The following is a 116,099-nucleotide window of genomic DNA, read 5'->3' as shown; positions in this document are numbered from 1 at the left end:
CTGGGGGAGGATCCCTCCTTCATGTGGGGACCCCTGAGATTTCTTCGTTTTTTTCGGAATCCGTTTTTTTTAGGAGTTTTTCCTTACCGCGAAGGGGGATCTAAGGGCAGGGATGCCAGTTTAGCTTAATCAGTTTGTTAGTTCAATTTAGTATTTTCTTATTGAATTCTATGAATTCATGATCCTTTTGAGTTTATGTTTCACTTTTTCAATTACCGATAGCCCATCGAGACGACCGTTGATGTGAATTTGGGCAATACAAATAAATTGAATTGAAATTGAACCAGGAGAGCAGCCCCCAACGGGGGCCCCGCCCCATAAAAGCACCCACATCCCCAGACGAGCACCCCGCCACCACCCAGGAGTTCTGGGCATCCCCCTGCCCCCCCAAGGGAGACCCGCACCGCTCCAGGCAGCCACCCACCCGGCCCACAGTTGGTCCAGGAGAGAACAAGGCAGGGGCCAGCCGTCCCCACCCAGGAGGAGGACACCCAGGTGAAGAGGGGGTCCACAAGAAGTGCTATAAACATGGCCCGCCCAGGCTCGCCCACAGTTGGAAATTTGGCGAGGCCCAACGCTCAAGGGCAAGGACCAGAACCCACACCACAGGGACTAGGACACCCCCCGGCTCAGATGTAATGTGATCCCCGGCTCCTGGCATTGCCAGAGAACTCAGGGATCCCCCTCCCTGCGTGGAGAGAGGACTGCCGGGCCCAGGAAGCCAGCACCAAGGGAACACGGCCGCCGTTGCCAAGGGCCCAGTACCCCCTACCAGAGATGGGGTAGAGGACAGATGGTCCGAGGTCCCACCATCCTTGTGAAATGCATGTGTGTGTGTGTGTTTGTGAGGGTGTGCATGTACGTATGTGTGTTGGTGTTGGAGTGTATATTTTGAGGGTTAAAGGGTGTGTGTACTGAGGGGGTGTAGTTAAAATTGGCGGGTAGGGCACTGAGGGGACATCTCCTGATTACTCACAGTGATGTCCCATCATCTTCCAAACAAGGTGCAATTAAAACCGGGGGGGGGGGGGGGGGGGGGGGGGGTTTCCATACAGCAACCATGGGAGGGAGACCACTGCCAAGTAGCTCATCCCCCCCAAGGTGCATTGCAGGTTAACCCCCCCTCCCCCCCCCACCCTAAGAAGAGATTATATGGGGAAGAGGGTAAGTCTGGGACAGCTGGTAAACTGTCCCCTGGTGGTCAAACAGCCAAGTAACTGCTTCTGGTGGCTTTAAATCATCGTCTTTGTATTTAAACGTTTTAGTTAAAATAGATTTAAGTTGCTGATATTCCAAGAAGTTATTTATTCCATGTTTGTCTTGCAGTTCCTGGGGTGTTATGAATCTTCTATCAATAATTAAGTGCTCTAGTAATGTTACGCCCCCTGCTTCCCAAGCTGGGAAGTGAATTTTTTTTTTTTGTTTATAAGGATGTCCGAGTTGTTCCAGATGTGTGTCATTTGAATTGACGAGTTTGATATTTTGAGAAATTCCCACCAGGCTGTTAAAGTGGTGTTTATATTAATACTTTTGAAACAATCCTATTTTTTAACTGTTTGGCTAATATACGGTAGATCTGACAGGTTGATCTTTCCACATAACACCTGCTCCAAGTCTAACCATGAGTTGGTTTCTGGATTATTTTTAAACCATTTTAAGATGTATTGTAATCTATTTGCAAGAAAGTACTTGTAGAAGTTGGGTGATCCTAAGCCTCCACAGCTCTTTGCAGATTTTAAAGTTTTTAGACTAATTCTTGCAGGTTTATTGTTCCATAGAAAGCTTGATATGGATGAGTCTAATGTTTTGAACCATTTTAGTGGCGGTTGTGTGGGAATCATTGAGAAGAGATAATTAACTTTTGGTAAGATTTTCACTTTAACTGTGGCTACCTTGCCCATAAGGGACAAAGGCAGGTTGGTCCAGCGTGTTAGATCGTCCTGTATGCTTTTCAGTAATGGGGTGTGGTTTAGCTGCACCAGTTCTGATAGTTTGGGGGAAAAATAGATACCTAGATATTTGATATTTCCTGATTTGACTGATATTGTGAGTCTTTGCTCCGCATTATTGTTCAGTGGTAATAAAACAGACTTATTCCAATTAATGGAATAGTCTGATATGGAGGAGAATTCATTTATGATCACTGCTGTTTCATTTACAGAACGTAAATTATTTAAAAACAGTAATATGTCATCTGCATGGAGACTAATTTTATGATGGCTGTGTTTGGTTTTAATTCCTTTAATGCTCTCATTCTGCTGCAGCCAGAGCCTCAATAAAAATAGCAAAAAGAGAGGGGGAGAGTGGGCAGCCCTGTCTGGTTCCTCTTCCTAGAAAAAACCTGTTGGAAGTCTGTTTATTAGTTCTGACTGATGCGTTGGGGTTGTTTTATAATATTTTAATCCAATTGATGAATTATTCTCCAAAACCAAACTTATGGAGGGCAGCAATGAGGAACTTCCAATTTACTATGTCAAAAGCTTTTTCAGCATCGATAGTATGGTCATTTCCTGGTTTTTAATAGTGGCTAATTCTATTATGTTAACGAGTCTGCAGACATTGTCACTCGAGTGTCTATCTTTGAGGAAACCAAGGCAGATCATGTGAGGAGTAAAACGTTGGTGCCAGTTGTTTCCAGAACTCTTTGAAAAAGTCAGCAGGAAAGCTGTCAAGCCCTGGTGCTTTATCGTTAGGCACTCAAATAAATTTAAATGCTGCATTTCAGTTTGAGTTTTTCAGTTTACAACTTATGACTTTTGATTCTGAATTTTGAAAGCAAAAAAACTATGAATGGAGTAGATCTAATAATGTGACTGACGTAAGGGTTTATCTCCTTACAAGGTTTAGTAAACAGTTAAAACTTTTCCAATTCAATTACTTTTCTGATTTGATTGCTTTCAAGCAATGAAATATTGGAATGATGCAATAAAAAAATTACTAAACACAGGAATAGCAAACCCGTTTCACATATTACCTATCAATTGATTGGAAAATAAAGAAAAATAAATGAAGATGAAAGAAGATAAAGCCATCTTCTTGACAATATTCCCTATTATCAAATTAACATGCTTGCAGTAGCGCACACAGAAGCCTCATTAGATTCATTTAATGTAATGATTAACAAAAACAGTCAAATGCAATTTGATTCATTGCTTCACATAAAGTGGGAAGAAGTAAACTTATATAACCCATCCCTATTTTGTTATTTCTTTATATATTTTGCATGGTTGTCCTAATTCAGTTCTTATCAGATCAAGAGCAGATTATTTATCAAGTTATAATATGAACTGTCCTCAAGGGCGAAATTTTATTTACAAAAGAAACTGATTCCGTCTAAAGGGCACACATATATGAAAGCAAAAATTTCAAACTTCTTTTGAAATAAATCTAAAAATGGTTTTAGGTAAAGTTAGTCGAGTATGTCACAACACTGCTGTAACTGTTCATTTAGCGAGTCTTTCCATGTTTCTCTGCCTACATGGGCTGATACATTTTCATTTTTCCCTCTTAATTGAAAACAGCTAATTTTTTCCTCATCCCTCTTTCAATAATTCAACATCAAAGTGTGTCTTTCCAGATCATTTAATACATTAAAACAGAAGAAAGAATAAATAAGAGCACCGGAAACTTAAAACCTAAATGAAAGTTTGACACAAAATGTCCAACTCCAAGGAAACAGCGAGACCACAACATCAGAGCCGTATCATCTGAATCTCAATAGAGGTTAAAAGAGGTCTGACTCTTTTCTCTGCTCATAACAACCAGGAGACAGATGTTGCGACACATTTTGTCGCCATAGCAATAAAGCCCTGTAATCTTCCCAGTCAGAAAAACCAGAGCAGATTGGGTTGTGTAGCTCTTCCAGTGTACTATCACTATAAATCTCTTTAAGGATGGACAACAACCACACTGGAAACAACAAATCCTGTGAGAATAATGTTTGTTCCCAAGCCTCCTTTGCTGATATGTGGTGATATACTGTGAGAAGAGTTCCATTCAGACGTTGTTTTGACACAGTCATTGCATGTTGGAGTAAAAGTATTTCTCAACTATAAGTTTGAGGTTAGTTCCTCGCTCTGTTTTATTACAGGCTCTGCCGGTTCTGAACAAATATCGAGCAGCTTATTGCTCATTGTCACTGTGTGAGTGTGTGAAGGCGCTTGGACACAATGGAGGAGAAAAATCTTAACGGAAGTCACACGAACGTAAAACAATATCAGCCTTTATTTGTTTGTTTGTTTGTTTTCCCCAAAAAGCTTTTCACATCTCATCACTGCTATAACTCAACGGCTTCTCCTTGAGATGAAAACTTTATCGTTGTTCCGACAATATTTTGGTCCCAGAGTTCGGTTAGAACTCTCGGAAAACACAATTTTCATTCTCAGTAAAACATGGGAGGTAGAAGTTAAGGAGAAAATGAAAAGGAAATAAGTTTATGTTCCAAAGGCTGACACAAATAAAAAAAAAAAAAGATTAATTTTCAAAATGAGACAGGATCACGCTGCATTACAACAGTCATATATTGAACTAACAAAGATGTGAATATAAACGTCTAAACTCTGATGGCTTTCAGTAATCTGAGTGGACTAAAGAGGATTTCTAAAACTCTATTTTTTGTTTACCGGATCAGGAATTACAGCAGATGAGTCATCAGACAGTTCACAATTCTAACACTTTTTGTTCAAATGCAGAAAGTTTACAGCACACCGTGTTTTAGGTCAATAAGATGTAATGGGTGCAATGACAAGCCTCCATAGGTGAGCTGACTCTGTCAATCAGAAGTGGGCCAGGAGCATATTTAGAAGGTCTGAGCAAAGAAGTAAGACCTTAAGCTTTAAAGACCCACTCTGGTCATCTTTGGAACTGTGTTAAAAGTGTTTCCAGTGGTCTTTTCATCATGGTTTTGTTGTTTTTTGCCAAAATCCCCAAAACTAAATTGTTTTCTAGGACATAGTTTCTGTAGAGCAGCAGGAGTTCATCTGAAATTCACCGCTCGGTTGTGGGTGGGACCGTTGCCATGACGTTAGCCTGCTCCTGCTTCCCCTCCCTGTAGCTGAGAGCTCTCCGTTTACACACTCTCCTGCTAGCTTAGAACTCCACACACCCCAAACCTAGCATTAGGAAGCAATATTGGAGAAAAAACAAAGGTGCACATGGATCCATTTCTCTCCAGGTGGATGCATCAGAACAAAGCATAGCAGGGAACTTGTGGCTTGCTGATCGTATTTTCTACGTTAAAAAAGCTCTTTTTTTCAACATAATGTTTCCATCTGCTCCTGATTCACAGTGATTTTGTTGAAGAAATACGCAGAAATGGAATTGTACGCTCAATTTTCCTTATATGTGTCCTCCATCATCAGAAAATACAAAAACACAATTTTTATCAAAGTGAAAACCTGCTATCTGCTCTGTCCTCTCAGACTTTGAGACTTTTAGAGAAGAATACAAAACATCAAAGCCTGAAATTTGTTATAATACCAGACAATACCAGACATTTCCTCACAGTCTCAAAAACAACCAAACACCAGTTTATTTTAGATTAATACAAACAACCACACCAAGTATTAGTTTTGTCATTTTTTAGATTAAGCTCTAAACAAGGAAACACTTAAAAATGTAGCAAAGTTTTAAATATTTTATTTAGATCTTGAAAATGTTCTCTTTAAAAGAGGATCGGCATAGAAACAGCAGCTTATTATAATAATGTAATAATAAAAGTATTAATAAAAGTACTGAAAAACAACAATTCTGTAATATATTCATGACTTGCAAGGTGCAGGTTCCCTGCACTAGAATAAGCTCAGAGATGTCTAAACATTTTGCAAAAGAGAAATCTTTTAAAATATGAAATTGTTTAGTATATTTCATGAAGGTTTTAAGGGTTTTTTCAAAAGGTTGACATATAAGCTTGATTAGTTTAAGTCAGTTTTGCGACTCACCCACATTTTCATGCAACCCTGAGCTCTTCTTTTTTGTAACGTTTCTCATTTTTCCACTGTGACAGAAGTCTGAGAGAAAAATAATGTGTACGTTATCCTTCCAATTGAAGGAAAACGTCACATGAACGTGAGGAAATGTCTGTTTCAAACACCACATTTATTTTCAGGGGAAGTGGGGAAAAAATATCTGGAGGGAAAAAAAGTGAAGTTTTTAGTGATCAAACCCAGATGGGAACAGAGTTAATCTTCCTGCTGGGGTGAAGTGGATGCTCTCTGCTTTTGTGTCGTTTTGATTTATGAGAGGGTTTTCTCTCATAAATGTAAGCGACAAGCCAGCAATTTCCAAAAAACATTCACGCAAAAAACAAAAAGCTTCCACTGAAACCAACAGCCAACGTCCAGCGGTTTTCCTGATATTTTTGAAATAAAATGTGTCTGTTTTGAAAAATTAGTTTTTAAGTTTAAGTTCACATTTAGAATATTTTGTTCATGCAACACATAAATGCACAGTTTTTTATATTTCAATAAAACAAAATCACATTCTTCTTTTAATTCCCTTTATTTACCTGAAGAGGTCAGTCTAGCTCCCTCTGCCAGCAGCACACGTCCAATCTGACCAATGATCTGCAGATCCGCAGAAAAAAGTCATTTTCACATTCAGGGACCTGAAACTTCAGCTAAGAATGATTTTAGCGGATGAGATGAGAGGAACACAGACAAAGCCGAATCTTTAAATACTGCAATGACTCTTATCGTACAATCAATTAAAAGATACTTTACATTTTACATGAAAATGAACCAAACATAGACCAAAAATATTCTTTGTGATACTTTAATATTTTATATTAAAATACCCAAAACACAAAACTTTTATGGATGAAATAAATTAATATCTATGATTTCTAGAGAAAAAAACAATCTTGTTTGGAATATTACATCATAATAATTGGAATTTACGAAGTATTTGGACAACCTTAAATATTTTTGTCGGATAATTTCAAAATTCAATAAATTTAAAAACTTTAATCAAAGTGAGACAATTTTTTTTTTTTTTGGTGTTTAACTGCATCAAGAGACAGATATAAAAAATACGGTCAACAAGAGAAAATGTGAAAGAATTCTGTAACTAATGCTTCGATCAATTTTTTTTTTTATATTCTGTTGTTTTTACAACTCGCAAGTTTTTCCTAAACTTGGCTTAAATATATAAACAAGCTTGCAAAAAGTTACTTAGAATTCTGAAAAGTTATTTTGAAATTATCAACTGAAAAATGTGTTGCTGTTTCCCCCAGTTGTTAATGAGCAAAAGTCATTTTAAACTTTTTATTTCTGCTTTTTTAGATGCAGACAGTTATTTATTAACTCAATGTTTTCTTTATTCTACAAAACCCACTGGCTTTTTATGGCAGTGTTTCTGCTTGTCAAGCAGAAAATGTGATTAAAGTCAACTTGACTCTTTTAGTGAAACATCTTTGTTAACTTTGGAGAAAATATATCAATTTTACACAGAATCGTTCCGTTGACATTTTACTATTAACAAGCACTTAGATCAATGTGTGTTTTAAGTAAATACTAAACAAACATTAGAAAATAGTGTAGTTTGCTCAAAGTATTAACAAAATTTTCTTTTTTAACTTTTTTCACCTTAAAACATTTTTTATAATTTAAATTTTTGCATGAGCAAACATTGAACAAATGTAACTCAATAGGCCATTTTTCCTAAAATATAAACATCTGTTTGTTCTTGTTATTTTTTTAAACAGCAAGAGTTCACAGATTATGTTAGCATTAATAACTTCTCAAGTAATATTTGTTCAGGTCAATAGATCACTTCTTCATGAATTCCTTTGCACACAGAAACATTTGGTATTTAAAAGTGCCTTCTATCATTTTAATGAGACTGTGGACTTAGAGACCAGGTTCCTTTCACTTCCATAGATCTTTTGCCCACCTCACATGATTTTATTTTATTTCCTTTTCAAATTTAAAAAGAAACACAAACATTTTATCCCAAAAAAACCTTCCTCTACAAAACAAAATAATAGCTGGTGTTTTCACTCTGACCTTTATTTAGGATCATTACACTAACATACATTTGTTCAAATAACACATTTTAAAACCAAAAAAAGAAATATTTAAAAATTAAAAATTAAGCAAAGACCTTTGTAGAACTTTATAGATTGATAGCAATTTACTTGTGTGTGTTTTTTTTTATTCTTGATCAGAATCTCTTTACATTATTAAGTAATTCATCTTTGTCATGTGCTTTATCGATATCTTATGATTTTTAATTCTGTCTGATAAAAATTGGGAACCGGATATTGATAAATCATGTAATAAAATGGTTACAGTATAATCGGGGTGGGATTATATAAGTTCGCTTCCTCCCACTCCCTTTCAAGCAATATTTATTAATATGTCTAATTATCCTAAGTTTGATTAGTTACTGTATGAATGTATAACTGATGTTTATATTGCTGTTGTGTATTATTTCTACTTAATTGCTTGAAATAAACCATTTCAAATCAAAATCAAATCAATTATTCCAGTTAATCACCACCATGTTTAAATTGTTTTAATATACTCCAATGGCTTTTTCTATTATTATTATTATTTAAATTTTAAAATATTACATTAAACATCTTTCCTGTTTGTGTCAGTCCCAACATGAATACAGAGGTTTCTTTTCTTTGCCCAGCTGCGCATATAAACAAAATATACAGAAACTAAATTAAGCCAAATGTGAAAGGTTACTAAGCTAATAAGTTCTAAAAACTCTGATTTCACACGTTTGTTTGAGCATACGGTACGTGGGCTCATCCAAATGTGAAAAGTATGGTAAAAAGGAAGATCATTACTTTGGCTGCAGGCAAAGTACTAACACTTGTTGCCCATTTTTAAACTACTCAATACTTCCCCTCATGTGAGGGTGTACACATGCACATACATTCATGCTTGAGTGTTTTTTACCCATGTGGGGCTGACTCTTAATCCTGCTGCATGGATTGAAATGGAGACACACACATGTGTACACATGCGCACAAACTCACAAACTCCTCCCTAAACCTAAACAATGATCCATCACAGGAATCCACATCCTCCTCCAGGCCACATCAGTCCCTTTTCTGCGGAAAAACTGATCCCAGAATCGGCTGCTAACTGTCAACTGCAGGACTCCAAACCACCCACTTCCCACTAGAAAGAGACCATAGGTTTAATGGGCCTGCCATCAGAGTAAATGGGGGCTTAGTTTGGGAGCGCTCTGATCTCTCTCTGGGTCTGTAACTTTTGTTTTGGGAAAAACCCCAAAAGAGGGCAAACACAATGTTGGCTTGAGTGTAGAGCTGGGTTTAGTTTGTGTCATTGTATGTGAATTATCTGGCTTGCTGCAGCTGTCATCAAAATGTGTGTGTTTGTGTGCGAATGAGAGGCATCAAGTTTTGCAAACGTGTGTGTACCTTCATATGCAAACGTCCTCTGCTGGCACACATGTGTTTGAACATATGAAAAGACTTTTTCAAAATAAAACCAAGTGAGATGATATAACATAATCTGACAGGATTAATGCAAACACAAGTTAGTTATTAACATTTCAACGGCAACTGTGTGTGTGTGTGCGTGTGTGATCATTCCTGTGTGTGTTGGTGTGCATACGTAATGATCATAAACCCCTCAAACCCTTGCTTCAGATGAACATGACCACCCACACGCTCTGACCTGCTCTACTGTTTATTTTTAAGTTCACATAAAGGACCATCTGTGGATTCTCTGTGGGTAAGTCATCAGCCTGACCACAAGCACCTCCCGGTTAGACTGCTCTGTCTTTATTTTTCACCATTTTCCAGCCTCTTTGCAGTTAAATCAACTGACTTGTAAAGGTGGACACAGTTGACATGAATGTTGATGCTTTGGTTCGTCGTGGTTTTTGTGGGAGATCTTGAACAAGGGACCAGTGGAGGATTGGTTTATTTATAAAAGAGCATAAATCTGTTCTAGATTCATTGCTAAAATTAAAAATGCAAAACCAACAGTTTATGGAGCTGAATGTGCAAAACTGTTGCAAAAAATTTTAATGGAAGTAGTTTTGGTACTCACTCTAAGCCTGGCCTAATCCTAGATTGTGTGAAGTCAACCATTTTTATATATGAGCAAGAAGTTTAAAGACTTGGAATGTAAAAGATACAGTTATGTATCAAAAAGGTTCTGGAAGGAAAAGCAGTATCAGTTGAAAACCACAAATATGGACACGATTATGTTGATAAAAAGGTATAAAACTGATTGGGAAGTCAATTTCTGCAAACGTTGTCAGTTTCTCTCCCTGGTGTTTCTCTGCTGTCTTTGCCTGTTTGTGTACATGTGATGCAAACAAGAAGGCATCCAATCACAAGCTTGTTTTTCTACGACGTCAGGTCCATTTTAATTGGCTGAAGAAAAACCACCGTGAGGGACGTGTGCACTAAACATATGTTAACCCTTTTATCACTGCACTGCAAACAATACCTCAATAAATTAATAGTCACATTTCTTTTAAACACAAAGACCCAAAAGGCCATATTTTAAAGGGCCAAGACCACAGAAGATCAACTTTTTAAGCATTTAAGTGTATTCCTCATAATAAACAAAGCGGTAGTTTGATCAATTCATGCATTTCCAAGTACCGGTATTCCAGGGCACCAGCCCCTTCCAATCCACAAAAATGAGTGAGTTCTCACATTGTGATGTTACAAAGTGGGGAACAGCCAAATTCAGGAAGAGTCTGTGCTGCCAGCACCACCCCCAAGCTAACACACCCACTTCCTAGGCAGAGCTAGCTGTGTTTGGCGAAAACATTTTCCTTTTCTATGCTTAATATGCACATCCATCTTTGCAAAAGGTTGGATGCTGTTTGTTTCTGTGGGCGAAACGCAGATACGCTGCAGAGGAAGGCTCTAGGATGATGTCATGAAATGGGCGGTGCCTTAGAGATTGAGTCGTCTTACATCCAGGTAGAAAAAAAGAACTTGCAAAAGTAACTCATATTAATATATGGTCATATGGATAGAGTTTATTCTGAAAGGCTTAAGAATAGCATGACAGGCCCTTTAACGTTTGAAGGTGTTATGTCCTATAGACATTGTGTTTTTGTTGGTTAAAATAAAAACAACAGCAAAAGAGTTTCTCTGTTAAAAGGTCAAATGAATGCAAAATATCCAGACTGTATCCATTATGTGGGAGAACTGGACTGTGTCGTATCGCCACAAAGTTAGTTGAATCTTTTATGTATCAAATGGTGGACCATGTTTGGACATGGTTATCAAATCATGTGAGATGGATTGATTCACAAACCTAAAAGTCTTCTCAGTATTAAAACAGACGAACTTGCTTTTCAACACTCTTTAGGTACTAAAATAAGCAGTACAGCACAGATGCTAAATACAATCTGTTACTTGAAGGGGGAAAAAAGTGACTCAAGTTGGAAAAGTTTGGAAGAAAAAAAACCTTCTGCTTTCTCAAGGTCCTCTGTCTTTTGATGAAACTTTGTACAACAGTCATTGAGGCCTCTTTGAGTGCGGTGAAAACACTCACCACTAATGTCAGGTTGGTTCAACAGAAGAGAAAAACAGCAAGGCCACAGTAACCAGACAGCTGCGGCTTTCAGCATTAAAAAATACAAGGATTAATGACAAAAAATGATCGAGAATCATAATTAAAAAAACAACCCATAGGTCGTTACAAAAATAGTTGCTACAAAAAACTGAAATGGGAAACTTTAAATTATCTTGATTCCACAAAAATGAATCAAAAAGCTTTTATCTGTTCTAGCTTTGTTGCTTTATATCTCTAAAGACCTTATAGGTTTTCGACCACAGGATGAACCCTCAGATCTCAAACACAATCTGCAGTTTGGTTTTAGTAGGCCGACACCATCCTTACACTGTAAAAATAAACAGTTAAACACCTCACGCTACAATTTAGCTTAACTAGAGACAAGAAAAAACCTGACGACAGGGCAGAAGCCCTTCGAAGGCAATATTTACCAGAAGACAATAAGTGGAGTAAAGTTTACCTAAATGTAGGCAATTATGTTCTCACAGTTCCACGCTTCTAAAAACCCTCTTGCAGGTGGTCGGTCCACCGGAGTGTTGCTTGTGAACCTGTCCGAACACTCATTTCCATGTTTGGCCATAAATGGAAACCAACACTTCTCTATTCTGTCGTTCAAATGTAAGAAAAGCATTTGAAAAAGAAACAAACAAAGAGGGCAGATAGAGCAGCTGAATCCACGCCTCGAGATTGGTAGTTAGATTCCCGAAGTACTCTTTAGTTTTGTGACTTAAGGAGCATCACTGGGTGTGTAAGCATTTTATAATGGGTATATGGTGAGAAGTATCAAAGCAAAACAACGTTTTAAAAAAAAACTTGTGAAAAGGCTTGGCTTAAGGATACAAATCCATGAAAAAAATTATGCTAAAAAATAAAGACGAAAGAATTTTTTCAAACTCGATGTAAGTTTTTTACTGTCTCCAAAATGCCCTTCTGTGATGTTTTGACTCAGAAGACTCAACATAAAACAAACAATGCTGTTTTTGTTTTATGATTACTTGATTTTCTTCCAGAGCTCCACTGCTCTATTTAAAGAAAGAGCTTGTTGAAATCATTTAATCAATCTGAGTAAGATTTTGATTCTTGTTCAACTGTGGTAGAATGGGAATCATTGTGGCCTTGGTGAAGACCAAGGTAGATTTCTGGAGGTTTTCTTTTTATTCTGGAAACACCCAAACTTATGCGCAAAATATCTGAAAGAGTCAGAAGTTGCCTTGGAGACCAATTCCGATCATCTTTTGATCTCTGAACCACGATTTTAATCAGAGTGGGTATTTAAATATAGTATTTCCCTTCTATAATATTTAATATTGTTAGAAAAACCTAGCCCTGCTTATAAAGTTTGATAAGCCAATTGTGATGGCAGTAATAAAATGCTGCCCAGATGCATTTTGTCTTAGCTGTCCACTCAGGAACAGAAGGTCTTGACGCCATGCTCAAGACTTCAGGGCCAGTTAGGGGTACATTTCCAGCAACACTCTTTAGGGGGTTTGAGCATGAATAAGGGGGTGAATAACCTTGGCAACAAGAAATCTACAACAGTCCTGGTGCCCCTCTTCATGGAAAGACACAAAGAGACGAGGGCATAGCAATACCTTTGAGGAACAAGTGGTTGCAACCATTGACTGTATATAGAAGATGAAGAAAAACTAGAGTGACCCCTCCTCCTCGAGTTCCAAACAGGAAGTACCTGCTGGTTCCAAGAAGCCAAAATCCCATAGACTTCTACAGAGAAGTAAACAACTGTTAGATTGTTGTTTTGTTATTGAACTGTTATTTGTCAGAAAAACCATTCACTCTGATACCTTTTCCTTAACATCATCTTGCTAATCCTAATTTTTTTCATTATATATTTTCTCTATCACAAGTTATTCAAGGTGTAAACTGACCAATCAGTTGCCTTCTGCATGTTGTACCCCTTGGCCCCCACCATGAACATTTGACAGATTCTCTCAAGCCGCTGCTGTGGACGTTGAAAAAACTTGCTCATGATTGGGGACAGTAGTTGCCACAGAAACGTTGACTCTGACCACTTGGACCAATCACTGTCATTTGGCTCCAACACAGCGGCGTTAGTATCACGGAAAAAATGACGACTGAGCTGGAGAAAAGGCATTTTTAATTGGTGACGTCACACCCGCTCTGTCCAGTTTTATATGTACAGTCGATGGTTTAGAATATGGCTTGACAGCTGGCATGGTGTGACTTAAATAAGGCTCCAGGAAAACCTGGCACGGTGTGGCAAGGACCCTGCTACTGCAGCAAAGAATCTCGTGCAGGGACCAGGTGGGCAATTCTGTCAAAACCAATGGTTAAGGGTCCAAAACATGCAGGAGAACGGGCTTGATTGTAGACAGAACTGACTCATAGTGTGACAAGACCACAAGAAGGAACAAAGCAGCAGATGACTTACTGAACTAAAAACCAGGCACTTCATTAAATACACTTAGAATGATTACATAAATGAAGACAGCTGTGGACAATTGTCGAATGAAACCAGGTGAGATTGTTACAGGAGGAAACATAAAATCTGAAAACAGCACGCGAATCAAGAAAACATAACAAAGGAAACAAAATGGCACAATCTCCACACAGACTGTATATCAGGAAAACAGAAGTTTGTTTGTTTTTATGAATCTTTAAAGTTCATCGAGGTTAAATGTGTGTTCATTCAAACCTCATTCAAGTTTATTATGTCATACTTTAAATAGCAGAGACGCCGCCTCAACTCAGAGAGATGACTATCTTTTCAGCGTTTTCGTTTATTCTGTGGTGAAGGCTCCATGTCTGTGTATTTGCACACATGCCTGCTTCTGCAGTTCTGCATGTGTGTGAGCGAGTAGCAAGGAGTGAATGGCTTGGCTCCACATCAAAGGACCCTCTGAGTCTCTGCATTAACGAGGTCCTTTGTTTCCTGCCTCCCAGATTACAGCACGTCTCCCCATGCTGCCAGTGTGTGCGCCTCTGCATTTGTGTGAATATGCCCGTGAATGTGTAAGAGTGTTAAGGGCACAGTAACCTGCAGACCAAAGGCCAAGGCCTGATCCTCCTCCTCATTTTCTTCCTCCAAACTTGCCAAAACCAGGCAAATGAAACCGGCTCCTCTGTATGATTTCACGTTGATTCAAAAGGCAGCTACTCATACCAGTAGCTTTATACAAGCACTTTTAGTGACTTTAAACATGCTGATCTATTAAACTCCATTATATTGAGAAGTATCCAAAATATTCTCCTATTTTTTAATCCTTTTTCCAATTAAAATCATCAACATGGCTAAATAAATCATACTTCCCTCTGGTGTTTGACTATTGTGTTACAAAGCCACGATGCAGCCAGCACAAGTACGAATGCAAACATTTACACCATATTTAAGGAGGTGGAACTTGAAAATTTTTGGTCTCACTGTTTTGACCTGATGAAGATGTAAAGGTCATGGAGATATGTTAGGGCGTCGGTGCAGAAGACTTGCAGCAGGCTTCTTCTGCCATTGATGTTGCACATTGCGATCATCGTCAGGTTCATCAACAATAACTCCAGCAGGGAGACCAAAACCCCTCATGTTTCTTTAAAGCGGAAAAGCATCAAGGACAAATAAACACAATCAATCAGCTCAAAATCTATTACATGAATTGTTGTGATGTTAAAATAAACTCCAACTATTTCTCATAATTTTACAATAATCTGTTTTCATCACAATATTCTAAAAATAGGCTGAAATCTTTTTTAGTTCTAAGAAACAATTAAAGACTCTAAAAAAATAACTTTATGACAATTGAATAAGTCTTGAAGAAGCCTGTGACTACATCAAATTGTTAAAACAAAACAAATCCCCAGGACCTGATTCATTTTATACGTTATTTCCCAGCAGACGGCGCTCTTTCAATTGGAAGTTTACAATGAAAGTATTTCCAATGATACCTTACCATGGAGCTTGACCCAAGGCCTTATTACTCTTATCCCAAAACCCACAAAGATTGACTCTATTTGATCATTGGAGACCCATCTCTCCTCTTTATAATGACTATAACATTTTAGCTTTAGTTTTTACGAAAAGAGTGATGATGAATAACGATCATCATGATATTGCAAATGTTGTTTCCCTTTTGGCTTTTCCCATCAGGTGTCGCCACAGTGAATGAGTTGCACGGTAAACTTGGCAATGTTTTACACCGGATGCCCTTCCTGTAGCAACCCTCCCAAAGCAACTGGGCTTGGGACCGGCACAGAAGTAGAGAAGGGAACAGGGAGCAGCCCGGAGTTGAACCCTGGTTTCACGGACGGAAGGCGCCGCAAACCAGCATGAGCTAAAGCAGCTCTCCCACTGATGATATTGCAAATAATATTTCTTTAGTTCTGGACATACTTGAGTACTCGTGTCTAAGCGCAGATGACTCATTTATTTTATTTCTGGACTTTTAAGGCTTTTGACACAGTAGAACCTTACTTCCTGTATCGTTCAGGACAAAAACTTGGTTTTGGTAACTACTCCTGTAAAGTCATTAAAAGTCTTTATGCCACCTGCTCTATTTAACTTAAGTCTGGTTCATCACCTTGGTTTGATATAAAACATAGAATTAGACAGGTATGTCCTCTTTCTCTATAACTATTTCTTCCTGTAGCTCAGCAACTCCGTGATCATATTAAATCCAGTCCATAACAAGGTATCTCCATCGCTAATAGATCCATTGTAATATATATATATACATCATATATACATATATACATCATATATATCTATTGTCATAAGTCAACTTGCAGATGATACGACTCTCTTTCTTAAAGACAATTCACAAATTTCATCAGCGATAGATATAATTAAGTGTTTCTCCAAAACTTCTCCCAATTAAATCATGTGATTCAGATTCTCTCTTTAATATCCCTGTAAAGACGTCAGTCGCATATCTTGGTAAAATAATACCCAAATTTGAAAATGATAGAGGCAATACTAACTTTCTTCCAGTTATTGATCAAATGAAAAAAGGTTTAACCTCAATCTCCTACGTGAACTTTCCATTAAAGGTTGAATTATCTGCTGAATTCTGCTTGCTTGGTCCATGATTTATAAACATAACCTCGAGTGTTAAGATATTTTCTGTACAAAAACAAAACTATCTTTACCAACAGTGGTTTGATAATAATAATATCAGATTAGTTAGTCGATGATTCAATCAGAAGAGTCAACTACACTTACACTGATTTCATCCAGTTCTATAAGATCCCTGTTTCTATGAAGGACTTTTCAGTTGTTCTTGATTCTGTTTCCCCCAACCTCACCTATCTTTTTAAGGGAACTTCTACTCCATCCGCTCTCCAACTACAGCTTTACGTGATGGACACTGTTGTCGGAAAACGTTGCCTCTCTACTTTGAGAAATCAAAGCAAAGCTGTCTAATGACTGTTTCAGCAGAAATCCCAAGCCATAACTTTCATGGACACATTTGTTGGTTGTAGGTCTGACTTCTGCCAAACAAATATCTTGTAAACAACAAAGTGAAAGAGGTTTCATTCAAGATCAGTCATGGGTTTTATCCAACAAATCAGTATATGAAAAGGCTAAGAAAGGATATTGCTAAAAACTGTTCTTTCTGTTTTCAATTTAAGGATACATTGATACATATTTTTGGGACTTGCAGGTACTCTGAAATTATTTGGGACAGATGAGCAAATCTGATAAAAACTGAAATTTATCCACATTTTACTTCAACATTGAAAAACATCTTATTTGCTTTTATTAATTATGATATAAACTCAATTTTATTAAAAAAAAATCTCCTGATTTTGTTAACCAAGTGTTATATTCAGTAATCCACATTTTTATTGACTCAAATTGGATTTTACTTACCGGCACATTCCATTTCCCCTAATACAAACAAAAAAGCTATTAAAACATGCCATTTTTAAACATAATTTTATTTTTGTGTATCTGTGCTTTGAATTTTTTTTTTTAACGCCATCTTCAGACATCCCTCCTGATGGCAAACAGTAAAAACAGTGGACTGAGGGAACTTGAAAGAAGGTGCTAGAGAACTGTGCAGGTGAGTTTACAGTTTATCAGTGCGCCAAAAACCAGGAACCCCTGTTTGGCAAAAGCCTTAAGAATATATGTTCTGAACACCAGAACACAAATGGTTAACTCTGAGAACCAACGGTTTGAATCAGGGGCACTTCCACTGTTTTCTGGAGGATTTTGGTTCAGATGACACAGATGCGACATGACTACGCCAAAGCTGACTACGGAGTCCTGAAAATGCAGGTTAGACGTGCTCAGTAATCCATTTGTGGTCAAAGTAGAATGTGCACCAACCATCCTCTAAATGAAGCTGACTGATCTCCAGAGTAATTGTGACTCCGTGGCTGCTGCAATAATTCCTTGTTTCCTCCCCCAACTCTGATGCTCTCTGTGTTCAGCAGGACTTATGTGAGAAACTGTTCTAAATGACCCAAATGAAGAAAACACCACATCATCTCACTGTTCAACATTTTCAATGAACCCTCCTGATTCAAACTACTATAAGGTCAAGCTGAAGACTTTGATGGACTTTCACTGACTTTAAGGTCCCACTCCCATCATCTGTTGATCTGTTTTCAAAGTGTTTCCCGTGGTCTTTTAATTATGATCATGCAGTTTTAGCACAAATCAAAAAGTCTATAGACTTCTGAAACAGTTTCTGCAGAGCGGCAATAATTCATTAGAAATTCACTTCTAAGTTGTGGGCAGGACTGTTGGCACAGAGCAACCCCGCCCCCTTTCCCTGCCGTTACTGACAGCTCTCCAAGTGGCTTACAGCCCCTCAGAACCCAAGCTAACATTATCGGTGCAACGAAAATGGCGAGCAATATTGGAGCTGTCCAGCTGTACAGTTTTGAGCCAGATGCCTTGCAGATCAGACAAGAATCAATGGATCTACATGGATCCATTTATCCACAAGTGGATGCGTCAGAATGGAGCAGAGCAGGGGGCTTGTGGCCCTCCCAGTGTCTTTTCTACATTAAAAATAAGCTCTTTTTCAAACAGCCTTTTCTTCCTCTGCTCCTGATTCACTACAATCTGAGTAAAGAAACACTCAGAAATTCAATTTTAAGTTTACTTTCCTTAGTACATGTCCTCTGGGGGGGGGGGGGGACAAACCTACAAGAACATGTAAAAATGCAGCAAAAAGAAATGTGATTTTCATCACAGTGGGTCCTTAAACCCAGTGGGCATCATAGTGTAGAAATGTAGCTTGACTGAAATTTGTCTAATTCCATTTCTTTACTCCAAAGACCAAACAGTTCATTTGTAAATAATGTAAGTTCATATTGTTTTTAGTTGTGTTGCTTTTGGCTTGTGAACAAAGATTCATTTTAAGGAGAAACTTGAAGGGCCACAGATAGATGATGTAAAGAAACACTAACATGTTTTGGTCCAAAACAGTCCCATCTAAGTTGGCATCAGTGCTGCAGGTGAACGTCTGTCATGCTGGGGATGAAAACAAATATGAATGCATTCTCATGGTTGCTACAGGGGAGGTGTCACAGGAAGTGGGTTTCTTCTGCTGGTTTAAAAACAAAAGCCACCTGAGTTCTTTCCTTTCCATTTTTTCAATTTCATAAAGTAACTCGGAGGTGATTTGTTGAAAGAACAAGTCATTTACTACATTACTACATAAAATGATCCAGAGTTAAAGAGGAAATGAACCCTTTGGTTTCAAAAAAGGTGTTTCTGTGGTTATACTGTATGTTTTATCTATGTCTTCTGCATTTTTAGGCCATGATATAAAAATATATCATTTGTTTTTGCGATTCTTTGTAAATGGGGGGGGGGGGGTATTGACAATGGTTTAAATTGGTGAGAATTGCCAAAAATATCAGGCTTCAAACCATTGAGTCAGACCTCTGAAGGATGTTCCAACAAACACATTCTGTATAAAAAAAAGTAAATTTAATAAATCAATGACAGAATTAAAATAGGGGTTGGAAAATATGAGCCCACTTCCTCCTTTTCAAGCAAATAATTAAACTCGTTTGGACAAATATAATTGCATAATTTATGTGGATGTATTTATATGAATATTTTTTTTCTCATCAAATCACTTCATCAAATCATCCAGAGTTTGATGTTTAGATGAATATCTATTTTCTTCATTTTCTTTAGTATTTTTTTTCCCGATTTGCTCAAATAAATGAAATCCAAGTCCAAACTGTTTTTATAACAAATAAAAAATAAATCCATTTTACCAGATGAATTAGGAAGCAAAGGCTTTATCACAAATATTCCTCTTGTCAAAACCATCATTTTACTCAAGTTTTTTCTCTCTTGCCATTCATCGATCATTTCTCGCTGCTGCATTTCCAAACGCACAAAAACCAAAGATAGTTTATCTGTGACTGTCACACCTGCTAACAAGCTTCTTTCTTCCAACCCCCCTTGCTTCTTAAACTCGAGGAAAAGCTACGTAACAGACTGAACTTGATTGAGGAGTTCAGCACTTGAAACAAAGCTTGATGCAGAAGCTTATTTGTTACTATTTCCAGCCCCCACACGAGCCCTGTTTCACAAGCCGGGGCCTGATTTGTTTGTGCCCTATCTTTAAAAAGCTCATGAAATAAAGCAGAGTGGAGATGGAGACTTTCCAACCACAGATTGCTAGTTCCTTCCTCTGATCTTTAGAGGAGAGCGCACAACATTAGAAACTTTCAGGCTGGTTTGTTCCAAACAGAAATTTAGCTGGTCATGAGTCCTTTAAGTAAACCTGGAAAACGTGACTTTTTTCACTTTCTGTTTTCTTATTTGCTCACAAATGAAGAGGGTTTGTTTTGTTCATTTGGTCATGAATGATACTTTATCACACAGATGTAATTATTTTAATAGTTTCATCCCCAATCAGGACAACATCAAATGAAATTCATTGCAGGCAGACTGTTTGCTGGTCTTCTGTGGATCAGTGGACGGAGATGCAAAGTTGTTTCAAAGCTCTTCTCCTGTTTATGTTTGTTGATTTTCCTCCCCAAAGCCCGCACAGATCTGTGATATCACCTCATAAATGATTGATTAGGAGTTAACGAAGAGGTGAGGGGACTGCATTCTGCCAAATCAAAAGAGACAGATTCAAATCAGTAAACACACAGGATTCGTTAGACTCCTCACAACATCGACTTCAGTCTTTTATTTATTTCGAGCAATTTCCGTCCTCCCTTTTTTTTTTAAAGTCACCCAGCTTTAAAGAAAGTTGTCTGTGTTTTGCGAGCAGGAGCTGGAAATCGACCTCAAGTTGAAAACTTCCTAATTCAAACCAATGGAAGAAATCACTGAACTTAAAAGCTGCCTTTTATGATCTTTACTCTCTTAAAGAACGTTTGATTTTTAGCCTCCTACACATAACAAACCCACCCACACATACATTTTGCAACACCCGCATATTGAACTTTTATTTATTTATACATTTTTTTAAATAATAAAATCGAATTTCTTTGTTTTAGTCATTTAGACGGCAATTGCCTGCCAGCTCATAAATAACTAAACAGTCATTTTTAGGAACTATGTTGAATATTGAGGTTGGGATTTTACAGCGAAAAAATGGACATAAAACAAAACTGCTGAAATGATTGGTTGAGGTTCCACTCAAGCAGCTGCATGCTGCCTTCAAGGACATGCTTTTAATTGTAGGAAAACTGCCAATAAAAAAAAGCACACAAGTGGTTCCAGTTAAGAGCCGTTCGCTTGGATGTGGCTTCACCCCAATGAAAGGACATGATTTAATTACTCTACAGTTTTAATGCGCCTGATGTTTCTTCAGAACTCCTAGTGTGTAATTTTTTTTCTTCTTTTTTTTTTTTTAACCAATTCATCTTGAATTGGTTCATTGATTCATCTTTAAAGAAACAAACACGTTTGAGAGAGTTTCACCAGAGCTGACTAAATACTGGAGAGACATGTAAGAGAATCAGCTTTATGTGACAAATTAATAATGTCAGTGATGAGGAAATGTGTGAAACCTTCAGATCATGTAACCTGCCGGTACTTTTTCTAGTTTAATTTTATTACAGGAGAACATTTGTTGTGGGTTTTAGACAGTAGGGGGAGGGGCTTCTGTTGTTTTTAAAGGTATTAATTAGGTTTTTATGTACTAAACTAAGTGAAAAGTTTTATCAAGTTACACAAAAAAGGAGTTACAATCTATCATAAAGAGGACTCCGTCGGCTCTTTTATTTTGACAGGAAATAAGGGGCGTGCTTCCTCGCCGACAACAGTCCCGCCCACAACTCAGAGGCAAAATTTCTAATAAACAACAGCCGCTCTGCAGAAAACATGTCCTTGAAAACGACAGTTTTTTTTTAATTTTTACTAAAAACGGCTAAATCATAATCAAAAGATCACTGGGAACACTTTTAAAATAGATCAAAGCTCCATAACCATATGAAAAGTGGCACACGAGGACCCTTGATGACTGCATTTGACGTAATGGAAGCTGCAATCGACGCTAAGGCAATACACAATCAAATTCCTACCAGCACAAAGTTGCTGCGTTCACACTGTGTGCAGCCTTCTGGGCTCTTAAGGAAAACGGGCATTTCAGGGCTCAAGTGAGCAAAAATAACTGTGGTTTCAAAATGATATTTTATGCCAAACTGTGATTTCAATCAGCATCTGTCTCATTTGCTGATCCCGCTCAAGCTGTTTTTTGTGCCAGTAAATTATTTAGTGCAGCAACATATCTGTTTATTTATGTTCAACTCAGAACAACTTAGCTCGTCCCCAATAGTTAGAGCTGATAGTGGAAAAACATTATGCAATAAATTCACTGCAGAAGTAACATTTAATGGAGAAATAAATAAAGTGCTGTCCTAACTGCATTATTTTGGTCCGTTTTTGCTGTTTTTATTGCACCAGATTAATGGTAACTTTGACTTTCTATTGGTTGAGGTTTTTTTTTTAGGTAAACTCTCATCCTCCAGCACATTAATCCAGAACAAAGTAACGACCTGAAGAAACATTCAACTGTCCATCAGGACAGGAATTCCTGAGCTCAAAAAGACAAAAGATAAAAAATGACTATGGTATGCATAAAACTGTTTATTGAGTTCTATTTAACTTTCATTATTAATCCTAAATGTCTCATTCATCACTGCATTATAACGTTTTTCACAATATAAAGTAATGTAATCCTTAAAAAAAGGAAATACTTGAATTTCAATTAATATGTATCAACGGAATATTAGTTAATGCCAAACAATGCAAATTATTAATACATTTAAAGCTTTAATCTTTCAAAAACAAGGTTCAAGGTTCGCATGCAATGAATAACATAATTTTTATCAAATGTAAAGAAAATAATTAAATTTTAAAATATACATTTTTTTTATTTTTGAGAAAAACATTGTATTTTTTTTTAGTGGTGGAGGCTCTACAAGTTACTTTTTTTTCATAAGGTTTGTAATCCATCTCAGGTTTCACTCCTCTAAAAAAAAAAGTGAGACCTTAAGAAAAAACTGTTCATAGTTCTGAAAAAGTTTGGATGAAAACACTTTTCTCTTGCTTCTTCCTTATTTGGACCTGCCTAAAATGTACATTTTGTTTGATAGCTTGGTAATTTTTAACACAAGTCTTCATAAACGCATCACAAACTAATTTTGAACTAATTCAACCATCTCTTAATATGAGTATGAAGATTTTTCTCACAGTTTTTCTGTCACATTTTGCTTTAAAATGTGACTGTGCTCCCCCAACTTCTGCTAAATATAAACACGAACATCTTCCCATCAGAGACGTTTCCTTTATCAACCACAGACGCTGTGTTTTTCTGAGGTGAAGCTGTATCTGGGCTCACCTTGTGGGGTCGCAGCAGCCATGCGTTTGCTGTTGTGTGTGGGCTGCGTATCGTTTCTATCTGCTCGCGTTTCCTTTTTTGGCCTTTCCTGTCAACAGTTGCTCTGATGTCACAAACGGCACTCATTAAAATGTGAGATAAAAGACAAGGAGAAAGGATGTTTGTAAGGCACAAACCCCTTGACTGGCAGAAAGAGCTGATTTAAAACTAAAACTCAACTACTGTATGATCTAACAAGATTAGACAAACCACTCAAACAGAAAAAAAAAAAAGGACAACAAAGCACCAAATGCTAGAAATGCAGAGATGTCTGTCGGTTTGAGTCTTGCAGGTTTCAGATGAGACAGGTTACATGTTCATCTCTTGCTTTCTGTTTTGTGTCAGCCTTTCCGCAGACTTGCATAGCCTCAGGTGAACCTTTGCACCTCTATAATTAACATGTATACATTCATCCACGTTCTCAGGGAAGGTGCAGAAGGACCAGAGTGCGGCACGCTGACGAGACGCCGTGGCCCGAGCAGGAGTAGTGCTGTCTCTTTGGAAAAACAGCTGTCTATATTTAATCAAGGCGAATAAACATGGAGTTTAAACAACTCATTTATAATTTAGATTTGCATACATTAAAACTGCTCATTTTAATCTTTTTATTAATATGCGTCAACGATATTGTATAAATATGCAGTTTTATGCAAATATCAGGCCCCTTTTCTGTTTGTATTTAATTCTGTTCCCCAGCTGTGGATCGTCATTTTCATTCCAGGCAACAGACTAAGATTAAGTCGAATATTAAGTCACAGCATGGGAGTGTATAAATATTTCTCAATTAAAAACTCTGAAGACTAGCTAGACTACGAATTCAGCATTAAAAATGCATTGGCGTTTGGTGATGCTGGTGAATGGGGGGGGGGGGGGGGGGGCAATTATGAGTTTGATAAGACATCAGAACTTCAGTGCTACATCTTTGAACTGTGTCCCCCCCCCCCACACACACACATCTTTCCCTCCTCCAATCAAGTAGTTGCAACATCCAGCACTTTTTGCTGTTTTGGAGACTGCTACAAAATCTGTGGGATGTAAGGACCAGCCAAAACACGCTGTGCCTCTGTTACTGATGAGCCTGCCTTCTGATGTTTTTACAGAACGTCCTACATTTCCTTCTTCCTGCACAGGCTGACTCTTTGCAGTTCAGTTCTGTTCCCTGATGTAGAAACAAATGCAAAAAAGGAAAAGAACTGAGCTGAAAATTGTGAATTAAGGACTAAAAAAATCTAATTAAGATGTGTGTGTGTGGGGGGGGGGTAATTTACAAATTTTGTGCATACTTTTATTTCTTTTCTGTCAAATAATCCCTCTGGTTCTTGAAAAAATTTGGATTAATATTAAAAAGAAACGTATTTACTTATTTAAGATCATTTTTAAAAATTAAGTCAATCTCTAGAATCAGAGTTTGATATGAAAATGCATCCTTTCGTGTTCTGGGCAGCAAAGTGTTACTAATGAAGTTAATTAAAGCAGCTCAAAATTAAACTTGATTTACTTGAGTATGAAGCACATCAACTGAGATTTTTTTTTTTAAACTTAAGGGATGCCACATTTAAATCTAAAACATGTAAATTCAAAGAAGAAAACATTGGAGTCCACTCTTGTTTCAAAGAACTGAAAGCTGTTGCTCTTCTTCTTGTGTGAGGAAGCCTCTGCAACTTTGCCCTTGAGGTTCCAACTTCTTGTTAGACAATACTCAGAAAATCTTCAAAGACTCCCAGCCTTCATGTTGAATGCTAAAGTTCATAAAAGCCCAAAAATAACAGACTGCACAGATAGCTCTGCTTCAGAAAAAAAACCTGGCAGCACCAGGTTTGCAAAGTTGCACAAGAAACCACAAGACTTTTGGCAGTGTCTTTGTGAAAGAAGAGAAAAAAAATGGAAATTTCTGGCTTTTGATGAAATTCAGACGGAGCATGTCACATCAAATGCCTCATGTGAGGTACAGAGATGGATGGGTGATGATTTAGACTCTGCAGTCAACGATGTAACCATGACCCGCTCTGTAAATGTGTAGCGCTGCTTGTTGTTTTATTGTCGTTTCACACAAAACTTTTGCATCTTAGCTTTTCAGTTAAAACATGAAGGTGGCATGCAAGAAAATGGAGGAGGTTCCCACATTTTACACATTTTTCTTATCAAAATTGTTCATTTTCTACTTTTCTGTAGCTGATTTTCTAAAAATGCATTATTAAAACTTGATGTTTTTTCTCCTTGAGCAAAGCAGGAAAAGGAAGTCCTTTTTCATGAAGATGTTTGATTGTGTGGCATGAATTCGGCACATTAAACTGAAAAAAAGTCACTAATTTAAATTATGGTAATTTGTCTGCAATTAAATTATTATGATTAACATAATAATTTGACACACCATGAAATGTACATATATAAAAAAAGAAATGAGAAAAAAACGCCCCTCAGCCTCCGCGGGTGGTTTCTCACTTAAAGGTTACATTAATATATAATATATATATGTATGTATGTATGTATGTATGTATGTATGTATGTATGTATGTATGTATGTATGTATGTATGTATGTATGTATGTATGTATGTATGCATGTATGTATGTATGTATGTATGTATGTATGTATGTATGTATGTATGTATGTATGTATGTATGTATGTATGTACACTCTAAAAAGGAAAAAGTTGATCCAAATTGATTGAATCCCTTCAATTGGTAACACCTAATTGAATTACAGTTTTTCTCAGTCGCTTTAGTACAATTCTCAGATCAGAATGAAATTCCCAAAACTATTTGTTCAATCTTCACATCATGATGTCACTTGTGCACATCATATAAGCAGTTTCTCACTTCTTTGAACAAGTTGCAATTGCTTTGGTACATCCATGCAAATGATTATGTACAATTCTCTGCTCTTTGCTACATTATCAATTGTTTATGTCATGTTGATCAAAATGTATTATATAGTTCACTGTGCAATAGTCGTACTCCTCAAAACACCTAGTCATTAGTTCATCGTATAAGTCATTAACTGCAAAATGGTTGACCAAGTTGTCACAATGTGACAAACATATTTCGCTGCATTGCAAGAGAGGATATTCGCTGTGATGTGGATGAGAATTTGTGGCCTAACATACAGCAACGACAAGAGGTGTAGGAAGACCACACCAACTCCTACTGCACTGCCTGTACTGTTGGACAGAATATTGTCCTATATTTTTTTCGTTTGTGTTACTGTTTGCAGTGGGTTTTTTCTGTTTGTATGACATGGTCTGTCAACAAATTACAGTTTTTCTCAGTCGCTTTAGTACAATTCTCAGATCAGAATTGAAGTTTGCAAATACGTGTGTGCATTTCTCAAAACAATTTGTACAAACAGCAAAACACTATAGATTTCTTGCAAAAGCCTGTAACTTGCTCAAAATCTTTAGTTCATCTCTCAAAACTAAGTCTATATGTCATTGAACATGTCAGTGCCATCAGAATGTCAAGTCCTTGTGTCATTGTTTACGAACAAGACAGTCAAATTACTTAGTCATGTTGTCAATATAACTGTGTACTTTAGAGTGAGGTTCTGATGGAAACTATGGCGAAAGTTTGGATGACAATTATTGTAAAATGTAAGTTACACCCTTTTTGTCTGATTCCAAGAGACTGGACAAGATTCACATTTAAACTTTTGTTGTTCATATTGTAATTTGTTGACAGACCATGTCATACCAACATAGAAAAAACCCACTGCAAACAGTAACACAAAGGGGAAAAAAAATGTACAACAGTACAGGCAGTGCAGCAGGAATTGGTGTGGTCTTCCTACACCTCTTGTTGTTCCTGTATGTTAGGCCTCAAATTCTCATCCACATCACAGCGAATATCCTCTCTTGCAATGCAGCATGGAAAGAATCTTTTAGTGTCTTATCCAGCCTCTGTAGGCGTCTGCTGTGATGTCATAACACGCTGCATCCATGGCAGCCAGTAGGGTCATTTGTGTATGTGGCTGGCGATCATAAACTTTCCATCTCCATGCTGAGAAAAATTCCTCAATAGGGTTAAGGAATGGAGAGTAGGGTGAAATGAACTCCATCCGCATCCTGTTGTGGGCTGCAAATCATTGCCTGATGATGTTGGAGTGATGAAAACTCACATTGTCCCAAAATATCACATACGTTGGCAGGTGATGCAGACGTCACCTGAGAGCAATTTACCGATTCAGGACAGATTTAGACAAAAACATATAATGGAGGTGTATAGAAATATGTTTGTCACATTATGACAACTTGGTCAACCATTTTGCAGTTAATGACTTATATGATGAACTAATGACTAGGTGTTTTGAGGAGTAAGACTATTGCACAGTGAACTATATAATACATTTTGATCAACATGACATAAACAATTGATAATGTAGCAAAGAGCAGAGAATTGTACATAATCATTTGCATGGATGTACCAAAGCAATTGCAACTTGTTCAAAGAAGTGAGAAACTGCTTATATGATGTGCAAAAGTGACATCATGATGTGAAGATTGAACAAATAGTTTCGGGAATTTCATTCTGATCTGAGAATTGTACTAAAGCAACTGAGAAAAACTGTACAATATGAACAACAAAAGTTTAAATGTGAATCTTGTCCAGTCTCTGGCAATCAAACAAAAAAGGTGTAACTTCCATTTTACAATAATTGTCATCCAAACTTTCGCCATAGTTTCCATCAGAACCTCACTCTAAAGTACACAGTTATATTGACAACATGACTAAGTAATTTGACTGTCTTGTTCGTAAACAATGACACAAGGACTTGACATTCTGATGGCACTGACATGTTCAATGACATATAGACTTAGTTTTGAGAGATGAACTAAAGATTTTGAGCAAGTTACAGGCTTTTGCAAGAAATCCATAGTGTTTTGCTGTTTGTACAAATTGTTTTGAGAAATGCACACACGTATTTGCAAACTTCAATTCTGATCTGAGAATTGTACTAAAGCGACTGAGAAAAACTGTAAGTTTATTCAACTTACTTATTTTTATGTCTATCCAACTTAAATTGATAAGTTGATCTAACTTCGATTGGCCTTGTAATTTTTATATCAAAGACATAAATGACCAAGTAATGTCTTGTATTACAAAGTAAGAGCTAAAATTCAATATTGGGACATAAGGTGTTTTTTCCGCACAGGGAGGTTGGTCATCATCCTCTACCAAACTCTAACTCATGATGCAGAAAGGAATAAACATAAAAGTTTAAATACTAGTTCAAACAGAGTAAGACAGCTAGACAACAAAACACATGGACAAAAACTCAAACTTAAACCCCAATCTGCTCAGATAGGCAAAGAAAATGGTGTCCTACAATTCCTTGCGCTGCCTTACGTTATGACGTCATGACGCATTGACAGCTTCACACCAAAGTCACACCAACTTCATTGAATTAAGTTAATTGAACGTAAAATAACTATGTCAGACAACTACGTGATATTTTTAAGTTGAATGAACTCAAAAAAATGATTTAATTTCACCAAACTAAATAATTAAGTTAGAACAATGTAAAAAAGTTCCTCTTTCCAACTACAGCCCATATACTCTTTTTAGAGTTTATGTATGTATTTATATAGATAGATAGATAGATAGATAGATAGATAGATAGATAGATAGATAGATAGATAGATAGATAGATAGATAGATAGATAGATAGATAGATAGATAGATAGATAGATAGATAGATAGATAGATAGATAGATAGATAGATAGATAGATAGATAGATAGATAGATAGATAGATGACTTTATTAATCCCACAATGGGGAAATTTCCTTCATCTGTGGCAGCAAAAACGACATTCAGAAATAATCTATATAATATAACATCAAAAAAAGACATCACAAATGACATTCATATTAAATAATTAAAAATATTAAGAATAGAATATCCTTGCATATTTATCATCTGCTTTAAACAATTTAGCGATGACGGCACCGTGCGTATCTGGGGTCCCGCCCCCTTTCAAGACTCACAAGAGGCAGATGGACCCCATGAAAATTGCAGTAACATGGACAGTTGTTGTTCAGTTAATTATGAAAATTATTATCAAAAATGAGATTCTTATTAAATAAATAAATAAATATTAAATAAATACAGCTGCAAAAGTGTAAAAAACATGTGGTCTGCAAAACATATGATCATCTGTAAAAAACATGTAAATCCTCCTTTTTTTTTTTAAATATATATATAATTTTTCTTAACAGGCACCCGAGTTGTGTCACAGTGGGCCCGTGAAAAGCGCAGAGACGGCCCTGGAAGTGATGAAAAAGCCTGTTGAGCCGGGCTCAGGGAGGTGATGTCTCTTTAAGAGGCTCAGCCGAAACAATCGTACAACCCCCCAACAAGTCATCGGGCCTGTCAATCATCCGGTCGGCGCCCTTTGATGTCGGGACTCCTTGCCTTGTGTTGAGCTCATATGGGCTGTTTGCTGTTGTAGAGAAACATTGGTCTTCTACCGATCAGGCAGCCGGGGGAACGCCACAACGCAACTTTTTCTGAATGTGCTGCGTCTTTCTCTACTTTGGAGGCGCCCAGACTGAGGAGCGTTAACAGAAAAGTCACTTTTCCCCACTTTTGTTTCTTTTTTTCATTTTGTTATTTATTATTTTTTTTATCATATAAATTAATAAGGTCGCAGGGGGGAGCAGACATGCCTCAGCTCAGCAGTGGCGGAGGGGATGACCTGGGCGCAAATGATGAGATGATTTCGTTCAAAGACGAAGGAGAACAAGAGGAGAAGATCCAAGAAAACGCCTTCACGGAGAGAGACCTGGCCGACCTGAAGTCCTCTCTGGTGAACGAGTCGGAGATCAGTCAGAGTCCGAGCGCGGCGGTAGGTGGCACGGTGCGTGAACGGCTGTAACCATGCGTGGAAAAGCCAGGGTGAAGCTGACGGCGCGCTGAATGAGCGCACGGCGCGCAGCCGATCATGCGCCCTCGGGAGTTACAGTAGTTAAACTCCCGGGCTGTCTTGTCAGAGAGGAGGAACGCAGCCAAAGTTTGATGAAGCTAGACCTCCATCCCGCATCGTTCGGAGCTCATTCCATGTTTTGTTTTCGCTCACTGTTCCAGGCGGCTAGACGGGGGCACCAGGGCGAGCAGAGGGGCTTCCCAGACAAACACCGAGAGCATCTGGAAGGGGGTAAGAGGACAATGACTAACAGTCATGGTGAAACTATAGCCACCTGTCAGTGTCACAGAGTACCGATTTATCTCAGATTAACTAAAACCTGGAAAGTTTCTACGGCAAAGTGTGGTCATCATTTAACACTTTAACCCCGAATATGTCGTCGGCGACGCTGAAATAACACATTTTTTTTGACATGCATATAACTTTTCAAATGTTTACATGACCAGCATCATTCAGTGGATTGTAAAGTGGAGAAAGCGGGGCTTTGGAATGATGTTGGTCGCCTAGATGGTAGTGGCCTCACAAGTTTAAAAAACACACACACACACACACACACACACACACATCAGCACTGGAGCTAAAGCTCTGGAGTTAAAAAAACAACCAAAAAAATTATCAAATCTCTTATACAGGTCATCATCAGAACAGCATTTTCTTTCCAAAATCTGCACAGAAAGTGATCAGTCAGAGTCTCCCAACTTTTCTTTTGTTTGTTTTTACCACCCAAAAAGAACAGAGTAATTCCCTCCCTACATGTGGGCACAGAATGTGTAGTTTGCTCTGCAACTTTAATTACAGGTCTGCAGTCAGCGTACCTCTTTTCAGTCTTCAGAAAGGAGAAAAATGTTCTCACATTGTGGTCCTTTCAGCTAAATCCTCCCATTAAAATCCAGATTTAAAAAAAGGCCTTCAGAAAAAGAAACAAATGTGTTTGGAAGAAAAAAAAGTAAGGTGGTTGTAGCTGCTACCAAATCAACCTGTCTTGCTTAATATGGGTGGTGGAAATAATCTGGGGGAGTTCACGCCTCTCAGGCTATAGGTGACGACTGTCATGGTTTTGTCTCAGGCATGATCTCCTCTCAGCTCATACAGGCGTCTAACATGATGTAACTACTGGGTAACAGCTCACCTGCTTTCAGAGCAACTTTCCCTTTGGATGCATATTTATTTACTTTTACTCCTCTCGCTATAAATCTTTTTCCTCGGCGCCGTGGAAGTAAGTTCCACAGCTATTTTGCTGCACATCAAAACTTTGATTTATTTTTTTAAACTACACCATGATTGCATCAGTTCAGGCTTGGACTCTGATTTTCTGACTCTTTTCTCATTCTTTTATTTAGTGTCGAAGCAACAAGATGGAAGCATGTACAAGTCGGCCGCGTATCCGGGGTATCCGTTCCTGATGCTGCCGGACCCTTACCTCCCCAACAGCTCGGTCTCTCCATCTGTAAGTCGGCCTGTGTTCCTTCTGCTCTCCTGCATCAGCAGCTGAGGGCAGTCTGGCCTCTCTGTCTGTGGAGTCCCCTGTTTGCCTTTTTTTCATGTTGCTTCTGCTGTTTTTTTATGTTCATAAACACAGAAATGTTGTTTTGAGTTTTAACTCTATTGGATTTCTGTAGTGATGCTTCTGGCGCCACATCTCGCTGCAACTGAGCTCTTCAGAATATCAGCAAAATTATTTAAATTATTAGTTGTTTTTTTGTGCTGGCCAAACACATTTTATTTTTTTTTTAGATTAAAGACATAGATGTGTTCATTCAGTATGTTAGGATTTTTTCACCTTAAATTGCAATTTGGACTCTTCTGCAACCCACCTCTTAGAGGCCCTTTAAAACACACGTTTAATATATATTTTTAAATATTTCTGCAGGTTTTAGGCTCAAATGATTTCAAAAGAGGTTCATTGTTCAACATTTCTTTTTTTCCCCTGTTATTTTCCTTGGGAAATATGAATAATTTGAAACAAGTCAAAAGTTTCACGGCATCTCAAGGGAAAACAGGAAACTGTTTTTGTTTGTGTCTTGGCTGAACTTGAAACACGATGGAGTCGACGTCTCAATGAGCCGAAAGCGACCGATGGGACGTTTGTCGTTGACTCGACAGCACTTCAGAGTGTTTCGCTGCTGAAACAAACAGCAGGCAGTCTCGTGCACGTGCTCCTAAGCGTGCATGTGTTTTTCAACAGCAAAATAGTCTACATGAGAGTCAATGGGATGCTTTAGGATGAGACATGCAGGTCAAAATGGAAAAAAAAACAGTTTTTTAGGATGCAACGTTAAAGTTTGCCTTCAGTGTTTATTCTAGGCCATCCCATGAGTTTATTTCTTTAAAATACCGTAATTCTCCTAATTTTATCTTTCATTTTTCATCTTTTTCTTGTAGAACATTTAGTTATTTATTAGCGGAGAGCCTCTTAAAGATGAATGCTCATCCAAAAAGCTTTAAAAATAAAAAGATTGCTTTGGGACATAATCAGTTAAATTCAAAGATACCTGTATTGATCCTCAAATTAAATTCAGATTGAGCTTCATTGAAGCTCCCGCACCCCTCTAAAAAAGAAAAAGGTTTGATGTGGCAACCTTTGCTAAAACTGATTTTGTTTGTTGAAGAAAAATCCTTAAAAACAAATGATTTTTGTGTTTATGAACTTCTAAGAGGAAGTCACGCTGCAGTGACTGAGAATAGAACGGATCAAAAGTGTCCTTGTTGTTTTCCTAATCATCTTCATACTTGGCGTTGTGTAACTGTCTACATCCGCCATGGTGTCAGACAACGCCAATGAGCAAGTGCGATGGTATTTGTCAGTCATCAGTGTCTCACAGCCTCCTCTTGGAGCTGCAGAAAACTCTCTTGTCGCTGACAAGAGCACTCTCTTTCTCTGTGTGTCTTTGAGACTCCACACAAAGCTCTGTTGTTGCTGCTTCCCCTGTAATTAGCTGGCCAGTTGTTTCGGGGCCGCAGAAACCTGCAGCTCGGAAGGCCCGAGAAGGATTCAGCTGGTGGACCTGGAAGGTTCCAGGGGGCTGTGCTGCCTTCCTGTGTCCGGGTGGGAGCCGGGGCGAGCCGGCACACGTTGGAGTTGACGGTGTCCTCCTCCTTTGCGGCTTTGCTAGACACATTTCTCAAAAACGCAGCTGGAATCTCTAAATAGAGAAAAATGTCATATTTTTGTGTCTGATAAGGAGTTAAAACAGTAAAGGTTTTCTGCATTATCTTGGTTTAAAAAGATTTTCTGAAAAAGGCATCCAATGAGATTTAATCTGATTTATAAGAATGCTAGTTTCATCCGCTCCGCCATTATTTCAGAAAGCAACAGTTTCTTCAGCTCAAAGTGTTCAGGATGTGCCTATACAAAAGAAAACAATCTACCTTTAGTTTACGTCCACTTTGTTCTCATTTGAGAATCAAACCCATTTTTAAAAAAATGGTCCTTTCTTCTGCGAAAATGCAAACAACCTTTAAAATCAGGTCAAAATTGATTTTTCCGACTAAAGTAGCTTAAAGAGCTTCACACAAAAACATTTTCCTATTTTAAAAACCAGAAGCAAGACAAAAAGACAAGTTATAAAGCAGAGTGTTCTCTTGTTGTAAAAGCGTCTGTCCTGATGTCATCCTTTACTAGTTAAACTGAGCAAAACTATTAGTCGGTTCCTGTAATCAACTCCCTCAGCTGGATGAGTGGAGGTCAGATGTGAGGTGTATTCCACTTTCTGGTTGTTTTTTTGTTGTTGCATAAATTCACTTTGGTTTTTGTTTGGAGACTTTCACAGAGATAGTTGAACAGAAAAGCGGCTTTGGCTGCGTTTGGCAGAAAAAGACGTGTCCACAAATTCCCAGGACTGTCGTTGTTCAGACAGATTAACATGTTGTTTCTTTCATCAAAACACAATAGATCGTATGTCCTTCACGAATCTTATGAGAAGCTTCACATCTCTGCTGAGGAACCATTGTCCAAAAAGAAGTGGCTGATCGCTGGAGCGGCTGCAGCTTTTCTGGCTCGGCCTTAATTCTCCTTACACATCATAACAAGGGAGTTTATTGTCACAATAATGGAGATGGCTAAAGTGGGTGTATTTGTGGCACATGGAGATATGGTAGCCTGTTGTCTTAGAACAAAGCTTCATCCAGACGGGTCTATTTGTTTCAGTTCATTACATTAAAAGTCTGCATTTGAGGCTTTTGCACGTCTTTGTTTGGATCTGGATGGATTCTTCTCAACTCTGCTGCTTCAGGCTTGCTAGTTTCCAGAGTTCCTGTTGTGTTTTTGTGTGTTTGGGGATGTGAGGATGCAGGTTGTGCGTTTGATCTTGGATATTTGTGTCGGGATCATCGAAAGGATGCAGAGACAGTTTTGTTTAGTATGTTTGAATCCATCGATTTGGTTCCAGTTTGTAGGTTTTTCTTCCTGAGCAGCTCAGTGAATCACAGACACGTCAGGGGCTGTTGCTTTATTTGTTACAGAGTTAAACCAACTTTAGACATAAAAGATGCTTTTAGTTTGTGATTTGTTCTCAAAGAGGATGAGGAGCCACGTTTTACAAGAATCATTTAAAGTGAGGAACAGTTTGAAAGCCTCAAACTGTTGGAAACTGTAAAGAACATGTTTCTGAGAAAAGAATAGAATATTTGTAAAATTATTATACACTCAAGTCTCAATGTCAACACACTAACACCTAAATAATAAACTTAAAAAGTTTAGGGCTTAAAAAGGCGTCCGTACCTCCAAAGTGGTGACGAGGAGTTCTGTTCCTCCTGTTGGTTAGAAAGAGTTAGCTCTCTATACGCATTCAGACGGTGAATAAAACAATAAAACATCAAATCAAACTTCCTGAAGCAATTTCACTGTAAAACAATGAGACTGTAACGGAAAAAGCTGAGAGATGGCAGCAAACCCCTACATGGGGCGGATTTTCTAATAGAGAATAATCCCTGCTGGGCTGATGGCTAAATGTCCAGTTTGAACGTCCTTCATCTGAACGCTGAAAGTGAGCTGTGATGTCTGCCGGCGTTCCGCTGCATTGACATCAGGGAGGCTGTGAAACTCCCTGTGATGTGGAAGCTGTGGTCACAGCAGCGTCATCGAGCTCCGAACACAACACACTGCTTTAAAACCCTTTCCCACCCACTGTACCTGGACACTGACTGTTAGAGGGCCTTTTTGGGGGGATAACAGTAAATGTTTGATTAAATGACTGCTTGACGGTATGCAGGGAACCGGTGGAATTTACAAGCCTGTGTTTTACAGCACACTGTGCACTGTTGTTGTCTCATTTGGGGGAATTTCCTGCTCGTTTGACACTTCATTTCACTGAAGTAGAGAGAAAAAAACAGTGAAAATTGACTGGAAGGGAGCTGAGAGGCAACTGACATGTTTGGGAAAGGAAACAGTGAAACTTTGTCATTTCTGAAAACTCTGTGTTTTTGTTTTGTTGTAAAAACTTTCAAGCATCTTTGCCCCTAAAATGCTGTTTTTTTTTCACCCAAAGCATGGTGGGAATGTGTGTCTGAAGCCCATTAAAGTCCATTTAGAAATCCGCATCTATTGCCGCTCTGCTCCCTCCCCACCCGCATGTCGTCTTGTATTATTCAAATGGTATGAGGTTGATCCTCCCAGATCAAGGCAGCAGCGAGGCTGTGCGCCAGCGTCTCGGATCTCACTACTTCCTTGTTTCTCATTGTAGTGCCGTGTTGACAGGGGGTTTGCTCAGCCTTCCCCTAGTCTCTTGGTAAACAATGGCAGCAACACGCGCTCGCCTCGCTAATCCCCCTCCCCTGGCAGACCTAGGGGCCGGGATGAGCGGCGCTGGGACCTCCCTGCCTCTGACTGGATACGATAAGAGGAGGAAGCGCTCAGATTTAAGGGCAAAAATGCTAATTTCATCCTTTTCACCTTAAATATTGACACTCAGTTGTACTTCGACTGAGCAGTTTATCTGACATTCACATTTTCCATGTAGAGATCTCAAAAAACTATTTTAAAAAACTGCCCTCTTAAGAGCAGAATGAGCTAGTTTTGTTTTTGTGTATCTAAGAGCAAGATTAAAGTGTAAAAGCTCCAAACTACGGAGAGAAACTTGCTCATGACAGTGATTTAAAATCCAGATTCTTTATATCTGCCAAGGGGAAAAAAAGTTGCCTTCTTTTAGTGTTTAAACATTCGATCCCCCAACTTTCTGATTGAAAAACATCTAAAACTGCTCTGCAGAAGTAAATAAATATCACATTTTGCAGCAAGGTGCAATGCTCGAAGTCCTTTGAAGTACTTTTTGTACAAATCATTTTTATCATAGTTTATACATTCAGCTTCAATGGTCACTTAAAGTTTTCCTAAAGACTCACTCCAGTGAAAATGGTATTTTTAGGCTTTTTTAACATGTTGTTGTGGCATTTTTCTGACAACAGAGGACATATATAAAGAAAAATTAAGCTCTACGTAGCATTTTTGAGTATTTCTTTATTCAAATGATTGTGAATCAGTTGCAGGCGAAATAATACAGTTTAAAAAAGAGAAAATACGCTGGGAAGGCCTGGTCCAAGCTGTTAGCTATGGAGAGGGGAAGGGGGGCGGGGTTACCCTCAACTACAATAGACCAAAAGATGATGGGAAATGATTAGCATACACTAACATGAGAGATCAGGTCTGAAAGTACAAGCATTTAAAAACAAAAAAAGTTTCATTAAAGCGTCATTTGGTGTCTGATAACTCTAGTTTCCCCATCTACTAAGGTTCATATTCTTACAAATGGTTGAAAATAAATGTAGATGAATATACTAACTGGAATTTAAATGTTAGAGCTTGAGAAGAAAGGAGAGCAAAGAGGAGGGAGAAGATTGGAATACCAATGACCACGAGAGCCTCCTCATCGGCCTTCTGGCTCTGAGGTAGCAAGCTGTGAAGAGACGCTGTTTAGACGACTCTTTCAAGAGGCGGAAATGTTTGAAATAATATCACAAGAAGGAAAAAAAACCCTATAGATAGCCTGGAGGTGTTTATACCTGTAATTATTCATCCTCTTACTTATTTGGGGCGCAGAGCGAAGGTGGGGTGGGGAAGCGGTGGAGCAGTAAAAGACAGGTGTTAGCAGAGGAAGAAGTGCGGCTTTTCTTTGATTTTTATTGACAGTTTTTTTCTCCTAAAGACTCTGACATAACACCGTGTTTTCCCTCGGTTGTTCTCATAAAGCGTCAAATAATGAAGACGGCATTTCCAGTCATTCCTGCCACACTGGCTGTCACCAGGATGAACCCTTCAACCCTCCTCCATGAGCGCCAGCGTCCCATCCAACATTTGTGCGGTTCTTCCTGTAGAGTGCTTCCTGTTGTGCTGTTGAAACACGCGGTTTAAAGTCTTCCCTATGAGGAAGAGAACAGGGAAGAGGCTTCGCTGCATTCCTGCACAGAGAAGCGGCGTGTTTTGGATTCCCTCCCCGTGGCGCGGTGCTGCAGGGTGTGTCTTCGTTGCTTCATAGCGTGGTAGATGTTGCAGAGAAGGAAGTGACTTGAAAAAAGTTGAACCAAACATCCGTTTATTTGGGTGGGACTTTATTTTAAAGGATAAAATGAAGCATAATTTCATGGTCGCGTCCCGTCTCTCATCTTAAATTTCCACAGAGATGTTTTCTGAGGTGTGTTTTGGAGGGGTGGGGGGGTTGTGCAAAAATGCACCCAGGTGAGTCATTGACCCATGGAATGAGAGCACGCAGTTTCTCCTGCCTGTGTGTTTACAGAGTGAGCTGTTCGGGCCTCCCAGATGTTTGTTCTTAGCTTGTAGTTAATCAGTGACAGCACTTTCTGACTCAAATAAGAAGGATGGCAAAAAGTTGGCTTATGTCCGTCCCCCCCCATGTGCTTTAAAAATGTCTTCCATTGACTGTAAATGAGAACTAGACCGAGTGAGTGTGACATCACTCATAGAAAATGACTGACCTATGGCTCCAACCTAATGAAGTCAATTCAATCGCCATCTTTTGGCGACATGGGGGGGGTTGGTCAACGTTTCTATGGCAACACCTTTGCCGATCAGGACTGAACTTGTTGGAAGTCCACACCCCTACCACTAGAAAGCAAGCTACACAAATGGTAAATGGCGCATACTTATATAGCGCTTTCTACCTTCTTACAAAGGCCCAAAGCGCTTTACAGTCACAGTCCCATTCACCCATGCACACACACATTCACACACTGATGGCGGCTCTGGCACCAACCTCCCACCAGAGGCAAGGTGGGGTTCAGTGTCTTGCCCAAGGACACTTCGACACATGGGCGTGCAAGGCGGGAATCGAACCTGCAATCTTACGATCATGGGTCGACCGCCCTACCGCTGCAACACAGCCGCCCGTGAAACAAAAATTTATCCAAAAATCTATCCATCGAACGTGGGGCCCAGCGGCCTCTACATGCTTTTTTTAAGGCATCTGATTGGTCAGTTTATAACTGGAACAACTAGCAATAAAAATAAAATGTCATGAAAAAAACATCAAGAACATGTTAGAACAAGGTCTCCGAGCAATAATGGTTTTTCTGAGAATTAAATGACTGAGTAATAGCTGTTTCTTTCTCTATTAAAGTCTATAGGATTTTGGCTTCTTGGTACCAGCGCATACTTCCTGTTTGGGAAACAAAGGGGGAGGAGTCACTCAGTCCAGTTCTCACATTCAACCAATGAATAGAAAAGATTCTGGGTGCTCCTTTGGAGATGCTGCTCAGTGTTAGGATGAGCCTGCAGGTTTACCAGCCTCATATCTGGATGGTGCTGCTGACATCACACTTCTTACCAACTTTAACGCTTTTTCTAATGGTCAGGTCGCTCATCCTGAACACTAATGACACTGACACGCCCCCATATGGTTGGCTGTTCACATATTTTGGACCTAAAACATTAATTTGAAATCTGTATTATTTTTTTTTTTGCTTTTTCTTTCTTGATGAAGGACTTTTAAGCATTAACTTACTTTGCAAAATCATGTCCGGATGCTGTGGCTGCTGGTTCAAAAACAGCGTTGGTGTCTGTGTAACATGAAAAAGTCTATAAGGGAATTAAAATGAAAATCTACTTCCCATTGATTTGGAGTCTGTGACCAGTTTTAGCCTAATTTTTTTTAAACAATGTGAATTCTGGGTTTTACCAGCTGCAGCACTGTACGCATGTTTTAACAGGTAGATCTAATGTTTGTTATTTATCCTTTTGATGCTCTCTGTTTTTATAATTGTTTTTTTTGGGGGGGAATTTCATTGTTATTCTTGTAAAAAAGCATTTTTAGGGGGAATAAAGCTGCAAATGAGCTTCTACTGAAAGCATTATGATATAGTATTTATTTGCCATTATCACGTCAAAGGATGTGTTTTATAAGCAGTTTTTCAGCTCATTTTGAGGCAGCTTTTAATCAAACGGCGCCTGATGTTGCTTCATGTTCTGCAGAAGGATCTCACAGTGATGAGCACAAACAAAGCTGCATCACGCTTTATAGGTCAGCGAGCCACACACCCATCCTGGTCGCTGGGCCTCAAACCCTTCCTGGTTTTGGGTCCTCGGTCAGTCAAGTGTGGATTTGTCCTCTTTGGGTTTATAAGATCGTTTGGAGAAATGTTAAGTGTAAGAAAGAAAGTTGGTGTGAGAGAAACCTTCTGATGAGCTGCTAGGAAAGCTATCCAGTTGGTTTTAAAAAGCTACAGTTTGATCTAAAAAACAAGGAAGAGAAAACCCGCACTAGCATGAAACGCTGCTATGACTCTGACACGGTGGTTGATGCGCTAAATCAAGTGATGGTCTCGTGACCGTACGCTACGCTGGATGTCTATGTGGGATTTTATTTTAAGGTCAAGTGACCTATGGGAATTAAAAGTTGTGTTTCGTTTCCTCCTCATTACTGTCAATAATCAGGGAGTTTCACAGAGCAGTCAAAACAGGCCCGGATGAGCTCCGCTCTCCTCCAATGGGAGCTGTCGCCCTTTTCCACTCAAAGGGAAACAAATGTTAGGCAACACAAAATCTTATTTTGTTGTTGTTTTCATTCATCTGAATGCTTCATCATTAAAACCTAAAAAATAGAAAATATGATTTTTATGATCGTTTTTTTTTTGCAGAAAACCTGCATGTTTTGTAACAATCTGTGGTCAGTCAGCAAACGTTGGTCTGTTTACAGTCTCCCACTGAGGTCTCTCACATCTTGATTGAGGTGGGGGGACTTTAAGAAGCATTGGTGGCAGTAATGGAGCTTTTTTTTTTCACTCCTGGTTTAATACATCAAAAGAAAAGAGCAAAGCATTCAAATCAATTGGAGGTTAAATTGTTATCACACCAATCTGTGAATCATATTTAATTAACCTCCTTGACATGAATACAGGAATTTATAGCTTAATGAGGACAGTCTGTGACCTAACCACGGACTGACAAACAGAGACGCACATTATTTGTCTGATAAACTCTCCTCATTTGGGGATTTTCTCTGTGAACAGGCGTCAGACGGTTTGTATCGACGCTCGCTGTTGATAAAGTTCTGCAATGACTTTTCCCCTCCTTCGGGCCTCAGCCTACACATCTGACCTTCGTCATTATTTTAATATGCACTTTATTAAAATAGGGTTCACAAAAATAGGCAAGTAAAATGAAGCCCAAACCCCATCCTCCCTCCGCCCCTCTCCACCCCATGCCCTTGGGCCCAGCCCAGACCAGCTGGAGCCTCCACAGCCGCATGAAGCAGCCCACCACACATGGCTGAGATCTAAAACACACACACACACACAATCCGGAGTGCATGTTTAATCTTTCTGTTTATGACTCTAGCTCAAGAAGGAGGAGCAAAGGCCTTTATTTGCTTTTCACTTCACACAAATGACACATGTGTGCTAAAATCCGCCACATGTTGTGCACATAATGGCTTCGAGCTTATCTGCACTTTCAAGTGTCTTCACTTCCTTCTTCTGCCTTATTTACACTGACACACTTACATACATGGTGCGTATGCACACACAGAGCTCAGAGCTGCGGCAGCTGAAAACACACAATAAGGGCTTTGACAAGAACACTGTACAAGCCACCAAATCTACGTTTTTCTCCTTCCAGCATCCAGCTTAGAATCGGTTCGTCTTAAGCTTTTAATTTGACCTTTTTTAGTTTTCTGCCATAAAGTTGCATGAGATTTCCTGGTTCATGTAAAGTATTGTCTGCTAATGCAAAAAAGAAGGCAGATCCTTGGAGAGATGTTCATTCAAACTCATCCAAGTGCCATAGGGCCAATCGTCTTTAGTCATTTGAGCAAAAACTACATCTGAATGTAGAACAAGAAATCCAACTGTTAGACACCTGTTTGCTGCATCATTACAACCATGTTCATGTTTTTCCTTATTAAAATCGTTGTGAATCAGGAGTAGAAAAAGACTGAGAAAATGCCCTGGGGGGCCACAAGCTTCCATTCGGATTTATCCACTTGCAGACGACCAGATCTAAGTACGCCAGGATCTGTCTTCAAACTGTACGCTGGAGGGCTCCAATGTTGCTCACTCTTTTATGTTAGGGAAGGGGAAGGGGGAACGGGGTTGCTCCACACTAACAATGTTGACATGGAGGATCTACCTGATCCTTCATTTGCTGGATACAATTGTGACGACCACATCAATGAAAGGACAAAAGGGATAGGAGTGATCCTGCAGTGTCTTTGTCCAGGGCTGGATTTCGCTGCCGAAATACTGAATTCATTTGATTTTGATTCAACACAATTAGAAAATGTTGATTGTTGTGTTTCCATTCGAGGAATTTAACACAACAGTGGCAGAACTTTAAACAAGCGTACAGTCTTGTTTTTAAAAGCTACCAGAAAACCTCTTTTTGACTTTTTAAAAAGAAGTTGATTTAAAGAAAAATCCATTCATTGACCGGATAAACTGATGCCTCCTTTATAGGGGAAGATTAATTTATTTTGACAAGTAAAAAAAACTATTTTATCTTTGTCATCCTGACCATGTATGCATCTAAAAATGAAATTCTGACAAAGAAACAAAAAAGATGATTCTCTAATGTTTTAACTGATGTCCATGCCTGGAAAACATCATTACAGATGACCCAAAAGGTTCTTGTTTAGTAGAGAGCTGAGATGGAAGCCATATTGAAAACTTACTGTATGTACAACCCAGTCACTGAAAGTCATCATCATTCTTAAAAATGAAGCTGGTAGAGTTTTATGAAGTAGTTGGTAGTATTTTATTGAAAGGCTGGAATCAGTGGAACAGCAAGGAATAGTCGGGATCCAGGCGAGATTCGGGGCAGGCGGCAGGCAAACAGAGTCAGAGACAAAACAGGGTCAGGAAATCAGAAGATCAGGGGCCTCATTTATAAAACTTTGCGTAGCATTTGCGTCAGAAGTGGCGTACGGATGAAACATAGGACGTGCGTACGCACAGAAATATTCGGATTTATAAAACCGTGCGCACGCACATCCTACGCACCTTTCCCTTAATAAATCACAACCAATTCTAAATGCAGCGCAGCTTTTGCGGCCTCATGACACGCCTATAGTTGCCCATAAATAGTCCGTGAAACGCCCACAAATGAATATTCATTGATTGCGAAACCATGGCACACACCGAGAGGAAATCAAAAAAACGTAACTTCACTCAATGTGAAGTAGAATTTATCGTTGGCGAGGTGGAAAAGAGGAGAAAAGTGTTGTTTGGAGGGCACAGTGTGGGCATTACTAATGCCAAAAAGGCACGTGAGTGGCAGACGGTGGCAGACGCCGTGAATGCTGTAGCCTCACAACCTCGGACCGTGGTTAAATAAAAAAGGAATGGTCGGACATCAAAGTCGAGGCAAAAAAACGTCTGGCGCTGCATCGCCAGAGTGTGTCTGCCACGGGGGGGGGGACACCGGAGCTGACCCCTCTTGATGAGAGACAAGCAGACAAGAATTGGGGAATCCCTTCAGTGGAGTGGTGACTGAGGCGCAGGGGGACGCCGACGCGCCAGATGCACCGGGTGACACACCCCCAAAAGCCCGCAGAGGTCCAACAGGACGGCTCGAGGAAGTGGGAACCGGCTCATAAGCCAGTCGTCCTCGTTTGCCAGCACGTCTCCTTGCTGTCTAAAGATGCGTTCACTCCGAATTCTTCCATTTGCCACATCTTCTAAGAGCGCAAGATCAGCCATTGTGCATCATTACGCATTGTGATGGGGCATTTTATTTCCCTCCATTTAATTACATCTGACAAGCTACAGATGTCGGTAATAATCGACGTGGAAATGGGAAATTGATCAGCGCAAATGTAATTTCTTGTTGCTTTCTGAATGGTTGAGACATACGCCATACATTGTTTTATCAAAAATAAAACAAACTAAAGGCATATGCATGAATACCATAATTCCGTACCTTATGAAGAAATGTTTTACTATGAAACAACTTTCCCTAGTGGACAATTAATGCATCTCTCTCTATCCATCTGTCTGTCTAGTTGCACCTATATCTGCTCCGCCAGACGGACACATTGACGGGAATGTCAGTTTTGTACATTATTTCGTTCTGTTAAATATATTATTTATGAGGATGAATTGCACAACATGCCAATATTGCAGAACATATTTCACTTTTCTTTTTGCAAATAAGTGTTCATTTGAATTTCTGTTGTAAACTTCGTTTGATTTTTTTGTTTGTTTCACTGCTGATCGATCAAACGGGTCTTCGTGTAGGCTGTTAATTGTAAGACTTTCTTTGTGAAGTCTTCATGTTATTTCTGAGAGGCAGTATTGTCATTTTCACTTTCATGTGTTTCTTCCATCTGCCGACGGTGTCGCCGTTTCTCATTTCATACGTTTTTGTGCGTACGCCTGGGTCAGAGCTTGCGTGAAGGACCGCACATTTTCCCGTCAAGTTTGCTTTTTATAAATCTCAACTATTGCGTAGAGAGTGGCGTACGCCTTCTTTTGTGCGTACGCAACGTTTATAAATGAGGCCCCTGGTCTGGATATACAGTAATGCTCAGTAATGCAAGCAGCATGGCACAAACAATACCTTGCACTGAAGAAGGCTCAGTGCAGTGTTTAAGTAGACTGTGCGTGATTGAAAACCAGAGTCAGGTGTGTGGCATCCAGAAACTGTGCGCCGGGGTTGCTGGGAGATGTAGTGTGTTTGGAACTCTGCAGACGGATCCTGCTGGTGACCAGAGGGGGAGACAAACTCTGACCTCTGACACAAATACTTACCGGTACATTTAAATAAGTAAATGTATGAATGGCAGTTTATTTTTTTAATTTGCTTTGATTTATTTGCTTTTTCTGATTTTCAGGAGAGAATCTTGTCTTAAGTTTTTAATCATATGTAATGATTATGGTAAAGGTGCAGATATTTGTACCTCCTGATTCCTGACTGTTGTCTGCCGAAATGTATTTATATCCACCAAAAACTACAATTCCCAGAGCCCCACGCCTTCACATTTGTTATCATTGAAAAGCCCCAAATGTCCTCTGTAGAGACCAAAAGGAGATAACTCGTAGGATGCAGTGGTTGGGAGATTTTCAGGTTCAGAAATGTCCCCTACAGATGACAAATTTCCTTTGCCGCAAGTCAGGAGGATTGAGGCAGATTCTTTCTGTTTCATTAATGGGTTGTACTGTTTTGCTGGGCTTTTTCCAAAATGTGGATTTCTTTGAAACAAATAATGCAAACTTTGAGTGAAACGCTTTGAACCTGGGAGCTTGTTGTAGCTGCTGGGATGTCCAGGCAGCTGTTGGTGACGTTCATGGTCTCCTGCTGGTTTCATAAACCGGATCTGAGGTCTGATTGTTTTAGATCATCGCCCTAAGCAGCTGATTTGTCATGTGACCGCTGATAATCTTGTGAAAGTTTGTGTCTGCATGAATGCTAAACAGCATCAACCAAGATACTGATGCCTGAAAGGAACTGTGACTTCATGCTTATGACCATCGTCATCTTCAGAGCTTTGCCGTTAACTTTTCTCTTCATGCAGCTTCTTCTCTGGCCCATTCTGCCACAATGGAGGCCTTAAAATCTCCAGGCTGAGGAGGACAGTCTTCCAGGCTGGAGACTGACTTTGAATCAAAGAGTTTTCAAACATCAGTCAGAGCAGGAAGGATCTCAGTTTTTGTGGTTTCCATCCATTTACAAGCTTTTAAAGTTATGGAGACACTTGTTTTTCATGGTATGTCTAAAAGGACCTATAGAACAAGAATGGACTTGAAGAAGAAAAAGAAAGAGAAGCCTCTGCAGGTTTTACCTGCAGTTTCTGGAAGTCACTGCTGTGTCCATCTGTTCATGTCGTTTTTGAGCTCAAGCGAGGAGGAATTCCCTCTTCAACAAGTTTCCTCATAAGAAGCTCATACATGCGTCAAATTGATTTCCTACTTTTGTTTTTGTTGAGCACAGGCGTACCATCACTGCCATTTGTGGGCATGGGAACCTTTTCCGCCGCCTTACGGGGAAAAGGCCCCGAAGCTTCCAGGACACGCAGAATCACGCAAACGCACAAACGAGCGTACATGGTGGTATTATTTTTCCTATCGACCTTTATCCTGTTGCCAGGGAGAAAAACAAAGCCGGTTCTGCTTATCCTGCCGGGGTTTGAGCTGATGGAAAAGGGGTGAAAAAGTTTCCTCAAGGAAACAAAAGAGTTGACAAACAAGTGGATTTCTCTGACAGCCCGGTGTGTATCAGGAAGTTAGGGAGCTCATGAAGCATTTTCAGTCAGTGATTTGAACATGTGTGGGAGTCTGTGACAAGGTGTTGTGGTAAATCGACTTGTTCGGGGCCAAACAAAAACTAGAGCAAGTGTTCGATGCACTGCACTGTGGTCGACAGGAGTGAGCGCGCTTGTGTGTGTTTGTGTGTGTGTATGCGGACAGCACGTGGGTGTGCGTGACAGCGTAGGTGTTGCATGTAGTACCGGACGCGCATGTGGGAAACACTGTATGCACAACAAGGACAGATGAAAGGGAAGAGGTGGGTGTGCAGGAAGTGAACAACAAAAGAGAAGTATCATCTGATTTGTCTGATGCGTACAGATTGAGTTGATCAGGCTCTGCCTGTCTGAGAGCTGATGGAGAGAAGGAGCTGCAGGAGAGCCGGACGGGAATTGAAAGAGGCAGACGGAGGGACGGTGCGACAGAAACGGAGAGAGAACAATGACGGAAAGAGATAAGTGCACTAGCGGAAGGGAGTTAGCAGTAAACAATGAGAAACCGGTAACCACGCTGTGCACCTGGTAGAAGAAAACCACAGCCCCAGTTGAAACAGACTATGACACCCTATGAACACCTTTAACCGTTTCATCACCGCACTCAAGGAAAAGAAACACAAATCCAGGCCTAATTGTGACTCTCGAAAGACAGTTTTTCACTTTCAACAATAGGAAGTGGACGTGTTTGAAGTAACCAAAGCGAGGTGCAAGGCTGCGGCAGTCAAACTGATCAAGGATCGTTTTCAATATCTTTGATTATTCTCTGTTTTGTTTTTTTTTTGGGGGGGGGGGTGCATCAAAACAACAGTAAAACAGTTCCCTTTGTGTTGATGCTGATATTCACACAATTGGTAGACTTTTAAAAAAATCAGCAAAGCAGGACTGAAGATTTTTCACTTGAATATCATCTTGCAGCTTTTTGTTTTTTTGTTTGTTGTTCTTCAAGCTATCACTAGATGAGTTCATTTTTTTGTGGCCAAAATCAAAAAGGAGATTGAAAAATATAAATCAGTATATTATTGATTGTTCTGTAAAGATATGGGTAAAGTAAAGGCTGTGCTGCTATGATGCAGGTACTTTGTATGATGTATTCTAGCAGCCATTTCTGTGCAAAAGGCCAATGTTTCAGTAAACTTGACCAAAAAAAGAAAACATGAATCTGGATTTCCTTCAACACATCTGTAAATATCTCAAAGGGGTTCAAAAGTTTTGGGTTGTGTGTTTGCTGCTCTAGTGTGACACAGTGTGGTTTTCTGAGGACACATCATATTTCTTAGTCTTCAACATTACTGTACTGTCATTTCAGGACAAAATAATCCAAATATTTAGTAAGAAATATATATTTTTGCAAAAAACATTCTAAAATGCCAGATCTATTTTGTGTTTGTGCATAATCCTTCTATCAAGCACTTTATGCATTTTTATTTGATCAGATTGACTATTTGTAATTAAAAGTTTTGAAGACCCACTCAGATCATCTTTGGATCTGTTTTAAAAGGGTCCCCAGTGGTCTTTTAATCACAATTATTTTGTTTTAGGCAAAATTTAAAAAAAAAAACTAGGACATAGTTTCTGCAGAGAGGCAGTAGTTCATTAGAAATTTCCCTCAGAGTTTTTTGCGTGGAGCAACCCCGCCCCCACTTCCCCTCCTTGTTGATTGGAGGTCAAAGCAGGAAGCTCGTGGCCCGCCCAGCATGTTTTCTACGCTACAAATAAACTCATTTTATCTGCCCCTGATCTCAACAATTTGAATAAAGAAATATTCAGAAATGCAATTTTAGCTTAATTTTTCTTCTATATGTCCTCCATCTTCTATAAAATGTCACAAGAACATGTTAGAAACCCCAAAAACATGATCTTAATCGGAGCGGGACTTTAAGTTGAATGCCGCTCTGTGTAAGAGGCTGGCTTAAATAGATATTTCATGTGGAGAGGACAGATGAAAACAGGCTAAGTTAAGACAGACCTGCAGTCTCCATTAGTGATGTTTTTATGGTTCCCTCGCTGAATTATCCTCCAATCAGAAGCAGATTTACAGCAGGCAAAGGCGCAGTCAGCCCGCAGGACCCCAGAGGACTCCTCTGCTGAGACGCAGAGCCAGGCGACCCTCATTCCTTCTTCTTGCTCTCCTTGCATCGCATTTTTCTTTCATTTTCATTCTTGTTTGTCGTCTATCTTTCTTTAAAACTGGTCCCAGTCTTAATCCAGGCAGTAAAAGGCATTCATCTCTTTTATCGAGTAGCATTCAGTCTGCAGTAAATCTCAGCTGACAATTTCCAGACCATCTCAAGGTTCAAATTAGCATTTATCAGCAAATCATCAAGTCAGGACTTTGCTGTTTTGATTAAGAGAAATGTTTATCTTTTATCAGAATGATGCAAACCACTTTGTTTGAAATCATATTTAATCAAAAGCAGAGCCTTATGAAATAAAAGTTCCTTTAAACAGACTTTTGGAGATGTTTTTCAGACTGATTAGATCTGCGTAAAGACAGTTTTATATGAATCCAGATGGGACTTTAGATGAAATTGTGGTTGGATGGAAAGAAATTTTTTCATTTCCTAAATTTCTAATAATAAAGTCAACCTAAATAAACATTTAAAATCCTATTGTGAATGTTAACAAAAATACCTTTTAAAGGCCATGTCAAATACATTTTTCACATTTTCCACGTATGAAATTTCGTGATACATGCGCGACATACGTAATTCATAAGTGTTTCTTGCGTCCGCCATTCATCGTTGTGCGCCTATGTTCGTTAGGAGTTGCGGCCGATGGGTCTTTACGTGAATCTGTGAATTGCATATGCATTTAGTATGTCAATCTAACACAATTTTGGAGCCTGATTTTTGTGAGATGCTTACAGAAATTTTTGGCTTTCCGTGACTGATCCACGTATGTCCATGTACGTCTATATTGTATACGGCGCACATATCAATACCAGTTATGTAATTGAGGCATGAATTCAGGACCAGACTTGGCTTTTTTGTGGATTTACGTGTTCTTTGCCTGGTTTATTCGTACTTCTTCTGTGGTTTTAACGTGGTTCTTTCATGATACATCTGTGAAACATTCCTGTAAAGACCACAACTTTTCAGACTTTTTCCACGTAATTAGTGTATGACCAGTTTTCATCTGTGCTATACGTGCAAAATGTACGTAGAGGTTGCATGACACGGCCTTCATGTTCACATCTTTAGTCCCTCCACTGCAAAAACAGACCCCTCAGAAACAGGTCAAAAATTCTCACCCCCCATATTATAAAAGCAATAAAAAATATCTAGTGGTCTTACTTAGAATTCTTATTTTAAGATCAAAAAACTTCTTGTCCCTAAGACATTTTTTCTCCTGTCTTGTCAAAGCTTTCTTGATAAGATTATTTTTCTTGAAAAAAGGGTCTTTTTCCTTTCTGAAGATTTCATTTTTGCAGTGCGCTGGAGTGTTTTTGTCTAAAGAAACAATCCATCCATTCATAAGAGACAAAAAGAGAAAATTATTTAAAAGAAACTTCTGAAGTTTTTTCCCTTTTGGTTAATCTATGTTGCTGTATTCTGGATTAAATGTAGTTATTTTGGATGAACACTTGGATAAAACTACGGTACCTGGATGTTGTCGTTTGTTTGCCTTTGGGTGTCAACATGATGTGGGGTCCTGAACATTCAGGTTTAAGATGGAAACCGCCATCTTGCTGTTCTCATAAACTTTTGTTCAGATTAAACAAGTCTCTGGTATACAGGGGGTTAGAGCTGGATGTGTGTGTGTGTGTGTGTGTGTGCACTCAAGTGCACTGTGTCTTTGTGTGCGATTGTGTGAACGTTCATTATTGTTGTGTACAGTTAAACAAGATTGAGCCTGTTGTGGTTTACCATGGAAAATAAAGGCTTTGAGCCTCACTGTCACCTGAAAGCTCAGCTCCTCCCTAACTCTGCGTGTTTTCTTGTTGCTGGTGGAACATTTTGCAGATTTGTTCTCTCAACAGCATCTCCTTTTTTCCTACACAACGTGGAAAAGTTGTTAACCAGTAAAAACAATCACTTCTAACGGAAAAGTAAAAAGCATCTATTGTCTGGTGACGTGGTTTAGGTGTGGTGCTAGGAGGAATACAAATTGAAATTTAAACTCTCTTTCTTAAAGTCTTCTTAAAATAAGAAAAGAAAACAACAATGCAAACAAATTTTGTGTGAGAAAGAGACTTGTGAGAGATTTGCATAGACATGAGTGACTATATGTATTTTCTGAATAAAACGTTCAAAAGCATTTAAATGTGTTGTTATCTAAGTTATGTGAAAATGCAAATAGAAACTAAAATGCATCATAAACAAATAGCTGAACTAACAAATAGAATAGCTGTGTATCTTTACGTAAATAAATTGATCTTGCTGCTTTTGGATCGAGAAATATGACACACTTTGTGTTTATGTGTCGCACAGAACAAAGATGTTCTTCTAAATTTGTATTAAAGTTTGGTCATTTTGGTGAACTGATCAGAGCTCTAGTTGTTACAACAGGTGGACTAAGAATCAGGCATCACAGTCTTATTATTTCACCTCTCCGTTAGTCTCATTGTTTCTGTGTTTTCAGGCCACGTGTTTAGACGATTAGCTTCAGAAGAGAGCGGTTTGAGCCCAAATGCAAGCGAGCCTTGAGGGCGGCACATGCTTAGCTGGGGCGAAGTGGCGCTGACGGGGTATAGGCCCGGGAACAATTATGGCTTGGTAGGAATAACGGAGCTGAGGCAGCCAGCTGCTGGATGTTCTTTGACTATGTGTGCGAGCTCACGCTTGTATGCGCTCGCTCAGGGGGCGTCAAGAGGGAGCGATGCTCTGTTACCGCATGTTTACATTACAAATCCCCACTAAAAAATTCTGCTGACCACACATGTGAACAAGAGACGCTTTTATAGTTAGGATGGATGAGCGTGATGGAAGGATGGTAAGAAGAATGTAGCAACCAAAACCAACCCACATTTAGGGAGAGGAATATATGGATGAATAATAAATGGATAGATATATCGATGAAGGACAGATGGATGGGTAGGTCGATGGATGAATGAACGGATAAACAAGTGGACGGGTCAATGGGCAAACTAATGGATGGATGGATGGATGGATGGATGGATGGATGGATGGATGGATGGATGGATGGATGGATGGATGGATGGATTTATTAATAAGCTGATTGCTAGTTAATGGATGGATGGTTAAAAATAAAAAGAAGAAGGACTAAATCCATTGCTGTATTTTAAATTCTAATTATTTGGAAACCTCTAAATCCTGAATATCAAGCTTTAAAATCTACTGCATTGGTTTGTTGTTGTTTTTTTGTTATTGTTGTTTTTTTTGTTTTTTTTGCCAATATCATGCTACTTTTTATATTTAGCTGCACTTTAGCCAATCATTAAAGATTGTTTCATAAATAAGAACAAATACCTGCAGGACACTCAAACTATCCCTAACTTTAAGGCGCTGGAGGATCATTTCAAATAGGTTTCAACAACTGAAATTGTTTTGATCAGTTTGCTGTAATGACAGTTTTGGAAATAAACTTAAAAGTTGTAAATAACCAGTTCTTACCTTGTGGTACAAAAACCACCCCTTTGCATGAGAGAGCCGCCCTGAAAACATTAAAGACAGTCAGTACATTTGCATTTTCTAACAGAAAACGATGTCATGTTGTGTAAATGATTGATTCTTTGATTCTTTCAAAGCTTTAAAACTTTAAAAAGAGTTTGAAAAGTTTTTTCCCACAAGGGTTGAGGTTGCATGCAGTCAGAGAGAAACTACATGCGGATCCCTCCAGAGCAGCAGAAGATGCTGCAGAGAAGAACAGGAGTGCTCCACTTAGAAAACCCCACTTCAGCTCATGCATGAGGATCCAGGGAAAAATGCACTTGACTTAAAGAATAAACTTGTGTGTAAAGTGAACAGATGATTAAAAGTGATTTAAAAGCCTTCCGCTGGAGCCAGCAGCTTTATTTTTGGAGTGATAATAACACAGTGAGGGTTCAGACACCATGTTATTTCCTGCAGTGATCGATAGCAGAAAGTGAACCCTGGAAGCCAAACGTTGGGTTATCTGGCGAGGACCCTCACACAAATGGAGGGCCCCATGATGAATTTTTTTTTTGCTATAAAAAGGATCGATGTGCATGAATGAACAACACATAAACACACAGGCGAACATTCGCACAAACAAGGCTGAAGCAGTGGCAGGCGGTCTCTGTGATGCTCCTGGGCCTCTGCATGCAGCTCTGCGGTGAAGCGCACCAGCATCGGGCCTTGCAGGGTTTTGGACGAGCTCCACATGTGGTCAGCTGGATCCTAGCACCCTCTTTAATGCTCCCAACATGAGTCCTGCAGAGTGCTGCTGCACGAAACCCTGTTAAGAGAGCGCGGAAAGCTTCTCCTCTTCCTCCTTGCTGATAAAAACATTGATTCATGTGTTTTAGACGCTGTTACCCCCCGAACTTCAGGTTGTAATCACAAGTTTACAGGAGAAAAGTTGCTGACAGACTGAATTAAATATGACTTTTAATAAGATTTCCAAAACTGTGGATAGGATTTCTCAATGCAGCTCAGAAGAAGGCTCTCAACACCCCAAGTTAAGTCAGTTTCACAGAAAAAACACGGGCAGACCTGCTGGTGAGCGCATCTCTTCTCCCCAGCACCCCTTTGAGTTTCAGGAGATAAAAGCAGCTGGCTCAACATCAAATCAATAGGCCCATCAATGGTAACATCTTTGGAAGATTAAAGAGAAACTCACTTAGAGGCAGCAGGGGAAGGTGCTGTGCTAATACGCTACAAGAACTGACCAACGGAGGGAGTTTTAATTGATGGATTGGAAGGAGATGGATGAAAAAGATGGGAGCTCGCAATACTGTAATGGGGTGGGGAGCTTTTGTTATCTCCTTTTTGTATTTGGACATGTTTTTTTTGACTGGCATTTGGTGTTCTGCCTAGGCATCTGTGCATTCATGGCAGAGTCTTTGTAGTTCTGGGTTTCATGTTGTGACTTTTAAATGGACCGACACACTTTGGCAAAAGAAATTCAACTTGGAAAAGGCTGTTTTTCTTTAGTTTACTAAAACATTTGAAATCATTTTAACAAACACTTAGATTTTCTTAAAATGGTTTCAATTTTAAGTCCCACTCCGATCATCTTTTGATCTATTTCCAAAGCGTTTAGTGGTCTTTCAATTATGATTACGTTGTTTTTAGCCAAAATAGTTTGTAAGGTAATTCACTAGAAATTTGCTTCTGAGCAACCCCGCCCCCCTTTCCCTTTCTTGTTTCTGAGAGCCACATCACAAATAATCTTGTTTTCCAACAGTGTTTTTTCTTCCTTTTCTCCAAATATTTGAATAAAGAAATAATCAGAAATGCAGTTTTAAGATGAATTTTCTTAATCCCTGTCCCCCATCATCCGAAAAAGGCCACCAGAAGATGGTAAAAACATCAAAAACATGATTTATTCTGAGTTGATATTTAAAGAAAGTTCAACAAGTTCTTTTACCGTCCGTGTAAAAGTTACCCAAAAATAAGAAGCTGGGTGGTTTGCACCAAAACCCTAAGAACTAACATTAAAGATGACAACTAAGTGTGTCACTGGCAAATTGTGCACCCCACCCCCCCTCCATCCAAAGTAGAAAAAAAAGAATACTTTAAATGAGAGCAGCATGTTGGGGGGTGTAGTTTGGAAATGTATTCTTTCATATTGAGGAGACCACAGGATGGAGCCTGCGCTGAAGTGATGTGTGTGGTTGTGGGCCGGGGTTTGTGCGCTCTCTATTTGAAGCCACATCAGAGCTCCGGGCCATGCGTAACCTGATCTGGATGGGCCGAGGAGGGGTCCCTCCACTGGATTCAGAAGAACCGCCGCTCCAGGATGGGCGGGCGCTGCTGTCAGCTATAGCTGCAGTCACGGTGACTCCACTCCTTCTCTTTTTTTATTAACGAAAGCATATTTTTTAAACCTGTTCTTCATCTTCTGCTCTTGCGTTTTTGGACAGTTGTTGATTCTTAACCTTCTATCCCTTTTAGCTGCTTAAGATTTCTGGGATCACAGTATTGGTTCATTAACAGGATGATTGGAAAATAGGAAGAAGTGGACCTGAGTCAGCAATCAGGACAGCAGCATCCGAAATAGATTACTTCCAGTTCAATGCTTTGCTTTCAAAGTAGATGTTATGGAAGGTTCCAGACTTTACAGATCCGTTCAGATTCCTTTTTTGGTGTTTTTAACATGTTCTTGTTGAATTTTTCTCATGTTGGAGAGCATGTATTGAAGTTGCATTTCTAAATAATTTTTATTGTAATCATCATCGTGAATCTGGAGCAGAAGAAAAAGGGCCTTCAGAATAAGCTTGTAGTTGTGATGTCAGCGCTACAACCGTCACAAGCTTCCCGCTCCGCTCTGGTCTGCTAATGTTAGGTTGGGGTTGCGAGCCGCCGTAAGCTAGCGGGAGAGCCTGTAAACAGTTGAATGATGGGAAACGGAGGCAGGCTTACTCTGTCACACACCTCATAGGGGGAGTTTTTAATGAAGGGGTTTTTTACGGTTTTGTCCTAAAAAGCTCCTTTTGAGTGCACAAAGAGCTGCTCTCTGTAGAAAGAAAAACATTTAAACAATGTTTCTGTTTTCTCTGTTAGATGAGATGGGATCAAGAATGTGAGGCTGTTTCTGCTTTGAAATCCACTCCAACAGTCTTATGGCTATCAAGGAGTTACACTGTTCATTAGCAATTAGAAGGACAAAAAAAAGCACGAAAACAGAGGATTTTCTGTTTTCTTATTCTTTCTCACCTCTTGTGACGTGTTTACGGACGCTGTTGCAGCTGTCTGCAGCCGTTATTCACCGTAGAGCAGCAGCAGCCGCCTGGGCCCTCCTGAGACCAAGCCAAACCACTTGTGGCAACAGCGACTCACAACGATAAAGGAGACAAGAGGAGAAGCAACACCGCTTCTTTGCAGGTGTTTGGCTCTGACTCCAGAGCCAAGGGGTCCATTTGACTGGAAAGCAGCATTAATCGCCTCTGTATAGCTTCATCTACACATCTGATTCAAAATATGAAGGCAGAATTCTGTTCTCAGTGTTGCCTTCCACAAAACAACAAACACATATGTGAATTTTGATAAAAGAAACAACTTAGTGAGATAGGAGCCAAAAAAAATGTTTTTTCTTTTGGTTGGTTGGTTGGAATAAACCTTTGGTTCCTAATCCACAGTTCGGTGCCGTGTCCCCTCACCACAGTGTTTACGTTGTCCCTTCAAACTGAAGAAGTGGGGCAAAAGATCCTTATTAAACGCCGGGACTTTTCCGAAGCAGGGTTAGCGTTGCCGTGGTAACAGCATGCCTCCCGTGTTTTCCTCGCTGCTGCTCGGCGTGCAGAGGAGCGACCAGCCCAGCAGGTGGGCCCGAGAGGGGAATGGAGGTGCAGCAGAGAGCGAGCAGGAGGGGGACGCCAGGAGGCGGGAAGCGCTGCACATCCAGACGGATCGGCGCAGCCGCTGGGGTTCGAGAAAAATGAATCAGACTGAATACATTAGAACATGAAAGGAGCAAAGGGGACATGAGCAATATCCAAAGCTTTATTTATACACTCATCCATCACTCCTTTCATCCCCTTCTTCTTCTCGTCTCTCTTTTGTTCTTTGATTGAGAAACGAAACTTGATCTACAGAAAAGCATTAAACACACCTCTGATAATCACAAAACCCTCCAATCCAAAACAAACCAGCTTCAGTCATTCTCCTCCTTCCTTTCTTCCTCTGTTGCTGCTATTAGTCATCTCTTTCTCAAGTCGATTGAAATTCAAATTTGCTTTATTAGCAGGAGAAAACACTTCCTTTCAAAGTGAAAACAACACGTGATTCTGAAGTTCAGCTGTGACTGTCGCTGCTTGATATGGAGAGACTTTTTCACAATGAAGCCATTTTCTGAGGAGCGCTGCCCTTTAGAAACACAGGGAGGGACATAGACTCTCACCTGTGGCTCATTTTTCACATATTTAGTTAAAGACCGTCTGCAGGGAAAATGGCGTTTTTAACATGTGTTTGTTCTGATGATATATATGAAGAAAATTAAGGCTGACAATTGCATTTCTGAATATTTCTTTATTCAAATCGTTGTGAATCAGGAGCAGACGACAAAATGCAGTTGAAAAAGAAACCTTAACAGTACAAAATATGCTATGGCCACAAACTCCATTCATATGCATACACCTACAGAAGATCCGCTTACATCTTCGTCTTCCTCGTCCGAACTGGCATCTGGCACAGAACTGTACGGCTGAATGGCTCCAATATCGCTCGCCATTTTTCCTGCTTTCGTAATGTTTAAGTGTGGGGTGTGAGGGGCTGTAAGCTAGCGGGGGGGAGTGTGTAAAGAAGGAGAAGGGGAAGGGGGTGGGGTTGCTCCATGCCATGTTTTCTTGGCTAAAAACGGCATAATCATAAATAAAAGACCACTGGAAACACTTTTAGGACAGCTCAAAAGATAATCAGAAGAGGTCTTCAAGACGCCAATGTAATGTACTTATTAAGGAGCGGTAACATTCATAAATCGTACGTTAATAGTTCGGTTTAGTCATACATACTTTTGGTCTGAGCCTCCAAATGACTACTTTAATCACTTATTTATAAAAAGTGAAACTGAAATTCCCCCCTCTTCTCGTTTCTGAAGTCATATTCTGAGTTTTAGGAACATCTGCGTTTGTCTTAGGAACCTTTGAATTTAGAAGTGAAACATATTCCTCATGGTAATGATTTAGAAAGACTGATTCTGTTTCGCCTCCGATGATCTCTCAGTCACACTCAGACACAAATACGGAGGAGCAATCAAATGGAGATTTTTCTGTTGGTGGTAAAATCAGCCTCCATGCATGTTGACTAATGAAAGGAACGAGGCTGGATCAAACACAACAGCAGCAGTTTTCTTTAAGAACAACAACAAAGAATCTCTTATCATGAATGTTCTTGAGAGGTTTTACATAGTAGATGTGAATTTAAGAGAAAATTTTCATTTTAGTGGTTAAAAATGAATAGAAGGCTGCAAAAGTTTAATTCAAATTGATTCCAGCAAGTGTAAATTTTCAAAAACTACAGCTTTTTAAACTACATTTGAGCTTCGTAGAATGCATGTTTAAAGGCAATTTAAAATGACCCGGAGAGTTTTGAAGCTCTGAGGCCATTCGCCGCACTCTGCTCGCCAGTTTGTGCTTTTTATTTTGCTCCCGTAACCCAAATGCCCTGGGATGAGATTATTTCTGATAGAAACATCAAAGCGGCAGATCAGACTGAAAGCACCGTGCTCATGCAGTCAACAGTTGACCTGCAGGGCAGAAAGCATGGACGCTAATTGCGTTTTGTGCTTCTCTAAAACTTGTTGGCCCGATTGCAGAGCGAGCCGAGGTGGAGCTCTCCGTCAACGCCCCGATCACCACGGACACGACCACGCCAGAGCAGCGTGTGCTGGAAAAACACTTGCTTCCTTTTACCATGAAGTGCACTTAAATCAGATGTGGGGTTAAAAATAAATCTGGGATCAGAAAAGTCGGATCAGACGCTGGAGCTCAGCTTCTGAGATCATTTAGGTGAACAAATCTTCTCTATAAAACAAAAGAAAGATTAAAGTTTAGATATTTATTAGGCTACAAAGCTTTAAAACACTTGAATGTAGGATGCAGACACCAAAATGATCTATAAGTATGGCTTACATAAGTTGTGTATTTTGTGCTGCATTTAGCACCATTTTTCTTTTATTTTTGCGGTTTGCTGAAACAAATTCCATAACCATGTGCCAAAAAGCCATTTAAAAAAATATATTTACAATAAATTCCTGCCTGAATTTATTCACAAAAACATTCTTTATTTCTTTTCAGGGTGGTGCTAAATGTTTGCAAAAGATTAAACGTTGCCAGTGATCAGCGTAGGGTGAAGAGTTTAAAGATTTAGTTCAGCTGTATATTGATTTGTGTGTTTTGTTCTTTTTAAAACATAAAATTTTAAATAATTTAAAGTTGCACTATTCATTTGAGACAAACTCAATAGTTTTTACTCAAGAAAAGAAGAAACGAAAGAAAGATTGAGACGTTTTGGTGAAATTTTAATTCTAATCATTACACTTAAATAGAAAGTGGGAAAAAGTACTTTCAATATTAGCCGTGCGATGCCTTTAATGTGGTTGTTCAGTCGCGATATTTGTATGCCGAGTGCATGCTGGCACACGGGAAGCGCGTCACTGTGGGGTTTTTTTCAGCTCGCTTTGGCATTTCCCATTGGGGGGGACCTGATGGGGTGTTCAGACTGAGCCGGTTAGTGAAAGCGATGCTCTGCAGCCACGGAGGAGCGCTTTCATGATGACTGATCCATGAAATCACTCATCTCTGCACGGGACGGGAATGCCCGACATGCTGCAGGATTCTAATATTTCACCGAGGAACTAACGTGCAAATGTTACTTATAAAATTGTTTTTCTATCTTTTTTTTTCTGCCAACCGCTAAATAACCACATCTTCTAATAACAGCCATTTAGGTTTGACTTTTTTTCTCTGGAACCATGACAACAAGTCATCTTGTCCTTGTTTGACTTTTCATGTACAATACTCTTATCAACCACATTTTTTGTTTCTTTTTTTCTTTTGCCTTTGCTCACTGGCTCCCACAAGGCAGACAAATATGGCTGTGGCCTCATGCAGCTCCACTATCTATTGTTTCTCTTTATGAGCAGCGGAGGACGTCTGCCTCTGGATTTATGTCCTCTGTGGTCGTCTCATTTCCTGCCGGCTCCATGTGTCAATATTTTCGTTGCAGACGATTGCACAAAAGTCACAAACAAGTTGTGAATTGTGGAAGTTAGGGTGGGGGGGAAACAAGTACACCATTAATTAGCCGGCTCCTGGACCAATCATTAGAGGTCATTTCTGCAGACGGAAACCGTCGCCGCGCTTTAAGAGAGAAAGTTGCCTGCTAGTCTGTCTCCATACAGTCATTAAGACGGCAGTCAATCATCTCTGAGTGCCATTCTTCTGACAGGCTCTGACTCTGTCACATCCACAGAAGCGCCAAAGTTTTCTCACTGCAGCCGAGATTACAGATCAAAAACAGAGGATGCACAAGTTGTGGATAGATTCTGCAGGCTTTTAAGATGCAGAAACGTAGATTCAAGATTGAAGATTTCAGTTTTGTTAAAATGCAATCAATTTTAACATAAGGCACAGATTCAATTTCTGTCCTCTCAGACCCCGGTGTGGACATGCAGAAAAAGAATTAATATAAAGACACAAAATTAGAATAATTAGTCAAAATAGTAAAAAGATCAAAAATACTCACAATTTATACTAATGACATAATAGTTACAGGTTATATTTTTGCAAATCCAGTTACAGTGCAATGCCTTATGCTTAATTTTAGCTGTCTTTACAGACCCATTCTTAAAAAATGGTGTTTTGTAGCATTTCTCTCATTGATATGCTTAAAAATGCATGTGTGAGTGTTTGTGAATCAGGAGCAGACAAAAAATCCTAGTTGAAAAAGCATGAAGTTGTGATGTAAGCGGGCCATAACCTCCCTGCTGCACCCCATTCGAATGCATCTACTTTAGACGAGCAGATCTTCCTCGTCTGAGCTCTCTGGCTCCAAACCATGCAGCTGGATTGCTCCGGTATTGCTCGCCATTTGTAATGTTAGGTTGGCGTTTTTAGGGGCTGTACTCTAGTGGGAGAGGAACCAGATGGATGACGGGAAGTAGGGGTGGTGTTTATCCACGCCAGTGGTCCTGCCCAGAACCCAGAGGCAAATTACTAATGAACTACTGCGGCTCTGCAGAAATGTAGTCCCAGAGAATGACACAGGTTTTTGGATTTGGGCTAAAAACAGCATAATCATAATTATAAGACCAGTAGGAAGGCTTTGCTAGGACCCTGGTATAAACACGCATAATACTAAATAACAATGTAAAGACAACAAAAACATAGAAATTATAAGTAAAACTAGGAAAATTAATTACAACATACACAAATGAAACAAGGATTAGTTATTGTTACAGGTTATTTTTGCAAACCCAGATATAGTTCTATGCTATATACCTTTTTTCATTAAATGTAAGAATTTTTCTATACAAAAGAGATATAAATATTCATAACAAGTTAGCATGAATGTATGTTAACGTTGACGGTGTCAAACACATGTTGTGCTAGATTTAAGCATTTGTCATTTATTGTTTTATTACATTACATCAGGTTTAGAAGAAGCCAACTGAAAAGATTGTCTTCATTGTGTATTAGCAAATTAAAAACATTTTTTTCCTCTGAATTCTTATGTTTTTTGTTGTTGTTGCTGTTTAATAAACTGATCGTTTATTGAACTCAAACCAAACCAAACCGTGACCCAAAGGTGACTCGTTGCATCCCGAGTGACTAGTATAATGGTGACTCTAAGTGTGTCGTCTGAATTCTTTTTGAAGAACTCCGTTTCTCCCTTCTTTGAATCTGGCCGTGGCCTCTTTTATGCTGCCACCATGTTTTCCCAGCAAGCGCCACATTTCTGTGCAGCACGCACCGCTGGACGCACAAAGCGCTCGTATGTCTTCCACGCTGTGGTCACTGACTCATCGTGGTCCAGATGTTCCAGCCGTGCCCCAGCGTTGGACAGCAGCGTGCACGAGCGCTTACACCAGATCCGCCTCCCCGTGCACGCACGCACGCATGGATGCATACGGGCGGTTGTGTGAGCGTAATTTGGGGAGTGGGCAGGCTCGGTGGGGGGGTTGTTTGGTGCTTTTTTTAAACACGGCTGCATTGTTATGGTTGCCCGGCCTTTGATGTTTCCAAACCTCCAACTAAGAGGCTCTCATTTTCGGCTCCTGACTCCCAGAGACGCCAATGATTTCCAGATTGGGGGAACCAACTCTTGACTGAAGACAGACTGCGGGGGCAGGATGACCCGAGAGCTGGGAGAGGGGGTCAGGAGTGGCCTAGTGGCACATTGTGCTGCATCTATCAATGAGATGGTGGCAGGATGCTTCCGCTTTGACCATGTCGGACCGGAGCTTCCCGAGTCTCCCCAGCTGGTGTCTGTTTGGATCCACTATTTCAATTCTGCAACATTTGATCCAAAAGAAAACTTCTTAAAGAGCCTCTCCGGTGAACATTGTCATTTTGGTGTTTTGAACACGTTCTTGTGGCATTTTTCTGACAATAGCCGAGATACCAACGACCAAAATGAAAACAAAAGTCTATCGGAAAAGGAAAATGTGTTTCAAATGTTCCAGTCAAAGTTGACAAGAGGTTTTTGTCTTGTGATGTTTATGTCACTAATGAAGGGCAGGATCTTCTTGTGTTTAATGTGGAGTTTTCCTTGATCTCAACATTTAATGGAACTACTGCAGATAGGTGGTTTTGTGGTTTTGGCCATTGATATATAAAGACAATTACGCTTACGTTTGCATTTCTTAGTATTTCTTTATTTAAATCGTTGGGAATCAGGAGCAAACCAAAAAAAATGTATCAGTGACGTTGAAAATACGCTGGGTGGGCAATAAACTCCCTGATCCAACAGGGAGGGGAAAGGGGGCGGGGTTGCCCCCAACTCAGAGGTGAATTTCTAATGAACTGCTGTCGCTCTGCAGAAACTCTGTCCAAGGAAATGACAGTTTTTTAATTTTGGATAAAAATAATCATAATTAAAAGACCACTGAATGATTTTACAACAGAATGGATTGGAAGGGAACTTCAACGAGCTCAAAAATATTTAAATGAACAAACTTTAGATAAAACATCATCGATAAATGAAGGTTTATGGAAAAACTTGTATTTTAGTTTTTATTTTTCCTAAAGCACATTTGTTTTTTCTGATCAAAAAAAATGTTTTCTTCTCAGCAAAGATCTAAAACTTCTCTTTGAAAAGTCAATCCGTCTTGTTCCGTCATATCAGACCCTTCAGAATGATTCTGCTCGTTCTCTTCTAGCTTTTCCTACAGCTGGGAGCTTTGGCTGCTGAAGCATTGATGTCTGAGTTTGGAGTTGCAATGTTCGCAGGATTTAGATCGGGACTTTCTGTGGGATCAAACAAGCGCAGACCGTTAGATCTCTAATGAGCACTTGTCACCTCGTATTTTTTCTACAGCATGGAATTTTGTTCTTTCTCTTCCTTTGGCTCTTTCTCTTTGTACGCAGGTGTGGGGAATTTTTCTCACGCGGCCGTTTCTGAGGTTTTATTTTTTTATTATGCCCCATAAATTCAAAACCGTCTGGGAAATGTCTGTAAGCTCACCCACAGATTTTTGAAAGAACCTCTGTTTTATAAACTGAAAATTACTGCGAAAACTGTTAAAATCGATTTAATTCTTACTTTAGGTTTCTTGAAATTGATTCAGCCTGTGGTTTTGTCACTGCAAAACTTTAACCAGATGAAAACGTTCAGGTCTGAGCCCGAAAATGATAGAAAACCAAAAGTAAATAAACTTTTTATTACATTCTCCTGCTTCAAACTTCATTCTCCGCCATGTTTTGGCTTTGCAGACTTGTATATGACTTACAACTAGTTGTTTTCATTTCTTTGACAGGAGGCTTTCATTAAGTGCAAGTCTGATCCATCAGATCACAACACAAGACGGCTTGATGAGAACGCTTTTTCTTATCAAACAGTTGGAGTGGAGCCACTTAAAAGGAGTTCAGACAGCCACGGAGAATGGACTGCAGACTCTGAGCGACTGTTTCTTCTGTCTCTTATTTCCTAAAGCCCGGGCAGGAATAATAGTGAAAGAAACTGAGAATTTTTAATTTGCCATCTCCATGAAATGTGAGATTAAAGACATTAACTCAAAAGCACTCTGAGCCAGCAAAGAGGACGCTTTAATTTCCTCTTCAAAAAAAAACAGCCCCAAAAAAACAAGAGTCTGATCTGCTAAGAGTGTCATCTGCAAACCAAAGAATACATTATTGGTGTTTCATCAACACAAGCTCTTCTGAACGCAGCGTTTGTGTGGCGAGCACAGCGTTTCTTCGCGTGTTTGAACCGCACACGTGCCCCGAGCGCCAACGTGTGCTCGCAAGGGTCAAGTTGGAGGGTTGTCATCACAAACAAGTGATGTCGGAAACCCCATTAACTCTTGTATTCATCAGCACATTTCTGTTCAAATAAAGTGAAGATAAAAGGCTGCAGCAACATGCTGAGAAATCAAAGGCCTTTCAAGTGAAATGAGACTACATACACACTCAGAGCTACTTTTACCATTTCCTGACGCACTTAAAAACGTATTGATATCTAAATGTAATATTTAACGTAATTGGCTCTTTGAAGTAATTACATCTTTGATGTCATCAACAAACTGGAGTTTTATTATTCAGCTGCTGCTGCGGTGTCTGAGACTGATGGTGATTGTGTTTTAGCAGCTTAATGCTGGTGAAGCCGTGATCTAGAAAATCCACAAATCACATAACAGTGACGAGAAATGCAAAAATGACCCAACTCTGGACTTGTGCTTTACTACTTTTTCAATAGTCCTCCATTAACCCTTGTGCTATCCTATGGGGTCAAGATGACCATTGGCGTGTTCTCCCTACCATGACAAAGGTGGATAAAGGTGGAAAGATTTCATGTAATCCATGGACACCAGTGAAGATCACAAATCATTGAAGAAAAAAGGTTCAGATGACTGTCTAATGGGTCTAGATGACCCAACTCCCAATGTTAAAGTGCCTAGTATAATATACTCATTTTCATTTCTTTGCATAGAAAACAAAAAAACACCTAAATATGTTTTCACCAAAATTTGCCCATTTTTTGCAGCGTTCATTCCCAGTTTTCTTGTCGCATATTGCATGTTTTGTCAAATAGTCCTTCTTAACATTAAACTCCTTGTAAAAAGCCACAGTCTTTTGGCATTTTTGGTGTCATATTTCACTAAAAAATATGCCAATTTCCACTTGTCCTGGAAGTGGCGGCCCTCGCTGTCAACGTTTCTTTCGATTCCCAGTTGACATTTTAGAAATGAGCTAGAAAGTTTGCATAGGCCAGACTTTGGACATGAATGAGTTAAAACCTTAGTCCCAACTCCTCATAGAGGTAGAAACAGACTGTCTGCGGACAAAACAAACCGGTAAAAACTTGCACAGTCAGTAGGGAGCCTGTGCGCTCACCTTACTAAGGAGTAGAGTGTGCTGTATGGACAACAACAGCATGCTACGTCCATGAACTCTTCAGAGGAGAAAGGCGGCTTTTCATATGAGCTTATGCCGATATGCAACACATTAGTCCCGTAAAATGTTGCCTCATGGCCCAAAGCCTCTTTTCTCAGCTGACTGCGTAAACACTTCACGACTGTAAAGTCTGGCGTATAAGCACATCGCTGCTTTTCTCCACTTCACTTCAACTTTTACGTAAATGACGTAAACGGTTAAAGAGTTACGGTAGTCATAAGATGCAGCCAAAAGCTCTGGTATTAAAGGGTTAAGATGCAGATGCTTCTGTCTACGACCCTCCACTGGCCCGGGCAACCCAAAAACCTGCAGCTCCTGTACGTGTGCATGTGACTAAAGTGACTAAAGTGTTTTTTTACAGTTTTCTGGAAAATCTCTTTAAAGGGAGAGCTGGGAAACATATGCTCATTCTTTTACTCTGTGTTCTTTGCATCAATTACAAAGAGCTCCGCCCACTTCCAGTTGCAACCACCTGTTTTAGTAACTCCAGACGATGATCCAGACTAGCTTTTTGTGCTGGTAGAAGCTTCAGAACAACAAGTTTTGGTGCTTTTTAACTGTCCAGATCCCATTCTGACCTCAAAGCCGTACCTCTCTAAGCAGCCTTTGCAAAAAAAAAAGCCACATTTCACTCACTCATAGTTAAAACTCAGCATCTACTATTAATTTAAACCATGAATTTATGCCCCGGTGATTTCTGTCAGCTTTAAAGGATGGGTATTTCATCCCTTTTAAATTAAAGGGTGAGTGAACTGCTGCATGTGTGTATTTGCACCTGACCTTGTTTTTTTATCAAAAACTTCAGTGTTTGTGATGACTTTATGCACTGATGCTTTAAGCAGTCTTACGCTTGTGTGTTCCCCGTATGCATGCGCACACTTGTCTGTCCAACAAAGGTAATTATGTGTAAGTTAAACGTGTGTTAGTGAGTGATGGGAGGGGGGAGAAGCACTGGGACTTTTTTTTTTCCTTCCTAAACACAGAGAAGTTTATAATTATGGGTTAAATGAGTGTTCTCAGTCAGCTTCCCCAAGTGTGTGTAAAAAAAGGAAGGCAAGGCAAAAGCCACTTCAAGGCTGACTAATTACCCAGAGGAAGAGAGGAAACATAAATGGGCGATTTTGCGGCTATAAAGTTACAGCGGAATGGCTACACGAACCTCGGCACGTGAAGCCGAGCCGCAGCTACCTCTGAAGGCTCTGAAGGCTGCCTCGCTCAGATCTACATGTGTTTTTGTGCTGAACATATCAAGAAGCAGCACATGTGTGAGCATGTCTGTGCATGCACTGATTTGTAGGAAGTAAAAAAATCATGGGCTCTTTTTCTTTTTCTCAGAAACAACTTTTTATTGAGAATTTTTTTAAAAAAAAGTCCCTTCCTCTCCAATGAAAATGCTGTTTTTAACATGTTCTTGTGACATTTTTCTGATGATAAAGAACATTAAGCTTAAAATTGCATTCCTGAGTATTTCTTTGTTCAAATCTTTGTGTATTGGGAGCGAACAGAAAAAAATCCTGTTTCAAAAAAGATTATTTGTGACGTAGAAAAGATGCTGGGCGGGCCACAAGCTCCCTGCTCTGACCTCTCAGCAACAGGGAGAGGAAGGGGGGGCGGGGTTGATCCGCACAAACGGTCCTGCCGCATCCCAGAGGCTAATTCTGTATTGAGCTACTGCCGCTCTGCAGAAACTATGTTCTAGAAAAAGACACCGGTTTGGGGCCAAAATCGGCCTAATCATAATTAAATACCTCTGAGAACACATTTTCAATAGCTTCAAAGATGATGGGAGTGATTCTTTATTTATCTATTTATTTATCATATGAATACAGGAGATTTCTCCAGTCTTTGCCCATTTACAGAGATTTGCTTTGATTTGTTTTTCCCTCATAGAAATTGATTGATCTTTTTTTTTTCAGATAGTTGATGCAATTTTATGAGGTAGGAATGCAATTTCTGCTTCACACTTAAGTCAAAACTTCAGAGCGGTACGGCACATATGCCCCCGTTTCAAACGCGTCTTTACAGCTTTGTTTATACAGTAGCAGCCAGTTTCAGAAGCTCCACGTCTCCTAACTTTAATGCCATCCAAGTGCGGCCGATGCTGCATGATGATGCAAAGTTGAGTTGGATCCTGGCGACATGACTTTGCAGTGATGCAGCATCATCCACATGTGGCATCACATCTTCTGTGTACAATAAGCCATCACCATGGCAACCTCCATAAATGGTCACATTTTGTTTTAACACCACCTTCTCCTGAAGCGAGAGGTTTTGTTTTGCTGTCTCTCTGCGTCAGAGAGAGCTTTTGGTGTTTTGATCCTGGCTCCCTTGTAGTTGTTTAGCATGCACTCGAGGATGCTTTTCTGTGCTCGTGTTTGGGAGACGGACGAAAGATGCTGATGGAGACGACGGGAGCAGGGTGTGTGAGTGTGTTAATGTGGGCTCCGGCGTGTGGAAGCTCTGCCTTTAAGTGATAAGGTATTCACTTTGTAACTCAGCAGGAAACCCAGCAGGTTGCACCAGATCTGCCCCTCTGTAGTGCTGCTGTTACACACACACGTACGCGCGCGCACACACACCAACCTAAATGCAAACACGTTTGTCCATATCAATTTCAAAATAAAACATTTCCGTAAAACTAAAAGTTGCGTATTTTAGGTCGTCTGCACACACAAATGAACTCGTTTATTCGACTTCTAGAAACAAAGACCTGTTCACACACACACACAAACAAACACACATGGCTAAGTTGTGTCCTGGTTAGCTGTGTCCAGCCTTGCAAAGCGCTGCCACATATCGTATGTCAGCCGGCATGCTCGCAGCCTTTAGCAATAACTGGATTTCACGTAAATTATTGAAAGCCATTTGTAAACAGAAACATGAAAGCGCACAAGCTCGCACGCAGTCTCACTTGATCATCAAAGGCTTATCGATCAAATAGCCCTCCTCCCCCGCCTCCCACCGCTCCTCCTCCTCCTCCTCTCAGTTCCTCTCTAATCCAATGGAAGCGAAGCACAGCCCATCTGCTCGGTTCCAAAAACACTTTTCAAATGTCCAGCTTTCTTTGCGTATGTCATTTGTGCGTGCATGTGCGCGTCCCTCTGTGAAGCGGATGCAAATGTCCCCGCATGAACACATTTCTTTCTTCATTCATCATTTCTTTGCTTCAAGTGAGATCTGTCCCAAGCAAATGACCCTAGGAAGACATCTTCAGCGCAGTTTTCCATATCAGCACGTCTGTTTGCAGAGATTGTGCATAAGATCAAAGCTGACGAAGGGTTACATCACTGCGATTAAACCGATTAACCCTTCATACATGACTATTTTGTTGTTATACCTTTTTCTAGTTGATATTTTATTTATCTGCAGAGTACTGTAGAGCAGAAACATGAGAGATTGCAGTAAAGGAACAAAACTCCAGCCTCAGCTCAGCTCAACGGATCTTGACAAGAAATTTCTCTGAGCTGTTGATATTGTTGTTTCTGCACCTGAGGTGTCATATAGGAAGCATTATTTACAAAAATGTGTGCATAAAAGGGGCTTTTGCACCAGGGGTTTGTTCCTAAAGCTAAGTAAATGGCGGGCATTTGGCGCGTGTTCGGGAACGTGCTACCATTTAGCTCAAGGTGTTCACACTGGACAAGCAGGGAGGGGCTTCTTCTTCTTTTTTTGTTTAATGTCTACTGTTTACTTGCAGACTTGGAAGAGGCTTGGTGTGAAATGTCAGAGTGGTGTTAATTTTGCATATCTTGCTCCTGGCTACAAAGTCCAGCACCATCCAAACGTCACTACCAAATCCATGTCCCTAACTGCTCAAAGTTCGCCTTAGTTTAACTGACAATGGGTTTTCAATGGCCTGAGGTTTTGTAAGTAGAGCCCAAAAATGTTCACAGAAACGTACAAAGCCATATGTGAACGTGAGATTTTGGAATGCCGAAGCCTAAAACGCACATTTATGCTAATTTGCATAGACCTTTTGTTGAAAGCAGTTGCTTGATCACACGTTGCCGAGGGCGATGTGAACATAACTTAATGATCGCCACCTTTTAACAAATGTAACAGATCCCCTTAGCTAAAAGGTCTCTCTTCAGTTGCAAGCGAATCCAGATGTGGTAGACTATAGTGTAAACACACACAGACTTCCAGAGGATCATTAGAGGAAGTAGAGTAGAATTAGTGGCAGATACGCTGTGGATTACAAGTATAAAAATAGACAAATACTTTCATTGTTGCATTAAAGCAAACCAAACCATAAACTCTGTAAAGCCCACTACACCACAAAGTTGACCAAAAAAAGTCAATTGTTTTTGGAATTAAGATTCTTTTAGAACGCTTTGATGAAATGCACCCAAAAATTTCGTGAAATCATTTCTTGAGATATAGATAGTATCAATCTGTTGCATGATTTGGTTTTTACTCACCACAATGTTAGTTTAAGAAGCAGAATGATTAACATGAGTGTTCTGAGGGGAAAGAAGCACCTCATTGATCCGGTCTCAAATTTGATCATCACATTTCTAACATGGTGTAATTGTTTAATGAAGAATTAATAATCAACATTTTTTTCAATACAGCAAGTACCGGCAGTCAGTTTCGAAAATTACCAAAACCTTTTTTTTCACCAAAACAGCAGCTATTATGAAATGAGCAGGACAAGTCCTTCTACTGCCCCTAGTGGAATAATAATGAACTGCATTGGAAGAAAACCTGGACCAAGTGAGATTTAGCAGGTTTTTGAAGAAAGTTTGAATGATGCTAATAAGAGAGGCGTCTCAGAAATCTGTATATATAAATGTGAACTGAAATGTGATTTTAATTTAGCATATCTCTGTTGTGTTTACAGTCTAACAAAGTGTCAGTGGTTCAGCAGTCCCACGGGATGCACCCGCTGACGTCCCTGCTGCCCTACAGCAACGATCACTTCAGCCCGAGCCCCCCACACCTGCCCACAGACATGAGTCAGAAAACAGGTGAGAACACACGCAAACTCTCATGCTATTTGTGTTGCTGGCTCATCATTCATTAACAACATCTGCTGCAGACCCACACACACACACACACACACACACACACACACAAGGGCCCGTCATTTTTGGGATGTGCGTTGGGGCTCCAGAAAATGTGACAGGACGTGAACGCACACTGGAGCAGCATCAGCTTGGTCCGCCTGCGGCGGTCCTCGGCGGTCCTCGGTGGCTCTGAAGTGGCCTCCTCCTTGAAGAGAGTCCCGACCACACGCGCACGCCAACGCGCGCTCGCACACTGACACACACACAAAGATGGAAACAATTAGGGGGACAGTCGCACAAACCATCACAGCAGCTCACACAAGGTTCTGCTTAGCAAGCGCCGCACATGCAAACACGCCGCTCTCTGTTTGGAAGTCCCAAACAAACACACCCAAACATCTAACCTCCATGGGAGTTTCTCCTCTCTGGAAGCCCTGGTTGGTCCGCCTGGCTGCGTCGCATGTCGGACAGACTTAAGTTATCCATACTGTCTATTGTAAAGCTTTTCTTTGAACACAGCTGAGAGGTTTATCATTTTTGTTTTGTTTTTGACCAACCTTTGATTTGGCCTGTCACTGAAGGAGAAGTGAACGTCTGAAGCCTCCAACTAAGATACTAACATATATGAATATTTTGCTTTCTAAGGCGGAATTTATCGGCTCAAGGATATCTGATTGATTAATTTGCCAATACACTACTAAAAAAAGTCATTCAAGCTGATGAAACTCCAAACATGAAAGAGGAGTGAGCCCCTAGTGGCTGTAACTGGTGTTACAATGAGGTGTATAAACTGCTGCTGTGTGCTCTTTCTTTGTTGTGGCTTAAGTTAGTTTCTTGTCTTCAAAAAAACTTTATTTTTATTAACTGTATTTCAGTAAACAGACGCTATCAGTGCAACAAACCTGTAACTCCTCTGTGGAAACTATTGGACATTTCCAGAGGAAAACAGTTGTTATTGGGCAGCTTAAAAGCAGAAAACTTTCTTTCTAGCACTTTCAACAACATCGGGGTGCCAAGGTGCTTTACAGTAATAAGTTGGATTAAAAGATATTTTTAAAACTGAGCAACTTGAGAACAAAAATAAAGATAAACTATGAAATCACAAAAGGCCATAAAACACTTGAAAGAAAGATAAGACTTCAATCAAACAAGTGAAGGAAAATAAGATACAGGTAGTATTAAAAGCCGTTCTGAAAAAATAATGTATTAATTGATGTTTAAAACTGTTTAGGTCTGATGTTATCTGAGGTTTGTCCCCGTCTATGCGTGTACCAATTAACAGTTTTGCAAAAAGCATTTTTCACACATGCTTATTATGTTTGAGAGAGAAAAGGAAAGAAGAGGAAAGCCCACACAGGCCAGGAACCTAAGACTTTTTATACTCTTTTTGAGAAAAACTAGACTAAAAAACAACTTTTGTTGTCTAGTTCTGTTGCTTTTTAGAACAGTAAAGGCGCTACATTTGAGCCTGGAGTTTCAGAAAAACAGCATCTTTCAGGCTTAAAGTCCCACTCCGATCAACTTTTGAACTCTTTTAAAAGCCTTGTCCAGTGGGCTTTTAATTATGATTATGCTGTTTTAGGCCAAAATCAAAAAGTCATTCTAAATTCAGCCATGAGTCGTGGGCAGGGCTGTTGTCGCTGAATAACCCCGCCTCCATTTCCTCTCCTTGCTGCTGTGAGCTCTCTGTTTCCACGCTCTCCTGCTAGCTTACAGCCAACCTGTGCAACAAGGAAGGAAAGAGCTTTAAATCTTCTGCTTTATCACAGGCATTTGCAACCAAGGGAATGATCATTCTTCTCATATAGAACTGCACTGATGGTTTGAGTAGAAATGGTTTATTTCAAGCAAACAAATAAGAATAAAAAAACAAATCTATAAACAGTTATACATATATACAAAGATGTATCAAACTTAGGATAATTAAACATAAAATTAAATATTGCTTGAAAGGGAGTGGAAGGAAGCGAATTTATATAATCCCACCCCAGATCTACTGTAACCACTTTATTACATGATTTATCAATATCTGGTTCATAACTTTTATCAGACAGAATTAAGACTCCTTAGGTATCAATAAAGCACATGAAAAAGATGATTACTTAAATCATTATGTAAAAAATAACTATTTTAGAAATCAAAATGGCAAAATGATTATGTTCATTATAAAATTAAAGTATATGATTAAAAAATAATACTATATCAGTAAAATAGACATAACACTGTTTTTTCATAGCAAAAATTGATCAAGCATCAAAAGTTAAAAATATGTTTCAAATGATGTTTCATTAGGAAAATTGTCATCAGATTCATGGCAGATTTACTCGTCAGACATTTGCAGATTTATTGTGTGGCATCAATGTTTGTTTTTTTTCTAAGCACAGCTTTTTCTCACAGCTGCACCTTCTTGAGCTTTCTTTGAGACTCCAAACGACATAGTTGAAATATTGCAATAAGGTTTTTTTTCAGACAGGAGTGAAGAGGCTCAGAGGAAAACAATAGTGACGGAAAACAGAACAATGAAAGCCTTGTACGGCTGAGATTAGGTATTAAACGGAAAGACCCGAGGCGATCTCCCGCCTGCTCCGTCTGGAAATCCCCGCTCTCCATCAAACACGCTCCTCGCCACTCTGTTCAGACTTTGTACGTCCACATCCGACAGGAACGCGGTGACTCAGCTGATAATGACAGACTGAGCCACCTCACACACATTCACACACCTAACACCTGGCCAATGCTGCGTGTCATCCCCCCCCCCCACACACACACACACATTCACACACCCCGTCCTGCAGCAGCTTACCTCACATCTATCATTCGTCAGCTGATCCAGGTAGGAGTCACTTCACTGGTGATGTCATTGGCTCGCCCACCTTTCCATCTCTGGATGTTCTGACATGTATGACTAGAGCTGATCCAAAGACAAAGTCAGACTTTTTTTTTCTTTTTCTTGCAGTTTTAGACTTTTATTTTCCGGCTGGTTGAGCTTCTATTTAGAAAATAATAATTTTTAATTCAATCACTGTTTGTATCATTTTACTTCCTAATTTATCTGGTCATACTAAAAATTAGAGTCCAACTTTAAAATTTCAACAACAAAAAACATTTTTTTTATTTTCTGTACCCAATTTAATTATGAAATTCTTATGATTTTCTTAATTTTGTTTTATTTTTAATCAAAATTTATTTTCTGTTTCTGTTTCATCGTAGCTGTCAGTTTAAAAACATTTATTCAAAAATATTATCGTTTTTAACCCATTTTTACTTGAACCTGCTTTTTCTTTCTTTTCTTTTTTTTGCATGTTTATGGCTCTAACTTTATTAGTTCTCCTTGGTTTCCATTCTTTGCTCTTTTCCCGGTCACCCACTCTCCGTTTCTGCTGCTGCCTAAAATTGGGACTCTACTTTTAAATAACCTCTTACCTGAAAGTTGGCCTAAATAATTGTGTGTGCGTCTTGAGAAAAGTGTAGCAGTTCAGAACTCTAGTCTAAATTTAGCTTTGATTGCACATCCAGACTTATTTTTGCTGTCAGTCAAACAAAAAAGATTGTAATTAGAGTAATGCTTTGATCAGTTTCATTTTAAAGGAGTTGTTTAAGTTTTAAACCGACATCACACAGACCCTCTTTGTCGATCATCAAGTCATTTCTGTCCTCAAGCAAAACCCTGTGTGGGGTTCAAAACCCTGTGAAGCGACTCCAGCATCGTCCCGCTTCTGTTTTCCACTGATGACTGTGGCTCAGACGATGGATTCATTATAAAATAAAGACCCGAAAAGCAGAAGTGAAACATCTGCATCTTCTGTAAGAAACGAGGACAAAAACAAGCTAAATATGTAGTTTTGTAGAAACAAAATGTCGATTTGTTGCATCATTTCACTTTCACAAATAAGCTGACAGTTTGAGTCATTTACTGCAGTAAATTGCTGCACCACAGGTTTTCTGCTTTTCTGGATTAAATCATGTTTTAATTTGGTTTGCAAATATATTTTTGAAACATCTTTGCACTTTTGCATCTCTGAGTTACCTAGAAACCTTTCGAAAAGTTTCCATGAAGAGCAGGAAACTCGTGGCTTTCACACCTATAGAGACCGGCTCTCTGCTGGTGTGGTCACTCCACTGGCTCAAACGTAACATTGTTACACAATTTGTACTTTTATTTGTTTTAGGCTTTTGAACTCATACTATGTTATTTACTTATTTGTGAATGGTTGCTCCAAATCAAGAGAAAACACACAAAAAAGCTACCTTAATGAAAGAAAAACCCAATTCATATAGAGTATTCTAACAGCTGTGTGCACTTTTCTTTGGTTCACACCTTTGAATTGACAGCCAGAGTCGTTTTGCTAGAAAAAAAGCACAGTGAGAAAATATGTGAAGCTACACAAATAAACAAAACATTTCAAAAGTAAGAAAAATAATCATTTTTATATTTTAAAGTTGTCCGTTCATGCAACAAAAAAAGAATCAGAATTTTAATGCAGTTTTTGAAATAGCTGTACAATGTGATTTGTCATTACCGCCTGTACTGTACACTACAAAGCTTTTTCTGGGCTTGAGCCCTTTTAAGTACACCACACAGGCCCATTGTCAAGTCATTTAAAGGCTCCGAAGCTGCAGCGCTTTCACTTTCAGTGGTTAGAACCACGACAGCACATTATCTGCTCAGGAATACTATTTTTGTCTCCTCGACTCTCATTATAACTCGCCGGCGTTCTAATACTGAGCTCCCACAGAGCCGGCATGATTCAAATGGCTCCCTTTTGAAGTGTTTCCCAAGACACCGACTCTACAAGCGTGAGATAGTCTGCAGCTTTAAAGAAAAAGAAAAAAAAGGGGGCATTCCAACAAAAAACTGCCCCATTGCTGCTGCTAATTTCCCCCTTCAGCTCTCCCAACAGCAGACAGGGCTGTTTGCTGATGCAGAAATGTGACTTCCAGAAACAGGTTTCCATCACAGCTGATTCAAATTTGAATTTAGGATTTTGATGCCAACTTTCCTTAAGGATCCATCGTTATCCACAGCACGTTTTTCCTAACTTCTTTTACTTTCAAATCCAAGAAAAGCTTCTATTTTGGCCCCTTTGCAGTGTTCTTTGATTCACTCAAGGCCTCAGTCCGGCTGAGAGGAGCCCTTGTATTGATAAGAACATTTTTATTTCTGTTTCACCTTGAGTTAAACTGAAGATGCTTAACAAACCCGCTGCAGGAAGGGTAAAATATTAACTTTTCCTCCATAAAACATGTAACAGCCACCGCACATTACTGAAAAATCAAAAGTACTGCAACAGACGGGATCCTAAACTTGTTAAATTTGGGTTTTTGGCTGCTCTTTCCTGCAGCAAAGACACAGATTCATGAAACATGATTGTTTGACTCACTGTGAGTCACCAAACATTCTCTGTAGGAATTCGTTTCGGCATAAACCGATGACTGATGCAGCACTTTTCAACAAAACGTTTGTTTTTGGGCTGTTATTGTCCGTCTCCACACGGGCTGTGTGTCAACAGTGGGGTTTTTTTTTTGTGGGGGGGGGATTTGAATTTACTTTGAGAAAAAAAGAACCTCTGTATGGGCGGGTTTGATGCATGCTGGGAAAAATTCTCTTTATGACCCAAAAATCCCCTCCCACAAGGGTTTAAACATCTGAGCTGCTCGTAAATGTCTGAAGAACTACTGCACTATGATTTGAGTTCTGCACCATTTAAAAAAAAAAGAACAATCCTCAGTGTTCTGCAGGACTGAAACTCTTATTTATGCAACAGAAATCAAATATTTTGATTTATTCTGCTACATTTTTGGTAGGTTAGAGGTGAAATTTGCTTTTCCTTCCACAGACTGAACTGGATCCGTGGTTTCTGAGTGGGGTGGAGGAGAGAGTTTTGGGTGATGTTAGGATAAAAAGATGAGACAGGGATCAGGGGAGGTGAAATGAAAGATGGAGAAGCGGGGTCAGAGGTAAAAGAGGGGTGATAATGAGGGCAGAAACCACGAGTCTGGATTGGGCGGGGTCAGAGGGCAGCCGCAGACGGAGAGGGAAGGGGAAGGCCAAAGTGGCGGGGCAGGTCAGCTGACTTGGCCACATTCCTGAATCCAGATTTATAGCAGCTTGGGGTCCTGAGACAGGCCCGGAGCCGCTGCCAAATTACAGTCATCTACAGCATTCCTGCGCTGCAAACACAGGTTAGCAGGCTGGTGGCAGTAAGTGCTAGGTGCTGCCTGTTGACAAATGACTTCCTTTGAAGGGCACCAAGGCAGAGACTGTCAGAGGGTCGTGCTTACTGTCTGCACTTCTTGTTGGAAGCATTTTTGCTTCAGAATAAAGACGAAGGACGAACGCTCGCGTGGATATTACAATGCAGCCACTTCACTGGAGGATCCTCTGGCATTCGCAGTTTGCAATCAAGATCGCGCTAAGAGCATCTCTGCCTTTTAATGGCAGGTTCCCAGGCAGATAATGGCGCTAATAGCACATCAGACCCAGGGCAGGGTCCTGACCCGACGGCTGCGTTCGTTTCAAGTGGCCGTTGTCCGACAGCGTTTTAAGCAACATTATGCAAATGAGAAAGCACTGATTTCAAACGTGTGTGTTTGTGTCCTGCAGGCGTTCACAGGCACCAGTCCCAGGACCTCTCAGGCTATTATTCCCTCCCTCCAGGTGGCGTTGGCCAGATCCCCCCCTCCATGAGCTGGTGAGTCCCACAAACGCAGTTTCAAGAGGGAACAACCACTGTCCCCTCAGAGCATGCAGGGTTTTCAGTGTGGATCAAGAAAAATTTGTCATCAAGTTTATTTTTTATATTACTTTCACATTTTAAAAAACATTTAAATAATTTCAATATTTTAGTTTCTTTTTTTGCTGCATTAATGAACTGTGCTGCAACAAAACAAGTAAAAACTCATTAAACCTGAATTATTGAGAACAATGAACCTGATCAGTTAGAGCTGCACACATGCATTAACCATTTACTAGATGGGTTCACTAATCTGCAGTTTTCCTTCACATTTTTGCCAAATATTGTCCATAATCGCTTCCCAGCATCACACGCCCCTGTCATTGTTCTACTCCCCTCTGACCTGGGTCAGCGGTGCATACATCACCAGCTCACCTGCTGTCAGAGGAGCTGATTCTGAGATTGTTGTCATGGAAACCCTACGCTTTGATCCTGTTTGTTCTGGGCTGGTAACTTCAAACTGTTGCCCCTGGTCAGAAGTGCTGGATAGCAAATAAAAACGTGAAAAAAATCTAGCTTCATCCCAAAATAATGATACCATCCCATAATAAAAAAGGCTTTTCCTGTCTGCAAAAGAGACGCCTTGATGCCACTTAAAGTTGGATGTGAAATAGGAAGGAAAAGCAGGTGAAACATTCACATGAACCCGTTCTGTGTGACTGAAGTTGAAATGGATTCTGATAAATATTGGTGATTTCCTCAGAAGATGGTCGTCAAAGTCCCACTTCTTATGTACTTTTAAAAGTTTTTTTAAATTATTTTTATGCTGTTTTTTGCCAAATTAAAAAAAAAAACTTTTGCTTTCTAGGACAAAGCTTCTGCAGAGCAGTAGTAGTTCATTAGAAATTTACCTCTGAGATGTGGGCGGGAGCACTGATACAGAGAAGCCCGCCCCTTTTCCCGGTTGCTGAGAGCTCTCTGTTTACACACTCTCCCATTAGCTTGCAGCCTCTCACACTCCCAAGCTAACATTAGCGGTCCAAAAAAAATGGCGAGTAATATTCGGGCTACATGAATCTATTTGTGTGCAAGTGGATGCATCAGAATAGAGCGGAGATGGTCCCGCCCACTGTATTTTCTACATGACAAATACAATCTTTTTCAAACAACATTGTTATGGTCAAACTACTCATTCATAATGATTTGAATAAAGAAATAATCTAAACATTCTATTATAAGCTTAATTTTCTTCATACATCTCCTCTATCCTGAGAAAAATCCTGCAAGGACATATTAAAAAAACACCCAAAATACACTGTTTGCTCTTAATCATCTCAAACTGGAACCGTGTTTGGCGATGGCATTCGTCCACGCCAGCAGTTCACCAGCGGAACGCTTCGATTCTCCTAAAGCTTTCAGGGTCCAACTCCCTGTCATGCTGGTTGACTGTAAAACCCATTTAGCCGGATTCTGATTTGTGCTACAACCCATATCTGTTTATTATAAACTACAGAAACTGTGTCCCATCCAAAAAAAAAAGTTCATGTCTTCCATCAAATGTCACAGAGATTTGCAGTGAACGCTTTCAAACTCGGTGTTCTGAGAGCTGCACGGCTCTGCAGGACAAGCCGCTGTCTGTCGGTCTGTCGCTCCACGTTTCCCAAGAGGTTTGATCGTTTTCAGGCAACGGCACTCGAGTATGGATTTTCACAAGTATTAATAACAGATAATCCCTGGAACCCAGATTATCTGCTTGTGAGCTTCTTTGTTGAAGGAGGAGCGAGTCTTTAAATGTCAGGCTGTTGTTTTCTGTAGGTCTTACTTGTCCTCCACCGTCAGCTCAGACCGTCTCCTGAGGTCTGTTGACTCTGAAGATGGAGGCGGGATGTAAAGCCGATGTCAGGAAATAAGGAGATTGACTTTATTTGCCCCTGCTGTGGTGTAAACATGCTGTAATCATAATCCTTCATTGTTCCGGACATTGAAAGTTGACTCAAACGGAGAAAATGCTGCAGATAATTTGGATGAGTTTATACTGAGGTTCTGGCTGTCGATGAATTCGGTAGAATGCCGTCCGAGTCGCTTCAACGCAAGTAAAGATCAAGAAAAACCGATGAAGCTGCAGCTTTCCTCCTCATCCCCAACATGCTCCTAGAAGGTTTTTTATTTCCATCCTGTCAGGTTGTCATCATTGAGGAGCTGTTGTCTGGGGCATTGTGGTTGTTGAAAGTTAGTTTCCTGCGTCGGCTGCCAACTTAAAGAAATGGCACCGGTTAGTGGATTGATTATTGGGCTTTGTGTTTGGTGTAGGTGAGTATTTTCACAAAACAGGTTTAGTTTCTGCTGCTTTTAGCGCTGATTGAGGTATTTTAAATTCATTCCCAGTGGTCTTTTAGCTACGATTATGTTGTTTATAGTCAAAATTTAAAAAAGCTGTGTGGTTTTCTAGAACATCGATTCTGCAGAGCGGCCGGAATTCATTAGATATTTGAATATTTAAATCTAGAAATACTCAGAATTGCAATTATGAGCTTAATTTTCTTTATATGTGTCCTCCATCATGAGAAATTTCCCACAAGAAGTGTTAAAAAAAACCAAACACCATTTTCATCCCAGTGGGTGTTTAAGCAGCTGAGGCCTGTAACCTCACAGGAGGTCAGAAACTTGCTTTAATCCGAAGTTCTGGATGGAAGTGTGCACGCTGAAGCTGCACCTGAAAGGAGAGGAGTTAGCGTCGGCAGCTTTCTGACCTGCACCCTGTCCACATGCAGGACCCCCCCCAGAGTGTCCTAGTGGGCTTTCACATTAACCCACTTTTGAGCAGATTTTTCCAGGAGATCGTCAGAAATCGCTTCATCGTGAAAGATTGTTTCATTTGAAAAATGGAAAATATTTGTAAAGGTTTTAAAAAAAAGAGAAAAGCAAAGGAAGTTCAATGAATAATTTTTGCAGTATCACCTCCAATTTATGTCAGAATTCTCCTTAAGGTGCCATGAGTCTGATCTTCATCCACTTTTATTATGAAATTGCCTCTAGAATGAGTTGAAAGTGGATTAAAATTCCCCTTAAAGGCTAAAAAGCGGAAAACTTTTCCATGAAGAGCTAAAAGCGACCACCTGCCGCCCTTCTCTCCCTCTGCTGTGCTGTGGCAGGCAGAGCCAGCCCGTCTATCCGGGCCTGTCCCCCTGTGGATTCAGGCAGTCCTACTCCTCCAACCTCCCCAGCGCCTCATCCTACTCCAGGTACCGCAGCCAGCAGGCTGGACCGAGCCAGAAAACCCCCCAGAAAGGCTTTGCATCTTCAGCTCCTGTTTACAGCACATTGAAAAAACAACAAAAAACCTCTGATGGAACAGATTTATCCAACGTCTGCTCTAAATGCTCTGAATGTGCTGTAACCAGGACCAGTCCATAGTGGAGGCAAACCGAGCCGAGTCGCAAAAACCCCAAATATCTGCTGTTTTCTGCTCTGCGGCTTTGAAGCGCTTCTTTATTTTATTTGTGTGTGTTCCTGATCATAAAAACAGAAAGAAATATGTACCAGAACAGTGGGCCTGCTGGAAGTTTAGCTTTGCAACACTTGATGTTCATATGTGACTGTTTGGGCCCCGATCTCTGCACACACAAACACAAAGTGTGAGTCTGCTTGCTGTACAAAAAGGCTTTCTGTGTTCTGCAGTCTGACATCACATCTGATGGTTGGGATTCCTGCACAATGGTTTGTTTAACCCTTGTGCTATCCTATGGGGTCAAGAAGAAAAAAGGTGGGTCTAGTGGGTCTAGATGACCCCACTCCCAATTTTAAAGTGCCTAGGAAAGCACAAGGGTTAAACTTTAAAAAAATATATGTAGAAATCGTTCAAGATGTAGTTTTCAGAAAAGTCGTCTGTCAGCATCTAGCTGGGAAAATCCACGTGTTATAAATTAAATCACTTTTATGGTTATTTTTAAAGGAATTATAAATTGTGCAGTCCCACTTCTTGCTGAAATTGTTTTAGGACATAAACAAACAAAAAACTTTTTGGTTTTTTTGCCTTTTGTTTTGCTCTTTTGAATCTTTGCCGCCAGCCTTTTTATAACGCTTCAAGTCTTTCACACCTTCACACTGTCGAGGTTCTAAAACGAAGAACGTCTGTCGCTCTTCCAAGAAACAGGGATAACAGAAAATCATTTGTGGCTCAATCAAAAAGTCTTGCAGCTTTTGGAGACTTTGTGTTGAAAAAGCCGAAACCAACCTTCCTCTTTGATGCTTGGGTGCCCTCTAGTGGTCACAAGTGTTAATCTATTAGCTGCAAGTACAGAAACTGATTTATAAACTTTGCTCCTCCTGCCTAAACTAGATGAAATGGCAATAAATAAATAAAACGTACATACAGATATTTTCTGTTTGACTACACAAAGTAGTCGATTTGAACTTCCACACACTCAGTGATCGTCCTGCAGGCTTTTAACGTGCTTTTAGCTCATTGCTTCTGCAGATCTGCTGCTGCTCCTGCTTCAGACCCAATCTGTCTCCTCTCCCACCCTGACCCTGCATCTCCCTAAAGGGAACTTTTTGTCCTCTTTTCTCCCCGGCACCAGGTTCCCACACTCTCTGATGCTCGGACCATCAGGCATGCACCCCACAGGGATCCCCCACCCAGCCATAGTGCCCCCTTCAGGCAAACAGGAGCACGATCAGTATGACAGGGGCATGTATGTGTAAGTATTACTCCCACACGCGTGCTTCGATCCATTGGTCTGTCACAGTCTGGCGTGCAAATCGCAGATCAGACTGATCCTCAAGTTTGGGAATCAAAGGTATCTCGCTTTTGTTTTGTTTGCTGTCGCCCATCAGGAAGCAGCAGGTGGAGACCAAACGAGAGAAGGAGCCCAAAAAACCCGTCATTAAGAAACCGCTGAACGCCTTCATGCTGTACATGAAGGAAATGAGGGCGAAGGTGATCGCGGAGTGCACATTGAAGGAGAGCGCCGCCATCAATCAGATTTTGGGACGGAGGGTGAGGGATGCACACAACCTAAACACAGAGGCTGCAGTTTTACACCAGCAGATTGTAAAAGAGCAAAGGTGGAGGTCAAATCCCACTGAAGGGTTTCCTGTACTAATACTGATAGAAACAAATGTCTGGAATCATGGCACCTGGAGCTAAAATCTTTAGACGACTTGAAAAAGACTAAAAAGAAGATTTGAAGGAGAGTTTAGGGAGACATGAAGGAGACAAAGAAGACTTGAAAAACTTGTAGAAGACTATAAGGAGACGTGAAGAAGACATAGAAGACTCAATGAAGACTTTAGGGAGACACGAAGACTTGAGGAAGACCTAAAGAAGAGTTTAGGAAGACATGAAGAACACTTGAAGAAAACTTGAAAAAGATTTGAAGAAGACTTGAAATTATTTTGAAGAAGACTTGAAGAAGAGTCACCATGCCATGATTCAACTTTATAACACTTCTAATTTTCCTATCGGGTTGTTCTTTGGTTCTCATGAGGATTCTCTTTTTCCCCATGACCGCAGTGGCACGCACTGACCCGGGAAGAGCAGGCCAAGTACTACGAGCTGGCCAGGAAAGAAAGACAACTGCACATGCAGCTCTACCCGACCTGGTCCGCTAGAGACAACTACGTAAGCACTGCCCGTTGTTCCTCCTGCTTCCCTGCTGTCCTGCTGCCCTCCACGCCGCCGCTGCATAAATGTGTTCAAAAACAACAGCAGGACGGAGTTTGGGATCCGTATAATCCTCATTTGGTTGCTGTGGGCACAGTGTGGTGGAATCATATAATAACTGAAGAAAGTAGAACTGTTTTTTGGGGTTTTTATCACAGCTTCACATTTACTTTAAAGAAAAGAGCATGGATTCCTTCTTCAGTTATGAAACATTAATGACGATATTGACAGACTGAGTTTGGCATAAAGCAGCTCCTAAAAGCTGGGAGCAGCCCCCCATATTTAGGCTGATGGGATTTCTCTCTTGTGTCATCACAAGAAGACCAGGACCTGTGTGCTGCATGCGAATAAGATGACTGATGTGGGGATGTGCTGAATCTAGGCTGCTGTGTGCCTCTGACTTCTCAGTTTGCTGTTGAACTCTTGCAGGAGGCGGGCCTTAGCGGGGTCGCAGGGGAAAAGAATAAAGCTGATTGGGTAGGGACTCGTCTTACGGTGAATTTATACCTCTGTGGTGGAAGATTTTTGAGTATGTGAGGAGCTGCATGAAAGGGCTTGTGGGTAATCTCTGTGCAGAGAGGTTTGCATGCAACTTCCAGAAGAAATCTGAATGACTCACACACTCTGAGCCTCACGTACGCCATGGCAGGTTCTGGTGATCAGTCACGGACACATTCTGCAAATTTAAGCCTAAAAATACAACTACTGCCTTTAAACACAGAGGTATAAATAGGCTCATGTTACCCAACTAACAGATCAGGGATGCATGTTTGGCCTCACTGCCCAAATCTGTTCAATAGTTTAGGTTTAGTCCCTGTTTTCTTTGCTGCTTCTCTGTAGACGGCCTGCATGGATAATCTCATGAACAAATTCACTTTCTTCAAGTTTTGGGTACCAATCCCACCCGAGGAGCATGAGTTCGTCCTGCAGAATCCCCTGTTGACGTTGTTAGGCAGAACTCCGCTAACCCGTGAGCACAGGTGTGGCGCCGCATGCATGCATCAAACAATGCAACTAAAACGACCGCTCTGCAAAAGTTCAGCAGCAGCAGCAAATCAACAGTTTCCAGATATCTGCAGAATCAGCTGAGCATGTCCGGTATGATCGGTATCATATTAGCATTTATGGTGTCAGAGCCAGGCTTGAATTATCTACAGGCGTCTGCAGGAGCCCCCTCCCTCCCTCCACGCCTGCACGCCTCCCTCTTGCCGCTCCAGAGTTTAAAAAAAAAAATAAAATAAAACAGTGAATGGGCCTTTATGCACAAATAAACCCCACATGTCGCCCCCACACCTGTGGAGGGCTTCTCCTGCAAGTCACCAAACGAAACAAAACCGCGCATGTAGCACTGTTTGCACACACAGTCACACCTCCACACACGGACACCCACAAATGCAAAGAGCTTCATTTGCAAAACGACTTGTTGTAACCACATAGACAATACTGAGAGCGAGCGGAGGAGGGGAGACATGGAAGCACAGGCAGCAGATTTCTGTACCCACATCCTTCATCTCAGCCAAATATGAGGCCTCACTTCACCCTCAGCGGATCCCTGAGAGCCGCTCTGATCTTCACCTCAACAGTCGCACGTTTCTAGATCCACCCAGCAGAAACACAAAAACCAACCTTTGTGCCTCTGTGGATCCGTTCAGGTGTCCAGCGGGTGTTTCTGCATGAACAGCGTTCACGGTTCTCTTGTTTCTGACTCTTGCTTTTCTCCTGCTCTATGAAGGCATTGCCTGACCCTGATGCTGGTTCCTCCTTTTGACTTTTTAACATCATTTGACTTTTTTCATATTTATTTTATAAAGAAAAAAAAAAGACAAGTCATTATAAGAATTTTTCAAGGGATTTATTTTTTAAATTGATGATATTTCTTGGCTTACAAGGAATCCTATTCTCTTTCAGCTTGACGGTGAATTGACTGCAGTCTATGAAACCCCGCAACTCTTCTCACTTTTTGGGCTTTGTTTGTTTTTCTCGCAGGGCAAGAAGAAGAGAAGAAAAAGGGAGAAGCAGCAGGACTCCAACACAGGTAAACATGAGCCTCCTGACGCAGACAGATGACCAGACGCAGATCCTGTGGGTTTCCGAGAGCTGCGTTTGCGTTCTGAAGCGCTCCGTCCCGCCGCCTGCGACAGGCAGGATGTGCCTCTAACGTCAAACCGCCCGCCCACTCTACTTTCCACGTAACTGGAATCAGACGTTTTTATCCCGAAGCGCGAAACTTCACGAGCTACTCCAGACTTCTGCGGAAACCAAAGCTTTACAGAAGTTCTCGTTTGCGCTTGAGCTTATTTTAGCGTTCCCAGTGGTCTTTCCACTATGATGATGCCGTTTTTAGCCAAAATCCCCAAACCTGGGACGTTTTCAAGGACAGTTTCTATTAAAAAATTGTCTTTGAGTTGTGGCCGTAGATGGATCTATTCGTCTGCATGTGGATCATCAGAATGGAGCAGGGAGCTCCGTGCCCAGCGTATGTTCTACATCACAAATGAGCTCTTTTTTTTTTCAAACTGCATTTTTGTCTGATCATGATTCACACCAATTTGAAAAATTGAAGACTCAGAAATGCAAATTTGAGCTGAACTTTCGTAATATGTGTCCACCATCATCAGAAAAGGGCCACAACTTGTTAAGTTGGTCGTCAACCCACCTTTGTGAATTTAGAAATCTAGAGTTTTCCATGTGTACATTTTTTTTTTTCAAATCACATCTTTTGCTAGTTTTGCGAACGTATCCCTCTTTATTGTGTGGACAGATGCAGGTAGGGAAACACTGTCCATTATAGTCAGCTGATTTATATGTTTGCCCATGAAAAAAAATGTCTTTTTTTTCGGTCTTGCAAGAAAAATAATCTTATCGAGAAAATGTTTCCGTTTTTTCTCAAAATAATAATTCTTGTGATCATAGAGTGAGGTAGAATGTTCTAATATTGGACTATTTGGATGAGGAAAAACAACAGTGGGCTGAACTTTATGAAGACAAAATTTGAATAGATTTGGCATTCATTCTTGTTTACTTACTTGTTTGTTTGTTTGTTTGTTTGTTTGTTTGTTTGTTTGTTTGTTTGTTTGTTTGTTTGTTTGTACACATATTTGCACTGTTCAGTACCCAGGTGTTTCTCTCGGAATCACACCAGGTCAGATCGTTCAAAATGAACCAATATTGACAATAAGTTGTATTATTAACCACAAATTATGATATGATCGAATCGTTGTTAAAAGGAATCGTTTCACCCCTAATATTTAACCAAAAATGTAAGAATTTGCAAGTCCTAACAATCGGAGGATCTTAGTCTCTGTTGTCATGACGATCTGCCTTTTTTAAAATAATGTAGTAAGCTTAGAGGTAGACTTCCATTTCTAAGTTTGTGTCTAGGAAGAAAAAGAAGAATTCCTGCTTGTTTTCTGTCTCTTCTTCCACATCTGCTGCCTGCTTTTCGGGCTGATTCTCCTGATGAGCGCAGATGTTGCATCGCAATGTCAACTAACAGTTTTGCTGGACGGCCTGCTCTGGTGCTCTGTGGTCTCCTTCTAACCTTTTCTCCTTTCCTGGCTCCTCTCTGCTCCTCCTTGTTTTGTGCATGCCGCTCTCTGCGATCAGACCCGGGCTCTCCTAAGAAATGCCGGGCTCGCTTCGGCCTCAACCAACAAACAGACTGGTGCGGTCCTTGCAGGTTTGTACCAAACTTTTGCCCCTAAACCCCAAATTTCATCTCCTGGATACGACCAACGTCCCAAAATGTTAGAGTCCCACTCCAATCTGATGTAAAAGTGTAACAAATATGACCTTTTCTCATCTGCTTCTGATTCACAGCAGTAATAAATACTCAGAATTGCAATTTTAGGCTTAAATTTCTTGATGTATGTCCTCCATCATCAGAAAAATGCTGCAAGAACATGTCAAAAACACAAATTGTTTTCATTGGAGTGGTTCTTTACCTCTGGGGCTTTTCATTTGTAAAGCACAGACCTAACTGCATAAATGAAGTTCCATAACTCATAAGCTCCACCCCTAAAGAAGTCATGTGTGAAGCTCTGCATGCTGTCTGTCACTAACCCGCCACTCTGAAGAAAGACTGCTGCAATAAATCCATACATTTGCAACACAACGGTTTGGTATCGCTGGGAATTTGGCTTTTATGTAACTAAAGAACTAACAATGACATATTATATTTACTATTGGCTGTGAAGTCACAGTCAAAAACAGCTCAGTGGTCGACCTTTTCTCAGATGAACAAAACACAGAGAAAGGGTTACATTTTTATTCATTTGCAGGGAGAGACGTTTCCGCCAAACGTTGTTGAGATTTGATCCCATGTTTCTGGTAAATTGGCAATAATTCCTCTAAAAAGACGAATTAATGCTAAGATTCTAAAAGATGAGGGACGAACTTTTAAAGCAAAAGTGACGGCACTCATGAAACTAGGAGTTCAAAAACATCACAAATGTAATCTGTTCTTGAACTTAATAGTTTTTGGACTGAAATTTTCATAATAAAAGTTGTTCAATTCTTTTTTATGCTTTTTTTGTATCTTAGCTAAGTTTTAAAAACTTTAACTTTAGTGTTTGAACAACGGAATGAAAAGATTTTTATCACTAGTTCATGCAGTTTGAACTGGATGTGGATGCGGGGGAAAATATCTGTTAGTTTTCTGAAGTTTCAATTTAATATTTAGAGTAAACAATAAAATAAGATATTTTTGATTTACAGACTTATCTGTTCTGCAGATTTATGTCAAATATAAAATTTAGAGCTCTGAAACTCAAAACAATTTATATAGATTTATAGATCTGCTACTGGTTTTAAAAGCTAAAAACTGTTTCTTAGATGAATATCTTTTTTTGGGAAAGCCCTTATTGTCATTTAAATTATTCGTTTTAAACTAAATGTTAACAAAAGTTGTAGATGTCTTTCAAAGAACCCCATAAAGGCCACAAACCTGAGGTCTGTGTCACAAAAGCTGCTGATATTTTTGTATAGTTCCTCCGTTTGTAGTGATGCATGTTCAGTTTGTGCGCTTGCACGCCGATGGCATCACAGCAGGACTCGGGAATGTGTGTGGTTCTGCAGAAAGACTTTCTACCACCACAGACCTGTAGCAACCCCGTCGTCTTCCCCACTACCACGTCATGGAAATCGGAGTGTTTCGGTTTTTAAGAGAACAAAGAGGGCTGAGTGTGGTTTGAGCAAATCCTTATCACCACAGTTCAACACTCACACACACACACACACACACTCCCTGCAGCGTTGCATTTTGACGGCATTCTTAAGCCCATCTGCTTTCAACTTTCTCCATTCATGCGATGTGGTGAGAGGCGCCTTTTGATGGTGAACTCTGACATTTAGAAATCACTTTCTATCGCAGTCCTGCTCCCTTCCTCTCCCTCTGTGTCTAAATATGGTTTAGCGCCTTTCCCTGCGGTTAAACCTGGTGACTCATATCGGGTTCTGGTAATGATCACGGGATCCTGTTAGGCGCTTTGATGCTGCACTCAGCGGTGCACGACTCTTCTTTTAAGTACAACACCTCACAAAGACCAGCAGGTCATCATGGCTGCCGTGAGATCCAACACCTCTTCCAGGTGGGACTCCATCCCTCTGGGGGGTTTTGTCAAACCTCTCAAGGTTTCAATATTTCCTTTTTTTGTTTTGTTTTTTGCACTACCCCGTAATTTGAGGGAAAATTTCTACATAGACGCTTTTTTTTGTGTCCATAATTTCAATTTATGAATTGATTGCATAACAAAAAATTAAAAGGAAAAGAAGATCTACGTGTATTTCTACTGACGTCAGAGCATAAACAGCTCAGTTCATCTGTCAGATCAATGAAGCATTAAACACAGAAAAAAGGTTTTATTTTTTATAATTCATTAGCAGGGAGAGACTTTTCTGCCCAAATGACCGTGTTGTTGAGGTTTGATCCCATATTTTGACCAGACTAACATGAATTCATATAAAAAGAGAAATGAACGTAAGTTTGGATCCTCAGAGATGAGACTTTTAAAGCAACCGTGATGTGAATCATTAAAAATTCAAATCTTACAAAAATATTACAAATATTCTTCAGAGGCTCTCCATTTTTAAACTTGGACTGAAAATTTAAAAATAAAATGTTTTAACATTATTTTATGTCTTTTGATGTTCGTGAAAGTTGGAATTGGTTTATTTCAACCAATCAAAATAAAAAAACTATAGTGGACAAACAAAAGACATTTAAATCTATACATAGATATAGAAAAATTAGGTAGATAAAACGGATTTCTGATCAAATGCAAACTTTTATTGAGATGAATTTGAGGTGAACGTTTCTTTTTTCCTCAAACCAGCATCCAAATAAGTTCTGCAGGAATTTTCCTAACTTTGTATTCATTTCTACTTTTAACCCTGGAGAACCCAAGAACAGATTTCCTCTGGGCTTTCAAAGTTAAGCTGACAAGTTGTTTTTTGTTTTTTCAGTTTGGGCTGCAGCAATTACAGCTGCCAAAAAATGTCAAATAAATAAATATATATATATATAAATAAATATTTAAAAAGTAAAGAGAAAAAAATTACTTTTTGCCAAATTTGACCCCTTGACCTCTCCAGGGTTTAAAACAAGTTCTCAGTGTTTTGTAAGCAACTCATGTTTGTATTTTTAGGCTTTTAGGTAGAAAAGGTGACACGCCGGTCCTTAAATTTGTGATTTGCCTGACAGGAAGTGGGCCGAGGGCTTGTTAACATGCATTTCTAGCATCAGAGCATGTCAGTGTGTGTAGTTTTGTGCAGGTGGCCGTTTGTTGGTGTGATCATTGACCTCACTGCACTGTGACTGAGGCCCGCTGACGTTTCCATCCACACTTTATTCACAGATAACTCTCTCTGACTGTTCTCAGGAGGAAAAAGAAGTGCATTCGCTACCTTCAAGGAGGAGGCTGCCCCAGCCCATCTTCTTCAGATATAAGTGCTATAGACTCTCCCCCCTCCCCTTCCCCCGCCCGCCATCGCCTCTACCAGCACCCCCCCTCTCCGGGCTACTCGCCGCCGCCCTCCTCCCCGTCGACACGCCTCCCCTTGCCTTCGCACGCCCGCTCGCACTCGCGCCTCCCCGCGGAGCCCTCCGCTGACAAACGCATTGACCCCCGCCCACCTGCAGCCAAACTCGCCCACACGCTCCTGGAACTGTCCAAGCAGACGCACTGCTCAAGGGCGCTGTCGGCCGCCAAGGTGGCGGGACTCTCCCTCAAAGTGTTGACAGAGACTCAGTGACCACCGCCCGCCGGGATCGCTCGCCTCCTCACCTGCTCCTCACATTTGTCAGTATTACATCATCGTCATCATCATCATCTCTGCTGGATCCAGAGGACTTCCTCGTTAGCTGCTCCATCCTTAACTCTCCTCCTCATCTTCATCACTAGATGCACTTGTGACAAAACAGTAATTCTTTGAACAGAAGTCCCATCTTTGGGTGTATTTTGGTAAAGTGGGGGCGTTGGTAGAGAGAGACACGCTTGAACCAGCTTCTCCACATCTGCATGGAGTTTAAACCTTCAGGTCCTGCTTCCACTGAAGCTAAAGTAGAACTGCACCACTCTAGCCTCTAAAGTCCATTTTTTAGAGTCAGATCAACCCACACAAATTTAAGTTTTTATCAACAAAAAGACAGAAAAGATTTGTTTCTATTGAAAGCAAACTAAAGTTTACTTCCAATTATAAAAACTGGCTCCCCCCCCCCCCCGGAAGTATTTCCATTATCTGCTCAGAGCAAACCATTACATCATGAGAGCGGAGCACTGACCATTACAACCTCAGATTACAAAAGGGAAGGATTGGTTCTTCTGTTTGCCTTTTTACGGAGACCCTTCTTTTCTGGATTTTGTTGTAACCAGCTGTGCGACTAACTGTATTTGTCATTCAAGCATTTAATGCAGTTAATAAGACAATTCCAAGTAACTTTTTTCAAGGCACTTCAGGCTCTCAAGCTTCAGGTTCAACTGTAACTTTTACTTCCATCTTTCTTAAATTCCCTTTTATTTTTGTGTGTATAATTTTAATGTTATTTTTTAAAATTAAATTTCCCATTGACTAATCAACAGCTCCAAAAACAAATCTGAGACCAAATGGGTGATATTGTATTGCATTCTGTTGTAAAGTCTTACATTGTAATTACACTTTTTGTATGTTTTTAAGAAAAAAAAGGAAATGACCAAAAAAAAAATGAGCTCAGTTTAAAACCTTTTTATTTTAAAGCAGTGTTTTTTGTCAAATAGTGAAGAACTGTTTTGGGGTCAGATGTTACAGCAGCAGTCAAACTATGTATTGTGTTTAATCTGCATGTTTGAACCTTCAAAGGCTTTAAGAGAATGATTTTGGATTCTTCCGCCAGCAGATGGCGCTCTTGTGCTAAAACTGCTTCATTTCAGGACATTTGAGAAAACCATGTTTGAGTTTTTTAATGTTTTTTTTTTAACCCTGTTGTATTGCTAGTATTTTTTTGTTGGATGTAATAAAATATAAATATCTCTTTTGACTGAAACCCTAAATCCCGTCAGAGATCGTTTGTTTGGCAGCATCAAGACACAAAACACACATTTGGTGGATAGGTTTGGTTTATTAAACCAGCATCAGCTCATCTCAGAAGGTTTCCAATTCCACACATGACTCAGGAAGGAGTCGCCGGACGCTGTAAAGCCGTCTCCACTTCACACAGCTTCCTTTAATGAGGCTTCACAAAACGGTACATTTACAGAGCAAAGAAACCAACATTCACCCATGACTTCTCATTTTCAAAAAAAGTTGTTTTATTTCTTTCAGCTAACCTAAAATACAACTAGCATGTCCAGTAAAAAAAAAAAAAAAAGTAATTTTTAATAGGAGTACAAATTGCTGACTGTTTTCTGTCAGTGCTCAATGTGAGTTTGTGAAAATGCAAAAGAGCCTTTTAACTTTAATTTACCAACACCACACAGGCAAATTAAAATGGTCATGCAGTAATAGGAGAATAGAAATAAAAGGAAGCGGGGTTTAAGGTGTAGGGAGGGGGGTGTGGCTCTAAATATACTAAATATTAACAAATATGAACATGGCCAGTGCAACCAGTTAGCAGGGACAATCCTTTTGGATGTGGTAGTGTTGAGGAAAACCCTGTTACTTCTCTTCACACCACTGGTTCTCTTTGCGTACCTGTGGACAGAGGGGAACGGTGAGCTTTCAACGCTTTGTTCAGCCCTGAGCTACACTCCCGTGCAACACATTCACATCAAATATTTCGTGCAATACTTTTTTTTTCAGTCCAACAAGAAGAGAAAAAAAAGATGGAATCAGTACCTGGGCTTCCTCCTCCTCTGTGAAATCATTTTTGATGTTGAAAGTCTTCCTGATCTCCTCTGGGGTTTTGCCTTTAATCATGTTGGCCACCGTCTTGCAGGTGACATCTAACAGACCTTTGATGTCCAAATAGTTGGCAGCCTAAACAGAAAGTAAATAAACCAAATGAAACCTTTAAGAGATGAAAAGGGCACAGTCGGCAGGAACTGGCAGACTGACTTGACCTAAAGCAGGAAAAAAGTTTAGGATGAAAACTAGACCACAGACACAAACAAACAACTTTGACTTTATGCTTCATGGGGACATTTGGCATGAGAACCAAGATGGAGGATTTTTCTTTAGAACTTTGTTGCACGCTCTCGTACGGGGTTGACCTGTACGGGGGTTGGAGGGTATCGGGTTGTCCGGGCCGTGGAGGGTCCTAGAGAGGAGTGGCCGCACCCTGAAGGGAACACAGGTGTGTCTTGTAGTTCCCTTTAGCCTGGCTGGGGTCGGGAACCCATGGCTCACGAGCCACGTCGGGGTGGGGGGTGGGGGGCAGTAGTATTGGTGCTCGAAGAAAAAAAAATCTGCTCCACTATCAGTTTCCTATTATCTGTTATATCACAGAGTTGGTACCAGCCTGAAACCTATGCACTGCCTTAAACTCACCACGCATCAACCAGACAAGACCATCAGCAAAACCACCATGCAGCACCAGAAGTCACATTAATGCTATGAAATCATCATTTATTAGCAACAGCATAATGTAGCGTCCCTTTCCCACACTGAGGCACAGAGACTTAATCTCTTTTAAGGTTCTTTATTCTGGTTACTGTAGGCCGTAACCAATGGCGTACAACTTATCCAGCAACTCCTGAATCTCTCCCACCGACAGAACTCCAACTTTTTATTCCCTCCTCCCTCACCAGCCCTCCCATTTCCATTATTGGGCCCACAGCTGAACCCCATTGGTCAGAACTCCCCAACGACAGGCTGAGCGACAGAACTGAGGGCCAACCAGCATCTCTGCTTGATGCGTTCAATGAACTCTGGAACTTAGAACGCAACCCAACAGCCACCCAGTCTAACTCAGTCCTCTACAATTACAATGTTATTGAAAAGAATCCACAGACTAATTGTAGTTTAGTTTTAAACATATTGAATGGCTCTCACAAAATGACATTTAAAAATATGTGGCGTTCATGGCTCTCTCGGCCAAAAAGGTTCCCGACCCCTGCCTTATGGGATGTCATGAATGGAATGTACCACTGTCATGTATCAGGAGGTTTTTGTAAGGATAGTGTAAAATGCCCACACTTCAAGTGGGTGAAGCAGTAACACAGTGCCCTTACACCACAGTCTAGTCGTTAGTAAGGCGCAAGTACTGACCCGTTAGCAACCTCAGGCTGAAGCCGCATGTGTTCAGGTGTACACACAAACTATGCAGTGGTCGTCTAATTTCCTACATTCTCACAGTCAGGCTGCACTGTAAGGAGTGAGCATTTATCACTTGAACATTACTGACATCTTGCGCAGAGATCAGGGTTAGGAGGGGCTGGAAAAATCTGTATGACACGCCTGCACCCCACTTCATCCATATGCATTTTTAAGCCTTCGCTACAATTTTTCACCCGCAGGATGTCTACTAAAAAAGAAAAAAAAATGGGCATGAACATTTTCACCCAGTGGTCTAAGACCTTAAAATTTCTTGCGGGCCACCTCCCTATTATTTTGCCCACAGACAGCCTAAACCCACCCATAAGGACAGTTGTCAGTAAAGCGTTACTCTCAAGTTAAGAAAAATACTTTTACTAAATCTTTTAGAAATTACACTCCAAAAAAGAAGAAGATTTTCTTTCCCCCTTTTGTAAAACAGAAGACTTTGTTTTTAATCAATACCATGGGGCTGATTTAAACAGCCCCATCTGCCCCAAGAGTTGCTCTCTGTCCTGAGCAGTGCTCACCTCAAAACCCAAAACTCAGATGGTTCTTTCAACTTCAATCCAACATTTGAGTTAAATGTAGCAACCATTTCTGCTTGTAAACAAAATAAGCGTGTGTGTGTGTGTGTGGGGGGGGGGGGGTTTCTGGAGTCACTCGTGTCTCACTTCCTGGAATGACTGGATCTTCCAGTAACCGTTTCCCAATCTCTCCTGGGTTCTGCTCGGGTTACCTCTCACATCACGTCACATGGCTGGTTTGTGAGAACCACTACCGGCTCTCTGACCGCTGACGACCCAACGGCATTAAAAAAACATCTTCCAGCTGTTGCCTGGCAACAAATGTTTAAATCATTTGTTACCCAAACAAAAGAGTCAGTTATAAAAAAACTATTACAAATAACCTTAAAAAATAAATCTAACAAAAAAGAAAGTCAACTGCAAAACTGAGAAAACTTCTATAAATATAAGTGGCTGTGTTGATAAAATACTTCACTTTTGGTTTGATTTACTATTTTTAATGTTAACCATTTCAGTGATGCAGCCTCACAATTTACTGAGAAGACCAAGAAGACAGCAAAAACAAAACCATCCTTGCTGCTTAACAGTGCTGGAAGGTATAGCTAGACTTTGGTCTTAGACATAATGATCCCTGGTGTCTGCCATCACTAGTAGTAGTCTTATTTAAAACACTAAGGTTTGGTACCCAGGTGTATTTAAATGTATTACCAAAAAACAGAAGTATTTTTCCATTCTGTTATTCTGACACTTTTGTCACACATGGAAGGAAAACACTTTTCTCCTTTAATCATGTAAGTCCCAGAACTCTTTCATCCAGCAAGTGCAGCAGTCAACAAGTGCTAACAGGGCATTTTAGTGGTACTTTTTGTTTAACGATTAGACCAAACAGAATTTATCATTTTAACTAGGCGTGTTTTTAAATTAATAAACTATGGCTGGGTTGATTATATCGATTCGTTGATCCAAGCCTAATGGATCAATAATCGATCCATTAAATTAGAGATCAATCTTTCATGCCTTTCCTTTACCGGTGACCTAACCCATAACAGCAGTAAACCCAAAGTCTGCTAGTTTGATGCTAACATCTAACAGAATTTCCCGTAGGACCACTTATGCTAACGCTTGTTCGACTGAAACTTGCATTACTGCCTAAATGAACAGCTTTATACACTCACAGGAAGGAAGGAAATGTCCAAAGTCTTCTAAGGAAACATTTTTTTCAAAGTAACTCTTTGCTCAATCTTCTGGAATATGGTGTAAGGCTCTAGCGTGAGCTCCACCTAGTGGACAAACAGAAACACCATGCAGGAGAGGCAGAAAATAATGATCTGCACATTTTTGTTGGAGCTTCTCCATTTGAGAAACCATGGAACACTGTGTGGTTTTAACGGCCTCATTGGTTTATTATTTACCTACCACATTTTACAGTATGTAAACTGTAATAGAATCAAATAGAATCTGGACATTATTGGTGACACCCAGCCCTAAAATAAACTATGTCAAAACGACGGTTACTGTGCTAAATCTGAAATGTACTGACCAGAATGAGCTCAAACAAGGTGCCCTGGTCCACTTTAAGAAACTCCTGGTCCCACACTGGGATATCATCTGTCCTCTTCTCTTTGTTCTCGTCATCTTCAGGAGGAGGGGGGTCATCTTTGTGATGGGTGCACCACTGAATCACCTAATAATGACACAGTCAGATTAACTAGCATCCATTTATTTCACATTTATTCAACATTTTAAAAAATTGGTTTTTTTAAGGGCACTGTAGCCGGCTGAAAAACTGTACAGATATTGAAATCTTTTTTAAATATTTCCTTATTTTCAAAAGAACATCTCAAAAGTGTTGTTTTTTTTCTACTTAATGCTTTTTTTCTAAATAATTTTCAATTAAATGTGAGAAAAGGTAAAAAGAAGCTAATATAAAAGGTGAAAAAAGGAAACTGAGGTCTGGAACAGTGAGATTCCTTTCACCATTTAAACTGACTAATCACATTTGTGAGTTCATAAAACTGAACAGCTAAGTCAATTAAGACCCATTCAAAGATAAGTTGTTAAAAGGTCAAACTTCTCAGAATTTGCAGCAGGTTACTTTAAATTTCATTTCATTCATAATTTATTTGACAAACCTCAAATGTATTTAAAACGCAAGCACTTAACTCAGTGTTTACAATGCTAGAATTATTCAATCACCACAGGTTAATTATAATTAAATGATCCAAGAGCATTACAAATTAAATCCTTGCTTCTGTACCTTTTTGAGAATGGCGGCATTTACATTAGGCAGGGGAACTGGGTCGTCGTCTCCTTCATCGTCCATCCCCAAATCTGTCCAAATGAATTTAAAAATGAGTCAAAACTAAAGCTGGCAGCAGACTTACTGGTTTAATTTAAACTGTGCAAATTCCACTGTGTCTTACCTTCTAACATGGTCTTGATGGTGACTGACTGTTTAGCTATCTCAACGTCCACCTCAAAGATTTCTCCATCAGAGCTCTGCAGCTTTATCGTGGGCATAATCTGAAGAAAAAAAACAAACAAGTAATGTATTTTAACACCGACAGATATAACTTCAGGTTAGCGAGTAATGACGTCCAACATGCCAAGCAGATGCTACACACAGGTTTACGTAGTCCTTATCATTTTAAAGTTTTCACCCAAAAACAATGTAAAATGTATTTTTGTTGCATTGACTGCTTGGGGTTAGCATGTAAATACAAGAGCTAGCTAAAGCTAACATTTACGTGAACCGGGAACGCGTTCAAATTTGTCATCTTAGTTGTCGTGGTTCTATTTTAAATGACGTTATTTCTACTACAAAGGTTAAAGATTAAATGTTAATCACGAAAAAAATGATATGACGACGTTAACAGTTAAGCTACTTCGGTGCTACTTCACAATGCAGGCAGCTTAGCTAAACGCTACATAGCTACAGACAGTTAGCAGCTACATCGAGGCGCTTCAAATGACTATGTAAATCACACGCACGCAACCGTTTGACCTCAAATCTCACGCGTAACTCGTGTAAAAAGATATATTCGCTGTAAAACAGATACCTACTGTGATTTTTGACGGAAATTCAGAGGCGAAATTCCCCTGTAGTTAGCAGAACGGGCCTTACAGACGCGTAACTCCCGAGAGCAGTTGGAAGTATCTGGATGGCAGGAAGGTGGGGGAGTCTTCTGCCGCCTACAGGCGGAAGGCCGTCATGACAAGAGAGCAAAGGGAGGGACTGCCGCTCTGCCGGTTTAGCCTGTGGTAGTGCGATTATTATTTAATGCTTTTGTTTAATATAACAGCATAGATTATTATATTAAAATAAATGTTAGTAAAATTATTTAATGTTAAAAAAATAAAACAAATCAGTTTGACTCCAGGTTTTCTTTTTTATCAAAATTTTTGTACTTAAATCTTCTTTTAGATTACTACTTACTAGTATAAAGATTTTAAAATGCGACTTAATCAGAAATAATAGTGTAAAAATATGCTATTCATGCAAACCTTTACAAGTCTGACCTATATTTTTGTTGCGTGTATTAGCACCTTTTGACCGCATGGTGGCGCCTGTTCCTTTCGACGTGTCCATTCGAACAGTTTCCTAAGCCAATTATATGACCCACTTTATTTCATTTCATTTATTTTTGCAATATAATAAACGCAAATCAATTTAACTTTACTCCACCCCAAGTAATTGCCACCTTTTTAATATTTTCAGCAGCATAAAATAAACAAAAACATCAATGTCACCTTAATCTTTATTGTTGAAATTTCCTATTACATAATATAGAATTCATGAATGAATGAAATTGAACATCCAGCATCTTATAAACCAAACTGCATTTATCAGTCTAAAAAGTTAGGACAACAAAGCCTTATGTATAGCTTGATTTAGGGGAATTTTATTGATTTGCAATATTTAAAAAAACATAACAGTGTGAATCTTTCATGTTTTTTTTATAACTTACATTTCTTTAAATTTACAAAAGTGCAAACAGAACGTACGCATTTTTCCTTAATATAAGCCAAAGCTGGTGTGACTCAAAGTGCCAAAAATGAAATCTTGGAGATTGGTGCCATTAGTCCAGCTACGTGCAAACAAAAGAAGGAATTTACACTTGACTTAAAGAGGAAAGGGGATATTTAGTACAGTCGTCAGCACTGATTATTAAAATGGTAATGGAACACACACCCTTTGGTCCACCCACAGACACAAAAATGCTTAAATAGGTCTAAGTGTGGATATACAATGTGCACTGCTGTGATGCTCCGAGCGGTGTCCCAGGATCCCATTCCACATTTGAGTTATTTTCAGCCGTATATGCCATTCTAGGCCTGGACTGTACGCATGGGTCTAATGTTAGAGTTTACAGGAAGTAGTCCGGGGTGCGGCGGGTTACATGGGGTTCCCCTCTGCGAGGCGCAGGATCAAACTGCAAGCTGCAGGACGAAAGGAAAAGTATTTTAAGACGTGCAAAAGTTACAATTCCCACCTTAAACTATTGCATCTGATGTTTTTAATTTATGTACTTACAAGGAATATTTGAGGGTGTCATCTAGTTCCATAATAGCTGCCTGGTTGCCACAGCGATAACAGTAGTTAGGAGCGCTGAATATCGTCACCACGTTCCTCTCATGGCACCAGTTGTAACCCTGAAGAGAGCAGATGTGTTATTTACAGGAAGAAAATGATCCAAAACAAACTAACACAAGTTCTACTGTTTGTCTTAATAAGCTCAAAATAGTAAACATTTTCCAGATGAAAAGTAAAAAAAAAAAAAAAAAAGTCAACGTTAGGTCAAAGTTAGGTTTTTTGAACTATGCACACCTCCATGACCAGCTGGTGGGCTCGAGAGACCAGTGTGAGGCGGTTGGCGTGGTTGAAGGTCTCAGATATGTCCTGACCAAAAGTGTAGCCTGCTCCTCGAGGAGAGATGCCCCAGCCGCCGCGGTCGTCAGGGTCCGACCACAGCAGGTCGCACATGGGACCCTGGAAACAGAGATCACAGGTTAGAACTGGAACAGGCCAGCTCCCGATTCTGACCGCAAACACATTCAACAGGCTATTTATCCTGGTGGCGTTTTATTTGTAGTTAAAAACTAAACACAGTAGGTGTAAAAACCACTCTGATTATTTTTTGGATCTATTTTAAAAGATTTCCCAGTGGTCTTTTCATTATGATTATGCCGTTTTTAGCCTAAATTTTAAAAAGCTGTGTTTTTTTTTTAAGGACAGTTTCTGCAGAGCAGCTGTAGTCCTTTATCGAGCCGTAAAGTTTTGAGCCAGACGCCAACTCAGACAAGGAAAACAAAGACGTACATGGATCTAGTCGTCTACAAGTGTTGGAGCGGAGCGGAGCGGAGAGCTTGTGGCCCCGCCCACAAATAGGCTCCTTTTCAAATGGCCTTTTTTCATCTGCTCCTGATTCACAATGATTTTAATAAAGAAATATTCAGAAATGCTATTTTATTCTTAATTCTCTCGATAAATGTCCTCCATTATCAGAAAAAATGCCACCAGCAGATGTTTAGGTTTAGACTTTTACCTCATGTGGCACCTCCTGCAAACGGTCCAAAGCCCTGATGTGATCCAATGTATCTATGGACGGGGACAGGCCTCCATGAAGGCAGAAAATCTGATGAAATAACAGAGAAGTTCATTTACCCACAGAATTAGCTCTGAATCTTCTCAAGATTTCCAGTTTAAAACAAACATCTTAAAACTACCTTTACTAGGTTAAATGGCAAGACAGAGCCAACCCAGTCTGTTGTGATCGTTTTGGTTTCTATCAGGGGTTCCTCACCTGAGAGTCTACCAGGGCAGTGAGGGGGAGGTAATCAAACAGGTCTGTGAAGTACTTCCAAACGTTAGCATTTCCATATTTCCTTAAGCACTCGTCATAGAAGCCGTAAACTTGTGTGATCTGTCTGCTCTCGTGGTTCCCTCTGAGGATTGTGATGCGCTCCCGGAATCGTACCTGTAATGCAAGCAGAGAAATCTAATTCACCTGAAAACACAATCACGAAACGGTCATTTGAAAACACCTTTTCTTTTTAATAGAAAAAGGGGTCACAAGTCTTCCATGACTCACTTTTAGTGCTACAAGTAAAGTGACGGTTTCCACGGAGTAGTACCCTCTGTCCACATAGTCCCCCATGAACAGGTAGTTTGTGTCAGGAGACTTCCCTCCGATCTTGAACAGCTCCATGAGGTCGTGGAACTGGCCGTGCACGTCACCACATACCGTCACGGGACATCTCACTTCCTGGACGTTTGATTCCTTTGTTAGAATCTCCTTTGCCTGAAAAGAAACAAGAAAAAGAGTTGATAGTGTCTTGTATAACAGAGAGACAAGACGTTGAAATGTGCAGATTATTTTGAGTTTATATCTGAGTGAGCAACACTGCAAATGCGTTACAATCCACAAGAGGTGTGTTTGGGCAAATTCCTACATGGTTCCTTCAGGATGCAGCATTTCCTGTCAATGATATTGCAGCTAGCATAAATGCTTTCTTAAGGCTGTGCGCTTGTGTCCTTCTTGCTGTAGAACAAACAGTTCTGGCTGTGCTCAAATACCACCAGAAATAAATGAAAATGGGGCCCCTAAAGCTAAAACTAGGAGAGATCGTTAGCATTTTAAAATGAAAAACAAAGAAGTCATTTCATTGGGCTCAACTTATTACATGTGTTATGGCCATAGCTGTTAAACACTCAGAAAAATACAGCTTTAGGCTGGGAAAAAAGTATATTTGGACTGTTATTGCTTCCTCCCACAAAGAGGTCTAAAAGCAGCGGATGCAGAGTCTGAGTCATTCTGCAAATGTTCAAAGTACAAGTCCTTGACTGTAAGGCTGCTTTTACACTGAGGTGGCCTAAATCAAACTAAAAATAGACGTATGATTTAAACAAATGTGGAGACTGAAATCAGAGTCTATTCTCTGAGTTTATTTCTGACAGGTTTATGTGAATAAAGGTTTGGTACCAAGACTAAGCAGGGCTGAAACTAAGAGGCAGGACATGTGCAGGACTGGCCCTGAAGCCGGGGTTTTTGACCCGTTCTTAGAGACCAACGTTGCATGACTGGCTCCTTCAAAGCTCTTTTGTGTATCCATGTGGAAAATCCATGCTGGAGGTGTGGTGTTTGTCAGCATTTACACGATGCTCCTCCGACCAAACAACGAGGCTGGCAGGCTGGGACTTGGCAGCGATGCAGCCAATGCAACGCTGCACACTGCTGACCTATATTCCACGTATCCGTCCTGTGGCTTTACCACCATGTGGCACAGGCTCTTTCAGCCGCCAGAGTCAGGATGGCAGCTTGACCAGAGCTTGTGCCTCCAAAGCAATTGAGTGACTAAGCCTGATGGAATATTCTAGACGTCTGCAGTAAAGTGGAACAGCAGCATGCACGTTTTCAATCCACTATTTGGAGCCACATAAAAGGAAAAACTAAGTGGGTCAGGTCAGCCTTCACTGCATTCTTCTGCTCTTCTAATTACTGCTAGTAATAGTAACAGTTCACTTGAGTACAATCACCCCCGAGTTGCCTCTGGGCAAAACCAAAACGGATCATTGACAGTTAAACACAAGTGGAAATGATTTAAAACAGAAACCACTAAAACAAAGGGAGTAATCTGAAGGGAAACAGTACCGTAAGAAGATTCCTGGCTTGTTTTGTCTTCTTTCCAACAATGTTTGAACATTTGAAACCACTTTGCACTGATTTCCCTGAAATAATCAGGTCCTTTTCTTTAAGTATATCTACAAATGTGAATGCCTGATACAATCAAAAATAAAATCCTTAATGTGAATACAACACATGTTGTGCTTTCTTGTTCTAGAGAACTGTCAGCTGTTTAGCTTCATTTCACTTCAAGGTTTCTTTTCTGTTGGAATTGTATTTTTCATACAAATATTTCCCTAAAAATGTAGCTTTAACTCCAGCACTGTTGGCTTTTGTTTGGACAAAAACAGTCAACCTCAGCCGTTCATCTGCTTCATTTTGGGATGACGTAACCTCAGAAAAACAATGAAAAACACCATGCAGGATTACTGTTATCTAATCCATTGCATAAACCCAAAGACAGTGTGACCTGCTGCTTTTGTCAGCAGTACAGCGTCCCACTGAAAGACAGGCAGGCAGATTTGGCACCAGGACCACACCTGACCTGTGGCCAACAGGGAGGCTCCAGATGATGGATGTGCTAAAGTTTGTCAGACAGCACACAGGCCAACCAGAGATGCTCTAATAATCCCATCAATGCATATGCTACTGAGAATCTCCAACCACAAACCATGATCTCATCTGAAATGTTTACGTCCAGAGTTTAGCATCGCCGGCTAAACCACAGCCGACATCCACATCAGCAGAGGCAGACTGACGGAATGCTGACACACTTCAGAAAACTATCATTCCAAATACAAGAATAACGACCAGTGTCTAAGTCCTAGGGCTAAGCCATTGATCAAATTAATGGACCAATTTAAACTTGTTTCTGGCGATTTAGTTTTTGGAAAATGCAGATTTTATTTTCCATATTCTCTGCTCTTTTGCACTCTGTTGTTCACAAAGTGCAGATGTGAAAACAGCAGCAAGCAAAGAGGAGCTACTTCAGTGAGACGAAAAGGCTGAAACCTCTCATCTTCTCATGAGGCGTTTTTCAGCAAGAAGACAGAAACAAAAACTGTTGTTTTTATCTGATGTTTTCATTATATTGCGACTTCCTCCCAGTTTGCATTTAACATAATATCATTTTTAAAATAACACCAATAGATTTTTTGAATGTAAATTGATGGAACATTTGCTTGGTGTTTTTTTTTTTTATCTACAGAGGTTTTGACTTTAAACTTGGAGCATCAAACCAAATGCAATAAAATCCCTTTCAAAGGCTGTTGCTACCAAAGATGCTCTGCCGTGTGCGTTCTAGTATTTCTCTTTATGAGATGCTCACAAAACATCTGCTGCATTGATCTACAAACATTTTTAAAACTTTTTTCATCTTATGTAAGAGTCAAATTCTCAAAGGAGATGTTAAAATAAAGTGGTTTTTTTTTAAATATATTCCATTAATTGTATTTTTCTTAAAGAGAGTAAAAGCAGGGAGAGAGAAAAACACGATTAAAATCTAAATTTGGAAATGAAAGGAATGAGATTTTATTTTTTGGCCATATTGCCCCGCTCTACTAGGTCCTTGTGTGCAGGGGGGAATTTTTGATCCCTCTCCTCCAGGTAAAATGCTGACCACGCACAGTAAAGTAGAGCTTTCTTTGTTTGTTTTTTTTAAAATAGCATTTTCACACAAACACGAGTTACATTAAATCCTCCAACGCCAAGGCACGGAGGTATTCCATCCTTCTAATATTTACACCTGACAAATCTCTAACTGTTTAGGTTTAAAGAGTCAAAAATCCCACAGCTTTCTGTAGACGTTTTCCATTCAACAAACAATAAAAAGGGACAGTGAAGGTAGAAAACTACGGTGGTCCTGAGGTGCAAATCACTCAATGCAAAAACATAATGAAGATCCCAACGTCTGCTCACCTGTTAGACAGGACAAGTTAAAAAAAATTATAATACAAAAAATTAAGAAATAAAGATCCCAGCAACAAATAAAAATACATTTTGAAAATCAAAACACAATTCAAAAAAGAAAAGAAAAAAAGAGACAAATATCATCATCATCAAATCAGTGAGATTCTATTTTGTTTCCTTTTTTAACATTTAATTTTGATTCCTGGAAATTCTTTTTGTTTTCCTGGTTTTTTTCCTGCATTTTGGTTTTTGGATCTTTTTTTTTTGGTTTCTAAAATGTAGTGTTGTGAAATTATTTGTTTCCGTTTAAGCCGTCATTTTAATCTTTAATTTGTTTTTACATCAAGTGATTTGTTGGTGTGATTGGCACTTCAGGGCCACCGTAGAAATACGACAAGAACAATGGACCGATCCATCTGAGCCATTTATTTAGCACTCAATTCTATTTTCACAGATAATTGACTGGAACAGAAATCGGGTTCCTGATAAACAGAAAACTTTACTCCGCAGTCATTCAAATATTGACTGAGTTACAGCAGATTTCATTACCAAGCAGGGCTTTGTAAACAGACTGCATTAGCAAAACACCTGCTGGCTTTAGAGAAGAAAAGAAGTCTTCAAAGAAAGGCAGGATTTTAGGTTTTATTTGTCTCGATTGGCTGTAAAAGCAGGGACTAAAGGTTGCCTGAAGAAGGCTCAGAGAAGGCTGGAAAGCAGAGACTGAAAATAGATTACACAGCACGCCACACCCCCCCAAAACAGAGACATGCTCGCTGAATCCTCACTCCCACTCCCATCCCCTTTAGCAGCAAAGGCTTTGATAGTGAAGGTGATTCTACTGGAAATCAATCGCCTCCTCCGCTGGTTTTTCATGTCAGGGAGGATGTGTGATGGGCGTGGCGTGCTGAAAATATTCCAGCTCTGAGCCGGGGATGGGTGCGTGCACGGAGACGTCTCCCTGAACCGCCATTCCCTCCCAGCTATTTTCATGGCATCTCTGCTCCGTCAGGAGGCATTCGTTGCCGTTCTTGACTTGTTGCCGTTTCCGTATCAGATGTCAGACGGTCAAAGTCAAAGCATCTGCTGCTTCACGCCACGACACAACAGACCCGCAGTTCTAACGACAACAGCTCCACATGGAGGATGACACAGCAAAACAATCATTTTGAAAGACAAATGGAGATTGAGAACGGTGTGTAATTTTAAAATGATGGCTCACAGGGCAACCGAGACAATTCTGTTTTTAATTTAATGGGTGCAAGCACAAGACCTGGGGGGGGGGGGGGGGGGGGGTGTGCAATTTGAGTATTTCCTCACATATTTTGAGGAGCTAAAATGGGGAAAAGCTCAAACAGAAAAAGGTTTACAGCTGGAAAACATCAAACCAAACTGGAACAAGCTGCTTTCAGTCAAGCCCAGATGCCATGAAGCTCCAGATGCTAACGTTCAACAGACCTGAGCTGAAAGAAAAAACTCCATCTGGCTTTGACTTCAACCAGTAGAATATTTGAGAAAAGATAAGTTTAAAAGAAATCTCATTGGGTTCAAAGAAATAGCACTTTCACTCTACTCTCAGGACGAATTTTTCCTCTAAACCTAGAGACATTCAGAGCTAAAGATCGGCACAGAGATCGGGGTTAAGCCGCAGCTCAGACTGCTATAGTGTGCAGAATCTGTTGACCAGCTAATAAATAAAGCACAAGCATATGTAGACTTCACATCCAGCAAATGTCAACATCAGGGTTAGGGGTGGATAGGCTGCTACTTTATTAGCAAAGTCAGCAGCTTCTCAGCCTGGAAATGGTTTGCTAGCACTAGCACTCCACTTTGCAGGATGTATGACCCATCAAACAACCCAGGGACAAAAGGAAAGCATGCATGCATCCTTTCTAAAGATGAACAATAATTAACTGGTTGCCTCCTAACCATTATCACTACTTAAATGGAGAAAACCATTAGAACTCTGAAAATACTCTTCATTCATTATGTTAATTAAAGACCCACTATGATGAAGATCCTGTTCTTTGGTGCTTTAACATGTTCTTGTTCTGTGATGATGGAGGACATATATAAAGAAAATGTTGCTCAGAATTGCATTTCTGGGTTTTTCTTTTGTCAAATGATTGTGAATGAGGAAATGATCATCGGCACACAACCTCCCTGCTCTGCTCCGTTCTGATGCATCCACTTGTAGACAACTAGATCCACGAACGTCTTTGTTTTCCTCGTCTGGGCTGGCATTCACCCCAAAACTGTACAGCTGGGTTGCTCAAATACTGCTCAACCATTTTTGTTGCACTTGTAATGTTAAGTTAGGGGTGTGAGTGGCTGTTAGCAAGCAGGAGAGCATGTAAACAGTTGTTTGATAGGAAGTGGGGGCGGGGTTGCTCTGTGCCAACAGTCACAACTGAGGCAATTTTCTAATGCCACACTGCACAAACTATGTACGCCTCACCTAATGCCATAATTATTAGTAAAAAGAACCCTGGGAACGATTTTACAAAAGATCAACAGATGGGCGGAAGCGGACCTTTAAACTGCATCCACTGCAGTGAAGCGCTTTCAATGTTTATTTCTGCACCCAAAAGCCAGACTGGAAGCTAAAGAACCCTAAATGAATAAGAGCTTAAAACGGGATACAATATAAATGTGCTCTAAACTTTATATTCAGTGAAGATAAAGGTTAACAACTAAAAGAAGCTGACTAAACCATTTACGTCCAAACAGCCTGAGTTGACCAGAAAGATGCCTGATTAAAATGATGGTTTTACTGCTACAGAGTGGGGTTACTTTCAGAGCAGTCCCAAAATCGGGGGGCTTATTTTAGCCCCCGGGATGGGGGGTGGGGGGTAAGTAAAGCAGACTGGGGCTTTTTGCTGCAACAGCTGCCTTAGGGAGATGCTGCAGTCACCGTGGCGCCCGCGAGGAGAGCAGGGAGGGGAGCGCCGCTTCCAACGGGTCTGCACCCCGGTAAATCCCACGAGCTGCCCTCCGAGCGTTATTTCCTCCCCCCGCGAATGAGCAGACCGCTCAAAACCATCACAGAGTGGGGTTTGGCAGTGAGGGTCTAATATCGCGCGGTGAAATCTACACTCCTTCTACTATAGACGCCATCTTAAGAATCTCTGAAAAAAGCCACAAGGAGGAGGAGGAGGCGCGAGACCAGACGTTAACAGAATTTGGGGTTTAAAATAAACTCGTCTTACCTTTTCACACAACGTTTTCACCTGTCCTTCGGTTAGCTGTTTGCATTCGTTGAGCTGCTCGATCCACTGATCGAGTTCTTTCGTGAACGCCTTTTCTTCCATTTCTGCTGTTTTTTCTTCACCGACAGGCGCCGCGGCGGTTCACCAATGAGACTCCGACTTCCCTGAAGCTTACAAAACGTTGACCGCAGGAGATGGTTTCACTCCGACCGACAGAGGCATGGACCTCCAGCTGCCAGATCACTATGAATTGACAGAAGAGGGGCGGGAGACAGCTCTGTTTGGCGATCCACCCTGAAAAATGGTTCATGTGAAGACGTCAGTGGTCATACGCTGCATTTCCGGCGAAGATCTTCAAGATAAAAGCACCACGCACCAGACTTACCCTGTATATAATATTTCAACTAATTAGTGGTTCATCTGTTTTTGTTTCCTCAACACCTATTCTTTTTCCTCTATCAAATTTTTTTTCAAGATATTTATTTAGAAAAATCACGGTCAAATTAAAACAAACACTGTTTCTTGTTTCATTTCATTTTTAAAATGCTTATTAAATTAATTTGCTCTGAACAAAGTAAATGTAATATCGATTTATCAAATGTATTACTAAATTTCATCTGAAGTACCTTCTTGTTTATTACTTTCCTGTTGGTTTTTGCAAATGTAACTTAATTTTCTTAATGAACGATTTGCCTTTGTTAACTTTATTTTCTTTTGGGAAAAGGTTTTTGCATAACTAAACAAAATAGCAATTTGAATAAAAATAGTTACATAAAACTAATAATTTAATAGTGTAAAATCATTGCAGTAATTAAGCTGAAACTGTAAATAAACTAAATCAATTAAGCATCTTTGGGGAAAATCAGCCCTGATAACAATTTATTTCCAAATTAGCAGTAGATATACTACTATTCTTTTTAAATATCGACATTTTTTTTTCTTCAAAATCCACACAGTTGCTTAAAACAAATTTTACATTGTGTGAAATATCTAAGTAATTTTAGTAAAGAACATCCATAGACGGAGAACAGACACATTCTTAATCATTTCTTTTGTTTTAATTCTTTTAATTTTTTCAAATCTGACATACAGCATCTGAGTCCATTGCACAAGTTTTTCAAGTTGGAAAATGGTCATTCTGTAGAAAATGTGCAAGTACCACAATAAATATTAAACAATAAGTACTAAATTGTACCTGAGTGCAACCCTTATATGAAATTGTTCCGCTATTCATCCCTAATGTTAACTTGTGAAAAAGGTGGATGTTGTGTATGTTGAGCCAGCTACATTTTAGGTTTTTATTTGTGTTTTTGCTGGATTAAATTGTTATAGCTGACACAAAAAATGAGGGTCTGATCATCTGCAGTGATGTTTGGCAGCTAAAAAAAACATTCATTCGTTCATTCATTCATTCATTCATTCATTCATTCATTCATTCATTCATTCATTCATTCATTCATTCATTCATTCATTCATCTTCTTAACCGTTTATTCCCTTTCGGGGTCACGGGGTTGCTGGAGCCTATCCCGGCCACTTGGGCGTAGGCAAGGGAAACCCTGAACTGGTCGCCAGTCTGTCGCAGGGTGGAATATCCTCAATCAAACATCCATTTACTCTCACACTCACACCTATGGACAATTTAGAGTTGCCAATCAACCTATGTAGCATGTGTTTGGACGGTGGGAGGAAGCCGGAGATCCTGGAGAGAACCCACGCATACACAGGGAGAACATGCAAACTCCACACAGAAAGGCCCCCATTGATGTTCAAGTTCCAAGTCCCCCAGCCAGGACTTGAACCGGGGGCCTTCTTGCTGTGAGGCAAGAGCGCTAACCACTGCGCCACCGTGCAGCCCGCTAAAAAAAAAAAAAAAAAAAAAAAAAAAAAAAAAAAAAAATTGTGGTTATTGTGCTTTTACTTTGAAAAACGCACTTCCGTTCTTGTTTGGTTGCTTGTCTCACATTTGACTCAGCAGAAAATGGAGTTCGATCCAAACAGAGACCCGGACGGATGACGACAGCGCTTCCTCTGCTGCCTCATTGGCTGTTTTTTTTAAAGAATGATTTCTCAACCTGCATTACAGAGAATACATCATCCTCCACAAAAAACATGAACTTTGTAGTTTGGCCATGATGTCACGGGTTCATGAGCAAGGCAGAAGCAAACAGAACGCAAACGTACCTGTTCTAAAAATGATGTAATCCGGTTCTAGCTTAAAACATGAAAACCCTATTTAAAAAATTAAAATAAAGTCCAAACGAGTTATGGTTTGAGGTTGTTTTGTTTTTTTAACGATTTTATTACTCTTGTATAGTAAAATAATAAATGACTTGTCAAAAACCTGCTTAACTGACTAACATAGACCTTTTCTTTACATTTTTTTACTACAATATGACTATTAGAGGGGCTATATCAGAATTGATATTCTATGTTTTGTTTGGTTCTTTTCTTTTTTTAATGTTTATTCATTTTTGTTTTTATAAGTCTTGAGTTCAGGTTTTTATTTTGAAAGAACTCCTGCAAATATCATATATTATATAGTTTTAATGGAGTTTTATATATTTATAATATATAGTTTTACTTCATGTTTTTTTTTAATTCAGATTGATCCGAGACTTACTTCTTTGCCTTCAGCTGGGAAGCTGAAGCTCACATTACTGATTAATGTACAAAAAATGTAAAGTTTGCAGTCGTCTTGCTTTTTCCTGGTTTAGCAGTGTAACAGAATTCATTGCTCTGACTGTAAACCTGATAGATTTATTTTTTTTATCAGAGCATCTCCAAATGACAAACCAGCATAATCCAGACCTGTGCAGCACAAATGAGGATAAAGACCAACACTGGAGAGATGCCAAGTCTGTTGACAGAGGTCACATGGTGTCATTTCAGAATAAACACGTCAAAGTGTCTGTGGGAGCGTGTTGAGAGTGTGTCAGTGAGGGGCAGAGCTGCATGTGTGTGTGTTTGTGACCAGCTTACAGTTAGCCTGCTTTTCACCACCTGCTTCTCTAAAATGAAGCTAAGGTAAATGCTGTGGATGTGCAGTTGGTTGCCATGGCTACAGATTATGGGTTAAATAACGAATAATTCATTGTCCCAATGGAAAGATCAATTAAGGCACATTTTTTAGTATTTGCCTTTCTTTTTACCGCAAGCTTTTATGACAAGCCCCAGACAGATTTTAACAAGAAAAGTCATGAGTTTTATTTTTTAAAGTCCAGAGGAAGTATTTCTTACTTTAGAACTCACCCAACCATCCTCAGAAGCTGCTGGATCCCCTTTGGGACTGTGGGGCTGCTGGAGCCAACCCAGCTACTGTTGGGCGAGGGTGGGGTACAGGTTATCAGTCTGTTGCAGGGCAGCACGCTCACATACACACTTATAGGGACAGTTTAGAGAGACCAATTCCTTTATGAAGCATGTTGTTGGACTGTGGGAGGAAACTGGAGTGCCTGGAGGAAGCACCTGCATGCACAGGAGGGTCCCGGCCAGGATTTGAACCACAGCCTTTTTGATGTGAGGCAAGAGGGCCACCTGACTTTAACCCAGCCCATACTTTAGAACCACTTCTTGTAATTTTAACAACATTATGCGGTATAAATACATTTGAAAGATAGATTTCACCTACTTAAATGAAGCACCATGTCATTTTGGGTTCAGGGCATTGTTTAGTGATGGTCAATCTTTTATTTAGGTTGCTTCAAAAATCAATTAAAAGATAACTTGATGAGCATATCTTAAAAAATTATCATTTGAGTGTGTCTGTGTTTGTGTTCAGCGCCAGGCCTGTCAAACCAACGTAGAAGCAAACATCAGAGGATAAATGCGGAAACGAAACCTTTTCTTTTTTTAAACACCGCTCTTTGATGTGCAGCAATTTTAACAAGTCTTTTGTAAATTAATATTATTCCTAATTAAGCGTTTCTTTTGTAAACGTAATGAAGCAGGAGGTGAGATGAAAGTGGATTCTCCTCTGTGCACGCCGCTTATTGTTTCACTTCAGCTGTCAACCTGCAGGAAGTTTAGATCAGACAACAGAATGAAAAAGCACTGCATATTATCATATTTGTTTATTTTGTTTGTTTAATTTATTAGTGTCCATAAGAAATATTTTAATAAAATTTCTGTCAAAATATTGAAAAAAAATCTAAAATGTGTGTTTCCATATTCTGACAAAATCAAGGAACCTTTTCTCCTTTCCCAAGTACAGCATCCTTCCCTTCCTGATTAAGCCTTGGGTTCCAGAGCACGCTCACTTTCATTTTTACCTGACTTTGTTATGTTCAACACAAGTCCAAAAACATTGGCTTATGATATATTTATTGCCAACATTTTCCACAAGCCTGTGAGTCCTAACAAGCCTCCACGGCTTCAAGTTTCAAGTGTCTTCCACAGTGACGCTGGACTATTTTAGGTGGTGATAAGTATTCTCTGGATTCTTGTTTTCCACATTAACATTTCATCGATCGCTTTGTGAACAGGCTTGTAGAGCAGAACCATCAGGGCAGGGAACACCGCGCATCAACTTCCAAACATGCTTATGTTTTTGGTGGGAAACTAGATCAACTGCTAATAAAGCTAGAGCTTCAGTAAAACAAACCGTCGTGCTATTAAATATCGGTTTTTAAATGTCATTTTGCAGAAAGACATGCACACTTGCAACAACGAAGGATTCTGAAATAAGTAGAAATCCGTTTAAGGACACGATTGAGGTGGTTCTCCTACAGCAGCATCAGCTTATTATAGAATCCTTTTACCAAGTTCATTCATGCAAACCCAATTTTAGAGCTTTTGAACCAACATACTGATATATTTACCAAGTTTCTGAATGAAACTACCAACCTTCCTGATCAGAAAAAGGTCTGAACTTTACAAAATATGGAGAAAAGAAAACGTCACCCAGGAAACCGCTGACACAGATCATCTGTTTGGTATTAAATATTCATTGGGTCTGCCAAAGACGAAGCCTTTCCACTAAAGGATCTAGCGTGGACGATGTCTAAAGAAAGCACAAGTCACAGCAAAATAAGTGTATTAAATGTGACTTTCAACATTTTTAATACATTAAAGTGGAAGACAGAAGATTTGTTTTGTGGTTCATCTTTTTTCTCATTTGTTTTTCTGAAACATTAAAAAAAGACTATGCTTCCGGTGTCATATTTCATGTCATACTAGTTATTCTGTGTCTGGTCTTATGGTATTTGTTAATATGCATGGAAGGAATGCCCAATTTATCACAAACAATTAAAAGCAGTATAGCATAATTTATGCATTTTCTTCTAATTTTTGAAAATATAACTTCATTTTCTATATTTCTTGGCCAGTTGTTACATTCTTTAGGCCTCAATGATGAAAAAATTAATTTTAACAGTCGCATAAATTAAAAACTTTTCTTGTCAATAGTCTTTGATGCATTATATCTGACTAAAAATGCTTGAAAGCTTCAACTACATTCTACTTTGGTAAATGTAGTATAATCATGTGATCCATTGTTTTCTAAGGCAGCAGCTGCATTGGCTCTCAGCTCAGTAAAAATACCAATTTCTTGGATAAGGTTACATCTAATTGGGTGTTGGGTCACTTGATCTGCACATCGACCCTTTAAACCAAGGTTGGAATAGCCTAGCTTGGAAAAATGTGTCTTTGGGAATGAAGTAAACATCATGCAATTTCAGAAATTGTTTCAAAGTGGCCAATTAAAGGGGTTACAGCGATTCATCTACGCCTGACATTAACTTTTAAGGTAATGAGAAAATGGAACAACAGCTGCTTTGTGTCACCTGTGGTGGTTTCAATAAGGCCAACATAATAAAACTGAAGAGGAAAAAAATAGCTTTGCTTTTTTTATTTTTTACCAAACCAAACTACCAGCTAAAATGATTGGTGGTTGTTGGGTTTACACTGTTTAAAAAAACATCTATCTGTTAACTCTGCCTCCAAACCAAAGCATACATGGAATTAACTACAATTATGCTTAATTTGTAATTAATAACAAGTGCCAATAAAGATTTATCCATTTGTTTCCTATAGCTCACATAGCCTCCTTTTGCTTTTGGCCCAGTTTCTGCTTCGTTCTTGAATGACAGGGTCATTCCTCATTTTATGTCCCAACCAGCAACTCGCTGTTTCTGGGTGAGTGTACTTGTCCTGAGAGCACATTTACAAAAACTAAATGAAATGAATGCTTGAAAATAGTTTTAAAAATACCAAACATCCTGGAGTCCATTCTAAAGTGCCATATTTCTCTTGTCCCACTGCCCTCCCCCGCTTCAGAAATAATAATAATAAAGTCAAAATAAAACAGTTAAAATTAAATGTATACATATTTTTTATGTTCTTCGGCATGTTTCTTGTAACTGTGGGGACATCTTTTTAAATAAACAAAACATTTCAAATGATAATTTTATCAATGGAACGTGTGTGCCACAACATGCACAGATACCTGTTAACATGACCTTTTTAAGAGGCATATGATGAACGGGAGCTGATGAACTTGACATCAGTTTTCCAAAAGAATGGGAAAATGGGAAAAACAGGATCCCGACTCCTCCATTTTACATATTTTCTAAAAATAGTTAGCCTAAACTAAATGTCTCACTACATGCATGCAACCCTATTAAACATAAAATCATAATAAGACATTTATTTATTTATTTATTTATTATTTTTATATTTTTATTTATTTATTTGTGAGTTTGTCCTCTTAATCATCAGTGACAGCTACCTAAACAACTAGCTTGTACTCCTTGGAGAAAGCTAATAATATACAGATTTGCAACCTTGTTACCTGCAAAAATTGGCAGCAGGTTTGCACCAAGTTTTGTTAAGAATTAATATATAATCTGCTAAAAATTGCACACTAAGCTGAGTTTATCAAGCCTTTGATAGTTTCTTACCTATTACTGATGAATATGTGGTAAAAAAAATCAGAAAGGTGAAGATTTACTTTCCATGAATTTTGAAGCTCAAATGTCCAAAGTGTAGTATTGCCTCTCTGCTGCTCACTATCTATATTTAACTGTGTCATGTGTGGCAATGCCTGGGTGAAAGCCATTTTAATTCCAGGAAAACAGAAGCAGGCTGCATGTGTAATACAAATGCTATCAGCAGGACAACAAACAACTGCAGACTCTAGTAAACAAGACCTGTATGTGATGTGGAAGAGGAATTGTTGATGGAGGAGTTGTTACAAAGATGTTTTGCAGAATGGGACTGCCAGATACAAAAATAATGGAACTGAGAGATCATTGTGCGTCCTGCTGAGGACCAGTCTTTGGCTGTGTAAGAATAGCTTCTCCAGCTGCATGTAACATTACATCAGTGCTGCATTGTGGAGTCATGTGATGATTCCCTTCTGCATGATCAACAGGAAGGAGGGAGAGAAAGCCACAATGACTGCAAGAAGGATTTAATATTCATAAAACTCATTTCCACCCAGTGAATGCTGACAAAAGGGAGCCTAATCAATGCAGTAAAATGGAAAAACAAACAAACAAACATGAAGGCACTTCATTGTTGCATTTTTATTGCATTATTGCAGCATCCTTCTTATCATATTTTTTTCCAGTAGAAGTACTTTCCAAATGTCAGACTAAATATAGAAATTCTATATGATCCTCAAATGCACACAAGAAAAAGCAGCAGAGCCTCTTCCCCTCTCTTATTGTCTTTCCACCAATTACCATGCAGTATGTTGTCCCCAGGATACCTGAAACCATGGCAACAGCAGGATACCAGACCCATCTGTGATCTTCAGCTCCACCTGCTGTTGACAAAATGGAAGTGTGGAAATGTGAAAATCTTAGCAACATGTCAATAGTTTTGAAAAAAATCAAACAAAAGAGTCAGAAGCAAGCAATTTGACACTTAAGATGAAAAGGTTTACATCATTTTAAAGACTCACTAGCATGTTTATTCATTTGTAACAAATTGTTACTATTTTTTTTTCTTTTTTACATTTATTTTGGAATAAATACTATAAAATATACTTTGATACTTTTCAGAAAAATACTCATTTACTGAACAGTTTCTCACGTTTCTCATTAAGAAGGCACAAAAACCTGCAAATAAAGATTAGAAATAAGAACTTTATCTTTGGAAAGATGGGAACCAGCACCATCTTATGATATTTGGACTTTTTGGACACTTTTTTTCCTTTTGCTATTTTGTTTTGCCGTTTGTTTAGTTCAGTATTTTTTATTGTCAGCACTTCATATAAGTGCACCACACACCTCAGTGATGAGTCAGATAAAATGAGGAAGTCGATTTTTACGAGGAAACAAAAAAACGCCTTCCAGGAAGCTAGAAGAGGAGAACTGAGTGCAGGTACATCCCACACAGTTTGTGTTAGAGGTTAGGCAGAATCAGGCTCTGTGTGCTTTTCTGCAAATGCCATTATTGTTTTTCTGCTTCCCATTCCACCAACCAGGATCTGCAACAGCATCTCTGTGTTCGTTTCACAGTGTTACACACTAAGGTCGCTCAATGTTACTCTTATTGCATCAGCCGTAAGTCATGGCCAGTCCCTGAAACCTGAAAGGGGAAAGCTCTGTTTCTCCTGCATGGTCCAAAGACTCTCAGCTATAAGACATGTTCACTTAGTTCTTATTATTTATTAATATTATGTCTATTCTTGTGTTTGTTGGATTTTCATGGGGCGAGTGCATTAATCCACATTTAACGAATGCACAAGCAGATCCGAGCAGATAAAAAAAAGAGAAGAGCACAGCATCGTTTCTGTGCATTTCTGCTCAGACTCCACAACTGCTGGCCTGCAGCAGAGACAACAGCCCTTCTGCCTGCAGAAAAAGATCTGCTGATCAAAGGAAGCAAATTATGACTCCACTGCATGACAAAAATGCCAACTAAACCTACTAATTTTGCTGGGGCCTATATCTGACTGTCCGCATGAACAAGCAGCCATGTAACTCAATTATGACCATTGCCAGCCCAGATGCAGCATGACACAGTGTAATGAAAATGTCTTAAAGCTTTGCTGCACATCAGTGCTGATGGCTGCTGCACATGTTCCTCCTGACCCCTCCTCAGCAGCACAACCAGAGTCTTCCAGGAACCAGCAGCAGGTTTCTGAGGAATCTTAAGGATTCATCTTAAGGAGTATGGTAAATATGGAATGGCAGCTTGGTTGATTTCATCTGGAAAACATAATAAGGATAATAGAAACATATATTTAATATAGATATCTAACATTTTATTAGATATCTAGAGACATTTACATAGATAACATCTCTGTAAAAATGATTTTGTCAATCGTTAATTTCCTATCAGATGGCCATTTTTGCACACACAGATGCAAATACACACAATATTGCATAACTGTAACTGTAGATATAATTTTCAATGTATTAAAGGGGTTTTAAAAAGTCATTTCCTGAACACCAATCAGATTGACATGATTTTTAAAAACGCTTAAGCAACAACCACATTAAATGTTTGAATTTCTTTACTTTTAAGAATTTAAATCAGAGGCATTTTTCAGGATAACAATTGAAGATTATGCAATTGCTTCATTAAAAAAATCCTCCACAATCTTTATCTCTTTTTTATATATATTTCATTTAACATTTTCAACACAAATTAAGAAATTAAAAGAAAAAAATGTAATTTTTTGGTATTTTATATATATATATATATATATATATATATATATATATATATATATATATATATATATATATATATATATATATATATATAAGGAGAATATATATATGAGTATTGTTTTGTCAAACACCATGTGATTCTAGACGTAATAGTGACAATGACAATGCTTCTTTCTTTTTCTAGAGCTTAATATAGCTGGATTTAGGCATTAGTCCAGCAGCTGACAGATAGACACCGGGCCACCTTTTCAGCCTGAAGCAGCTAGAATATCACACTATAATCTTCCCTAACTTTATCGTTAAGTTAAAGAAATGTGTACACACACGATCCAAAAAGATTTATAACTTTAATTTTTCCAGTTGCATTTTCTCTTTACAGTTTATTTTACTGACTAAATAGTATTCTCAAAATAAAATATGTTCAGAAAAGAAATAATGCATCAAAAAAAGATATTTTTAGTTTTGATTATGGAGAGGAGCTGCCATGGGCTCCCTGTTTGGCCTGCATTCCCACAATGGGTTTTAATTGTGGTTATGCAGCAGTTTAGCTCAGGCAGTAGAGCAGGTTGTCCAACAACCAAAGGGTTGGCGGATCAATCCCTGCTCTCCCCAGCCAGCTGTTTCCCCCTGAGTGCAGCCAGTCTGCAGCTCACCGCTCCCCCCCAGGAGATGGGTCAAAATGCAAAGAAGAATTTCCCCTTTGTGGGATGTGTGTTTGTGTTTAAATAAAGTATCAATTATTATTGAGCCCAAAGCTGCAGTATAGACTTCGAAATATATTTCATGCAAGTAATTGAAATCCAGTACAGACCAAAATGTTTGGACACACCTTCTCATTCAAAGAGTTTTCTTCATTTTCATGACTATGAAAATTGTGGAGTCACACTGAAGGCATCAAAACTATGAATTAACACATTCCAAATTGAAGGCATACTGAACCAGCATGGCTACCACAGCATCTTGCAGCGGCTTC

General features: G+C 39.8%; 3 protein-coding genes across 27 annotated transcripts; 1 reads left to right on the top strand and 2 right to left on the bottom strand.

The window, feature by feature from the left end:
• The first annotated feature begins 29,630 nt into the window (after window positions 1-29,630).
• Window positions 29,631-90,036, top strand: tcf7 (transcription factor 7). 25 transcript variants are annotated; one of them, XM_023962229.2, is made up of 13 exons: window positions 29,631-30,209; window positions 30,449-30,518; window positions 31,628-31,734; window positions 69,007-69,133; window positions 75,777-75,864; window positions 78,999-79,088; window positions 80,427-80,546; window positions 80,683-80,845; window positions 81,362-81,469; window positions 81,941-81,988; window positions 83,498-83,546; window positions 85,118-85,190; window positions 88,390-90,036. In XM_023962229.2, exons 1-13 carry the CDS (start codon window positions 30,027-30,029, stop codon window positions 88,760-88,762), a joined length of 1,599 nt encoding a protein of 532 aa, XP_023817997.1. In that variant the 5' UTR covers window positions 29,631-30,026; the 3' UTR covers window positions 88,763-90,036. The 25 variants fall into 25 exon arrangements, 24 of the variants coding, with proteins under 24 accessions (XP_023817997.1, XP_078787219.1, XP_023817999.1 ...); XM_023962228.2 differs by having other exon boundaries at window positions 29,758-30,221; XM_023962235.2 differs by having other exon boundaries at window positions 29,758-30,221; window positions 88,366-88,496.
• Window positions 90,037-90,084: 48 nt separating this feature from the next.
• On the bottom strand, window positions 90,085-96,051 carry skp1 (S-phase kinase-associated protein 1). Its single transcript, XM_023962241.2, has 6 exons — window positions 95,827-96,051; window positions 95,187-95,286; window positions 95,021-95,094; window positions 94,304-94,447; window positions 90,821-90,961; window positions 90,085-90,676 (listed from the first exon to the last, which is right to left on the bottom strand). Exons 2-6 carry the CDS (start codon window positions 95,281-95,283, stop codon window positions 90,641-90,643), a joined length of 492 nt encoding a protein of 163 aa, XP_023818009.1. The 5' UTR covers window positions 95,284-95,286; window positions 95,827-96,051; the 3' UTR covers window positions 90,085-90,640.
• Window positions 96,052-96,503: 452 nt separating this feature from the next.
• Window positions 96,504-105,844, bottom strand: ppp2cab (protein phosphatase 2 catalytic subunit alpha b). Its single transcript, XM_004076061.5, has 7 exons — window positions 105,503-105,844; window positions 98,856-99,065; window positions 98,568-98,741; window positions 98,310-98,399; window positions 97,592-97,753; window positions 97,298-97,416; window positions 96,504-97,203 (listed from the first exon to the last, which is right to left on the bottom strand). The coding sequence occupies exons 1-7, from the start codon at window positions 105,602-105,604 to the stop codon at window positions 97,131-97,133; spliced, it is 930 nt and encodes a 309-aa protein (XP_004076109.1). The 5' UTR covers window positions 105,605-105,844; the 3' UTR covers window positions 96,504-97,130.
• Between the last annotated feature and the right edge of the window lie 10,255 nt (window positions 105,845-116,099).

The sequence above is a fragment of the Oryzias latipes genome, chromosome 14, assembly GCF_053564925.1.
Source record: "Oryzias latipes strain Hd-rR chromosome 14, Olatipes_Hd-rR_3.1".
Lineage (NCBI taxonomy): Eukaryota > Metazoa > Chordata > Actinopteri > Beloniformes > Adrianichthyidae > Oryzias > Oryzias latipes.
The sequence above is the reverse complement of the archived record's forward strand: the minus strand, read 5'-3'. Positions and strand labels throughout refer to the sequence as shown.

Excerpts from the sequence above, each read along its gene's own strand:
- tcf7 (XM_023962228.2), top strand. The coding sequence starts at position 30,027 with ATGCCTCAGCTCAGCAGTGGCGGAGGGGATGACCTGGGCGCAAATGAT. Across the intron at positions 30,519-31,627 it reads CCGAGAGCATCTGGAAGGGG|TGTCGAAGCAACAAGATGGA; the intron begins GTAAGAGGACAA and ends TCTTTTATTTAG. Across the intron at positions 31,735-69,006 it reads ACAGCTCGGTCTCTCCATCT|TCTAACAAAGTGTCAGTGGT; the intron begins GTAAGTCGGCCT and ends TTGTGTTTACAG.
- ppp2cab (XM_004076061.5), bottom strand. The coding sequence starts at position 105,604 with ATGGAAGAAAAGGCGTTCACGAAAGAACTCGATCAGTGGATCGAGCAG. Across the intron at positions 98,400-98,567 it reads CTGCCCTGGTAGACTCTCAG|ATTTTCTGCCTTCATGGAGG; the intron begins GTGAGGAACCCC and ends TTATTTCATCAG. Across the intron at positions 97,417-97,591 it reads CCCACCAGCTGGTCATGGAG|GGTTACAACTGGTGCCATGA; the intron begins GTGTGCATAGTT and ends TGCTCTCTTCAG.
- skp1 (XM_023962241.2), bottom strand. The coding sequence starts at position 95,283 with ATGCCCACGATAAAGCTGCAGAGCTCTGATGGAGAAATCTTTGAGGTG. Across the intron at positions 94,448-95,020 it reads ATGCCGCCATTCTCAAAAAG|GTGATTCAGTGGTGCACCCA; the intron begins GTACAGAAGCAA and ends TGTCATTATTAG. Across the intron at positions 90,677-90,820 it reads CAGAGGAGGAGGAAGCCCAG|GTACGCAAAGAGAACCAGTG; the intron begins GTACTGATTCCA and ends CTCTGTCCACAG.